This window comes from Terrapene carolina, unplaced genomic scaffold (genome assembly GCF_002925995.2).
Source record: "Terrapene carolina triunguis isolate 2854851 unplaced genomic scaffold, T_m_triunguis-2.0 Scaffold22, whole genome shotgun sequence".
In the NCBI taxonomy this organism is placed as follows: domain Eukaryota; kingdom Metazoa; phylum Chordata; order Testudines; family Emydidae; genus Terrapene; species Terrapene triunguis.
Window position 1 is genome coordinate 9,334,194 of NW_020664373.1, and position 144,179 is coordinate 9,478,372.

The following is a 144,179-nucleotide window of genomic DNA, read 5'->3' on the forward strand; positions in this document are numbered from 1 at the left end:
TCCTCTTGGTCAGTGCATGCACCTGCAGCAGTTACTTCCTGGGGGGCTGTAGCCTGACTCTGTGGCTGGTCCCGTGTTAGAGTCGCCTCTGCTGTGACCGAAGCCTGAAGGGGCGGTTGGGACAGAGTGGCCTTGGATCCCCGAGGTGTAGGCCTGTCCCTGGGAGAGTGGGGTCGCCAGTGCTCTGAGGCTACTGATCTCGACCCCCTTGAAAAGGTATCCTGGGCCTGATAAGCCCAGGGGGGTCCAAAAGGGCCACTGTGGCTGCCAGGCTGGTGGAGGTTTCCTTCGTTGCCTCTCGGACCTATGTCAACTGCGCCTTGAGTAGTATTAGTCAGCATCAGACTCAGAGGAGGCGGATCCCGATCGCGAGGACCACGGCGGAGCCGAGGCGCCATGCACCGACGACTGGTGCCACAATGAGGTGGGGAACTGGTGCTGGGACGATCTCGCTGGGGACCAGTGCCTGGGATCCAGCCATGGTGACTGGTAGCGGGTATCCGGTGCTGGCAATCGAGGACAAAGGCCCAGCGCCGTGGGTCAGTGCTGGTCCTCTGACGTCACCGTGGATTGGTGCTGGTCCTCTGCTGGTGCTAGGGCTCGGTGCTGGTCTGGCCTCGGTGCCGGGGAGGGGAAGTGTCACGTCGCCAGTGCCAGAGGTGCTGTCGTGGGGCTCGGTGCTGGGGAGCAGTGCCGTGACGAAGGCGACCGAGAGCGGTTCCAGGTATGGTGCCAAGCCGGGGACTGTGAGAGCCGCATCATAGCAGGCTTGCCTCTTAACAGTACCGGTCTAATCGGCACCAGAGGCTTGACCCTGAGAACCGGGGGCTGTGCAGCCGTCATCTCGATGAGGTCTCTGATGGCTTCAAAAGTGTCTGGGGTGGAGGGTGGCTCTAGCACCTCCACCTGGCACTGCCCTGCTGGAGAGTCGCTATGTGCTGGACTCAACGGTCCTCTCTGGGGCACCCAAGTCAACGGCACTGACTCGTGCTGACTTGGCATCGGGTCCTTTCTGAGGAGCACCTGTGCATCCCCTGACGGTCCCACGGGTGTCGGGGACGATGAGTTCCCTTTTTCGGCCTTCTTGTGTCTCTTGTGCAGCACCGGGGAAGTCGAGAGGTGCTGGGCTTCTATCCCTGGATGCGGTGCCAGAGAGCGCCAGTGCTGAGGGTCTGTGGTGCTAGAGTCCTTCCTTGGCACCGTGTTGCATACGGATGCGCCTGGTGCCAGATCCTGGTGGTCTGCAGCTGGCTGTGGGCAGAGAGTGGATTCCATTAACAGTTGTTTTAGGCAGAAATCATGCTCCTTTTTGGTTCTTGGCCAAAAAGCCCTGCAGATTTTGCACCTTTCCATTTGGTGTGTGTAGTGGGGCGGCTGCCCTACTCCCTGAGAGTATGGGCTGCGGCAGGCCAGTGGGCCTGCGCAGACGCACAGCCAATGAGAGAAGGGCTTACTGGGAGCCAATCAGGGCCCAGGTTGGAGACAGCCAATCAGGGCCAGGCTCAGCCCTATAAAAGGCTGCTCAGGGAGAGAGCAGGCAGTCTGTCCCAGGCCTTCGAGAGGGGAAGGTATATCTCCAAACTGGCAGACTAGCACCGCGGCCAGCGCAGTGCTGGCCAGGCTCAGGGAGCAGAGGGGAGCTCTAGCCTGAGGCCTGCCAGGCTGCAGGCCCTGAGTGGAAGGGCCTAGCGGGTGCAAGGGGCCGTAGGGGAAGCAGCCCAGGGAAGCGGACAGATGAGGGGAGAGTAGGAGGACAGCGAGGCTGCCGCCAGAGGGTCCCTGGGTCGGGACCCAGAGTAGAGGGCGGGCCTGGGTCCCCCCCTACCCCCTTGCAGTACATCTAGCCATTGGCCGTAGGGAGCGGCCAGTACAGACCACGCCAGATCCCTGACGGCAGGGATTAGACTTTGGGGTGTGTGGTTGACTACGGTGGCTGGACAAGGAGACTGCTGATTGACCCCCTCACCCCCCGGAAGGGGGTGTGGAAAGACAGAGGGGCACTGCCGGAGGGCAGTGGTCCCGAAGAGGACGCCGCGAGTTGGTGAGCGACGTGGGCTCAGACACACCAACCGAGGGCGAGACGATGGTTGGGACACCACCAGGAGGGGGCGCTCCACTGGACTGAGCTAATTCCCAAGACAACCAGTAGGAGGCGCCACGGTGGTGAGTCCCAACCCTGTTACAGTGTGCTTTCCGACGACCTTGCACACAGCGTGCGCAAAACTGATTGGAATCGACATGAACAAGCACTCGAAGAAGAATTTAAACTTTCATTAAAAAAATAAATGTGGGATCCTTGAATTGGAGAATCAGGGATTCCAGAACAGAAAGTTTTCAGACAGAGAGACTAAGTGTGAAATCCTGGCCACATTGAAGTCAATAGGACTTTTGATATTGACTTCAGTGAGGTCAGGATTTCACCCTAAAACCATAGAACCTGTAAAGTCAACTGAGGAAATTAAAAAAAAAAAACTGTATTAAATCCTGAAAACACTCCAGGGAATATAAAATGATGCTTTCCCAAGACTCAGATGGGAGCTGGAACTGTATTTGTTTCTGGAGGAATAGCTGATATTGTCATCTTGAAATGATTATACCTGAAGAAAAAGCTGATATACATCTCTACCCTGATATAATGCGACCCGATATAACATGAATTCGGATATAATGTGGTAAAGCAGTGCTCCGGTGGGACAGGGCGTCGCGCTTTGGTGAATCAAAGCAAGTTCGATATAACACGGTTTCACCTATAACGCGGTAAGATTTTTTGGTTCCCGAGGACAGCGTTATATCGGGGTAGAGCTGTATTCCAAGAATTAGAAAACATCTATGTGGAACTTAAAATACTTATTTTCACATATGTTCCAACTGTTGGAGATCATGTTTAAAATGCTGACATTACATGTATGGATATCTCAGGGGCAGATTTAAGAATTAAGCCCAGTTCAAATTAACTGGCAGGGAAATGGGAGATGGCAACGGCAGGACCGAATATAGGATTCTACATGAAGTAAGGGAGGTGGCCATTTTGGGGTGGAGTGAGAGGTGTGTGTGTGCACTTTACACAAGCTAGAAATTGACCTGCCCACAGATCAATTGTATCTATCCGTAGGCTAGATTTGTTTTTTTATATAAGCTTTCACATATACTAAAAGCTTGAAAAATCACAATTCAGACAAACGTAAAAAGCAATCTATTCTGATAATCTCATGTGACTTAAAATTTGAGTCCCTGACCCTCTCCATTGCTAGATTACTACTGTTCTGACTTTATACAAAAGTTTACAGAAATTAATGTAAATTTATATAAAACCCTAGGAGAATATTTTAAGCAGACACCCTAACAAAATTGTTTCTATCCAAGCTCTATTTAGTGCCTCTATACTTTGGGGAGGAGGGTTGTTCCTCTTGCCATCCTCATGAAAATATGTCCAAATTTGGCCAAACCTTTGAAAAAATTGCAATTCACACTTGCTAGAGATAGGAAATGCCATATTTAAAGTTGCCTACCTTTTAAGTGCTTGACTTTGCAACCTTAATGTTCTTTTAACATAGTGTGTGTGTAATTTTATATACAGCAGCACTAAAAACTATACCTATTTTATAAAACATTTAAAAAAATGAAGGTTACTCACCCACACAGATGTCTAGAGACCTTTTGCCTAAACCAATAAAGAATGAAGGATGGCAAAGGGGATTTTTCAAAGTGGTATCCACAGATCTAACAAGTACACCACAAGTACGTATTGTGACAAAGTTCCTCCTCTATCTTGGTGGGTCCTGCGCTTATTGGCGGATTTTCTTGCCTCAGAGATTCACCATGTGGGTTGGGGAACAGCCCAGAAACCTTCCCCTCTGGAAGAACCCATAGTCCAGGTCAATTGGGAGGCTTGGGGGGAACCCGGGCCCGCCCTCTACTCCGGGTTCCAGCCCAGGGCTCTGTGGACTGCAGCTGTCTATAGTGCCTCCTGTAACAGCTGCATGACAGCTACAACTCCCTGGGCTACTTCCCCATGGCCTCCTCCAAACACCTTCCTTATTCTCACCACAGGACCTTCCTCCTGGTGTCTGATCACGCTGGTGCTCCTTAGTCCTCCAGCAGCACACCCTCTCAGCTCCTTGGGCCTCTTGCTCCCAGCTCCTCACACTCACACCACAAACTGAAGTGAGCTCCTTTTTAAAACCCAGGTGCCCTGGTTAGTCTGCCTTAATTGAGTCTAGCAGCTTCTTAATTGGCTCCAGGTGTCCTAATTAGCCTGCCTGCCTTAATTGGTTCTAGCAGGTTCCTGATTACTCTAGTGCAGCCCCTGCTCTGGTCACTCAGGGAACAGAAAACTACTCATCCAGTGACCAGTATATTTGCCCTCTACCAGACTCCTGTACCCCACTGGTCTGGGTCTGTCACAGTACATACCTGTCATCCATACGCACATACATATTAGCCTATGGGGTAAGTGTACCCTAACATTTCTGTGGGAGAAGGATGAAATTTGGGCATAAGAGGAAGGATTTCCAACCAATGCCCTATAAAAAGGCGATTCATCTCGCCATTTGGGAGGCAATCTACCCACTCCTGTCTACTCTTCATTGTTTCCACCTTCAACAACGTATCAATGCTACCCATCTACGATGGCTATTAACTATTAATAAGCCGTACTTTATTTATTTTCAAACTAAGTTTTAAGGGAACTAGGCTAAGCTTGGTTTCCCTATGCTTTATTTCAGTTTAAGTCTTATTGAGTTAAGTTAAAGAGTAAACAGCTTTAACAGCTCTGCATTAGATTCCTCTGCTAAGAGGTGTGAAAACGGAACCACCACAGGTGTGGTCCCTTATCTTCCAACACCAGGTTATTAAAACAGAGTGTGAGTATTAACCAAAGTTTGCAGCACATAATATTGTATTATCATATGTATCTCTTGAATAACAGTAATACAATTGTAACTCTGTAATTCTAACTTTTACCATTTGCTTACTATTTCATTGATTTTAATAAAAGGTCTTTATGACTATATCTGTCTCAGTGTGAGCTTCCTGTCATACCCCCGAAGATCCTTTTATAAACTCTGTGATGCCTGATTCAGGACGAACTTTATCTTCTGATCAAACAAATTGGCGAGCCTAAACCCATACTAATTAATATCCATAAGTATTATTAATATTAATTAAAATTAATTAAATAAATTAAATTAAATGAAGTGGATACATTAAATCAACATTACTAACACACCCCAAATCAGGCTACAGGCATGACGACAGATACTGACCAACAGAAAGTGAGCAGAAGCCACAAGTCTGTTCAGACTGGTAAATGATTCCTAAAGTAATTTTGATACAGCTAATTAACAGAATATTTTTTCTTTACTGCCAGGGTTATGGAAAAAAATCTTTAACCTTATTGTTCTTATGGAATTTTTGTGATTAGAGTCAAGGTTCTAGTATCCACATAAGCTAGAGACAAATATAAAGCAAACTCAAAACTCAAGAGTTAGATGATCCACAAAATAGCTGGAGAAAATAAGAATAATGTCTTTCTATAATTTTTGGGGTAAAACATCTATTGAGAGTTTCAAATAAATATTAATCACTATATCATTACTAAAAGTGCACAAAGATTTTCTTATTTGTAAAAGCAAGCTACACAACATTTCAAGTCCAAAAAAAAAATTTATGTGAAATGGAAAACCACTATTATTGGCATAAAACAGGATTTTAATATATTTAGGTATGTATTAGTAACCACATGCAATTAGTATGCCATTTATAAGCCAACATGCAAAATGTTTTTATTCCTTAGATGTTTGTAGGCATTTTTCAACACAGACTGTCCTTTTGTGTTTGTACACACCCTAGCAGAATGAAGTCTTGGTCCCCGCCACTATCTTAATACAAATAAACGTACATGTATTTTGCTGAAACAAATGCCAACATATCATCTAAGATATTGTGTTTCAGTAATAAAGGAAATTAATTTAATGGAGAAAAATTACAAGCCTAGATAAAGAATTAGGGTAGCGATGGGTGGAAGACACTAATAGTTACCACTCATTATAATACAGATAGCTCATTTTGGGGTACAGTCTGCCACTCTTATGTTGAACAACATTTTATTCCAGTTACCCCAGTTGCAATATTATTACTTACTCAGCAAGGATCTATGCAACTGAGAGTAAGGATGGCAAAACCTGGCCCTTGGGAAAATTATTTAATCTGAGCTGTTTATATAAATTTACATTATTAGACTTATCCATTCAGAAAACTGTGCTGTTTGGCTTCTGGAAAGATTCATGCATAATTTTTTTTGTACTGCTAAGAAGTTTTTTTTTTTTTTTTTTTTAACTCAGCATAAGTAATTTCTACTTAGCACTTACAGGGCTTTGCGTCTTCAAAATACTGTACAAACATTAATCCTCACATTGCTATCAAGTTGATAGGTTTCATTCCCATTTTACTGATGAGGAAATAGGTTAGGTGATTTGCCCAAAATCATGCAGTAAGCCACGGGCATCAAAAACTCATGAGTTCCTGTCTCCCAGTCCTGATTTAGCAGTCAGAGCATCACATACCCTGATGAATAGGTCATCTTAGAATGCGTTTAGAGGAGACTGTAGATTCCTCATCTGGTTATCATCACTATCAAGATCTTCACAAACACTCTGTAGTGGACAATACACCAAAGGGCAATTGTATTAATAATTACAATTTCCAAATAAGTTATCAGTCACAGGGTTTGACTGGAATATGCAGATAAGTGCCTTCCAGGTCCACATTGGAGAGATTGTAGTGAGAGTAGAAGTTAGTTAGTTTTCATCCTGACTTTCATCTTCACTGACCAGTCAGCCTCCTAAAATTTAAGATGGCATGGACTCCTCCTGATCTTTTTCTTATTATAAACATGAAGTAGAAACCTTAGCACCTTTCTGGCCCAGTTACTAAATCACTCATTTTAGAAACCAGATAGTAAAGATAGCATCAACATTATCCAGAAGTTAGCGGGAACAAGCTGGGGATCAACTGTCCCAGTTCTATGAAAATCAGCTTTGGCCCTGGTGTACTCAGTTCAGAGCATCATACACCAGTGTGAACAAAAAGCTGCCATATCCAAATTGTGGATAGGCAGGCTGAATCTGAGTATGTGAATCATTACAGGAACTTTAAAATGAACGCCTTTACCATGGCTTTCTGTATTAACAAATATTGATCCTCCATTTAGTTATATAGCCACAGCACGAGAACGTAAACGTGCCAAAGACTACCCAGAAATTCCCATCAGGCAGGTTATAGACAACATACACCAACAACAGCTGAAATCGTGAAAACCACTATGGACCTGACATGCGACCACTTCATGTCTTTGGATCTGTCCAAGAAATGGCAAAGTGCCTGGAGCTCACCCATCATTCCAAATAAGCATGTTATCACTGACCCAACAAGCCACCCTCCCAGTTTCAATCTATCATGCAGACTTTGGACCACACTAAACTGCACGTAAACAAACCATGGCAGATGCAGCTACTTGACGCACAAATGGAAAATCAAAGACTCCCCTTTGTGCAACTGCAGTGAACATCCAAACCATCACACACGTCATTAATGCAGTGCCCCAAATAAGGATTCCAAGGTGAAATGGATGATATCCACGTCATAGAGGAGATCTTGAAATGGCTTATGGACTTTCAACTGTATCTATAGAATGTTGCTCTGTAGACACCATATGCATGTGGAAGAGAGAGTGTAGATACACCCTGAGTTCCTTCCCCTGACGCAACAAGACCCTGTGGCCTGGAAGCATTCACGACAAAGCTCCTCTTCTCCTCTCCTGAGAGGGTGCCTTGTAGATGGATCATTTCTTGACCTTTGGCTTGCTCTGTTTGGCCTGCTCCATTATGACAGGTAAGGAGGAACAGACACATGGAAAGAATTTAGTGCATGGCCCATTCAGGGAGTAAAGCCCATGAATTTTTAGTCCCCCAGGGCAAAAATAAATATAGGGAGTAGGGAAGTATTTTGCATGCTGCTGGATCCAAATAAATAAATAAGCATTAAAAGCTAGGATTGCAACTGATGAAATACAAAGGCTAATACCCACTCTGCGCTGCCATAGCATCTGCTGCAAGGGAAGAAAAGTGGCTACATCCTAGAGCCTGATCCATAAATTTGAATTCCCTCCAGTATTTGCAGAAAGCAAGGCATGGGCCAAACAACTCCGAAAGGGGGAGAAATTGAGATCTAGAAAGCCAGTGATATATTTGATATAAGACAACTTTGAGCAAGTTACTCTAAGCAGTTTCTCCAACACTCAACTAAAATTGACACTTCAATCAGTTTTATCTGGGTTCTCTCCCAATATTAGAATTACAGTATGATAAATCAAAGTCATTTCAATAGAACATACCTGTAAAAATTCCTGGTTTTGTTCATGTACTTCTGCAAGTTTGCCCCACTGGTTGTTGGATTTCCTAAAGCATATGACTGTGTAGATTTGGATTGCTGTGGGGTTCATATATGTATCAACTAATATTTAAACTAATCATCACACTCTTCCCCCATCCCAGTGAAGGCAAACAGCTTAAGGCAAATTTGGGAGTTTCTAGGCCAAGACATTTGATATATTGCAATTTTTAAAAATGTTCCCCATGTGAAAGGTCTGATTTTTTGAACCTTGCCAAAAATAATATTGCACAATTGTTCAAACTTTCTAGAAAAAATTTACCGTGGTTTAAACTGTTAAATAATGTATTATATATTAGTAGCGGAAAACCCATGCTGTCACAGGTACGGGCTGTTGGGCCATCTGTACAGTCTCCCTTATACAACCAATGAAATTGTTGCATGCAAATTAACTGAAGAGCAATCTTGGGTGATTAGCTGAGTTACCTCTAATAGCACAATAGTCTAGGTCTCTTGGCATGGCATAGATACATGCCTTCTGTCACACACGTGTAATTTGTAAAGTCAAAATGGCTGGGAACTTAAAATTCAACAGCAACAGACCACAAAACCCTGTGATGATTCAACCCGGTGATATCCTGAACAAAAAGTTCAGCTTGTAGCTGTTTCCATCACTTTGCGCTGACTCAAGACATTCTAGGCTTCAGAGTGACATGCAGACAGGTGAAAATCCTGGAATCTTATTTTATAGATAAGTGTTAAATATCAGGCAGACTGGTATAGTTTTGGTTGTTATTTCTTATACATTCACTTTAGACCAGGGATCGGCAACCTGTGACATGCGGCTCGCCAGGGTAAGGGCTGGCCGCCGCTTCCCGCAGCCCCCATTGGCCTGGGACAGCAAACCGCGGCCAGTGGGAGCCGCGATCGGCCGAACCTGCGGACGCGGCAGGTAAACAAACCGGCCCGGCCCGCCAGGATGCTTACCCTGGCGAGCCGCATGCCAAAGGTTGCCGATCCCGGCTTTATACAGACAAGACAAGATTCCCTCCTGAAGGTGCTTACAATCTAAATACTGTGAGGGCATGCATGCAGTGTATCAGTTACTGTATTTCCATAGTCCTTCCTTATAAAGAATAAGCTCTTTAGCCCAGACAACTTAAATTCACTATTTAGGTAAAATCTAATGAATACTTAAAACTATCTTAATTGCATTTTGCCTCAGTTGACTGTCTGATTTCTTGTTTCTCTTTCCCCATTAATGTAACCAAAACCTGACAAGTTTGTTTGACATGTTCTGTAGTTTGATTAGTTTTCCCAGTATCAGCATTATTATTTATTTGATAACAACCTAATTTTGCATTTATAGTCAGCCACTAATGTTCAAATGTGCTCTAGATTTGGTTGCGATGTTCCTTATTTTTGCATCTCAAATATATTTCTGAATTGCCCATTAATATCTGGAAGTCAATGTTATACATGTAGAAGTACATTTCCTATCTTAAGGAAATGGAACAAAGCTACCAATTCCTCACCATAAGGAGACTCAAATTGAGGTGGTTTATTTTAGCAGTGTGGGGTCACCTGAAATTATGGATACCACTTTTGATTCACCTCTCCAAAGAGGAAGTCTATACAATTTATTTTACAAGTCTAAGGGAATTAGGTGCCCAAGCCCTATTGAAATTCAGTGGAAACTGGGTGCTTAACTCCTTTAGATTCTTGTAAATCCCAACCTTAAGATTCAGTTTTAAATCAATACAAATCTAAGTATTGTCAATGTCTACAACAGACATCTTACAGGCTTTATTTAAAACTGTAAAAAGTACTTGCTATCTAGCTGTCCTAGAGGTCCATCTTTAATGTTCCATTAGTGTCAAACTGGCTATGCTTCATCAGCCAAAATATAGGTATTTATTTATAGCAATTTATGATTTACAAAGTGAAAAGCTATATTAATACTAAGTACTTTCAAAAAAGGAAAATGTGTATCAAACAGTAGTGACAACACCAGTAGAAAAAAGTTTTATTCTACATCTTCTAAAAAGGAGTTACATATAGAAAGTAAAAACAAAATATATATAGTGCTTGATAGTGTCATTTAAATAAAATTGTATTCAAAATAAATTTTGAGAGGAGTCATTATGAAATGTTCAGTCTCCATGCAATCGTATCAGAACACAGTTGAGCCTCAGTAATTTCCAAAGTAATTTGTCTGTAAAGGGCACCGCTCACTGTTCGGTTCATACCCAATGCACTTTGCTTCTGTTCGTTTTGAAGCTCCTCTCTGAACTGCCGCACTGCTTCCTTTTTGTCAGACAAAGATGACACGGTAACCCTGCTCATTTTCTTGCCTGCCTCACAGCTCAATGTCAAGTTGTTTTCAACTTCACTTACTGCAGAGGAGAAAGAACTCCGAAGGGTGACCATTTCCTTTTCCAAAGCTAGTGCAAACTGGTCAGTAAGGATGTCCTTGCTTTCTAACCTCAGGGGTTTTACTTTGCAGGTTGGTGGGAGAACTCCAAGCAGGCTATGAAGGCACTGGAACAAGACAGTTTGATTTCTGCAAAATAAAACAATCATCAACACAAGGATACAATTCTTTCAAAATTCATTAGTGGAACTGTACAATGAAGCTACTTTAAACTGACTGGGGAAATTACCTAGACATCTTATTGTGTAAATCTTTTAAGTTATATTTCCTGCAGGTGGAAAGACAAGCAAAGTCTTCCCTTTGGAGCTTATGCCAACTACTGTATAGCTAAAGAATGAATGCTAAGCAGACTTGTGCAACATCAGCAAATATTCAGTGCTGAAATATATACCCACAGTTAAGAGTGCTGTGTATCATCTGTTTCTGGGAGAAGTATTGGACTGTAATTAAGGGGGTGCCTATAATGTGAAGGAGATTAATGTGTTGAGTTAGTGTGTTTCCTTATATGCTGAGCCAGAAGGAAGTTACAATGTGTTTTGTGTGGACATTAAAGTATAGTAAAGAGTTTACAGAGGGAATGTGTATTAGAATGAGAGTTAATTATAAGTATAAGGGCAAAGTGATACAGTGAAGTTAATAACTCTGATTAGAGATATAACCAGAATTCCTCAAATGTACACTTGGCACTAGTTTTCAATGAATTAATTACATGGGAAGTTTGAAGGATAACTAGCCAGTGGTTTGTTAGCAAAATCGATAAAAACAATGGTGAGACACACAGTTTCTTAAAAAGACTGATATTGAATCAGTTTTCACTAGCGGATTCATTCAGAGTTCCTCAGATGAGTCAATTTTTACTCAAATAATGTTCTTTAAGTTTGGTGATGATACACTGTATTCTTCATATGAAACAAAGAGGCTAATCCCTACTTTGAGCGAAAACTGAACGCACTATAGTTATAAAGGCACATCAGTAATACCCTCTCTTTACTCTGCCTTTTAGACTGAATTCTTCAGGGCAGGGAATGTACCATATTTCATGTTTGAGAAGTATCTAGCATACTGCGTAGGCTACTAAGCCAAATAATACTGCTATTATTAACATAGTACTTGGCCTGATGGAAGAAGTTCTGTGGCCTACCCATTTCTCAAACAGGTAAGATCCAAACATGGATACATGCTAGTTCAACTGATCCACACTGAAAAAAATAACGAAGGGGCAATCGTGACTATTCAGACAAAGACTTATACTATCGTTTTAGAATTTGAGGACAGGAATTAATCAGCACTGCATACAGAATATTGAATTAAAAGTCACTTTGAGGTGTTATTAAGTGAAAAAATGGTTAATGATCAGATCAGCATTTGTAGATTTCTTATTTTTAATCACAGTGTTAAGGATAGGGGCAAATTTAGTTTTATTTACATAAAAGTTATATTACTACCTTTTAGTGAAATTCAGGATTTTCCTGAATTGACAATCTTGCAATTCAAACTGAACTGCTATAAGCTGAAAAAAGTAGGGAACTCATGAGAGTTGCAGATATTTTCACTCTCCAAACTGCCTCATGAAGTTTGCATATAAGAAAGCCTCCAGGAAGGCTTGCAAACGGCTAAGCTTCATCCGTTCGCTGAAGATCTATGGTTAGCAGTGAGAAGATTCCAACTTCTAGTGCCAAGGGAATATAGCCAGAGATCTGACTCAGACACATGCGTTATTTTCCAAGGGTAGTAAGCAAAGACAACCCTTAAAGTTGCTGAACATACATTATTGCACGTTCATGGAACTGTGTATTTTGACATATTAAATAGCATTAGTCCTGTATATACTTTGATTTTATGTCCAGATGTCTGGGCAGAGCACAAATGATTGCAAAAGGCAATCCAATCAGATCTACTAATAGGCATAGGATGGTAATTTAAAAACAGTTCTAAATGGCTGTCACTGCTATGCTATGCTTATTACACTATGACAAAATAATTACAATGAAAAAATGATATTCTGCCTCAAACTCAAGTTATGGAGGATGTGACATTGCACCCCATATTCTTCATAGTGATATTGCTATATGATCATAGCATAATTCTGATGTATTTTATGCAAGATAAGCCATGTGAGGTGCCATTGGAAAACTTATGATTCGCTGAATATGATTTCTTAAAATCATATGTATCATTGTATATATGCATGTATCATTTTTGTATCTGAAGTTAATACTATGTATCTGTATTTCAAATGTACTTACACCTGGGTAACGCCCACTAGACAAGATGCTTTCAGTCTAGATAGCTGGTTGGGAAGGGCCTATTCAGAGCAATGAGCCATTAGGGAAAACAATAGGCCTTAGGAGAAGCTTATCTCCCACCTGGTGAGCTGTCCTGAGAACGTTAGACAGCCTATGAGTGATGGCTGCTATGACTCTACAAGGACATGTGACCAGGCCCCACGATGCTGGACTCCATCTTGGAATGTCAGTATTTTTCCACAGAATGGGCTGGGAACCAAGCTTTGGAACAAAGGGTTCCCTCCATATGCAAAAGCTATATAAGGCAGGGAGTGACATCATCTGGTCTTCTTCAGTCCCCACACAAGACTACACCTGGAAACACCTGAGGAACAAAGACTGAACTGGGGGAAGTGCTGGACCCAGGCTAAAAGGATTTCTAGCCTGCGAATGAAACACCTGGGCATTCCAAGCTGTGAAGCAAGTGCAACTTGCCCCTTAAGAATCTGCAGCCTGCTTGTATCATCTTTTATGGTGAGAATCTGCTAATTCATATCCAATCTATCTAGTATAAGCAGCTTAGTTTGTGTTTTTTGTTTCTTTGGTAGATAATCTGCTTTGATCTGTTTGCTATCCCTTATAAATCACTTAAAATCTATCTTTTGTAGTTTATTAACTTGTTTTGTTTTAATCTATATCAGTGAGCTTTGACTGGAGTGCTTGGGGAAAACTCTCTCGCTTGGTTACTACAAGTGTGCATTGTTCTTGTCACACTGAGGGAGAGGTGGACCGGGTATTAAACCCTTATACTGGCCAGATTTGACCAGGGCAGGATGGTACTGCTCTGGGGTCCCAGGCTGGGAATCTGGTGGTTAGAGAGCCTGCGTGTAACTGCAGCTGGGTGTGTCCGTACCTGTATGAATGCTGGTGAAAGTGCAGGCTGGAGGGCTTTGCAGCTTGTCACAACAGTACAGTGTGAGGGAGCCCAGGCTGGTGGATCAGGGGGCTCAGTGGTACCCCAGCTCCAGGTGGCACCCCAGAGGGAACCCATCACATAGGTCTTGGTATTCCCTAAGCTTTCCAACTACTATTACCTGCAAAACAATGTTAAAGTTCCTTCAAATGGAGTTTGTAGATTCCAGTTAAAGATAGTGCCATGCAGACTTCCCAGTTTATGACAAAACATATTTTCAGGGCATTCCTTGATTGGCATACACTCCATTTGTGACAGTAGCCACATGTTCACTGGAGTCAGTGTGCAGTCAGATGAGACTATCTGAAAGGAGAATTTGAGAGATATTGCAAGAATAGCAAATATATCTTCCATGATGCCTGTAAGAGAAAAAATATGAAAGGGTATTAAATCTAAGTATTTAAATATTTTACTAGTTAACAAATACTGATCAAAATGTGTTTTTCTTTCAGATTTCATCCTTAATTTCAATATCTCCTTTTTACTGCTATTTCAAGAAAGCTGGAACTGGGAAGTTTCAATGTTTCTATGGTCACGAATGATATCTACCTTGCTTACCTAGCAATGGTATGTCCCTCTTGCTTGATCTTACATCACAACTGTCACTCTTGGATTCTACTTCACCTCACAAGTCTACCAAAGCATCCAGCCCTCCCGAGGGAATTCCCTTCCCACCACCTTCTTACTGGGGTTCTTAGCAAGCATCCAGGTCAGTTGACAACGGGCCTCCTGGATATTAGAGAGTTGTAGGGAAAAACATTGGTTTGCCAAGAGACTTATCAATAGCCTACTGTGATATTAATATGATTGGTGGACCTTGGCCATTGATACAGCAGCTCCTAAACAGTCTCCTCTTCCCTGGCTTTGCCTTCAGAGAGGACAGAGAATTCCGGATTCCCTGCAGCTGATTGAGAGAGGGAGGAGAGATAACTGTATCACTAGAGAGGGAGGTCTGATTCTAAAATGGTTTTATGTATGGCTGCATTTCTGAACAGGAGTTTTTTCAATTGTTTCAGTGTCATCTGTATGAGGTAATCTCAAAATTTTTAGCTAGTTATCTCAGGAAAAATATTTTGTTATACAATTGTTTATATGAAAGTTAAATATCTCATATTTAGAGGAGATAAGCAGCAGAGACTGTACCTTTAAAGACATTTTGCTCCCCCTCTCCTTCTCAGAGCAAGCTCTAAGATTTGCCATATAAACTTGTTTGTCAGCGCCTCTTGAAGAATGAATTTTAAAATTGGTGCCCCTTGTTCCTCTATTAAACAAGAATAAACTGGAGATCCCAAATTACCTTCTTTATATCATTCTCTCTTTGTATACCTCTTTCCTATCTCATCATCCCCTTATTTAATTCCTCTAAATTAAAAAAAATCTCAGCCTTTTCAATTTCTACTCATGTAGAAGTCTTTCCATGCCTATAGAGATGTCACTTGTCTCTGGGCATCTTCTATTTCTGCTACATCTTTTTTTGCGAGAAAATGACCAGAATTGAATGCATTATCCAGGGAGAAGGCATTGATTTATAATGGGATAACCCCATTATATGTAAAACGGATATCCTAAACATTGTTTGCTTTTTGATCACCCATGTGCATTGAACAGAAAAGCGGATTACGGTTATTTTGATCCCAGCAAAGTTTAGGTAGAGCTGGTAAGAAAATTTCAGATAAAACTGTATACACTGGTTTGCCAAACCTGAAATTTCTTGTGAAAGTGAGTCAAGTTCAACAACCTTTTGATGAGTATTTGCCAAATCACAGACAGTTGCCTGGTTCCCTGCCTGCTCACCTGGTTAGCTTCTGGGGAGCTGTGCCATGCAGATCATGAATCCCAGGGTCCGTGGCTCCAGAGCAGCCCCACTATGTCAGGGTTCCCAGGATTCCTGCCGGTAGCCTGAAAGCCCTGGGCACTTCTCAGGGTTTCCAGGCTCCCTGCTGTGGAGGGATTAATTGGGGCTCTGCTCCCGGTGCCATGGCAGGGAACCTGGCAGACTGGAGAATCTTGGCTGAAGCCAGGGCTCTCAGGACTTCCAATGTTCTCTGTCATGGAGCTGGGAGCCTGGAATGAGCTCCCAGGGTTTGCAGCTTTGGGGCACTTTCCATGGCAGGGCTGCCCCAGCACAGTACACCCTGAGCAGGTCTGGGAGCCAGGCAGCTGCTGAGTGAAACTGACAATCTCAATTTCATGCAACAGCAGTTGGATGGGAGAGCACATTTTATTTTGGAAACACCACATGTCAGCATTTCTGAAATGACAGTTTTTCAGAATTTTCAGGTCACAAGAAGTTTTGAAAAATTTTGTTGTGTTCCAATATGGAACACAAACAATTTCAAAGTGTCAAAATTTCTCAAACCAGAAATCTCTCAACCAGCTCTAGTTATATGAAGTTCAAATTATTCTTTCCAGGATACATTACCTTCCATTCATCATCCGCCATCAGAGTGCCAACTGACTTAGTTTTGTTAGGTCCCTTTGAAGTTCCTCTCAGTCTTTTCTAAATAAAGAATCTAAATTTTATGTTGCCTCCAAATTGTGCACTGCTCTTCACCTTTTTAAGATCAATAAATACATTTAAACACTAAACCTAGTACAGAACCTGGGAGCAACTCACTTAACATTTTTCCACATTGAGAACACATTTTTCCTACTGTTTTCTGTCTCAGTAGGTTTCTAATTCATGACAGACTTTGTAATGAAATTATACATATTTTGATAAAAATGATCACAACATGAAAAAATGAGATTATGGCTTGAAAACAAAGATGAGGATATTAAATTAACCAGCTCTTCTGACTAATGTGAACAAGTCAATGCATTACATATTTACCTGTACAATGACTATCATTTCTTAGCAAGTTTACGGAATATTTTCCACTTGAAATATCTTCCAGGCATAATGAAATTTTCCCACATAGTAAAGTCAGCTGTCTGCTTTCCTGCAGGTTGCCATCTTGATATTTTCTCCTCTTAGCATGCAGTAGTATCATACAACATATATCTCGGAAAGCCAGCAGCGGTGAAAGGCGGGTAACAGCAACAAATGTCTTTGCCCCATCTGATGGAATTTTAGAAGGTCTTCGAGGGTACTCTTTTTTCAGATCATTCTCGCTATGGAAGTCCAATTTTATCCTTTTTGGTTGTGGTTCCATTTGGCATGAGGAGATAGACAATGCTGAGAAAGTCTTATTCAGTTTAACTATTTTACTCTGACACTCAATAACTGGAGAAACTGAAGTGAAGTCATGCTCCATTACCAGGGATAAGCTAACATCATTCAGTGACCTGTAAAACCCATACAACATTATTGTACTTCAAGTTCACATTTTATAGTCAGACAAATATAATCAAAGCTTTGCAAAGATGTGTACTGACATTTAGTGCTTTAACGTCTTGGAGATTCAAGATTTTATGCTGTCAGCCGAATTACCAAAGAACAGATGAATTGATCAAAAATCTTTAACGTACTTTCAGACTAATTCATGTGATAGTGCAAAGGTGTCTGGTTAGAACTTTGAAGTTATATATTAGCATATACTTTACCCAACACAGTATGCATGGTGTTAGGTTTCAAAAACACAGGCTGGGATTTTCAGAGGAGCCTACAGGAACTAGGTGTCAAATTCCCATTGGAAGTTAATAGGATCTCTGTGCTTAATTCTCTTAGATGTCACTGAAAATCCCAGTCACAAGTTTGTGTAGATAAATGATTAAAGTTTTAAGTTTATTTTTAAATTTTGTTTTAAAAAGTATATTTACTTATAATGCAGTACAAGGATACCTAACATACAGAACAGCAACATTCTTTCCTTCTTTAAAATCTGTTTGAAATGTGATGTTAATTCTTCAAGTGAAGGATAGGGCCCTTCTGCTACTCCATACTTAATTTTAGAAACTTCTATGCAGTTTTGTTCAAATAGCGTGTGAATTTCAAATTAAGATTCTAAATTACTACACTATTTGACTTAATAGATATAATACAGTGCTGTGTGAAATTTGTGAAACGCTCTATTCACTTTAATATTACTATGTACTGTTCTCTCACAAGGGCCCTTAAATGACTTGAAACAATGTTTTTGTTAATTTCATTTTGTCAGTCAACTAAGCTTCAAGCTATGAGTCAGGTTTAAAAGACTCATGTTTCACAGTTTTCTTTGCAGTGAGGTAACATCTTATGCTACAATACAACATTGCAATTTTGCTCAAAAGGAAGGGGAAATGTTTTTAGGCATAGGCATCACTAGTTAAATATTCTGTAGTCCCATTAAAAACAATTACTATGTTAAATACAAAATTACTATCATCAGAGCTAAAAATTAAAACTTTAAAAGTGAAGATCATCTCTAAGAGCCACTGGGGGAAGAGGTTAAGTCAAGTTTTTTTTAAAAAGCTATAGCAATCTGGCAGTTGAGAGAGACCATACTTATAGCTCAGGCACAGTGGCTAAAGGGCTTAGCGGGTCAGTTCACTCAGGCCTGGTCTACACTAGGCTTTTATGTCGAATTTAGCGCCGTTATATCGAATTAACCCTGCACCCGTCCACACCAGGAAGCCATTTAGTTCGACATAGAGCTCTCTTTAAATCGATTTCTGTAATCCTCCCCAACGAGAGGAGTAGCGCTAAATTCGACATGGCCATGTCGAATTAGGCTAGGTGTGGATGGAAATCGACGCTAATAGCTCCGGGAGCTATCCCACAGTGCACCACTCTGTTGATGCTCTGGACAGCAGTCCGAGCTCGGATGCTCTGACCAGCCACTCCCCCGGGAAAATTTGAATTCCTTTTCCTGTCTGGGCAGTTTGAATCGCAGTTTCTGTTTGGACACCGTGGTGAGCTCAGCAGCAGTGGCAACGATGCAGAGCTCTCCAGCAGAGATGGCCGTGCAATCCAATAGAAAGAGGGCCCCAGCATGGACGGATCGGGAAGTCTTGGATCTCATCGCAGTGTGGGGCGATGAGTCCGTGCTTTCCGAGCTGCGCTCCAAAAGACGGAATGCAAAGATCTATGAGAAGATCTCTAAAGCCATGGCAGAGAGAGGCTACAGCCGGGATACAACGCAGTGCCGCGTGAAAATCAAGGAGCTGAGACAAGGCTACCAGAAGACCAAAGAGGCAAACGGACGCTCTGGATCCCAGCCCCACACATCCCGTTTCTACGAGGCACTGCATTCCATCCTAGGTGCGGCCGCCACCACCACCCCACCCCTGACCGTGGACTCTGAGGATGGGATATTGTCCGCGGCCGGTTCCTCAGCGGACGGGGAAGAGGAGGAAGGAGATGAGGAGGACGAGGCAGTAGACAGCGCTTACAACGCTGATTTGCCCGACAGCCAGGAGCTCTTCATCACCCTGACAGAGATCCCCTACCAACCCTCCCCAGCCGTTACCCCAGACACAGATTCAGGGGACGGATCAAGCAGTAAGTGTTTTAAATATCTAAACATTTATTTACAACATAACTGGCGTATTTAAAATATTAACATTAGCTAAAGTGCTTTAAAACATGTAAACATTTATTTGCAACAAAACAGGAAGATTGAAAATATGAACAGTGGGTAAAGTGCTTCAAAACATGTAAACAGTAAAGTCAAACAAAAGGGGAATCAGTGCAAAGTGTATCATGATTTGTCTTTTTTTGGGCGCCTCAATATATAGTCCGAACCATTTTCAAAAAATTGCACAATGTCCGCTTCATGATTATAGTGCCCAAAACCCTGCAGTCATTTGTCCCTCCAAGGGCACCTAAGCCAAGAACTGGTCAATGTAACCGGGGATAGAGGCGACATCCTCCGGGGAGAACTCCTCATACACCTCCTGCAGGTGTTTTTCCAGCCTCATCAGCAGGTTCCTGGGCAGGGAGAGCTTATTAGGCCCCCCGTGGTAGGACACGTTTCCCTGCCACAACGCCAGCAGGTACTCCGGGATCATGGCCTTGCACAGCAGTGCAGCAAATGGCCCCGGTTTCTGCAGGCTGTCCCGGAGCATCTTCTCCTTCTGGCTCTCGGAGACCTTCAGGAGGGTGATGTCTGGCATGACTCCCTGCTGTGAATTAGGTAGGGGAAAGTTAGTATTGGGACTGCTTGCCCGTCCCTTTATAGAACTGCAACCGCCGGTTTACAGCCACGCGGTTTACAGCCGCGAGGGGGTGGGACAGGGGCAGAGTTCATGCTTGCAGGATTGCTGCCAGCAGAGACTCGCATTGCTTTCTATTTGAAAGGAGGCCAGTGCCACTCTTAAAGTTTTAAGCGGCCACAAGTCTACGGCTTACCATGTTTGCCAGCTAGACAAAGTCCGGTGTCCAGCCCTGCTCCTCAGCTCGCCACAGCAAGACCGCAGGCACTGTAGGCGAGGGCAGAAAATTCGACCTTGTCCTCAGTGCGCGTGTGATAGGTGCTCTGCATGGTCTTGTTCACAGAGAAAGACTATGTTCTCTGTTCACAGATACATTGCTCTGTCTCAGGAATTCACTCCCTTTTTCCAATTCCCACAGCCACATCTGCCCAGAGGCTAGCGCACATTAGGAGGAGGAAGAAGAGGACACGGGAAGACATGTTTGCTGAACTAATGGGATGCTCCCGAGCACAGGCAGCCCAGCAGACACCGTGGAGGGAGAACTTGTCCCAAATGCACCGGGCAAACATGGAACGGGAGGAGAGGTGGCGACAGGAGGACAGGCAGGCTACTCAAACGCTGCTTGGACTAATGAGGGAGCAAACGGACACGCTCCGCCGCCTTGTGGATGTTCTGCAGGACCGGAGGCAGGAGGAGAGAGCCCCGCTGCAGTCTCTCTGTAACTGCCCTGCCCCGCCACCAAGTCCCATACCCCCCTCACCCAAAGTCCAAACACGGAGGGGTGGAAGGGGCCGTGAAAAATTTCACTCCACCCCTGCGGACTGCTCTACCACTAGAAGGCTCTCATTCCCCAAAATTTGAAAAGTCCTTTCCTACCCGCCTCACACAAGACCCCGTCCAAGTTTCACCCCCCCGTTCCATGTGCGGTTGTTAATAAAGAATACGTTTCTGTTCATTTCTGTTTCCATCCTCTTCTTTTGGAGGGGAGTCTGTCTGAAGGGGGGGGGAAGGGGCTTGGTCATTGGACAGGACAGTCACCTTTAGCAGGGGGCAGGTGCAGCAGCAGGGCACATATACAGTGCAGTGACTAGTTATCCTGGTCAGTCTGGGAGGTGGTTTTCATGTTTTGTGTGGTGGGGGCGGTGGTGTTGCTCTGTGACTTGGTGGCGGGGGAGGGCAGTTACAGATCTTATGCAGCGGTCCTTACCCTGCATCACAGAGCCGCGCAGCAGGGGATCTGTAACCCTCCTCCCCCTGCAAGACAGTCACATAGCCGACACATACACGCAGTCCCGGCCAGGAGGGCTGGCAGGCTCCGTTGAAACAACCAGTCCACCACCGCGGAGCCTGTCATTCCTGGAGTTTAGAGGCATCATTTGCATCACAACCCTAAACCCGCCCCCCGCCACAGTCTGCGTCCCAGGTTTAAAACATTCCCGCGAAAACAGTAATAAAGACAACGGTGTCCATTAACAAAACAGAACAGACTTTATTTTTTGGGAAGGGGGTGAAGGGGGTATGTAAGTGGAGAGGATAGTCGACGGCAACTGGGTAAAGAAAGGGGGGCAAGTTCTGCCTCTGTGTCCACAAACTTAAAAGTCACTGGGTACCCTGCTCAGCCTTGAAACTGGCTTTCAAAGCCTCCCGGATGCACAGCGCGTCCCGCTGGGCTCTTCTAATCGCCCGGCTGTCTGGCTGGGCGTAATCAGCAGCCAGGCTATTTGCCTCAACCTCCCACCCCGCCATAAAGGTCTCCCCCTTGCTCTCACAGAGATTGTGGAGCACACAGCAAGCTGCAATAACGATGGGGATATTGGTTTCGCTGAGATCACAGCGAGTGAGTAAGCTTCTCCATCTCCCCTTGAGACGGCCAAAAGCACACTCCACCACCATTCTGCACTTGCTCAGCCGGTAGTTAAACAGTTCTTTTTCTGTGTCCAGGGCGCCAGTATAGGGCTTCATGAGCCAGGGCATTAGTGGGTAGGCTGGGTCCCCGAGGATCACTGTAGGCATCTCCACATCCCCCACAGTTATCTTGTGGTCCGGGAAGTAAATACCTTCCTGCAGCCGTCTAAACAGACCAGAGTTCCTGAACACGCGAGCGTCATGAACCTTGCCCGGCCATCCGACATAGATGTTTGTAAACCGTCCCCGATGGTCCACCAGTGCTTGCAGCACCATTGAAAAGTAGCCCTTTCTATTGATGTACTGGCTGGCCTGGTGGCCCGGTCCCAGGATAGGGATGTGAGTCCCATCTATAGCCCCACCGCAGTTTGGGAATCCCATCGCAGCGAAGCCATCTATGATGGCCTGCGCGTTTCCCAGGGTCACTACCTTTGACAGCAGTACCTTGACGATTGCCTTGGCTACTTGCATGACAACAACCCCCACGGTAGATTTGCCCACGCCAAAGTGGTTCGCGACTGACCGGTAGCTGTCTGGCGTTGCAAGCTTCCAGAGGGCTATGGCCACTCGCTTCTGGACAGTCAGGGCTGCTCGCATGCGGGTGTCCTTGCGCTTCAGGGCAGGGGACAGCAAGTCACAAAGTTCCAGGAAAGTGCCCTTCCGCATGCGAAAGTTTCGCAGCCACTGGGATTCATCCCAGACCTGAAGCACTATGCGGTCCCACCAGTCCGTGCTTGTTTCCCGGGCCCAGAATCGCCGTTCAACAAAATCCACATGCCCCATTGCCACCGTGATGTCCTGGGCGCTGGGGCTCGTGGTTTCTGACAGCTCTGTGCTACTCTCCGACTTCAGGCCCTCACGGCGGTGCCGTAGCCTCCTCGCCTGATTACTCTGCATCTGCCTCAGGGTAAGGTGTATGATAAGCTGCGAGGCGTTGAGAACGGCCACAACTGCAGCGATGGTCGCAGCGGGATCCATGATCGCAGTGCTGTGGCGTCCGCGCTGTCACTGATCAAAAAGTGCGCGAACTGATTTCCCGCCGGCGCTTTCAGGGAGGGAGGCAGGGCGGTAGTGACTGACGGATGACGACAGTTACCCAAAAGCACCCTCGCCACATTTTTTTACCCAGAAGGCATTGGGGGCTCGACCCAGAATTCCAATGGGCAGCGGGGACTGCGGGAACTGTGGGATAGCTGCCCACAGTGCACTGCTTCCAATGTCGACGCTTTCCCTGGTACTGTGGACTGACAAAGTCGAATTACTGTCCTTAGTGTAGACACACACGTTCGACTTTCTAATATCGATTGCACATATTCGATTTAACTAAAATCGAATTACTCTCGTAGTGTAGACATACCCTCACAGTCATGGGACAGATTTTCAATGGCACCCTCCTAAAGCGTAACTTTTCCAACTTCGAGAATTTTTCACTTGACCACATTGCTTGTGGGAATATACATAGGTCAAAAGGTGAGAGCGCTGCCTCTAACAAGCAATATATGTTCCTGTGTCAAGTTCATGAGTTTCAAGTATTTACTTTAAATCAAGTTTTCAAATTAAATACAGGTCTGTTGAATCTTACGCGCATTTAACATACGCGATTTCAGCTTTACGCGGTCGGCAAAAACAAAAAAAAGAGAAAAATAACAATTTTAATACTGTACCTGTAGTGCGGGCGATTCCGCCCTCCATTCAACTCAAGATAATTTTGACTATACGCGGTTTTCGCTTTACGCGCTAACCTTGGAACGGAACCCCCGCGTAAGATGAGACTCGCCTGTACTTGCTAATTATATTTTTCTAGAGTGTAAGTGATATTAGTGAACACCCTCTAGGGATGGAAAATGTTCAACTAACTATGAAAATCAAGATACATAACAGAATAAACAAGCCATTTTAAAGAAAGTTAGTTTTATTTAATTTATTTATACATACATACAGGAAGCGCTACAAATTTATTTATACTTGATTTAAATCATGTGGGATTGCCAAATTTTTATTTGACTTCACACCAAACTTTAACATAATTCAATTTAGAAGACTAACACTGGAGTATCTGGATGCACGTCACATGGCCAGATGTTACAAATGTTAGGGTCAATAAAAAGTCTGCAATGTTTTCTACTGTACTTTTCTCTTAAGATGACATGGACTCTTGCCAAGAATGGAAATAGAAAAACATTTTTAGATTTATTGAAGGAACTATGCTAAGGCAGCAGTAAGGGTACAGTGAAAATTTAAGCTTATAATGGGGTTGCTAAACCATGGCTCTTTTACAGTTAAAGTGCGGCTTGTGGAGCTCCCTACATCCCCTCCTCCCCTCCCTATTCTCCATCTACTCGGGGGGAGATCAGGGCTTCTGCCCTGCGGCAGGGTGGTGGGACCAGAGGTTCTGCCAGAGACAACTGGTGCCTTGTAGTGGAGGGGCACAATCTAAAGTTTCATTCCCCCCCCCCCCCCCCCCCCCCCCCCCCCCCCCCCCCAGACATGCTTCCCCCCTTACTCTCAGCGGCCCCTCCCTGCAGCTTCCAGATGTTAGCTCTTCAGGGAGAGGCAGCAGCAAAAGCAGTGGCTCTCCCTGCAGCTCCCAGCTGTTTGCCGCTGCCTCTCCCTATGTCTATAGCTCCCAGCTTGCCAGCTCCAGCAACTGCCGTGCAGGGAGTGGGCCTGGCGCCACCATGTGACTGAGCAGGGCCAGCAAACTCTGGCAAAAATCGGGGGACCCTACATGTCTCCTTCCATGTATCACCTTTGGCTTCTGCCCAATGGGGAGGAGGGTCTTGGGGCTTCAGCCCCACGGGGCATGCCTGCCAGGGCTAGGGGTCTTCAGCAGGAACGGGGCTGAAATCCTGAGTCTGGGCAAACGTCTCCCACACAGCTGAAGCCCCAAGATCGCCCTCCCTGCAGGGCTGAAGTTCCGAGACCCTCCCACCCTGCAGGACTGAAGCCTTGAGCCCCAGCAGGCGCGTCCCGGCTCTTGAACTTCTGAAAATTGTCATATGCGGCCTAAAGGGTAAGTAATCCCTGGCCACCCCTGGATTATAACATAAAATATAGATTTCTAAAGCACAGAAAGTCACAAGTCAAATTTTTAACTTTGCAGTCACCTTCAACTTTGTAACTGCAGGATCCAACTTATAGACTAAGTTATTAGAATGTATTTACTTACAAGTTAGGTGATTCTGTTATTTTTACTCCAATTACCAAACTGTCATCCACCACACGTTGCCATAATTTCTCTATGAGATATTCTGGGACCTCAGATGTCAATGTCATCTTTTTATCAAGAGGATGAAGATTTTCTGTATCATCCCAGAGCGAAACAAGACCTTCCTTACAGAAAAATATATCTGTTTAAATAACTGAAGTGCATACAGTATAATTCTTTTACTGCAGTACTTAAGTGTTTTTACTTTCCTGATTACCAAAAAGTATTCAGATGGTCATGAGGACAAAACAGAAACTTACCTGGAGTGTGTTATACCTGAAGTATTAATGGAAATCTACAGAAACTAATTCTATCCTCTACAATAAATGTAAGATGTGTTTATCTAACTGTGCTTTGCCATGAACTCCTCATATGCATTAAGAAACTCAAAATTCATCCTTCCATTGTGAAACTGATTATATATTACAACAACCCTGGACAGTCACATAACTGGCTTGAACAGGGTTATGTGATCAAAAGTTGTCTTGCACTATTGCCCTCTTAATTTCTTAATAGCTTTTGGTACCTAAAACTATTAATTAGCTAGACCTTGACTGAAAAGTGAGGCTTGAGAGGCCCTAAAATAGAGATGCTCCAGTACAAGTTAATTGAATATGCCGCATATCTAGGGCAATATATTAAAGAGTCAGTTTCCTTAAGTCTGTCACCTTTTCAAACCACAACTGAAAAGTCAGTTTTCTACTATATACCCATCTCCACTTAAAATAGATCATATTTCATTTTGACAAAAAATATAGAAACCATGACAACATAATCTATTTTACCTCTTCTGCAGTTGGTAGGATATGCTCTCGCTCTTGGACAAGATCTATTAATGCGCAGCAAGATTCAAAAAGAACCTTCTCCTTGAGCCGTAAATGCTGCTGCAGTTCCCGAACAGAAGTGTAACCAGCCTGTGGGGTATAAAAAGGATGGTGATTAGACTTAAGTCAGCAAAGTATAAGTGGAAGTGTCTTAGGGCCTTTCAGCTTTACATTCCACTCTAGACATTTAAGTCAAGATTTTAAAAAATAGGGTGCCTGAAGTTAGGCACTGAAATTCATGTTTTGAAAATCAGGCCACTTTGTTGACAAAACAAACTTAAGTGCCTAACATTAGGCACTTTTTTTTTAAGTATCTTGGCTTTAAGATAGTCTTCTGGATCCTCAAAAAAAATCACAGACCCACACAAATAGTTAGTCATCTTTTCCGGATTCTCTTTTCCTATCTAAATAGAAAGTTCTTTTTACCTATGTTGGTAGGGATTATTGGCTGAACAAAGACCTTACACTTAACTTGATATCATGTTAAATACAGAGAAATGCTAACTTCTGAATGCCCCCATCTGATCAATTTCAAAATTGCCTGGAGTGTTCTAGGCAGAAATTGGCAGACATCTATTATTTTGGTGAAAACCAGAAAGGGGGGAGAGAAGAGAAGGGGAAGCAAAGGACCCATTAAGTCCCTTGCATCTAGTTAGTAGACTTAGCTGCTTCAACCACCTCTTTAATCGTCTATAGGTCAAAAAAAAAAAAAACAGTTGATGGCAGCTATTCAGCCTTCTGGCTGAATCTCAGCTCTGCCCATCGTCCCATTAGAGTTTGATGACATCCTGAATGCACTTATCTCCGGGACAGGAATAAAATGAGTAAGAATGGTGTGGAGGAAGAATGAAGGGTCAGGGAGCACACAGAGGCGGGAGAGTCAATGGAGGAATGCAAGGAATGTATGGTCTGTGCAGGAGCTCAGCCTGAAGAAGCAATAAAGAGTGTGACCCTCTGGTAATCTAATTTAAACTGTAAGGATGATAAATTATTGAACCCTAATTTGCATCTTCTATGTTTTTTCTCCAGAAACCTTGGCACAGAAGTCTGGAATGTGCTCTGCCTCATGACAAAGCAGCAGTATTCAAGTATTTGTTTAGTAAACTTTTTGCTGGGTCTTCACCTCTGTCCTGCTTTCTAGAAGAGCATCAAGAGAATTTTAGAAAAGATTCAGGACACAGCTATCTTTTCAAAAGGATAAGGTGTGAAGATATAAAAGTAGGGGTTCATTCACTTAGTTGTTTCTGCAGGCCGAACTCCATGCACACCGCCCCGCTCTTGCTCCTAAGCTCCCTGTTTGGAACCCTCACATCCCTTTCTATTTCAGGAACTCACTGCAAACCCTTCACCATCCTCATGCCAAGGGCTCCATGTGTCCATTTCTCATTCCCCTAAAGACTCTCTGACTCCTCCATTCTAGGTGCTATGTGCACCTGCATTCCCCAGTCTCCCTCCATTTCCCCCCTTCCACTCCATACCAGGGTCCACCCCCCATTTTTCCCTCTTGCTAGGGTCCCTGTGGGCACCTCTTTTCGCCCACCATTATTTCTTTTTTTTCTGTCTGGGAGATATGTCATTTAGGATATCAACATGTCAAACTGTTTTGGGACAATGGGCAGAGGTGAGATAGTAACTTTCCAGCAAACATATCCCTAATTGGTGCTATCAACCAACTACAGTAAAAGCTGTGTTATCCGGCACTTTATCAGCCAGAAAGCTCTATTAACTGGCATTTCCGATATCTCCCAATACAGATTTTCAATCTAGTAACTGGGACTAGTATACTGCCCAGGAGGTTATGCAATTGCACATTCTGCACTCTGTTTTTATGCAAAAGAGGCAGAAGACAAGTAAGCAAGCTGGTATCAGGGATTTATTCAAAAAAGCAGTTTCCAGGGTGTGTCATAGGATCATTACAGATTCAGCCCAATCTCCTACACCTCCTACATCTACAATGATAATTGATGTTGATCATGATGACCCTGAGGCACTGCAAGATCCTGAAGTGCCTTCTGAATCATCAAAGAAAGATTAAATTATGTTCAGAATCGTTTTAGTGTTAAACATATTTTTTGTGATCTGGGTCTACGCCATGCGCTGTCCATAGTGATATGTAGTGTCATAAGATAGCCCTACTGTATAGAAAACTTTACCTGTATTCACCTAAGTGCTTCAAGAAACCAACTACTCGGCAGTGCAGTACTGCTACTGGATTGGTGAGTACCTGTACACTATTTTATACCTTATTCATTTTCATAATTATTTGAAAATTGGTATTCCATTGGTAAGTATAATTAACTGGAATTTTTACTAACCGGCATGCCCCTCCCTGCCCCATGCCCCTAACATGCCGGATAACAAAGCTTTTACTGTAATTTGATCTATAGACAATTGCAGAGGTGCTTGAAGCTATGGCTCTGCTAAACATATTCCAAGGGCTCCACATGTCCTCCATTTTCCCCCTTCCAGTTTTCTGAGCCCCCTCCCCCCCAAATTAATAGGGTTCTGTCCCTTGAGGTGTAGAAATTCCCTGAAATTTTGGAATTAATCAATGTGGCATTCAAAAGTTATGTTACATCCAAACAGTGAAATGCCATTAAGTTGAGAGTAGGATCTCTAAAACTTGTGCAATAATACTAATCTAAGAAATTAAGATGCACAGAATTTGAAAGTGGAGAGCAATTTTTTGAATAGGAATTAGTCTTGCGTGTTTCACATAGGTCATTTCCCTCTAGCGTAAATGAAGCCCTGGGACTTTTCTGGAAAAAATGTTGCATTTCATGACTGTCGATGAAATCTACACTTGAGCAAGAGATAAAGTTGCCAATTAAGTTATATAAAATAATAATCAGCAGGAGGATGGAAATTTTACAATCCCAGGGTTCTCTATCTAGATTGCAGATCTATGAAGATCATAAAGCACTCAAAAGGAAATTTTCAGTATAAAGAATCTTACATGGGAGGAGTCAACAGGTCCATGAGGCCCAAAGCAAAAATTATTGCCTTCGAGAAAGTAGGAGAGACAGGAAGAAGGCACCTATAAAACTTCAGTGGCCAGACAGGAAGGTACTGACCTATAAAGCTTAAAGGGTCCAGGCTACTTTTGGGGCTTATGCAAAGATTACCCTATGAATATATTTTTCTATAAGCATTTTTTTCTGTAGTCAGCTCTCACCCAAACCACTACCTAGACTAGAAATGGGGAAAATAAAGCCCTGCATCATCAAAGGTTATGAAGCATATGTTGCATCTACATACTGCTTATATCACATTATGAGTACAATGTGGTCCTGACCTGATTAGGGCATCTAAGTACTACTACACATACAACAAAAGAAATAAATCACAGCGCAGACTGCTTCATTATCTCTACCAGTGGCTTCATATATGTTGAGCAGGGCTTATAATAGCAGAAAACTAAAGAACACAACATAAGTGATCCTTTGGGGGCAGATAAGCAAACAATTACCTAAAAATACCCCTTACAATCTCAGAAGATCACAGAGCCACTCCAGGAGTGTATCTTAGCTTGAAAAGTTAACAGGTAGAACAAATACTTATATGCATGCTTAATTTATGAGAATTATCACAAGTACTCATACCACAGTGATGGGGTCATATAATAACCAAGAACAGTAAGGTAGTCTTCTGTTAGAATGAGATCATCAAATAATTCTACAGATTCTGAGCCATATCTATCACAGAGCCACATTGAAAGAATTGGGGGGGGGAAGGAGGGGGGAAAAAAATCAAGAAAGTCTGCGGACTCCAGGCACACCAAATTTTCTTCACCATAACATTACTGGAGCTTATGAAAGAGGAATAAGATGGTGGCTATAAGGTTTCAACAGAAAGCGGAGGAGATAAAACTGAAGAAACTGGATGTGTTCTGGACTTTGGAAAATTACCCCTCGTGCTTGCATTATTTTTCTTAGTCGATTCTGTTTAGGCATTTTACTTTTGCTTACTTGTTTCGCAAGCCTAACCCCACAAATCAGCTCCTGACACATGGGAAAATATCACCAAAAGGTTAAGTGTCTCGTCCATGGTCAGAGACCAAGTCAGAATGAAAAACAGAATGAGGACCCAAATCACTTGACTGTTAGGCGTGTGCAAAACCTAAGAGACCACTGTGCCCTCCTTTCTCTCAAGGCAAACCATCACTGTTTAGAGAGCCTACAGCCTTGGCTACACTTGCAGATGTACAGCGCTGTGAGTTAAACCTGACTTCGTGCAGCTGAGTAGGGAAAGCGCTGCAGTCTGTCCACACTGACAGCTGCCCAGCGCACTGTCGTGGCCACATTTGCAGCGCTATTGGGAGCGGTGCATTATGGGCAGCTATCCCACAGAGCACCTTTTCCCATTCTGGCGCCATGGGTTGTGGGAAGGGGTCGTGGGTGCGGGGGATTCTGGGTCCTGTCCCAATGCCCCGTGATGCATTGCTTCGCATCCCAGAAATCCCTTTGTTTCCGTCTACCTTTGGCGCCATCTTTCAACGGTTTCTGTGCAGCGATCTGTGTGCGGGAAATGGAGTCCGAACTGCTGAGGCGTATGCTGACGAGTCTCGCCAGCACGTAACGTTTGGCTGTCGAACTATTCCTTAAGATCCAAAGTGACAGTGAGGGTGAGGAGTCTGACGATGCTAGCGAGCCGCGTAACGCGTACGACACGAAATTGCTTGTGGCATTCACGGACATGCTCAGCACCGTGGAACGCCGCTTTTGGGCTCGGGAAACAAGCACCGAGTGGTGGGATCACATCGTCATGGAAGTCTGGGATGACGAGCAGTGGCTGCAGAACTTTCGGATAAGAAAAGCCACTTTCATGGGACTGTGTGAGGAGCTCGCCCCCACCCTGCAGCGCAAGGACACGAAATTGAGAGCTGCCCTGCCAGTGGAGAAGCGGGTGGCTATTGCAATCTGGAAGCTGGCAACTCCAGACAGCTACCGGTCGGTCGCAAACCAGTTTGGAGTGGGAAAGTCGACCGTTGGAATCGTGTTGATGCAAGTTTGCAAGGCCATTAATCGCATCCTACTCAGAAGAACCGTGACTTTGGGTAACGTGCAGGAAACAGCGGATGGCTTTGCACAAATGGGGTTCCCTAACTGTGGAGAGGCGATAGATGGGACACACATTCCTATTATGGCACCACCCCACCTAGAATCCGAGTACGTTAATCGGAAGGGGTATTTCTCTATGGTTCTCCAGGCGCTTGTGGATCACCATGGGCGTTTCATTGACATTAACACAGGCTGGCCCGGAAAGGTGCATGACACACGCATCTTTCGGAACACTTGGCTGTTCAGGAAGATGCAGGCCGGGACTTTTTTCCCAGAGCGGAAGATCACGGTAAGGGAAGTTGAAATGCCCATTGTGATCCTTGGAAATCCCGCTTACCCGTTAATGCCGGGGCTCATGAAACCCTACACAGGGAGCCTTGACAGCAGCAAGGAACGGTTCAACTACAGGCTGAGCTGGTGCCGAATGACTGTGGAGTGTGCCTTTGGCCGTTTAAAGGCCCGCTGGTGATCTCTGTATGGGAAGCTGGACTTGGCCGAAAACAGCATCCCCGCTGTTATATCCGCGTGCTGTGCCCTCCACAATATTTGTGAAGGGAAGGGTGAAAGCTTCACTCAGGCATGGACCTCCGAGGTTCAACACGTGGAGGCTGAATTTGCACAGCCAGAGAGCAGGGCTATTACAGGGGCCCAGCGCGGGGCTGCAAGGCTTAGGGATGCCTTGAGGGAGCAATTTGAGGCTGAAAACCAGCAGTGATATCTGGTGCTCTGCACGGGAGTGAAGTGCATTAGTTCCAATCTTTAGGAATCAGTGTCTGCTAAGCAGACAAGCAGACTTGCAGTGCCTGTTTATTTCCTGGGCTAAGGAGTCTTACTTTATGCAATAATAAGGAATGTTTTCAAAGCCAAAGAATCCATTTATTGAAAAGAAAAAAAAATTATTTATTGACAAGAAACAAGGCGGTGGAGTGGGGAACGGTACAATCACAGATTCGCGTATGTCCTGTCTGGTGTGCTGTGCAGTGAGTGCTGCACTTCAGGACAGCTATACTGCATGGTGATGGGGGTTGAGTGCAGAGGGTAAGGGTCGTGGTTTTCAGGGCTGGGTGGTGAAGATACTGGTGTTGGAGGCAGCGAGTGGCGTGAAGAACATGGAAGTTGGGGAAAGTAGGTTGGAGGTGACAGTGGGGCACAACGGAAACAGTTTTGGGACAAGGGCTGTAGGGCAGGGTGACGTTTGCATTTGCGGTACTGCTCCTCTTTCTGCATGGCTACCAGCTCCTGGATAGCGTCTGCTTGGCGCTCCAGGATGCTTATGAGCCTACCAGTGCTTTGCTGCCGGTGCGCAGTGCTTTGCTGCCAGTGTGCTGCGTTTTCCTGGCGGATCCTGCTTTCTCTCTCCCTCCAGTTCTGTGCTTTCTCATTCTCTTTAATAGATTGCCGCATCACTTCTTGCAGCATGTCTTCTTTGCTTTTTCGCGGTCTCTTCCTGAGTCTTTGCAGTCTCTGAGCAGGCGATAAGAGGGACGGCTGAGGTCTCAAGGTTGATGCAGCTGTATAGGCAAAATGCAACATTTAACAGAGTCAGCATTGTTTATACCAGACAGAGTAATGATTCCCCCTGCCCTTAAGGAGTAGAAAACACACAGGGTCTACACAACAGCATAATTTTCCCGTCTGAAACAGAGCACACATATCCCACGGGAGCCTCAAAATGGTGAGTAAGGGGGACTGATTGTTTCAGGGCTGCACTGGCCTCTGGGTTTCTGTGCCTTGGGGAGAGCCAACAGCTTCAGGGGGCACCTATACTGAACACTGTCCCAACATTTTCCACAGGAGTTCGTCCTGGACGATATCTTGCTGCTGAGGGTGATCTGGGAAGCAAGGGAGGGTCTTGTACTGCAATGCGGCTTCCGCCCTGGCCCATATGCAGCTTGCCTGTGTGCAGCAATGGTCCCCCCGCCCCTTGCGGCACAGTGGCGCGGACACGTTAGCCTGGCTGGGACAAGGACCACGGTGGCTCTCCCGATAAACCTGCGCAAGAGCATTGCACACGTTCTGGATGAGACATTCGAGGAGATTACCGAGGCCGATTACCGCGATGTGATAAACCACATCAATGCACTATTCCGCATCTAGGAATGCATGCCTAACCCTCCTCTCCCAAAGAGCCCGCACCGAAAAAATTCCTTCCCGAAAAAAAAAACCCGCTTACCGGGAACCTGCTCTTCTCTTTGTCCTCCACCAAGTACTGGCCGCTGCGACTGGCTACCTTCCTCCTGGCTTGAGAAGAGCTCCTGCATGGCTCCAGGGATTCCGGGGTTTCTCCATCCGGCCCACCACCATCACTCCCGTTTTCCTCCTCCTCCTCCCCCCCCCCATACCAGCTCTGAAGTGTCCATGGTGGTGCTCGGAGTGGAGGTGGGGTTAACCCCAAGTATTGCATCCAGCTCTTTGTAGAATCGGCAGGTTGCGGGGGTAGCACCCGAGCAGCCGTTTGCGTCGCACGCTTTGCGGTAGGCACTCCGCAGCTCCTTCACTTTAATCCTGCACTGCAGGGCGTCCCAGTCATGGCCCCTTTCCATCATGTCCTTTGATACCTTCCCGAAGGTATCGTAATTCCTACGGCTGGAGCGCAGCTGGGACTGTGTAGCTTCCTCCCCCCGAAACACTGATGAGGTCCAGCAACTCGCCATTGCTCCATGCTGGGGCTCGCTTGGCACGTGGAGGCATGGTCACCTGGAAAGATTCGCTGATAGCACTCCACGCCACGCCCGGCTGAGCAAACAGGAAGGGGATTTTTAAAATTCCCGGGGAATGTAAAGGGTCGGTCACACGGTTGGTTACCTGAGGCCAGGGCAGTAGAGTTTGAACTGATGACCAGAGCGGCTAGAATAGGCATTGTGGGATACTGCCGAATAAGTCTGGAGGCTATTCACAGAGCATTGGGCGGCCACACTGGCACCGCAGCGCAATACTCGCTATTCCTCTCGGAGAGGTGGAGTACATGCAGCGCTGCAACCACGGAGATACAGCACTGCAAATACCTTGCCAGTGGGGACGGGGAGTGAGTTACAGCGCTGGGGGAGCCTTTACAGCGCTGTAACTCGCAAGTGTAGCCAACGCCTACGACTGCCCTGCCAGAAGAGAATCTCAAGCAACAAGAGTAACCATTCAAATATTAAGTTGGTATTTAAACACAGTGTGTATATAATGGCCATTGTGATGGTTTTAGGTATTTTGATAGAGTAGTTTCAACATTACTCCCAAATCCCTTTATTTTCTGGATTTAAGTTGGAAACAAGTAAATTCTCTGAAAACATTTGTGATTTTTTTCCCATTGCACAGAAATTTTATATATTTCCACACCACTGGTTTTGTTTCTGATGCAAGAACATTTGCAATTTAGTAGGTTCAAGTTCTGCTCTCAGGTACACACATCCAACCTGTAGTAAGGTATGTTAGGAAAGACAATGAAGATTACTTGGCTAACAGAGTAATGAAATATGGACCACCACTGATGCAAAACCAGAATATTTCATATTTATTTCTCCCTGCGCCATACTATATGATACAATTAACAGCAGAAATTATTTTCTGCTTTTTTTGGCATAAATTTATCTTACGTTCTACAACAGGTATACAACGTAAGAATGGTCATACCGGGGTCAGACCAACAGTCCATCTAGCCCAGTATCCTGTCTTCTGACAGTGGCTAATGCCAAATGCTTCAGAGGGAATTAACAGAACAGAGTAACTATTGAGTGATTCATCCCTGGTCATCTAGTCCCAACTTCTTGCAATCAGAGACTTTGGCATACCAAGAGTTTGGGGTTGCATCCCTGACCAGCTTGGCTAATAGCCATTGATGGACCTACTCTACATGAACTCATCTCATTCTTTTTTGAGCCCAGTTATTCTTTCGGCCTTTACAACATCCCCTGGTAAGGGGTATGCTGACTGGGTGTTGTGTGAGGAAGTACTTCCTTTTGTTTGTTTTAAACCTGCTGCCCATTAATTTCATTGGGTGACCCCTAGTTCTTGTGTTATGAGAAGGAGTAAATAACACTTTCTTATTTACTTTCTCCACAGCATTCATGGTTTTATAGACCTCTTTCATATCCCCCCTTAGTCATCTCTTTTCTAAACTGAACCGTCCTCATCTTTTTAATCTCCCCTCGTACAGAAACTGTGCCATACCCCTAATCATTTTTGTTGCCCTTCTCTGTACTTCTTCCAATTCTAATATATCTTTTTTGAAATGGGGTGAGCAGAACTGCATGCAGTACTCAAGATGGGGGCATAGCATGGATCTACAAAGTGGCATTATGATATTTACTGTTTCATTATCTACCCCTTTCCTAGCAGTTCCTAAAACTGTTAGCTTTTTTGACTGCTGCTGCACATTGAGCAGATGATTTCAGAGACTTATCCACGATGACTCCAAGATCTCTTCTGTGAGTGGTAAAGGCTAATTTAGAGCTTATCATTCTGTATGGTTTTCACCTATCAACACTGAATTTCATTGGCAATTTTGTCACCCAGTCTTGTGCGATCCCTTTGTAACTCTTCACAGCCAGCTTTCGACTTAACTATCTTGAGTAATTTTGTATTGTCTGCAAAACTTTGCCACCTCACTGTCCACCCTTTTTTCCAGATCATTTAGAATATGTTAAATAGCATAGGTCCAAGTACAGATTCTTGGGGGACTTCACCATTTACCTCTCTCTATTGTGAACACTGACCATTTATTCCTACCCTTTGTTTCCTATCTTTTAACCAGTTACTGATCCATGAGAGGACCTTCCCTCTTATCTCATGACTGCCTATTTTGCTTAAGAGCTTTTGGTGAGGAACCTCGTCAAGGACTTTCTGAAAGACTAAGTACACTATATCAACCAGATCGTCCTTGTCCACAGGCTTGACGACACCTTCAAAGAATTCTAATAGATTGACGAGGCAAGATTTCTGTTTACAAAAGACATGTTGACTCTTCCCCAACATATTGTGTTCATCTATGTGTCTGATAATTCTATTCTTTACTATAATTTCAACCAATTTACCCGGTGCTGAGTTAGGCTTACCAGTCTATAATTGTCAGGATCGGCTCTGGAGCCTTTTTTTAAAAAAATGGAATTACTTTAGTTATCCTCCAGTCATCTGAGACAGATGCTGATTTAAGCAATCGATTACATACCATATTAGTAGTTCTGCAATTTCATATTTGAGTTCCTTTGAAATTCTTGGATGAATACTATCTAATACTGGTGACTTATTACCATTTATCAATTTGTTCCAAAACCACCTCTATTGACCGCCTCTAGTCTGGGATGGTTCCTCAGATTTGTCACATAAAAAGAATGGCTCGGGTATGGGAATCTCCTTCACATCCTCTGCAGTGAATACTGATGCAAAAAATTCATTTAGCCCCTCCGCAATGACCTTGTCTTCCTTGAGTACTCAATTAACATCTTGATTGTCTAGTAGCCCAATTGATTGTTTGGCAGGTTGCTGTTTCTGATGCACTTAAATTTGTTGTTGTTGTGTGTGTGTTTTGCTATTTGCTCTCCAAATTTTTTTTTTGGCCTGCCTATTGCACTTTTACCCTTGACATGCCAGAGTTTATGCTCCTTTCTATTTTCCTCAGTAGAATTTGACTTCTAATTTAAAAAAAAACAACAACAAGAAACAGCAATTTACATATTAGGAAATACAGAGAGCGCTACAGAATGCAAACCTGTAACCTTGCTTCGAGAGCTTGGATGGTAAGAAAACCATTCTCTTGTAGTTCTTCCGTAGGAGGAAAATCCTCTTTACAATTGATGTTGCTCTAAAGAAAACAAAACATTAGTCTACCAGCTGAAAGCAAGGTGCAGCTTATTGACATACAATTATAGAAGAACCTATGATGAGAAATTACAAAGCCACAAGGACCATAATGTGCAATAAAAAAAAAAATCTTATCTACCAAATGAAATTAGAGGTTAATGGTAAATATTGCAAAGACCAATTTATGAGAGGTTAATTAACAAGCGCCAGGCTCTTAATTAAGTGTCTTTGGTTGACCAGAAAATAAACAGTGTAGCAAGTGTTGCTATATGAAGTATCAACATGAAGCCTCTTCGGCAGCATTATTTTAATTTCCCCAAAGATCTTCTATTATTGACTATCACGTCAAGTCAGATAGTTATTTCAATTGATTCTTGTTTGTTATAACCTCACTATTAAAATCATAAGGCATTTTATTCAAATTCAAATTTAAGGGGATTTGACAACATATGTACAGCTTCACTTTGCAGAAATATTTCTATTAATATATTGAGGTTCTGTTAATGAAATTTCATTAGCATGTACTGAATGGGTAAGAAAAGGTAAACTGAACTTACTTCATAGCTGACCTCTCCCAAATCTGTTATAATGAATGTACTTAAATTATCTGTATTGGATTCGTTCTTAAAAAGCAATAAAATTTGTTCAGTCCCAGTGCCAATAAAGTCATCTACCAGAACAGACGTCACTTCTTGCCATCTGGAAGCAACCTGCAGTTAAATGCAATATTAAAAATGTATACACCTTTTTCTAAGACATCTGTATTTGAGATTCAATTTTGTTACAGTTTGCCTACAATTATTCACTTTTTAAAAGAGCACATAAGAGAGCAATTACTATATTTGCACAAGCAGGTACTTTTAGTCTAGGGCAGGGGTGGGCAAACTTTTTGGCCCGAGGGCCACATCAGGGTTGCGCAACTGTATGGAGGGCCGGGTAGGGAAGGCTGTGCGTCCCCAAACAACCTGGCCCCCACCCCCTATCCGCCCCCTCCCACTTCCCGCCCCCCTCAGAATCCCCAAACCATCAACCCCCCCGCTCCTTGTCCACTGACCGCCCCCTCCCGAGACCCCCACCCCCATCTAACCCCCCTGCTCCCTGTCCGCTGACTCCTATCCACACCCCCGCCCCCTGACAGCCCCTCCCCCCCAGGACTCCCCCCCCACTATACAACTGCCCTCTGCTCCTCATCCCCTAACCAGCCCCTACCAGGATCCCCCGCCCCTAACTGCCCCCCGGGATCCCAACCCCCTATCCAACACCCCCTGCTCCCGGTCCCCAACTGCCCTCCCAACCCCTATCCACATTCCCGCCCCCTGACAGGCCCCCTGGGACTCCCACTCCCAACCCTCCCTGTTCCCCATCCCCTGACCACCCCCTCCTCCCTGTCTGCCCCCCAGGATCCCCCGCTCCCTGCCCTCTTACCAGCAGCAGGAGCTCGCAGCCGCGACACCCGGCCAGAGCCAGCTGCGCTCCCCATGCTGCCCAGCGGGAGTGGCAAGCCAGAGTGCTGCCCGCGCGGCAGCGTGGCTGTGAGGGACGGGGACTAGGATCCCCGGCTGGGAGCTCAGGGGCCGGGCAGGACAGGCCCGCGGGCCGTAGTTTGCCCACGTCTGGTCTAGGGGCTGGACCATGGTACTGTGAGCTAAAGTCTCAAATTCTGTTCCTAGCTCTATCATTGACTAGCTGTGTCACCCTGGACAAATTAGTTATCTTCTCTGTCTCAATTTTCCCCATCTGTAAAGTGCATATAATGTCTTTAAAAGAAAAGTCCACTTTTCCAGATAACGTCTTTCAAATACTGCAACTTTTGAGTGTTTAGTCTTAAATACAATTTACAATAAGAATTTTCAGAATTTATTGAGACCTGTGATTTAGTCATGTGATTCCCATCAATATTAAGATAGTTGTAGAGCTAAATTCTGCACCATGTATGGAAAACTAGCTTATTCACAGAACAGTTAAGGAGATGGTAACTTCAGGCATTTAGAGCCCTCCATTTTCCCTCTCAAAGCTCAAATTACAAACAAAAATATCAAATTAAATGTTTATGTCAATTAGGTCCATTAAATGCAGAAAACTGAACAAAAAGTGTATTTTGTGCACTTTTAAGGCAAACTAAGAGTTTCCAAATAAAGCAAAATTATGCAGAGCTTTGGCAGCATATCAAGAAAACACTAATAATTCACACTGCCTCATGAATTTAGGAAAACTAAAGCCAAAAAATGTCCATGGGCTTCACCTGCTGCATTTCTTTGTTGCCAAAATGTCAGGGAAAGTTAGTAAAATTCAAGCAGCAAATTTAAATTTGGGGTCAATATCAATTCAGTTCAGTTCTCTAAAATGGATTATGTAAAAACATTCATAACAGAGTCTTGCTATATGGGCAATTCTTATTCTAAACAACTTTTGAAATAGGAATAGGGACACCGGCCAAGTCTCAATTTTTTAATTAAGCAACTGAATCATTTACTTGTTGTTTTTTAGACATATCACAGAGCAACACTAGGAAAGATGTACCCTACTGTATTTAGGTCATTTTAATGGAAACAACATAAGGAGGAGCAGAGGGTGAACACTAACCTCTCTCTTGTGGGAACCTGACTTACAAATGTAGATGGGGAGAGGAAATAGAACCCTTAAAAACTTCCATTGTTTCTAGCTATATAAGACCACAATACCTGAAAGCTGTCTCTCTGCACAGCACAGACATTTCCAGAAGCAAATGACACAACATACAGCACGTCATTTCTGCTTGTTGTCGCTACTTGTATTGAACAGGGCTCCTCATATGGAAGCTGGCAGATACCTTTAGGAAGACCATCTTGGAACCAAATCAACTGTTTTTTGTGGGTGATGGCAACAACTGATGTTCTGAATTGGCTTCTTGATATAGCAGTCCTGCAGACATGCACACAAGATATCACGCTGCTATAGGCATGAGGCAGAAAACAGATGCCAGTTAATATTTTCTGATTTTCAATTGCATATACAACAAACTCACTACCCCAGATGGCTCCATCTGATAACGAAAGTGTTTGCCCATCTTTTTCTTCTGGCAAACAAGCAGTTCTCGTCCCTAATACTACGATGCCTTCATTCTCAATCTCATCCGCCCATTCAATGGAAGAAAACTGAACAGAAGCACTTAGCACTGTGCAAGTTTTGGTAGAGACATAAAAGAGTTTTTTGGCATGTCTCCATAATACTGTTGGACCATTAAGCAACCTTATATCATTTTTCAATTCATAGTCCAATTTAAAATTTAAGCACTGTTCAAATTTGTTGGAGCTGTGAAGCAACAATAAAAAGTATTTGAAAACACTATTATTTTTTTTCTTTCTCATCAAAATACAGGGGAGATTAATTCCTGTTCTGAAGTCTGCTGTACAGCTGCAACGAACAATTTTAATATTCAAGCTCCCACCATGCATGCTGAACAGTCCTGAGGATTTTTGAACAAACAGCTTAGTGCCACTGTCATATGCCATTCTGTTGACATGTAATCTTGTTGTTTTTTCAGCCGCACATTTTGCTTTTGACAGCTGAAAAATGAGGACTTCTCCATTGTAAGATAAGATGTTTTCTTGTTCATCTGATAGCATTTCCCTTTATGGTTATTCCACTACATGAATTCTGGACGTCTCTCCATTTTTCATTAGGATAATTTTTCTGTTGAACAAAATTTGTAATCCAACCGATCTTTTTCAATCTACAAAAGTAAAAAAGAAATAAAAGCTTTTTAGATTAATTGAATATAAGTCACAAGGATTGCATATAGAATCATAGAATATCAGGGTTGGAAGGGACCTCAGGAGGTCATCTAGTCTAACCCCCTGCTCAAAGCAGGACCAATCCCCAGACAGATTTTTGCCCCAGATCCCTAAATGGCCCCCTCAAGGATTGAACTCACAACCCTGGGTTTAGCAGGCCAATGCTCAAACCACTGAGCTATTGGTTACTGGTTACAAACCAATCATATGGTCCCTGCTATAAAGTTCTGACCTTAATGTGATGTTTGCCACAGTTACAAATGCAGGACTAGAATCAAACTTAGCAACTTTTTAATCAAATATAGATAATCAGTAACATTTTGTGGTAGAGATTTAATATTTTTACTCTTAATATGACAAAATATATTTTAGTTAGTTTTTGACATTGTTATTTACCAGAATTATTAATTTACTGGCTGCCAACAATTCTACAACACAAAATAATTTATTTCATTTAAGCTATTTGATAACAAAATTCTGTTAAGTTGTTTCACACGTATGGAATCATGAAAATTCAAGAAGATAGCTCTAGGAAGAAATTAAACACATCAGGAAATTGCAACTCCAAGAACTCCCAAACTATTTACTCAGGCATAATTCTATTTACATTTAAAGAATTTATTACATAAAAACGGCCATAATCGGTCAGACCAAAGGTCCATCCAGCCCAGTATCCTGTCTATCGACAGAGGCCAATGCCAGGTGCTCTAGAGGGAGTGAACCTAACAGATAATGATCAAGTGATCTCTCTCCTGCCATCCATCTCCACCCTCTGACAAACAGAGGCTAGGGACACCATTCCTTACCCATCCTGACTAATAGTCATTAATGGACTCTTGAGCACAGTTACACAAAAAGGTCTTTTTTAAAAGACTTCATTTTCAGAATAAGAATACAATTATCATTGTTGCCTAGAAAACCTTTTCTAGACAAAACGTAAAGAATGGAGGCAACCTAAGCCAAGTGACAGGTCACAATTTATATCCCAACTACATATTCTTAGCAAGCTCCTGAGAAGAACAAAGGTTAATTTCCATTAGCTGGTCCCACAAATCAATAGCAACTGAAAACAGCTTGATTTATATCTAGTTTATTTTTAGCAAGGAAACAAGCAGATATTGGGAAAGTAAATTGAATTCTTAGCTGCATTTAAAAAAAAATCAATACTATACATTGTGAAAAATATATGTTTTAAAATATGTAGCAACCATTTTAATAATACTAAATTACTTCCATACTAAGCCCTATAATTAATCTGCTCACAAGCTTCTCAAACAAAATTGCTTTTCATGTAATATTTCTCATTTCAACTGATGTAGTTTGAAAGTGATTTTTTTCATCCAAATCTGGGCCAAGTTAGTTGAGCTTTTCTGAGAAAAAACCAACACATTTTCCCCATAAGTTCCATTCAGAAGTTTTTTTCTTGGATAACAAACACATCCAAAGCAAGACGCTTCAAACTTGGCGTATTAGTTCTTATTGAAGCTTAAAAAGCGAACCAGGTATAAGGAAAACTGATCAGCAGTTGGAGACAGTTAGGAACTTTTAAAGTAGACGAGCCTGATCTCGAGCCTGTTCTTCTCTTCGGAGTTCGCTCTGCGGAGGCAGAACAAGGAGCCTCTCCGAAGAGAAGAACAGGCTCGAGATCATGCTCGTTTCTTCCGGGCTGTGTGGGGAGGAGCACGGGCAGCACCCCAGGGACACGGGATGCTGATCAGGTGGTTTCGCAGTTTCTTTGAGCATCATCTGGACCCAGGGAAAAGAAGCCCTTGAGGAATTCCACCATGATTTCAATAATTTCCATCCCACCATCAACCTCAGCCTAGATCAATCCACACAAGTGGTCCATTTCCTGGACACTACTGTGCTAATAAGCGATGGTCACATAAATACCAACCTATACCGGAAACCTACTGACCGCTATACTTACCTACATGCCTCCAGCTTCCATCCAGGACACACCACACCATCCATTGTCTACAGCCAAGCTCTAAGATACAACCGCATTTGCTCCAATCCCTCAGACAGAGACAAGCACCTACAAGATCTCTATCAAGCATTCTTAAAACTACAATACCCACCTGCTGAAGTGAAAAAACAGATTGACAGAGCCAGACGAGTACCCAGAAGTCACCTCCTACAAGACAGGCCCAACAAAGAAAATAACAGAACTCCACTAGCTGTCACCTTCAGTCCCAACTAAAACCTCTCCAGCGCATCATCAAAGATCTACAACCTATCCCGAAAGTTGATCCCTCCCTCTCACAGATCTTGGGATACAGACCTGTCTTCGCTTACAGACAACCCCCCCAACATGAACCAAATACTCACCAGCAACCACACATCACTGAACAAAAACACTGACCCAGGAACCTATCCTTGCAACAAAGCCCGATGCCAACTGTGACGGGTTGGATCACAGAAACCCCCTTGGGAGCTGCCACCCGATGTGCAAAGACTACCCCTGCTTCTGTTTTCCCTGCCAGCTCAGGACTCCAGCACCCTGTCTTGCTGAGCGAGACACTCCAGTCTGGCTCCAACACAGACCCAGGGTCTGAATTACTTGTCCCAAAGCTGCAAGTTTACCCGAAAACAGCTCATAGAAGTGTGCTTGTCTTTAGCACTCAGATGCCCAACTCCCAATGGGGTCTAAACCCAGATAAATCCGTTTTACCCTGCATAAAGCTTATGCAGGGCAAACTCATAAATTGTTCGCCCTCTATAACACTGATAGAGAGATACGCACAGTTGTTTGCTCCCCCACGTATTAATACATACTCTGAGTAAATTACTAAATAAAAAGTGATTTTATTAAATACAGACAGTAGGATTTAAGTGGCTCAGAGTAGTAACAGACAGAACAAAGTAAGTCACCAAGCAAAATAAAATAAAATGCGCAAATCTATGCCTAATCAAACTAAATACAGATAATCTCACCCTCAGAGATGCTTCAGTAAGTTTTTCTCAGACTGGACAACTTCCAGGCCTGGGAACAATTCTTTCCCCTGGTACAGCTCTTGTTCCAGCTTAGGTGTTAGCTAGGGGATTCTCCATGATGGCTCCTCTCCCTCTCTGTTCTCTTCCACCCCTTTATATATCTTTTGCATAAGGCGGGAACTCTTTGTCCCTCTGGGTTTTCACCCCCCCTCACTGGAAAAGCACCAGGTTAAAGATGGATTCCAGTTCAGGTGACATGATCACATGTCACTGCAAGACTTCATTACTCACTTGCCAGCACACACATATACAGGAAGACTCACAGGTAAACACAGTCATCTGCAGACATTGGTCCTTGTTAATGGGAGTCATCAAGATTCCAAACCATCATTAATGGCCCACACTTTACATAATTACAATAGGCCCTCAGAGTTATGTTTTATATTTCTAGTTTTAGATACAAGAGTGGTACATTTCTACAAATAGGATGATCACACTCAGTAGATTCTGAGCTTTGTAATGATACCTTACAAGAGACCTTTTGCATGAAGCATATCCCAATTACCTTACATTCACTTATATTTTTATAAAACCATATAGACTGCACAACGTCACACCAACTCTGTCCACATATCTATTCAAGTGACATCATCATAGGACCTAATCACATCAGCCATACCATCAGGGGCTCGTTCACCTGCACATCTACCAATGTGATATATGCCATCATGTGCCAGCCATGCCCCTCTGCCATGTACATTGGCCAAGCTGGACAGTCTCTACGCAAAAGAATTAATGGACACAAATCTGACATCAGGAATCATAACACTCAAAAACCAGTAGGAGAACACTTTAACCTGTCTGGTCATTCAATGACAGACCTGCGGGTGGCAATTTTGCAACAGAAAAGCTTCAAAAACAGACTCCAGCGAGAAACTGCTGAGCTGGAATTGATATGCAAACTAGATACAATCAACTTAGGCTTGAATAGGAACTGGGAATGGCTGAGCCATTACAAACATTGAATCCATCTCCCCTTGTAAGTATTCTCACACTTCTTATCAAACTGTCTGTACTGGGCTATCTTGATTATCACTTCAAAAGTTTTTTTCTCTTACTTAATTGGCCTCTCAGAGTTGGTAAGACAATTCCCACCTTTTCATGCTCTCTGTATTGTGTATATATCTCCTCAATACATGTTCCATTCTATGCATCCGAAGAAGTGGGCTATAGCCCACGAAAGCTTATGCTCAGATAAATTTGTTAGTCTCTAAGGTGCCACAAGAACGCCTGGTTTTTTTTATAGATAAGTTTGTGATAAGAACCAGCAGATTAAAAAAAAAGGTAACTGATGAAAAAATTGCCCTGTTTATGCAACAATCTCTCCTTTCTGTACGATTGAGAACCCACACTTCATTAACATGGTTCAGTCACTAAGACCAGGATACAGTCCACCCAACAGAGTAGATGTCGCAGGCAAATTGCTGGATAAAGTGTATGAAAGAGAAATTGAGCAGTGTGCAAAAGGTCTAGAGGGTGAAATTGTTAACCTGAGTCTCGATGAGTGGAGCAATGTCCACAATGATCTTGTTGTATGTGCTTGTGAGAAAACAGAAGAAGGGAATGTCTTCCTTACAGAAACAATTGATACATCAGGAAATGCGCATACATAGCAGAATACTTACAAGTAGCAGTAAAAGCTGTAACAAACTGTGACAAAAAAATTCAAATGTCTAGTATGCAGCTTGGTCACAGACAATGCTGCAAATGTATCCAAGATGAGAAGAAATTTAGAGGAGAGTCCCAAGCTAACATAATATAGTTGCAGTGCTCATTTGATGCACCTCCTAGCCAAAGACGTTAGTGTTCCAGAAATAAAGGCTAACGTTGTTGAAATTGCAAAATACTTCCGTAACAACCACTTTGCAGCAGCTGCTCTGAAAAAAGTGGGATGGAGCAAGCTAACTCTCCCAACAAGACATGCGATGGAACTCAGTAGTGGACTATTTTGAGCACTATATCAAGAACCAGCCTAATCTGATGACGGTTTGTGAATAAAATCGTGAAAAAATAGATGGCACTGTCAGAGCTAAAGTTCTCAGCATTGGGCTTAAGAGAAATGTTGAACACACGCTGAGTACCCTGAAGCCTATTTCTGTAGCCTTGAACAAAATGCAGGGAAATAATGCAGGGAAATAGTTGTTTTATTGCTGACGCTGTTGAAATATGGAAGGAACTGAGTGAGATCTTAAAAAGAGAAATATGCATTGACAGAGTTAAATTACAAGCATTAAAAAAACAAATGGGACAAGCACTATCTCCAGCTCATTTTCTTGCAAATATTCTCAATACTCGGTACCAGGGTCAAACCTTAACTGCTGAAGAAGAGGAGTTGGCTATGACACGGACATCCAGGAATCATCCCTCCATAATGCCGACTATAATAAACTTCAGAGCTAAAGGTGAACCATTCAAGAAATATATGTTTACTGATGGTGGTTTAAAGAAAGTCACACTAGTGAATTGGTGGAAGTCACTTAAACACTTGGATTCAGAGACTGTTGAAGTGATAATGTCACTTTTAACAGCAGTAGCTTCTTCTGCCGGTGTAGAAAGAATATTTTCTTCCTTTGGACTAATTCATTCCAAATTGAGAAATCGTTTGGGACCTGAAAAAGCAGGAAAACTTGTTTTTCTTTTCCAGATTATGAACAAACAGGAAAATGAAGGTGAAGATGACTGAGTTAGCTACAGAAGCCAGTATTTTAAATTTCTCATGTTGACCTGGCTGACATAGTCGATTTAAATTTTTAAAAAATATTTCATTTAACCATTTTAGTAAAAACAATTTTAACAAAAACAAACCTGATTTTAAAATACTTGAATGTTTAACTAAATTCAAAAATTCATATGCTTTTTTTGTTAAAATATTATATGTTTGCTTTTGAAAAAAAAAAATCCAGAATACATAACGTTGTTGTTTTAGTTAAATAAAATGATTTAAATGTCTGTCTGTCTGATGTTCTCCTTCTAATACAGCATGGCAAGAAAATCCTCCAAATATTAACAACTAACCTGTTGAATTGGAGATAGTTCACCTCCCAAGGACTTCATAAATATCTGCTTCAATTACCTTTGGTAAATGAAATAACCAATCATTCATTTTCTGATATAGCTGTAAAACTAATCAGACAAGTTTTCAAAATAAATCACTGTAGTGTGTACCTTCTAAAAATGAAACCTTCATCTATCTCTGAGTTGTGAAGAATATGTATTAAGGTTATAACAACCAACAAAAATGCACTTTTATGTACAAATCCATGATTAAATTGAGTCTTCCTGACTAGTGATTTAAATCAATTTGATTTAAATCAAATCCACCCTGGAAATACAACCTGGCTACAAGTTACCATTCACAAATTGCACAATAATAAGAAAGAGATAATAGATAAAAAATGGATTAAAATTTGTTGTAAAACATTTATAGTAAAAATTTAGTTGAAGTTTTCGTGGATACATTTTTTTTCATTAACAGTCCCACAAAAACAAAAGTGACCACATTCAATTTATAAAAGACCATGTTACAAGTAATTTGTTAACCTGTATTAGTACATCTACTAGTAACTTGTACAAACAAAGTTATACCCATCCAATGAACACAAGTTAACATTACCACAGGAATGGGCAAGTCATTTAGTCACTCGGTACATTAGTTCCCCAACTGTAAAACAGGAATAGTAGTAATTCCCTACTTCACATCAGTGTTGTGAAGATAAATACATTAATGATTGTGACAGTCAGATATTATAGTAATGGAAATCACTTAAATACCCAAGATTTATAAATAGTCTGCAAAAGTGAGGTTCCTATTTTATACAGATTCTTATAACATCCTCATCACTGTAGTATGTGTGCGCCATTTCCTATTTTTCAAATTCAGTGTATCTAAAGACCCAGAACTTGCAACTAATTCACCCGTGTGCTGAAATGGTACCTGTCTGTGCAGAGCAAGTTGCAAGATAAGCCTTAAGATTGCACCAAAATAGGTTTTTCCAAGTAACAAACTTTGCAGAAATAGTATTTTCATTTAAAAAGCAAGTTAACACCTCTGATAAAATTTCTATCTAGGAATGATCCAAAAGGAAGGGAACTATTGTTCTAGCCATCCAGTGAGGAATCCCCCCATTACTCCAAGTACTTAATAAGACAATCTTACAAAAATGAGTGTTCTAAACTACATGTAAAATCTTGGCTGCCGCATATTACAGTATATTCGCATTAAAGCTACAATACTAGTTGCATTCTTCTGCTCTGTTTAGCAAAGTGCTTTTTACAGTAGCAGATGTTCACTGGGCAGATAGGATTTTTTCTAGCACCAAAATCTGGAGATCGTCCAAGGTTTTCCATTTATGGCATTGTTTTGTCATGGATTCCAACAGCTCTCCTCTTCAGTCATACTTTTTGATCAAGATGAAAGATATCAATAAGCTACTTATAACTACATGTATTAAGGATGTATAATTCACAAAAGAGAAAAACTTTACTAACTTGTACACTTTAGATAGAAAAGTAGCTCTCTGCATACCTAACCATCCTTGGACTAGCCAAGCTGAACCAGCCCAAATATAGCAGCAGACCACATTCAGAAATTACCAATTGAATGGTTGCCACTGGATGTTGCAACTCACACCATCAATGTGGTGAGAAATGCAAGTTGCAAGTGACTTATCAGGTGATGTGTACATTTTACAACTTTGAATGTGGGCAGAACACTTAGATTCTCTATTCAGTCTGATAGTTCAGCTATCAACTAGATCAGGGGTCGGCAACCTTTCAGAAGTGGTGTGCCGAGTCTTCATTTATTAACTCCAATTTAAGGTTTCGTGTGCCCGTAATACATTTTAACGTTTTTAGAAGGTCTCTTTCTATAAGTCTATAATATATAACGAAACTATTGTTGGTGTCACTAGGCATAGCTACCAGGTAACTCGGGGGAGTGGAAGGCCATAAGTGCCGATGAAACTCCTTTGCTCTGGGTCTAAGTGAACCACAGTGACTCCATCTTGTGAACTTTCACCTACTTCTATGCTAGCTGCTTACATGCTGAAGCAGGCTGAAGCAGAAATGTAAGGGTCAGCTTTTTTCTAGCAGACAGCTGCTGTTTTGCTCGCACTAACAGAAACGTAGTGATAAGACGGGGGAAGACTGCTGCACAGGCCTTGCAAGGCCAAAAGATAAGCAGGCGAAGGGAAACTTTTCTAACATGCACAATGTGTACCTGCTGTAACTGCTATTGGGTAGGGAGGGGTATGAGGGAGAAACCAGAACAAAAGGCTTACTGAACAGAGCTTGGAATATAAAAGAGAAAACTTGCTTGTATGTGCTGTGCTTGATTTGAGATGCGCCTGTCTCTCAGCAACAATTTGAGATCTCAAATAAACTTGGTTTACTTCTCCATACCTGGTGTGTCTATTAGTGCGGCGCACACCAGGCAACGAACCCCGCTGCTGCCTCCTCGGGCCCTTTTGGGCTGGCAACACTATTGTTGTATGTAAAGTAAATAAGGTTTTTAAAATGTTTAAGAAGCTTCATTTAAAAATAAATTAAAATGCAGAGCCCCCTGGACCGATGGCCAGGACCCGGGCAGTGTGAGTGCCACTGAAAATCAGCTCGCGTGCCGCCTTCGGCACCCGTGCCATAGGTTGCCTGCCCCTGAACTAGATGAACGCTGTTCGTGTAAGTCAGGAGAGTCCGATTCCCAAGCTAGATAAGAGTGGGCAGCACCTTTCCCAATCTGCCCCTCGCCCCCAACACACTTTACTAAAGTCCTTTCCTGAGATGTGTAAATTAAATGCCAAAAGTAAAACTCAGCCCAAACCTCAGCCACGGGTTTCGCTGCGCTGCGGGGTCCTCCCTTCAGCCCACACCTGAAGTCATCGCTCTTTACACAGCCAATCCCTTACTTCCAGGCAGAGTAACTAGCCGCCTACCCCAGAGAGGCGGCCCTGCCCCGGCCCCTCGCAGCTCAACACGTGCCCCCAAGGGGGTGAGCGTTGCTCGGGCGGGGCGAGGATTGGGCTGAACACACGGGGGGGGGTCGAGGCGCTCCGTAGCTGTTCCTAGGCAGCAGCCAGAGGCGCCAGGCGCGGGGGCCGTTACACAGGCACGAACCTCCCGACCCCGTAACTTCGCTAACTGCGCCCCGGCCCCGCCGCCGCGGTGGCGCTGAGGGCAAAGGGCAGCAGACCGCACCTGGCCGCGCTCGGGCCCTGCCCCACCCGCGCGCGCCCTTACCCGCCCTGTGCGCCGCGCGCGCCGACAGCTCCCAGCTCAGCTGCTCCCGGCCGGCTCTGAATGGCCCGCCACGCAAAGCATTGTGGGAAAGGAAACTCTCCCGGAAAGGCTGGCGGGGGGGAGGGGGAGAGAGACAGACAAGAAATGACGGGCAGGCGCTGGGCGGGGCTTTGGGAGGGGCGGGGCTGTCTCTCAGGCGGGCGTCATGGGGGCGGACGGCGGCGGGCTGATTGACCTGTGGGGGTAGTTCCGGGAAGCGCGCGGCGTTAGTCGGCGCTCCCTTGCTTCCCCCCCCCCGCTGCTCTCTTCGTCACGCGCTCCCCTCCCCTTCCGCTGCCTTGTCACCAGCTGCTGCGGGGACCGGGGAACCTCAGCGGGACCATGGCCGGCGTGAGTAGCTGCGCGAGAGCGAGGCGGTCTCTGTCCCCTCCCCCTCCCTACTGCGGAGCCCGCTGACCCCGGGGAAAACGAGGGTGTCCAACTTGCGGGGGGTGGGGACACGAAGGACTGGGGAGGGGAACTGCTGGAGGGTATGGGGTCGGGGACAGGGGAGGGGGACCACTGGAGACCATGTGGGTTGGAAGACACAAAGGAGTGGGGTGGGGGGAACTGGGGGAGAGGGGGATACCTGGGAAAGGGGTGTGGGGGTCTCATACCGGGTTTATCCTCTTGTTTCTCAGCAGCAGGACAAGGCTGCCTTAATTAGCGAAACCAGACGACGCTTTGAGACTGAATATGTGCCAGGTTGGTACCATGGTGGTGGTGATGTCCATCTATTTTAGGGTTTCATGTGCTGTCCATCCCCAGCTGTAATGCTGGGGTAGTGTTAAGACAAGTGTTTCTTCACATAGATTGCACATCACGTGGTTTGCACAACCCTTCATTATTTTGTAATGCTTGTGTCATTTTGCCATTCTCTTTTCCCCATGCACCCAAGTGAATTGATGTCTTGTCCTTCTTCAGGTGAGTTGACATGCAGAGCCCTTCATTTCCCAGATCATGGGAACTAACACACATTCATGCTGTACACACTTGGTAGTTTCTGTGAAATGAGTTGTTCCTGTTTATTCCATTTTCTACTACCCAGGTGACTGCATCATAAATCATCACTGTAATTGGTGTGCTTCTAGTTGGCAGTGTTAGAGAGGAGGCCAAGGATAAAATGGGCATAGTGCTGATTCACTTTGACTCCTAATATTTTATTATTATTATTATTTATATTACACTAGGACCTAAAAGCCCTAGTCATGAACCAAGACCCCATTGTGCTATACACTGTATAAAAAGACAGTCCCTGCCCCCAAAGAGCTTACACTCTAAATATAAGACCAGACACAATAGATGGTCTTAAAGAGGTCTCTCTGTGTCTGTGTTGATTTTCCCCATGTCTTACACTGGGGGAATACATAGGGTGACAGCACATTAGTTAACACAACATCAAATAACTCCATTTAGTATTTAGCATTGTGGTATTAGAAAACATGCTAGTTATGTTTTCTAACACAGCCAGTGTAAACATACTCTAACACAGTGCTTCTCAACCTATTTACCATTGTGGGCTTCATATGCAGCTCTCTATGTGTTGTGTGGGCTGGTGCATCCACACAATATATATGCTACCTGTATGTCCCTGAGGATGCCACATGGGCCTCAGCTGTGTGCCAACTGGGCCACAAGCGGTCCATGGGTTGGGAACCACTGCTCTAACATGATCTCAAACATGATTTGGCATTCAGTGTAGATAACATCTCTCCCCTTTCTTCTTAGGAATAGAAGAACCCAGCAGCATAAGAACTATGATACTGTGTCAGACCAATGGTCTGTCTAGTCCAGTATCCTGTCTCCAACAATGGCTAGAACCAGAGCTACAGGGTTAGTGTACAGAATAGGGCAGTTGGAATGATCCACCTTTCTTCCCCTTCCCACTCCCCCCTGGCTTCTGGTAGAGGTTTAGGGTTGTCCCGAGCATGGGGTTGCATTCTCAACCATCTTAGCTAGTAGCCATTGATGAATCTATCCTCCATGAACTTATCTAGTTCTTTTTTTTTAACCCAGTTATACTTTGACCATCACAACATTCCATAGCAATGAGTTCTAGAAGTTAATTGTGCAAAAATGTACTTCCTCTTCTTTGTATTAAACCTGCTGCCTATTAATTTCACTGGGTGGCAGCTGGTTTTTGTTTTGTGGGAAAGAGTAAATAATATTTCTCTGTTCACTTTTTCTACACCATTCCTGATTTTGTAGACCTCTATCATATCCTTTTTAGTTGCATCTTCTCTAAGGTGATCAGCGCTAATCTTTGTAGTCTCTTCTTTTATGGAAGCTGTTCCATACCCTTCATCTTTGTTGCCCTTCTTGGAACCTGTTCCGGTTACGTTCTATCCTTTTTGAGATGGGGCAACCAGAAGTATTCAAGGTATGGGTACACCATGGATTTATATAGTAGCATTATGCTATTTTCAGTGTTCTTTACTATCCCTTCACTAATAGTTGCTAACATTCTGTTAGCCTTTTTGACTGCTATTGCACGTTGAGCTGAAGTTTTCAGAGAACTACCTACAAGTGATTCCAGTATCTCTTTTCTTCAGTGTATATATGCAGTAAATTGTGTTAGTTGAACACCCTGGACTCTACCCTTTTAATATAGGCCTCAAACCTTCAAATGCACATTTGCTTTAACTTTACACCCATGAGTAGTCCCATTGAAGTTAAACACGTGAATGAGTGTTTGGGGTTTGGGCCATAATAAGAATTCTTGTGACTTGATAGTGAGTGCTTATTGTGCTTCCTCTGCAGTTCTGTTTTTAAAACAAACAAACAAACAAAAACCTTGAATGCTGCATAATTTGACTCAAATTTAAATTTGGGGCACATTAATCTTGATTTTTTTTTGTTACAGTAGAAGTGGAAGGGACAGCTATGGTTAAGTTTGTATAATGGCCAGCATTCAAACTCCCTGTTTTCAGTAATTATGAAAGATTGTAACTTTCATCTTTTGGGGCTGCAATATTTTAAGCTTTGCCTGAAGGTGAATTTTTCTTTACTAGTTTGGGAGGGCGGGAGAGGGGGTGCTGTCATTGAGCTCAGTGAGTTTCGAGTTCAGGGAGGGTGGATATACGTTTCCCACTATACAAAAGAAATACATTTTGCCACTTTTTAAATCGACCAAGCAGCTGCAAAACTTGTAATGAAAAATTGAACTTTGTCATGAAAATATTCCTGATTAAAGAGCAGAACTTTTTAATTTCTAATGATATCTTTTCAGCCAACAGCTCTGACTAATAGATTATATTTTATTTGGTAAATCCTCTGTGTATATGTACCTTCAGTATATTTTTCTCCGCACAACTGTTTTAACCAGGCACCTGTGCATAGTCAGCCTTCCTTAGCTGCAAGTTTTGTGAATTTGTTTAAAAAACACATGACGTAGAATGTACTATATGAGCATGGCATGCAATATTTACAAAGCTTTCTAGCTCACTCAAACAAAACCGAATTTCATCATAACACCTCTCTTCCTTTCTAGGTTTCAGTCCAATCTCTCTTTTTAGCTGTGGAGCTGTTTAAAAATAAATAACAAACATCATTGTCACTTTAATAGCAAATTTTTTTGTTCCACTCATCTCATATTCTAAAATGTCTTTGCCTCTCTCTGGTCAAAGAGAAATTATATACTGCTTGAGTGCTGATAGAATTATTAAAATATATACCATGGAGCAGAAGGAACTTACCATACCATATGAAATCTCTACGTAAGTAAAGATGACCTTGGCAGTTCCGTAACAGAACTGTGAGACATTGGGGTTCTTGTTTGGATTATAAAGCCTCTTGAATATTGTCCTTTTCAGACAGGAAACCATTCCTTCCCCCGTATTAGTATTGGGGAAGGAGGATTACTCTTTATCAGTGTGATATTATCATGAGACCATAGCCATGTCAGGATGGTCGTGGGTGGTTATCTAATGCTGCTTTGGTCCTTACACAGTCTCTGTTGAGAAGTAGTATAAAATTCTCTAAGTTATATCTTCTTGGAATAGGGAGCAGCCTCCCTGATCATAGCTAGAGAAGTCTGTGGAATTTCCATGGGCTATTAGCCACAAAAGCTGTGTTGGGCTGGCTAAAACGCTTAAAGAAGAAGCTTATACCATTGCTACTGGAATACAAATAGCTGTTATACTACAGTACTTGGAATTTCTATAGAAATACCTTCTCCATAAGCCCCTTTTCTGGTCATGTTCTAGAGGTTTTTTCTTTAGTTCTATTTTTTCCCATGAAAGCAGGATTATGATTTCTTCAGTTAATTTGCCCCAAGGTTGTAATTCTTTGTTTGTGGCATCATAATCCTTCATGCAGTAATCAAGTGCAGTGTGAAAAAATGAGGATTTTGGCTTCAGAGAGGAATAATCAGCAGCAGAACCAGACAAGCTGTTAAGAACATAGAACATGTTATACTTAATTTTCCTCTTCCCCTTATCTGAGAAAATGTGAGGAACTCTGAGTCAGATACACTGATGAACACCTGAAACAAACATGGACTGCTCTGTTGTAAAGGAAGAAAACACTGCTTGATATCCAGTTCTGTTAACCTGTCTTAAATTTGGGCACCAGCACTGTAGGAGGTAGCTTGAGAGATGTGGGCTGCTGCTGTGTTCATAGTGTCCACTAAACTTGCCTGGAGTATTATAGTTACAAAATGGAAAAAATGGTCTACTTCCCATTTACAGAGGGGCTAGGAGAGGTAAAAGCTAGTCATTGTGTGATATTGTTAAATTCTTAGCATATTTGAGTATGAGAGAACTGCAGCTTCCACTGTTTTGCTTCTTTCTTTAATTACACAAGGAAGTCAGTGTCTTTAATTATACTGGGGAGAGGTTTTTTGCCCCACAACAGAAAGGTACCATACCATAATGCAGAATTCATGATTTCTGTGTTGTCTCAGCAGAGAAAGCAGACTAAAATTGAGGTGTCAGTGTCACGAACATGGTTACTATTGTTGTAATGTGACGTTATATTGTTGTTGTGTTGTTTATTTGTTTTGATATGAAAAGTTGGAGAGCCTTTGAAATATTAGTTTAGTGAAAACACTTAAACCTATATTGGCTGACATTCAAGCTTTTTTTCACATTCCATAAAAAAAGGAGTAAATTAAAAATATATATTCCTTGTCTGCTCACCTTTAAAGAAATTTGAATATGAAATGTAATCTATATTAATTGGTATATCTAACTACAAAGACTAAGGCCAGGTCTATACTACCACTTACTTCGGTATAACTAACATGGCTCTGGGGTGTGAAAAAGCCACCCCTCTGAGCGATATAAGTGACACCAACCTAAGCGCCGATGTGGACAGTGCTATGTTGGCGGTAGAGCTCCCACCGACATAACTACCGCCTCTCGCGGAGGTGGATTCATTATGCTGACGGGAGAGCCCTCTCCCGTCGGCATAGAGAGTCTTCACCAGACGTGCTACCACGGCACAGCTGCATCGGTGAAGCCACGCCGATGTAGTGTTTCTAGTGTAGACTAGCTCTTCATCACATAGTTTTTGAACCATCTTAGATCTAAAGAATAATCAGACAGAGTATACTGCTGTGTTGATAATTTGCAGTGTAGGAGTTAGGAATCAAATTCACCATTTGAGAAGTTTTTCAAAGCTTTTTATAAGACTGGTTAATCGATGTGGTTAAAGTAACCAGCTGTTTAATAATCAGATATAGTTTGAGAAATAATACAAAACTTAAGGCTTCATATAAATATAGGATAATTTCACTCTCATTTCCCAAAAGAAGGGTACTTGCATGAGAGTGCCTCTTTGTCCATGTCCCTTGAAGCAATCTGGAAGGAAGATTAGGCAAATGTGAGGTATCTGATCTGGAAAACGTATATGTTTTCATGTTCACTATGATCTGAGTTTTTCTTACATTTAAAAACATATATCAATGTTGTATCTTCTGTCTTCTCTTTTTGAGTTAAAGGAAACAGCCTGTGCCTATGAACAAAAATATACTTTCTAGTATCAAAATGCTCTGTATTTGAATATTGTAAATATGCTTTTAAAAGTTCCTTTTGCTCAGCTTGAAGGATTAGTGGCTGCTATCTGAGCAGTACTGATGTGCAAGATTGTGGCAGTGCAGTTTGGCCCATGCAGTGGGGGGGAAAAATAATCTTTTTTGAAAGAGCTGTTGACATACGTGGTTGGGGTGGTGAGACAGAAACAATGAAAACAAGATTATTTGCCAGTAGTGACTGGTAATAGCAATATCTTCTGTCAATCAGTCTTACATTTTCCTCTTTTTTTTTTTTTCCCTCTGCTAATACTTTTCACTGCTTAGGAAATTTCTACAAGTGGCTTTACGTTGCTACTGTTAGTGTTCCTTTCCTCATGTAAGTAGTGTGATCCTGAAAGAATAATACTAATTGTTTTAGTGATAGCTTAATCATTCCCATGCAAAGTCTTTAGTAATAAGGGAGGAGAATTGAAGAAAAGATATTAAATATATGTAATTATATTTGAATTATCAATTCATGTTTTTCCTTAGGCATCAGTGCATTTTCAAATATAATTTTGTCACATTAGTTTTTGAGATTTTTCCCATATGTAGTTCTCTTGGTACACATAACTCATTCCAAATGTAAGGTTTGTTCCTGTTCTCATTTAAGGCAATGGCAAATCTGTAGTTGTCTTTAATATGAGTAGGATCAGACCCTCCATGTTTTGAATTCTGTGTGCTGAGAGAACCATGATTTACATATATGGGAAGGGCTCACAGAGGCTAGTGCTGTGACTAGTTTTTTTAAAAAAACAGCCCAACACTCCTTAAGGGCAGATGTGTTGCTTGCCTGTTCACATCTGTTTAGGTTCTGAAAAACATGTTTTTCCAGGCTCTGACTCAACAAGCTGAGAAATGATATATTTACATTTGTATCCGTGCAGATAATGAAAGAATAAGGCCTTGTCTACACTGCAAAATTTTGTCAGCAAAAGCTGGGTTTTGCTGACTAAATAGGGGAGGTGTACACACTACAACGCTGTTTTTTTGTGGCAAAACAAAACCGCCTCAATGAGCGGCATAAAGCTTTTTGTGGCAAAGTTAAACTGACAGAGCAGCAGTGTAGACACTACTGTTCGTTTTGTTGACATAACTGGCTTCCACTAGTATCCCACAATGCCTGTCCTGACCACTCTGCTCACTGTTTTGATCTCTGCTGCCCTGCAGCCATGCACCTCTCCCCTTTCAAAGCTCCAGGAAGTATCTGACAGGTGAGTGTGCTGCTCCATTTAGGGAACAAAGAGCAAATCATTAATGTTAAATGCTCCTGTTCTGCCCTGCACTAGGAACACAGACTGGGAGTTGGGGTGGGGAGGGACTGCTGTGCTGCTTTGACATTCCTCAGCAGGGAGAGCTCACAGAGCTACTCAGGATGCTGCTCCCCGCAGCTGAGGAGGTTGTGGGAGAAGTCCGAGGGAATCACAGAACCATAGGCAGGCAGGCAGAGCTGGCTGCTCTGGGACTCGTTGTGTCTAAAGCCCCTTTCAGAATGCGGCCCTGCGAGCATGGGCCGGAGGACTCAGGAGGAGCAGGGGCAGCCAGCGGCTGGAGAGAAGCGGCACTTTCCCCTTCAAAGCGCCGCTTCTCTCCAGCCGTCTTTGAAGGGGAAAGCGCCGCTTCTCTCCGGCCACTGGCTGCGCGGCTGGCCCTGCTCCTCCTGAGTCCTCCGACCCGTGCTCGCAGGGCCGCATTCCGAAAGGGGCTTTAGAGCTGCAGGCCAGTGCCCTGCAGCCCCTAAAGCCCCTGTGTTCTAGGTGGCCCTGCTGGGGGGGGCAACTCTCAGAATCGCGGCTCCTAGAATCGCAGCCATGGGGGCGGTGCCGCGCTGCGCAGAGCCACCTGCATACCCCCTGCACCAAACAGGAGCTGCCCCAGGTAAGTGCTCTGCACTTCCTGCCTGCCCCAGCCCTGAGCCTCCTCCCGCACCCCCACCCTGAGTGCCCTCCCACACCCTAACTCCCTCCCAGACCCTGCACCCCCAGCCTGAGCCCCAGGGGCATCTCCCCACCACAGTACAGTACTGTACAGTATATAATGCCTTTTGTCTGCCCCCCAAAAATTTCCTTGGAACCTAATCCCCTGCATTTACATTAAATCTTATGGGAAAATTGGATTCGTTTAACATTGTTTCACTTAAAGTTGTATTTTTCAGGAACATAACTACAATGTTAAGTGAGGAGTTACTGTACTTAGCTTGTGATCAAATCACCACTTAACCTTTTCTTTGATAACCTAAATAGATTGAGCTTCTCAAGTCTCTCACTGTATGGTCTGTTTTCCAGTTCTTAAATCATTCTTGTGGTTCTTCTTCTCTAAACCCTCTACAATTTTTCAACATCCTCTTTAAAGTATGGACACAATATTCCAGTAGCAGATTCATTGGTATTGTAGTTAAAGGTAATATAACCTCCTTTTCGTACTCAATATTACTTGCTTATACATCCAAGGATTGCATTAGCTCTTTTGGCTACAGCTTCTCACTGGCAGCTCATGTTCATCTGGTTGTCAACCATGATTTCTAAGTTCTCTTTAGAGTCCCCTATCTCATAAGTATGGCTTATATTCTTTGTTACAAGTTGTGTGACCTTGGCTCACCTGTCGTTAGATCTAAAGGAAGAAAACGCCATCGTACAAAGGCACAGAATATGGCCAAAGGTTGCTTCAGAGTCTTTGGATAAAACAGCACACTTTGTAGCAAATGCAGTTAGAAAAGATATGCTCTAAGTTCCCCCAAAGCGTGTGAACAAAAGTAGATCTGTTCCCATACAAGGCAGAACTTAAAGTGAGAGAGCCGGTGAAACCCAGAAGAAACCCTGAAGGATTCAAAATCCATTCTTCATTCATCGGATCTGTATCCGTTAATGGTTAAGGCAGGTAAACCGGTTAACAGTTAACATTTTTACATCCCTACAGGAAAGGCATGGACAAATTGGAGAAAGTCCAGAGGAGAACAACAAAAATGATTAAAGGTCTAGAAAACATGATCTATGAGGAAAGATTGAAAAAATTGGGTTTGTTTAGTCTGGAGAAGACTGGGAGGGGACATAATCTTCAAGTACATAAAAGGTTGTTACAAGGAGGAGGGAGGCAAATTGCTCTCATTAATCTTTGAGGACAGGACAAGAAGCAATGGGCTTAAATGTAGCAAGGGAGGTTTAGGTTGGGTATTAGGAAAAACATCCTAACTGTCAGGGTAGTTAAGCACTGGAATAAATCGCCTAGGGAGGCTGTGGAATCTTCATCACTGGAGATTTTTAAGAACAGGTTAGACAAACACCTGTCAAGAGTGTTCTAGTTATTACGTAGTCCTGCCTTTACTTCAGGGGCCTGGACTAGATGACTTTTTGAGGTCCCTTCCAGTTTTATGATTGACAGTTATAAGTGGCCCAGAAACACAGTATTAGGTAGGGATATAAAATGTTAACCGGTAAGCATTAGGCTTACCAGTTAACTGACCTTAACTGTTAACCCCCAGTCATGTGGCACCGGCAGGCCACTGGCTCCCCGGCTACACCTGTCCCTGTCCCTGCCCCACCGGCCGGCCAGCCGACCCCAGTCCCATGTCCAGCTGACTGACCCCAGCCCCCACCTTGCCGGCCAGAGCAACCCCAGCCCCTCTCCCTTTAATCAGTTAACCGTTTAAATGATATTTTAATTGTTTAAACGATTAATTTTTTAACAATATTTACATCCCTAATAGCAAGTAGGGTGCAGATTTATATTAAGATACATCCCATAGAAGTAGATGCATTATGTAAGCTTCTACCTGTCTCAAACAAGTGCTCCTAATCACTCGTTCTCTTGACCATTGTACTCTGAAATACATTTTAAGAGAGCAGAGAACCTGCAAAAGGCAAAGTGGAGTAGTCTGATATTCCAGTTTTAGGACTAGAGCTGACTGCAGGGCCAAGGCATTGTGATTATACCTTGTTTTAAAAAATTATAAAGTGCTCTGCTGCACCTTAACTATAACTTGGTTTGTCAGGATTCAATCTAAATCGTTGGTCAGTAAATCTTGATTTCATCTGACACAGATATCCATGGTTAGCTGTTGGCCAACACAGCCTCCCCTGCACCAAGCGCAGAGGTGAGCAAACTACGGCCCGCGGGACCGTCCTGCCTGGCCCCTGAGCTCCTGGCTGGGCAGCTAGCCCCCGGCCCCTCCCCCACTGTTCCCTCTCCCCCGCAGCCATGCTGCCACGCGGGCAGCGCTCAGGGCGGCGGGGCTGTGTGCTCATGCAGGACAGCGCGGCAGCGTGTCCGGCTTCAGCCGGGAGGTGCGGCTCCAGACATGCTGCTCTGAGCCGCATGGTAAGGGGGCCAGAGGGTCTTGGAGGACAGTCAGGGGGCAGAGGTTTGGGGGGGGCAGGGGATGGGGAACAGGAGGGATTGGATAGGGGTTGGGGTGCCAGGGGGCGGGGGTGTGGATAGGGGGTGGGGCAGTCAGGGGACAGGGAGCAGGGGGGTTAGATGGGTGGCAGGGTCCCGGGGGGCGGCTAGGGTTCTGCGAGTGGGCGGTCAGGGGACGGGGGGGGGAGGGTTGGATGAGTGGGGGGTTCTGAGGGGGGCAGTTGGGGCGGAAAGTGGGAGGGGTCGGATAGGGGGCAGGAGCCAGGCTGTTTGGGGGGCACAGCCCTCCCTACCCAGCCCTCCATACAGTTTCGCACCCTGATGTGGCCCTCAGGCCAAAAAGTTTGCCCACCCCTGACCTAGCGCCTTCAGGGATCCCAATCTCTGCAGGCCCAAGATGTGGGGAAGGTCCTGATCCTGGTGAGGCAGAGCAGAGACCTGGACTAGGACTGTGAGGTGCAGGAAAAGGAGGAGGATGGGCCCCTGCCTTCGGGGGAGGTGATCCTGTTGCAAAATGGCTCCTGCTTGGGGATGTCCCCCCTCCCTGGCTGATAAGTGAGTGAGCAGGTATTGACAGTGGGGCTGCAGGGGGCTCCCTGCACAGCCCCGGGGCCAAAGACAGCAGTGTGGTCTTCCCCTCCGCCAGGTGATCCTGGCTTTGTCCCACCAGGATTGTGGTCTTCTCCCATCTTACTTTGTGCCTGCAGGAATTGGGTGTCACTGCCTGCAGGGAACCCCCTGCAGTACCCACTGTCCCAGTGCTGCTCACTCACTCATGGTTGGGAGTGTGGGAGTTATACTGCAACAGGGTGGCCTCCTCCGTAGCTGTGGCTTGCCCTCCTTTTAATCCTGGAGGGGTGGGGTGGGGTGTCGCTGCTCTGCTATGGTCTGCCCAGCCAAGATCTCAGCTTTTTCTGCATCTTGCACCTGCAGGGACTGGATGTCATTAAAGAATTGTCTGACCCCTCCCCACCACCTTGATTTCCCCCAACTCTGAAAATTCAAGTAGATAAAAATAAAGTAAACAAAGCCCCATAATTTCATTCAACTGAGAAAATTAAAATAAATAAAAATCAATGATATCCATTAAAATAACAAAAACAAATACTGAATTCTGCCAAGCCTAAATATAACTAGGGTACAAAGCTTGTCTAGCAAGAATATTTTACAACTGTGTAGTTTATGGTAATTCTCAATGGTTAAACTGTAGAAAATTTGAGTTAAAAGGCGCATGTTCACATTAACAGTAATAAGAACAGGAGTACTTGTGGCACCTTAGAGACTAACAAATTTATTAGAGCATAAGCTTTCGTGGGCTACATCCGAAGAAGTGGGTTGTAGCCCACGAAAGCTTATGCTCTAATAAACTTGTTAGTCTCTAAGGTGCCACAAGTACTCCTGTTCTTTTTGCGGATACAGACTAACATGGCTGCTACTCTGAAACCTGTCATTAACAGTAATGTACTTGATCTTAAAAAGTAAATGTCACAAGACTGAGAATCTCTCCTTATCACTTCAGCAAAAATTTAGAGGAACTTACAGTGTGTGTGAGTTGTACAAATAACCATGCTAACCCTTCTCTTTTTCTATTTATTGTCCATTCCACAAAATTACTTCTGCATTAGCAGAGTGGACATAAATTAATGGCTATTTGAGACATTCAGCAAATATTAATCAATTTATTTGTTTCGTTATTTTGCAGATAACTTCAGGGTTCAACAAATCATCTTTTGTTGTGTGCTTGTTACCTCTATTTCACCCCTCACTCTAGCATTCTAATCAATAAAAATTAGGATAACTTTCTGATAGGCTTAGGGCCAAATTCTATTTTAGGGTATGTAACCACTGAGTTAAATGGAAATATGTGCAAATAAAACCTTTATGCCACACTACATTATTACAGGTGGAACTGCCTACTGTTAAGGTTGCCTAGCACTTCCTATTATAAAAATAATATATGATCGTGTAATGAAAGGCTATATCATAATGGATACAGACAGTGGAGCCAAATTAAGGTTGTACAGGCAGCCTTAATTCTGGGATTTCCTAACTTCTGAGTGCTTGATTTTGCAAACTTAATAAAGTTCTTTTGACCTAGTGTTTGTGATTTATTTATATATATAATTGATATATTTTATATGTATTTATATATACTCATCAGTATCTACATATAAAAATATCAGCCAACATAATGGTAAAATATCAATTTTGAACTCTCAATTTGGTAAAAATTAAACACGATGTGTTAGGTCTTCAAATCCATATGTGGAGTCTATGTAGTAACAGAAGTCATCCTGGATCATCTAATAAGTTTTACTATTTTTCAATAAACGTTTTCTCTCTTTTTCACCTTTAATGCTCTTAATGGTAGGCTGTTTGAGTTGCTTGCTGCGGAAATAGGGAGCAGTCTTTCCCTCCTCCAGTAATTGAGGTTTAACAAAAGTATTTGAGAAAGGAAACACGTTTTTTAGGTATAATCATATATAGCGGTAGCTTCAGAGAGCAAAACCACAGTAGGAAGTCAACATAAAATCTATGAGCAGCAAAGAGAAATTAAAAAGTTTTTCAGTACACAATAAAGAGAGATGCTCAGAAATCTTTCAGAACCTGCAGAAATATATTTTCTCCATTTTGCTCTTATTCTAAGCACTGTATCTGTGTGTGTGTGTATGTGTATATTTTTTATATATATATATAAAATTAGACAGTCACTGCATCCAAAGAGCTAGAAACCACAACAAGAAGTTAAAAAAATTACTTCTGTTGAACAGTGGCTGACAATAAGGTTAAAGCATATTATCTGGATACCCAACAAAAAAAAATAAATTTTGTTGTGAGGTGCAATTCCATGTTACAAAATAAATTTTCTTTACTACTTTCATTTTATACCATTTTTATGGAAGTCAACATTGATCTAAAAACTGAACCTTCTCATCTGAACAAGTCAACAACAATACCCCCAGGTCATTTTCAAAGGTAGTTGTCTAAAGTTAAGCATCAAAACCCATAATTAGGCACCTAAATCAATAATCTGATTTTCATAAGTATGGAACCCTCCAGCTCCGATTTGACCTTAAAATAATTCCAATAAAATGTCTACCAGTTTGCTTTCTTGTGTAGGAAGGCTTGTGATGTTCTTTGTAATCTAAACCAAAAATTACATATAAGGGGAAAATAATAAGATAAATGTATAACCAATAGGCACTTTGAAATGTATCATTTAATTTTGTTTAATATGATGGTGTAGAGCATAGCTGGGAATGGTAGTCAGTTTTTATATATTTTGCCATTTCTTGAGGGATCATAAATGCCTATAATAAACTAATTTGGAAAATCCAGACATGAACTGATGTGTGCGTGCACTTGCAAATTTTTGAGACTTCCAGACTTTCTAGACTTAGTATTCTATTAGAAACCAGTCAGTCTTTCTGTGTATTTGAGGAAAAAGATCGGAAGAAAATTATCTGCTTGTCATGCGGATACAATTATTTTTGTCAATTTTTGATTTTTATTTAAAGAAAAATACTTACATAATGCATTTCTTTCCAACCCCATGAAATATTATGTCAGTTTCTTAATAAATTCCATTTTTTAATGTAGTCGATAAACATTTTCAATAGCTTACGTTATTCCATGCTTGCTTAAATGTGCTGAAATCTTGAGATCTTTGTATTCCCAGGCAGACTGCTGCCGTAAAACTTGCCTAGTTTCAATTTTGTAATATTTCTGTAGCAAGTGCTGTATGTTTACAACACTAAAAATTTCCATTTTTTAAACTAGATAAATCAGATAAATATGATTCCAGAGATGTGGAAAGATTGCAGCAAGATGATAATTGGATTGAAAATTATTTAATTTGGCGTCATGATGTTGTGGATGATACACTGAAGATGATTGATGAAAGCTTTCAGTGGAGGAAAGAATACATGGTCAACGGTAAGATGTCATTTACTGCTAATTAATATGTTGGTGATGTATGTCAGTTTCTCACTGAATTATACCTAAGGCCCTATATACAGTTTCATTAAGTACCAATGCAAATGGTTATATAAGTTCTTCTTTGTCAAGTTGACATATCGATCACTAGTTGTGCTTTATAATTTGGTGTGGCTGGGTTGTGGGCAGTGGAGTTATGCAATAGCCTACTGGGTCAAAGATAATTTGGAATTTGAAGGGGTTGGGGAGTTTGCTGGACTTCAATTCTTTGTGTGTTCCTCAGGTGCAAACCTCTACGGGAATAAAAGTTCTCCTCCTCTGGTCTGAAAATTATTCAGGAGAAGGTGGTCCATAGCTGGGAAGACGCATGCCCTGCAGGGGTCATAAGCTAATAATTCATTAGCTCCTCTACTACTGAGAGGAAAGCAGAATCTTTTCAGATTAGTAAAACTAATTAAACCTGTGAAATGTGATCATTGCAGTTATTACTGTAATGTCCAGAGGCTCCAATCAAAACAGGGTCCCTTTGTGCTGTATAAACACACAAAGACAGCGCCTGCCCCAAATAGCATACAGTCTAAATTAAGAAAAGTTGCAACAAGTGGGTGTAACAGAGTGGGGATGCAGGAGGGAGGCCAATGCTAACAAAATATTTGTAGGTCTTTTTTCCTCCAGCTATCTATAGCTACTTGGTTTTCTTCTCTCTTCCCACACAGATGCTAACCTTTTTCTAGCTTAGTTTAAAACAAAAAAGAGAAAAAATATTAGTTTGCAAATAGGTTTATCCCTTTATTTTACAATTCATTTATCTCACACATATGAAGATTATTTTGAATATGAAGTTTCTTATTCTGTTTTAAGATTAAATGGTATTTTTTAGTGACTTTTAAACAGCAAAAATAAGGATGCCTGTTTGCTTTGCAGATTTGTCTGAATCTGCCCTTCCAAAATGGTTATTTGAAAATGGTGCTCTTTACCTGCATGGATATGATAAAGAGGGCTACAAGTTATGTAAGTTACATGCACTCTTCTTTTTTCAGTTATCTATTAGTGTTTTTATATATACAATTATACATGTTCATATTGGAGACTGCTAAAATGCTGGAAGTAATTACTTATCAGGAACTACCTTTGTGGAAATAAATGAGGAAATCAAGTGAATTTTCAATGAATATCTGACATAGATCATGGGCAAATGGTTACATTTGCATTTTTCATCATGTATTGTTAAGACCTTCAGCCATGCTCGTTGAGTCCAAGAGTCTTTTACTAGAGAGGAAAAATCTTTAGTATTCATATTTTGTAGCTTGAAATTCAGCTTTCTCATTGTAGCGTTCATGATCCCCAAAAGCTCAATGTTAAGGTTACATTCAGTTTTCCTTCATAAACTTTACCTCCCATCCCAGTTTTGTAATGCAGTTGTAAAGTGTTCCATTAAAATGCAATGTTTTTATCTCTTTTGCTGCGAATATATAGCCATCTACAGGACAGCATATTGTCATTGCAATCATTTGGTACAGCTGTAACACACCATGCTTACACATACTTGAACTGGTGCACAAGTTTTCACATCACTGTTTGAATTGAACTTGTTCTGAGAAAGGCCTTGGCCCTCCATTACAGTTTACTGCCCCTATGCAATAACAGTATAGGCAACAAGCACTGGCATTGCAGATGCAATGGTGTAATTAGTTTTCCCTGTTTAATCCTCCAGTTCTCCTGACCATCTTTCCAGGTTACCTTTGACAGCCCAGAGAACTGTCTGTCATATGGCAAATCCCTTGGTTACCAGCTGCATGCAGGCCCAAGAACGCTCAAAGTACTGTAGTATCCACTCAGGTCTCAGATTTGCCTACCTCCTCCTGCCTCCCCCTCCCCAATCTCATTGAACGTAGCAGCACTTGAAGAGGTATGAACCACTCCTCCTCAACTTGTTTTAAAATAATAAAATAGGGAATGAGGCGGGCGGGGAGGGGGAAACAATTGTTTGTGCTTAATAATAGCACTTAAATGATCCCAGTTACCCATTGAAAAAAGTCAAATTACAAAGGTGATGTGTGAGGTCCCTTTTTTTTGCTCCTATTGTATGTTTGGAAACAATTTTCTATTTATTTAGGTTAGGATGTCTGTATCTTTGCAGTGGAAAAAGATAGAGACTTCATTTAAATGAAAATATAGAATTTTCAAAATGTAGAATATAGCAAAAAAATGCAGTGAGACCTGATTGAAAATAGCAGATGAGCTTTTCTTGTCTCCTCTCTCCCATGTGTGTTGGGGACTTTTTGCAGGGTCAGTTTATTTCAGAAGTGTGTGTATCTCTATGTAAATGTAATTCTAAAAATCTACTTCATCTTTCTGTTCCTGTCAGAGTTACCTAATGACAACAGACAGTGAGAATGTTCAGTGTTGTCATACGGACATGGGATTTATTACTCTGTGCCTCCCACAGATCTCCCACTTCCTCCCGAAAAGGTGTCCAATGAGCATGCTCAGAAAGTATTTTGTAGTTAGTTAGGCTTTATTTCCCCCCAAATCAAATATAGACACTAGTTCTTAGTAAGTGTTCTAAGGTGGATTGATTTAAATCATCCATTTTAATCAATTTTTCCATTTGTACTTCAGTTATTTTCTAAAGAAAGATGCTTCTCATTGGTTGATTATAACATCTTGATTCACAATTAAATAAAGCCATTACACCAAATTTGGTGCACCTTTTTGCTACCTAGCAGGTACCCTATAACTATGTATATTTATTTAAGCAATTTATAGCTCAATATTTTCAGATTCTTATTGTTCATTTTCCATATGTTAGAAAATGATGCATGATATATTGCTTATTTGCTAGATAATTACCTTTTTGCTCATGATTTGTATCAAGTTGTGTTAGGATTGTAACTGGAATTTAAACAAACAGTATATTAATCTTTTATTTAAATGTTTTAAGATATTATAAGTATAGGCTTTAACATATTTTGTGTTAAATTCAGATTTCATTTTAAAGAGGTTTATTTTTTGAAAGAAAAATGTAGTGTAATTTAAAGACAAAAAAATCTAATTTAAATACAAAAAAAAAAATCATAGGTTTTTATCCACCCTGAAGGGGTGGATAAAAACCAAGATGCCAAGATGAAAATTTTAAGAACTGTTGGCAGTTTGCTTCAGAGGTGTGAGCCAAGTTTGGGCGTCAAGAAGTTCTAATTTTGATGCTTGCTCTAAAATGAAAGTTAGAATAGAGAATGCCTCGCAACCTTATCAATAGTGACTGTATCCAGAATCTGGTAAAATTAGTTCTTAGTGTCTGTATGACTATAGACTTTATTCAGGAAACAAATCGTGGTAGATGCAGGTTTTGTGTAGAAGCATTTGGAGAGAGAGAGAGAGAATGTGTGCTCATTTGTTGTTCACTGTACTACTAGCATTCAACTAAAAATATATATATATATATATATATATATATATATATATATATATAAAAAACTATATTTTCCCTTTTGTTCTTCTTCTATACCTTGTGTTCTGTATGAAAATACCAGATTCAAAAAGATCATTATTTTACCACTGTTTCTATAAGAACAGCTGTGAAATGGCTGACAATATAGAAACTGTACATAGCTGTATCGAGGAGTTGGTGGATTTTGTAAGAGGTCACTTAACACTTACCACTAATATGATTCTGGTATTCTGATAAGTTGTTGAAGTTTTTTATATACATATATGTTTTCTTTGTAGTCTGGTTCAGGGTGAAGCTTCATACAAAAGATCCTAAACTGCAGTTTGAAAAAAAGAAGTTTGTAGCCTTTTGGTTAGAGCATTATGCCAGAAGAGAGCATGGGAAGCCTTTAACAGTGGTGTTTGACATGGCTGAAACTGGACTCAGTCACATAGTAAGCATTTTAATTATGATTTCTGTTTAGACTGTATAGCTTAATCGAGCAGGTCCTGTGCAGCACATTAGATCTAAATTATACAGCAAAGTCCTAGAATCTTGATCTCATAACTGCCCCCTTCTCCCAGGCAGTCATGGCAGATGGCTTTTACGCAGCCTGGTGGCAACTAAGGCTTTTTGTTCTGTATTTTCTCTTCCCCTTTTGAACTGAGGCAAAGGTTACTTCATTTACTGGGAGGAGGAAGAGCTACCACAGTCACACTTAACAGCAACTGTCTACCCTACTATACCCTGACTCACTATCTGCCACTGCATCCAAAAATGCCAAATTAGTATGTTAGATTGTTAGTATTTTTGTTGCCTGCAATGAAATGGCACCCACTTACAGCAGTTGTGAATTTGACCCATACAGCCTGCCTCTAGTTACTGACATCAGTCTGTAACTTTCAAGAGCCCCAAATTCACAAAATTATATTTACTAAAGGAGGGGGCTAAAACACACTTACTTAATGTTGAGCCTCTATTTGTAGTGTAGGAATATAAATGTGGCAAAGTATAGATGTTGGGTGTTCTGTAATTTGCTTATGGCCGTGATCTAAAGCTTCAAGTCCATACTGTTTTTTGCATTATACTGAAATGACTATCTATTTCAAGATGAAAATCATGAATTTCATTAAAAGTTTTTTTCATTTTAAAAGGTTGTTCTCCGATAATGTGTATTTCCAACTCAATCTTCAGGATTTCAATTTGCAAAAAGCTACAATGACTAGTTATAAATGATATTTCTTCTCTTGCGTCCTCTGCATATTCCCACCAATGGGGTGTGACAGCGGGGGCAGCCTAGATGTTGGAACCTTCTTGTAGCAGTATGCATTAGAGGGCTCATGTGTTCCTCCTGCCCTTTTCCCTCAGCATTCCTGAACGTTCCGAGGGGGCGTTTTGCTCCTTGCTGCCTCAGTTCTTTCCAACCACAGCAGCAGACAGATGTGAACGGATACAGTTCCCTTCCACTAAAAAAGATTTAGTGCTTTTTAGGGATAGTTTTACTATTAGGTATGGTTCGGATCTATTATAAGTTTAGATTGTTCGTTTAGGATAAATTTTGTTTTATACTTAAATCTTCTATTCTAACTACTGGTTGCATGCAGATCCAAATGTGAAAAGATCAGGTTTTAAAATGTACACATCATTTGCAGTGGTCTTCGTGGCATCAGATTGCTTGCACTCAATTCCTAGCATGCCTGGGTGAGCTTCACTCTCCTTTAAGATGTACGAACTGCAGCACCTTTACCCCATGAGCAAGAAAGAAATGTCAGAATAGGCTACAAGCCTTATTGTTACAAGCAGCTCTGGCTGCAACTCCTGTCTGTTCGAACTCTTCTGAAGGGTCTGAGACTAAGAACAGGAGGCCAGTGTCAACTCTAGATACTTGCAGATCTAAGCAGAAAACAGTTCAGCACAAGACACAAAACTCCTGATCCAAAGCGATCATGTTGTTGATACTAAAATCAGCAGATCCAACATCTACATACTTACTACCGCCACTGGTGGTGGCCTTGTACATAAGAGCCAAACCATGTGAGCGCATCGGCTCTGAATACCCTGGCTCCATTGCATGTGACAAAGCTGGAGATTCTTCACATCTCTTGGAGCAGGATCAAATCTAATAGATACACATGTAACAAGAGTAAAAGCTCTCAGGATAATTTTTGCCCATTCCTTGCTTCAGAGGGTTCCATTGGATTTGAAGAAGCTTTTGGAACCGTTGTTGTCAGTTTGTCTGGGTCCTTTGGTCACGCTTGTGAAGCAAGTGCACATGGAGAAAGAAGAGAGAGACTCCTGTGAGTCACCCTCTTCCTTCGCTGTCTATATAGAAGAATATTCTGTTAGAGGGCTGGATATTTATCTGAAGAGGAAGCCGCCTGTGGTACAAATGGAATATCAGCAGCTAGACCCAGAATTTGATTAATTCTTCTCCTGATGAGAATGTCGGTATAGCTTACAGATTTTCCTAAATAGAATGGTGCCTACGTTAAAGCTCTTATCAGTTACCTTAGAGGAGACTTTTCACCAAGTCTTTGATATTCTCAGCTCTAACTTTGAGTAAAGTCTCTGTGCCAATTTTAGATGGTCTCTGGCAACCAGCAGAATCTATCTGATCTAATCGTGCTTCTTGTCAACTGCTCTCAAAAATGCTGATAAGCTATATCAAATTCCATATGAAAGATTATCTTGCTTCCATATTCTTCCTACTCATAATTTATTGGTAGTAGTTGCAGTGACCAACAGGTCAAGAGGTGGACATTTGCATTCTACGGCCTCTGACAAGGAAGGCAGGAATTTGGAGTTGGTGGGGAGGAAAATGATTGTTTCTTTCCTCACCCTCAGGATGAGAGTGGCAAATTACCAGGCAGTGACGTTGCGGTATCATCAACATTTTGTCCCATAAGTGGTACTGTTTGCAAAGACACTTTCTGAAGACCAGTGCAATATAGTAATTACATTAATACAGATGGATGGAGGGTAGTATAACACACAGTATCCTTTGATGTTTTTGACTTGGTTGTAAGATCGATTGCAGTAGCAATCACATGGTTATGATCTTCCATTCTCCCGCCAGAGACAAAATCTAAAATAGTGCATCTGTTTTGAAGGAGATGGCCTGTTTAATAATAGGAAAGATAAAAATTTGGAGAGAATGAAGGATAAGAATCTTACAACCAAGATCAGTGTGTCTTTTTCAGTCTTGGAGGAAGAATTCCATGACCTGTGTTCAGGTACAATTGAAAGCTTTATACACCATCCTCCTTGTCCTCTTAGGCTCAGAGACATCACTCATGCCATCACAAAGCTTCCTTCGCCTACGTCTGCTGAATGTCAAGCCTGAAGTTTGATAGGAGGATCAAAAGCTGCAAACAAATTGATAACATACTCACCTCCCTACCCTTTGGAAAACTGGTTTTCTTAATTCCTTGATTCATACAGTTTCATCAGTTTGGACAAATGGGTTTTGAGGATAATAAAAAAGTGTTTATGCCCAAGTTTGAAACCTATTCTCCTTGAAAGATCTCCTCCTTTCGTCTCCCCTGCCCCTTTTTCAATATTCAGGGATTTCTCCCTCAACAGTGTGCTAAGATCAGAAATCCAGTATCTGATTCAGGCAGGAGCAATAGAGGAGGTTCCAAGGGAGTTCAGAAATCAGGGATTTTACTCAAACTATTTCACTAATACCAAAGAAGGATGGAGGTTCATCTGATATTACATGTGAGGAAGCTCCACACTTAAGTCAGGAAGTTCTGGTTCTGTATGTTGACTGTAGCCTCATGTTATCCTTCCCTTTCAGCCCTAAATTGGTTTGTAGCTCTCAATCTAAAGGATACATATTTCTAGAAGATCAAATCACTGCAAATATCTCTACTATTGATCATGACTATCTTCAATACAAGGTCTTAACTTTTGGCCTTTCTACCACTTGTAGGGGTTTTACTAAGTTCCTCTTTGTAGTAGGAGCTTGTCTTGAGACAATAGGGTATTTTTGTCTCCCGATACTTAGACAATTGGTTTCTTAAAGCCTCATCAAAGGAGAGCCTTATAAGGGACATACACATTAGATTTTCCCTTTTGGAAGGTTACGACTCTTGATAGATATGGAAAAAAAAACCTTCTCTTTCCTAGTCAAAGATTCCATTCATAGGAGCAGTCCTTGACTCACAAGTAGGCAGAGCATTCCTGTCAATAGAGAGCTTTCTGAAACTACTCTCTACCATATGGCTATTACATCAAAATCCTTCTCAAAAGATCACTTTCTTTCTGCATCTGTTGGGTCTTATGCTCTTGCAACATGCATCGCAACTTATTCCACACTCAGAAAGAGGCCTGTTCAGCATTGGGATGATACAGAACTATGACATACCCAAAGATGACATTTTTCAGGAGGATTTCTATCCCTAAAGAAATTCTTTCATCTCCTGTCACAGTGGACCTACCCAGAGAATGTTCTGAAAGAGGCATGTTTCAATCCCCCAACTCCTTAATTGAAAATCACTTTGGAAGCTTCAAAGACTGATGAGGGAGTGCAACTTGACTATCTCTTAGTTCGGGACCATTGGAGTTACCAAGAAAAGATATTACATATGAGGGTACAGTAATTGAGAACTATCTGTTTAGCTCTCAAATCATTACTACCTCACATCCAGAACAAAGCAATTCAAGTCATAATGGGCAACAAGACAGCAATATATTAACTGAAGAAGCAGGGAGGAGCTCACTTGTTTCAACTGTACAAGGAGATGATCAAGTTATGGGACTGCTGTGTCCACTTCAACATCTACCCAATTGCCTTGCTCTTAGCAGGCAAGGAAGTGACAAAGCTGGCCAACTCAGCAGAGATCTGATGCAGGTGCATTAATGGTCTCTAAAGGACTCAGTAATGTAGGATGTATTGAATGTTTTTGAGGTTTCTGGACATAAGTCTCTTTGCCACAGGCAGAACAAGAAGTGCCCTCTTTTCCAATTGAGAGACGGGAGAGACATTCTCCCAATGTCGGATGTGTTCCTTCTGAATTGGTGGATGGGCCTGTTATGTGTTTTCTCCTCTTTTACACTTTTTTATACAGAGGGTTTTACAAAAATAAGATGTGAGTGGGCCAGGATAATCTCAGTTGCTCCTTCATGTGAGAGACAACAGTAATATACAGACCTTCATCAATTCTCCAAGGGGATCTACATACTTATGCCAGTGATGCCAGGCATACTTCTGCAACAGGACAGGAGGATTTATCACCCGAAGCCTCTTTCGCTACATCTAGTTCCATTGGCTTTAACAGATGTTGAAATATCTTGCACTTTAGACGTGCAGCAAATGTTATGAACATAAGTGATGTAGATTTGTGAAGTGGGTAGCTGGAAAAACATATAAATCCTGTACAGGCACTAATTCATTGTATCCTTGAACATTTACTGCATTCAAAGTCTTTAGACCTGTAGCTACCTTCTCTGAATGCATTTAGCTGCAGTAGCAGCCTATCACATAATTATAGTTTTAAAAAAAAAAAAATTCTTGGCACGTGACACAATTAAAAAAATGTATTGACCAGTAAAGGACACTGTTTTAGTTTGGTCCTGACACAGCTCATGAGCCCTCCTTTGGAACTAATAGCAGATTGCTCTTTATCTTTATGAAACATAGTAAATGGTGAGTCTGTCATGGGACATACAACTTGCTAATCCATCTTGCTGATGTAATGGCTATCATAAAAGCTGTTTTAACAGACCAATAAAATAAAGTTGTACTTGGACCTCATCCTAGATTCCTTCCTAAAGTGGTTGTTGAGTTTCATATTAATCAATCAGTCAGTATGCTGGTTCTCTTTCTGAGACCTCGTGCTCATAAAACATAATCCAAACTACATACTTTAAATGCTATAAAAGTACCTTAGCTTACTATCTAAATAGAACAAGAAAATTTTGACACTCTCCTAAAACTTTTTATATCTTATGCTAAAAGCCATAGAGGTCAGGATATTTCTGCTCAGTTGTTATCTAGAGGCTGAGATAGTGAACAGAACAGAGATATAATCAGAAATCATCAGTTCCTCTTTCTGCTGGAGTTAGGCCATACTCAACTAGAGCAATATCTACCTCTATAGGGACATGTTCCCATTGTTGAGCTCTGTTCAGACCTTTACAAAACACTATTAATTGGATTTGACATCTGAGTCAAATGCTCCATTCGGTAGGGCACTTCTGTATTTACTTAATTAGACCCTCAAGTCCTACTACCCAGTCAGGCATACTGCTTACTAAAGTATCCCATGCGTGGCAATGTGCAGAGTACATATGAAGAAGAAATGGAGGTTGCTTACATTTTTAACCAGAATTCTTTGGGATGGACTCTGCATATTAACACTCTTGACCCACCTTCCCCTTTTCTTCAGAGTCCTAATAAGATATTAACGCTGCAGAAGCTGTGAAAGGACTGAGGTGGCAGGAAGCACCTTGCCCTTGGAATGCTCAGGAATGGTGAGGGGAGGGACCAGGAGTGCTCTAACAGGCACTGCAAAAAGTAGATTTCACCATTGCATCTGCACCAGCCAGTGCATCTCATGAGTGTGAATGTTCATCTTGAAGAACTCTGGTTGCAAGTAAGTAATCTCCATTTGGCTCTGCTTCATAAGCTATGAAGATTGATTTTATTTATTTATTCATTTTTTTAGTTGCAATGTGCCTCAAGTATGTACCTGTTTTAACAAAAAAAATTCTGAGTTCTGTTGGGGTTGTGAATTTTCAGCAGTGACCAGATAGTGTTAATTCCTTAATCTTTTGCAGAACTATGATTGTTCATAGAATTTTAAATGTTAATTTTTGTCTCAAAATATTAGTGAACTATGATTTCATTAGAAATCAAGACAAACAGAACTAAAAACCCCTGATAAAAGGCAAAATTTTCTTATCCCTAAACGTTTTACCTCCAATGTACAGAACGTATGTAATTTGCTTGTCTTACTTCAGTGCAAGTCATTGCTTGTACTATGTAAGAAAGGCTTAGCACATTGCCATTTAGAGACAGAGGTTTATTTCTTCTGTTAGTCTGTAGTTCTTAGAAAATCTCTTGTTCCTTTCCTGAGACCCCAGTTCTTCAAAGACTTAATACATGTGCTTAACTTTATGCACTGCGAGTAGTCTTAGTGAAGTCACTAGAACTACTTTCAGCTTACAGAGTTAAGCATGTGTATAAATCTTTGCAGGATCATGGCCTTGCATTGCATTGGAAGTTGGGGTAGTGTTTGAAATTTAGTATACTGTATATACCCTGTGTACATTTATTATGTTTTTCTTTAATTGTGAACTTATCTCAGAAATTTTTTATTACAAAAGTCAGTTTTTATCTAATTTGTTTTTAAATTATAATTTCTACTGCATTTATTATTAATTTGCCTTTATTTTAGGACTTGGACTTCATTCGGTTCATCATCAACTGTTTTAAAGTTTATTATCCTAATTACCTCTGTAAGTAATGTATATTATCCTTTCTAAGGGGATACAATTTTATAGACATTGTATTATCCAATGTTGTTTTACTATATAAATATTTATAACTGATAAGGAGAGAGGGTTTTTTTTTTTTTTTTAAAGGTTTGTAAATATTACTTTTTGCATGTGTGGACTGCAAAGGTAAAACCAAAATAAAGTCAAGAAATATGTGTTTGACATGCCCCTCCTGTATATCACATGATAGAACTTCTCCCAAATAATACCTAGAGAATATCTTTTGGAAGAACATCCAATCTTTGTTTAAAAATTGTCAGTGATGGGAGAACCCATCACAATCATTGGTAAATTGTTCCAATGGTTAATTAATCTCACATTTAAAAATTGACACCTTATTTCCAGTCTGGACTTGGCTAGCTTCAACTTCCAGCCATTGGATCACATTATATCTTTCTCTGGTAGACTGACGTGTGCATTATTAAATATTCGTTTCCTCATGTAGGAATTTACAGAATGTGATTCAGTCACCCATAACTTTTTCTTTGTTAAATAGCTAAATAGCTGTAGCTCCTTGAGTCTATCATAAGGCAGGTTTTCTAATCCTTTAATCCAAGGGTTCTCAAACTGGGGGTCGGGACCCCTCAGGGGGTCATGAGGTTATTACATGGGGGGTCGCGAGCTGTCAGCCTCTACCCCAAACCCCGCTTCACTTCCAGCATTTGTAATAGTGTTAAATTAAAAACACTTCTTTTTATATTTATAAAGGGGGGTCACGCTCAGAGGCTTTCTGCGTGAAAGGGGTCACCAGTATAAAAGTTTGAGAACCACCGTTTTAATCTTTCTGGGCTCTTCTCTGAACCCTCTCAATTTTTTAACATCCTTCTTGAACTGTGGGCACCAGAACTGAGCACAGTGTTCCAGCAGTGGTCACACCAGTGCCAAATACAGCGGTAAAATAGCCTCTCGGCTCCAACTTGATATCCTCCTGTTTATGCATCCAAGAATCCCATTAGCCCTCTCGGCCACAGCATTGCACTGGGAGCTCATGTTCAGCTGATTGTCCACCATGACCCCCAATTCTTTTTCAGAGTCAATATTATAGTTGTGTTGTTGCCCTCCTTTCTTTGTCCATTTCTGTCCCTTTCCTCTTCAGTTTCATTGTTTGGCCAAAAGTTGGAAGATACTGCTATGACAATTGCCACTCTGTAACAGCCAAGAGGCTAAAGATTGAGTGGAAATGGACTCTCCCCATTATCTCAGAGATGATCCCTCCATGACAGAGTTGAGGCATATTGGTGGGGCTGTATGGGGGGAAAACTTGCACATTGTCCATGTTAATCTTCATTATGAATAGATACAAAGCTTCAGCCAATACTGTCATTTTTCTCTTCCACGACTTCTAAATTCTTTTTTTTTTTTCAAGTGAAAATGTAGCTATGAACGTTTTAAAGTTTAGCTGTTTGAGTGGCATTTTATTTCTTAAAATAGAAGGTACCATTCTGTTATAGTTGCTAGTATTTTGAACTGTTAAAAATTAGTGTTGTAATTTCACACAATGATAAAGTTATTACAATAAAGGTGCATATTATTTGCATCTTTTATCTGCCATGGCGGGGAGGGATAGCTCAGTGGTTTGAGCACTGGCCTGCTAAACCCAGGGTTGTGAGTTCAGTCGTTGAGGGGGCCATTTAGGGATCTGGCGAAATCAGTACTTGGTCCTGCTAGTGAAGGCAGGGGACTGGACTCGATGACCTTTCAGGGTCCCTTCCAGTTCTATGAGATAGGTATATCTCCATATATTATATTATTTAATACAGTAATTTAAATGAATTCTTTGAATTCAGGATGTGGGTAACTATTCTGACTCTTTTGGGATAATTTTGCCTTTTTTTGTATACCAAAACAATACATGCCTTAGTTTCCAATGGGCTTCCTAATACTTCTGTTCATCTTACCATAGGGATAGTTTTGTATACGTTGATTATTATTTGACAAATGGAGGAAAGCTAATTTTTTCCTAAAGAAAGTAAGCATGGAAACTGAGTGTTCTGCTTTTAATAATCCTCTAATATTAACGCTTTCTCCCCTTCTTTTTTTTGTTAATATATAATATCTTTCATTTCAATTATCTCTTTTTCCTATTGTCTTTACAGCAAAGATAGTGATCTTTGAAATGCCATGGATAATGAATGGTAAGTTAAAGTAAACTAAAAATATTTGTAATTTTCTGTAATAAGTTTAAAAAGCCCTGTTCTGATATATTAATTCAAACATAAACTGATTTTTGGAGGGGGGGGGGTTATAAAATGTTTTTAATGTTGTGGGGTGTGTGTGTGTGTGTGTGTGTGTGTGTATATAGAAATATATAATTAATGCATAGGCCAAATTCTTCTTTTAGTTAAGCACATGGTACTTGACATTTGTCAATTATTAGGGCATTGAATGCTTTAGTGTGCAGCTTCCTGGCATGTTGTGCTGTGACTCAAAGATTAAATAAATAGTCTTCTTCAAAGTGCAGATCAAGACCTGCATCCACCTCCGCCACGTTCATATCTTGGAAGCCCTTAATATGCAGATTACTTCTTGAAGCATCCATTTTCTTGGTTTCCTGAACCCCAATCCACTCCAGGTCCAGACTTGCTAGGCTTGGTAAATGTTTTTCTGCTATGGCGAAATCCAAATAGTGCGTTATGCTGGTTAGGGTATATGCATGACATTGATAATTGCCATATATATCTATGCTGATACACCTCTACCTCGATATAACGCTGTCCTCGGGAGCCAAAAAATCTTACCGCGTTATAGGTGAAACCGCTTTATATTGAACTTGCTTTGATCCACCGGAGTGCGCAGCCCCGCCCCCCGGAGCACTGCTTTACCGCGTTCTATCTGACTTCATGTTATATCGGGTGGTGTTATATCGAGATAGCGGTGTACGTGTACACCAGTAATCAGCCTAGTCAACAAACTGGGTAGACGTGTTTTATTCCTCTATATTGCACATGCGCACATAGCTATAAAAATTACCCTTTTGCTGCATGTGCACAGTCCATCTCTATTAAGACTCTTTTAGTTTTACATTAAACAGGTTAAAACTGCTACCATTTAAAACAACAAACCTGCCCGAGAAATGCTTCATTCTCCCAACTCTTCTCCCACCCAAAATTGGGAACTTACCCACTTCTCCCTCCACCTTCCCTTTCCTCTCCAAAATAAATTACTGGTCTGATATTCAAGAGGGCTAAATATTTAGTCTTTGATCTGTCACTGCTTCAGTTCATAGCTTGATGAGGTCTTGGGAAGGATGTAAGTAATCATGTTAGTGTCTGGGTCATGGAATTTGAGCCAGCTTGCTTTAGGTTCATAGAGGACATTTCCAGCAATCCTCAGGAGCAAATTACCATCAGACACCGAAAGTCTTGCGGAATTCTCCAGAAGCCTCACTTCTTCCCCTATTTCAGCCACCTTTGCAAAAACCGGTGTTGCACTCTAGGCAAATTTGAGGATACAGTGGAGAATTCCAAACCAGCTATAGAGGATGAAGATCCTCTTTTTACCCTACTACTTTGGGATTGTTTGTTGCATTTTTTTTTTCATGTGTAGCATATGTCCTGATGCTACTTTTGAACTGTGCTACTTTTTCCAGTAAGAAACCATGCCAAATACCATTCCTCCTTTCCTTTTCAGAGATCCCTTTCATAAGCAGAGGTCCTGGCCTTTACCTAGGGTAGAGCTGCTGCATGAAGTTCAGTACACCCCTTCACAAGTCACTATGCCCTTGACAAGACTAGATGCTTATTTTCAGTGAACAGTACTTCAGTTGCTGTTCAAGGAGCTAGTCTCCTGCAGTGGGGCACTGGGGAAACAATGTTACAAACTGACTACTTACCAACAATAACTTTTGTTGCCCAAATATATTGCCTTCACCGAGCCTCTTCTCAGTTTTGGAGCACACATCCAAATGAGGTTTCTAGGTGTAGAGGGGTACTGCTTTGGGAAGTGGGGTGGGGCAGGCACACAGGGTATTTATATTCTTTTTTTTATACCGCAAAATCCTGGTACGTGCATGTGCTCTTTGCCTAGTGGGACGTTTTATAACGGGTAAAGAAACCCTAGCTGGATATCTAGCTATTTCACTGAATTCCGTACTTAGCCTAATATTTTATGAGCATTTATTTACATGCTATCAATGGCAGATAAAACTGCAGTATTTGTTTCAGGCAGTTTATGTATTATTATTTTTTTGTCTAGCTGCTTTTAAAATTGTGAAGGGTTGGCTTGGTCCAGATGCGATAAGCATGTTGAAGTTTGCAAACAAGAATGAAGTGCAGGAATACATCAGTGCAGAGTATCTGCCTGCCTACATGGGTGGAATTGTAAGTATATTGAAATTTTAAAATACCTTGTAATGATTAATATCTTCATGCAATTTTTGAGTGCATATAAATTGCACGATTACACACTGTAGTAGAGCCAGCTAGCATTTTTCAGATAAGTATCTGAGTGTCCATTTGATAATAATAAACTTACAAATTAACTGTTAATGATTTAAGTTCTATTAAAAATCTCAACTGATGATTTTCAAATTTTTGTATGTTAGTTTTAAAAAAGTTTTCATAGCTCTTTTTGTAAGGTAGGAAGTAATTCTGCAACCCTAATTTAGTGACTTCATTTTGGGAATTTTAATAGTGTGAATAGGAAAAAGGGGGTTTTGAGGGCATACAACTGCTGTTTCTCACATCCCTCCAAAGCCATGATTGAATGAAGACCCTCCAATCCTTTCTCTGGCCTTCTGCCCTTTCTAGCTCCTTCTGTTGCCCCTCATCTCAAGTGTCCTAAAACCCCTGGCGTACTTGGCAACTTCTTTAAAAGGAAGGTAAAGCCCAACTGGTTATACTGCACTCCAGTACTGTATTATTGTCAGCTTTTACACACCCCTATTTATCACATTATAGTGCAGTCTAAATGCTGATGCAGGATAAGCAACTTGTGTAAGGGGCATAAATTTGTCACCAAGCTAATAAAAGGATACCTCTACCTCGATATAACGCTGTCCTCAGTAGCCAAAAAAATCTTACCGCGTTATAGGTGAAACCGCGTTATATCGAACTTGCTTTGATCCACCGGAGTGCGCAGCCCTGCCCCGCCGGAGCACTGCTTATTCGTGTTATATCGGGTTGCGTTATATCGAGGTAGCGGTGTAATTAATTCTGTGATTTCCTATCCTTTTCCCTTAAACTTTGTAACTTTCCTTTAATAATTTTTTTAATCCCAAGCAGGGTAAAAGTAATACCACTGCCATAGAGGGAGATGGCATCACCTTTTCTCTCTGCAGAAGAGATGGAGATAGGCAATGACAATCTGCCTTCCCCTCTGCAACATATATTTGAATATTAATACGCCAATAAAGAAAAACACACCAGAGGGTTATCTGAGGGACCCTCTTGAGACAAGATAGCTGCTGGAATGAGGTGTGGGGGTTCTGTTCCTTGGATTCAAGGGTATGGAAGTATGAGGGACTCGCTTTCCTAAACTCCTGCAGGGGCAGGATGTCTCTCTGGATCCTCTTCTCAGTACCTGCAAGAAACATCCAAAAGGAATCATTTCCCAAGGAGTGAGAAGTAGTAGCTGCCCAGAGATTGAAGAGGGGTGGTTGAGTGTTTTCTGGGTGCTGAGGGAGATGCTGAAACTGAGAGTGTGTAGAAAGTGACGATTCTGCTGTCATCTGCTTCCCATATCTCTCTCCCCTGGCATACGTGGGTAAAAAGGCTTGCTGCTACATAGGAATTCTGGTGGTCAGCATCAACAGGGGTGGGGAAATCATAATGATGAACCATAGCATTTCATTTACATTTTGAAGGCTTCATTGTTTAAAAGCTTGGGACCTTATTTAATTGAAATCTTGATTGCAGTGTCTTTTTAAACAAATTTTGTTAAATCATAAATAAAATACGTGCCACAGTCACAAAACAAAACAGTGGTAAGCAGTTAGTGAGGAAATCCTCTAACTTTATATCATTTTTGTTCAGAACTGTCCTACATACTAGTTCTCTGGAAAGATCAAAGCATAACGAATTTGAACGTTTAAAATCAAGTCATGTATTAGTCCTTGCTTCCCAAAAACTTTCTCTTTCATTGGAATTGGCTACTCTTACATGTTTGGAAGCTATTTGTTTCCACCTCTTCCAAGTCTTTGAAGCAGAGCAAGAGGAACCTCTGAAACTTTTTTGAGCAGCCTGCCTTTAAGTACCTTCTGGTGGCTCTTGAACCTGTGGTTCACAGGAATCTATGAACTGGGGAAATTGACCCAAAAAATCAGTTCAACCAGTGTTAAAATTGGTTGGAGGTGCAGTGTAGGTGAAATCCCATGACTGACCCTGTTTTTACCACCATTTGAACCAGTATGAACTTCTTAATAAATTTCCTCAACATAGACATGGCCTAGATGTGTTCAACATGGTGTTTAGATTAGTACACTTTCCCAGCCTTCTTTCTCCTTTTTAAAAATTATCCACCATAATCAAGGCTACGTTTATGTCACGGAGGTCATGGAAGTCACAGAATCTGTGACTTTCTGAGACCTCGGTGACATTCTCTGCTTCAGCCCCAGGGGCTGTGGGACTCTGGAGCTGGTAGTCAGCAGGGCCCTGGCAGGGTTCCAGCGACAGGTGACAGACTCCTGAGGGGGCCCTTCTCAGAGTTCTAGCGACGGGTGACAGCCTTGTGCAGGGAGAGGGGGATGCCTTGGGCAAGCACTGGGGGTGCCCTGTTTTTTCTTTGGGAAATATTGTCACCCTGCAGCTCCCAGCCGCCGAGGACGGGGGGGAAAGGGGAGGGGTGGCAGCTTCCAGCTGCTGCAGGCAGAGGGGAAACCCCACAGCTCCCAGCCACCAAGGTGGCGGGGGGAGGGATAGCTCTCGGGGGAGGAATAGCTCAGTGGTTTGAGCATTGGCCTGCTAAACCCAGGGTTGTCAGTTCAATCCTTGAGGGGGCCACTTAGGGATCTGGGGCAAAAATGAGTACTTGGTCCTGCTAAGGAAGGCAGGGGGCTGGACTCAATGACTTTTCGGGGTCCCTTCAAGTTCTATGAGATAGGTATATCTCCATATATTAAACCACAGAGATGCAGCAGCAAAAGACACAGACAGGTCACAGCTTCTGTGAATTTTTGTTTATTGCCCATGACCTGTCCCTGACTTTTACTAAAAATAACCATTACAAAATCTTAGCCTTAACTATAATCCATGTATAGTGTGTGTGATATGGACTAAAAGCCTGTATTAAAATAGGTAATGCACATGTATAATGCTAGTTCTTTAAACATTAATAAATAGGCTGTTTTATTTTTTACAAATCCAAATCATGGACTAACTGTCTACATGATTTTTTTTAAAACCAAAGCTGTTATAAAGTTACAGAAGTACAAAAAACATCTGAAGAGCCACTGTTTTTTCTTATTTTGTTTTAAGTTTGCCTCCGTGTAATGTAGAAACAAAATTTGGTTTAATTCTCCCCCGCAACCCTCCTAAGATTTTTCAATACCAAATTTCAACTCAGAACAAATTCTGCAATCTCTTTAGGAATATGTAAACATTGCCACTAGCTATAAATTAGTGGCTGTGTTAGATGATTATCATATTTGATTATTATATAGGGCAAAACCCAACATCAACTTTTTGCCCATGGGTCGAATGGAACTTAAAATGTATAAATGAAATATGTAAAAGGACTAAAAAAAAATCCTGATAAGATCTGTATTTTAATTATGCTAGTGAAATCACTTTTCCTTCCTTTTGATACACACGTGAATTAAATACCCTTGTATTTTAGGATACTTTCAAGTACAGTTACCCTCCATTGGTTGATGATGATTTTCAAACTCCATTATGTGAAAATGGACCTATTACTACTGAAGATGAAACTGAAAGTAAAGAGGAGGTGGAAGCAGACAGCAAGGAGGCTGGAGAATCCAGTGAAGAGCAAATTCTCAATGTGAAAAAGGTATCCATTAACTCTAAAGGCTAAGAAGGAACGAAAATATGAAAAGTTGGACATGGTTTATTTTTTATGGCAGATTTTTTACAGTCTGTTGTAGTTGGATGTCTTTGCCACTTACAGTGAAAACCCAGTAAAACCCTAAAGACTAGCTTCACTATCATGGATGGATTACAGTACACACACAAAAATCTAGTATCTGTTTTATTCTGGTATTGCTCCATTAAATGTACAATGTGAAAATTTTAAAAAAATATTTTAACTTTATCCCTAAAAAGTTAGGTTTCTCTAGAGTTATAGTCAGTTTTTTATACTTCCCTCGGGGCAACCATTGTATTGATTTTTAATACCAGATATCTAGTTTTCTCAATAGATGTTTTAATCAGCTCCTGAGGAGAGGGAATACTAAATAAACAATTGAAAACATGCTATTGAGAGCTACTGTCTAGAGCAGTATTATGTTTTTATTTATCTTATTAGTTACACAAACTCCAGTTAATCTTGATATGGTCACAAAACAAAGTAAAGCCCTGAATCCTGCAATCTGATCTATGTGGCTGTAACCTTACACCTGTGCAGAATTCATTCCAGTGTCGGGGGGCAAGGAATACATAGTGAGTGCCTATGGGAAATGTAAACTTTGTCCATTAGTATTGTTCTTGAAAAATAGCTACTATAGTCCAAAATCTGGAATTCACTGTTGTTGCCATAACTTCTGAATCAGAATATGAATTTACTAATTTCTTGTATCGTGTATGTTTAATATTCTTAATTTTATAGTACAAAAATTTTCAGTTTGAATTAGTATTTTAATATTTGGTCAGATTTTGAAACATATGGAGCAATTTCTTTTTTAATTAAGGTATTTTTAAAACTTGGCCAGCCAAATTAATAAGGGAGATTCATAGAATTTAAGGTCTGAAGGAACCATTAGATCATCTACTCTGACTTCCTCTCTATCACAGGCCCTTAAATGTAGTCCAGTTATCCCTGTGTTGAGCCCAGTAACTTGTGTTTGGCTTAAAACATATCTTCCAGAAAGACATCCAGTCTTGATTTGAAGATGGCAAGAGTTGAAGAATCCACCGCTTCCCTTGGTAGATTGTGTTCCAGTGGTCAATTACCCTCATGTTAAAAAATATGTGCCTAATTTCTAATTTGAATTTGTCTGGTGTCAGCTTTCAGCCATTGATTCTTGTTATGCCTTTCTCTACTAGATTAGAATCCTTTAATACCTGACATTTTGTCCCCATTGTAATCAAGTGATCTGTCTTCTTCTTGATAAGTGAGGCTGCACTCTTTAAGTCTCTCGCTTTGTCATTTTCTCCAGCCTCCCAATCATTTTTGTGGCTCTTTTCTGCCCACTCTCAAATTTTTCAACATCCTTTTTAAAACATGGACACTGAAACTATATGCAGTATTCAAATATTGGTCTCACAAATGCAGTATACAGAGGTAAAATTACTTCCCTACTCCTGCTCACTTGTTCCGTTGTTTATGTATCCAAGGATCACTTTAGTCCATTTTGCCAACGCACTGGGAGGTCATATATAGTTGCTTGTCCACTGTGACCCCTAAATCCTTTTTTGCAGAGTCACTGCTTTCCAGGACACAGTCCCCTATTCTGTAGGTATGTCCTGCATTCTTTATTCCTAGATCTGTAACTTTACATTCAGATGTGTTAAAAATGCATTTTGTTCAAATGGGCCGAGTCTACCAGTTGATACAGGTTGGTTGATTGTCTGACTATCTTCTCCTTATTATTTACCACTCCACCAATCTTTGTCATCTGCATATTTTATCAGCAATACCTTTCTATTTACTTCCAGACCATTAGTGAAAATGTTGACTAGCATCAGACCTAGTACTAGTCTTTGTAGAACCCTACTAAAAACACACTACTTCCACAGCCAGTTCTTAATCCATTTAATGTATACTCTACTGATATTTTATAATGTTCATTTTTTAGTTAGAATGTTGTATGGTACTAAATCAAATGTCTTGCAAAAGTCTATGTATATTACCTTTATCAACCAAACTTGTAATCTCAAAGAATGAAATCTGGTTTGTTTGACAGGACCTGTTTTCCATAAAATCCCGTTGACTGGCATTAATCATATTAATATCCTTTATCAATTCAACGTCCTATCAGCTTTTCTATTATTTTACTAAGGATTTATGTCAATCTAACCTGCTGATAGTTACCTGGGTCATTCTGCTGACTTTGTTTGAATATTGGCACTAGATTCACCACTTCTTTAATCTTCTGGAATTTCCCCAGTATTCCAAAGTTTAATAAAAAATTAACATCAGCAGGCCAGAGATCTTCTCAGCCAACTCTTTTAGAACTCTTCAGAGCAAGTTATTCGGGCCTGCTGATTTTAAAATGTTTATCCCTTGTAGATGATGTCAATATCCTCTTTGGTTACTAATGCACTGGAAATTACTTCATCATCCTCATATGATGGGAGTACATCATCCTGTTTCTTTCCAAATAAACAACAGAAATTTATTTTGAACACTTCTGTCTTTTGTGCATCATTAAGTTTTACCATCATCGTCTAGTAATGGAGCTATACGAAAAGGGTCAATTTGACCCCAGAATATGCAATTTTGATATTTTTGTACTTAGAAGTTATAATGTAATGGTATAACGGAACAGCTAACTTTTGAATCCTCCATTGAACCAAACCAGAGGCCTGTCCTGAGTTTCAGGCCACAGTTACCTGCAGATGAATTGTGGATGTTAGACTTGGTTTATTATCTTCTTCCTTTTTTGTGTAACTGAGTCTTTTCAGTTACTTTCAAAGAGAAACATATGGTTGTAAGGAAAGACATCACGTGGTCCTCATTTAACACCTTCAGCATTCCATTGTCTAAAGAAAGGTTAATTCACTCCTTCTTACTCCCCACCCCCAGCCCTTTTTTTTTTTTTTCTTAAATTCTTACTCTGACCCTTTGGATAATCTGTGATATTGAACTAATATGTTAACCAAATTGGAAAGTAAGATGTAGCCCAGCAGATGTTTAGGTTTAATCCTAAAATAAATATATTAATCCATCTCCTAAAAAGTTGCATACAAGCTCTCAAAAAGGCTGTAATTTAAGCTCCATACTGAGGTAAATACTGCTCCTGTTAGCTATGGAGAAGTAATAACATGATGCTACCAAGGAAGGATAAGACCATAAACTGTAGGATATCTGAACGTAAACGAACCTTCCAAATTTATTTCTGGAAAAATTCCTTATGTCTGAACCAACCAGACATCCTGGGGGCCATCTTTGTAAATTAAATACTTTCTGCTATACTTCCTTACATTTTTTTTTTTAACATAAATGTTTTCCACCAAAGAGTCTCAGATTTTGAGATTAGAATTGCTACACAAATGTGTTCGCTATCCTGAGAATGGAACTATTGAAACCAAATAAGCCTTTATGTTAAGTTTCAAGGTGATAAACTTGAATTCCTTTCTTATAATAAAACCAACTTGTATAGAATGAAGTTTGTTATAATCCTTATATTTGTAAGTAAATATTCTTATCCCTTTAGGATTATACTCAAGTTATTAGCATAAGTGATTGTAAGTATGTGAATAAACATTTCAGCACTAGGAATGTTGTGCAAAGTTTGAGAATAAAAGTTGTGAATTAGACAATATTAGTTTTAGAAATAGATTTCTTGTTTGTTTTTACTACTGTTATCAAGTATAGTGCCTAGAATAGCTAAAATATTTTAATAGTTGGAAATTAGGATATTTTATAATGAACCTGGAAGTTGTTTAAAATTAGAATCAAATTGAGAATACCTTCCTACGCTTGAAAGATGGGATAAACTCTTCCCAAATTACTGCTAAGTGAAAGAAGAAAGAATAAACTTTAAAATTTCAAAATGAAGGAAAACTTCGTCACCAAATTACAACAAAATATAGGAAAATGTTATGGTGGTTCTTTCAAAAGTTTACAACTGAACGTTGACTTAATACAGCTTTTAAACTTTACTACACACAAGAAAAATGCTGCTTTTAACGATCTTAATTTAAATGAAATAAGCACAAAAACAGTTTCCTTACCTTGTCAAATCTTTTTTTAAACTTTTCCTTTATTTCTTTTAGTAGTTCTGTACTGTATTTGCACTGGTAGTATCAATAAACTGAATCCTTTTAGAGCTGGGCTAGCCCACCGTTACAGCTGAATGGAATATTAATGTATGAAAAGAGATGCTAAGTACAGTTGAGGAGTTTTTTGTCTTTAGGCAATCCCGAGGGTGAGTCTTCATTGAAAGGTCCAAAAGTCCTGAACACATCGCTTCAGTCCTGATTCAGATAAGTCTCCCTGCTTCCTGTGAGAAATGCTCAATTTTTGATTCCACTCTCCCAAGAGAGAGTGATTTTTCTTTAACCAGAATCCTTTATGAACAAGAACTTGGGTTTTGGACCTGAAAGTCCAAAGTCATAACTATAAGCAGCCTTGGGAAAGAGAGAGCTTTCCTAAAGAGCAAATATGCCAAGAAAAGATCACCACCGCACCAAAATACTCCTCTGATAACAGATGGCAGGGTATGATTTGACAATTAATATTTCTCTCTGAGATACCATAGGAATTTCTGTGCTTTGAAGGAAGTCAGAATTTGGCCTTGAAGAACAAAGGTATTGATTGCCTTTCTAGAATACTGAACTCTTCTGAAGTTCAGACCTTTGTTTCTTTAAATCCAGACCTTTGTGCTGATGGGATTTAAATATTGAAATATACCAAATTAATAAACTTAACTTCCATGGATGCTACTGAAGTACCTGATTCCAAATAAATATCAAGCAAGATTACACTAGGAACAGGAAAGAAAAGAGCACTGAAGTAGCCTTAACATTTGCAATCTTCTAAGAACCATAACTGGACTGTTACAGGAATTAAACCTAACACCTTGTAACTAAATTGCTATAGAGTTTGATTCAATTGTCTGTTTTTCATCTAGATAGCCCTGTAATGGTAGGAAGATATTATATTTGCATTTTTATATGTTCAGGCTGATCTAATCATCACCTAGCTTACTAAAGTTATTTTGTTGTTGTTTAAAGAATTAATCTTGAACTCAGAATTGTCTTGCTGTGTGCTGCCTAAAATCTGAAACTATCCTGTGTCATATCTTTGTGAGAGTTTGTTGGTTAACTTTTGTCCCGTTAAAATTAATCCCTAAATGTAAGGACCACTAAAAACTGATTAATATACTCAAATCACTGTTTTTGTTTGTTTTTTGTTTTCCTCCACTGTATGTGACTTTCACTCACTCCCAGCAGCTGTGATGCATCTGCAAGTGTGTATGATTACTTGCTCGTTGAAGAAATCCTCAGATCTCTCCCTCTGTGACCATTAGAGTGTGTGTGTGTGTGTGTGTGTGTGTGTGTGTGTGTGTGTGTGTACAAGAAAAGCACCCTTCTAACCTCACTTCACTTAATTTGTGTGTGCTATAAAATCTAGAATACTTTTGTATACTGATCTTAATTGTGTTGTGTATTTCTCACTAAAGAGTTAATAGCATGTGTGAATACCTCATGCTCCATACTCACCTCATTTCTATTTTTGTGTGGTAACTTATTACTGGTTTACCTTTGTTTATTTCAAATAGAAACAGCATTGTGGTATTATTACTTTACTTCTCTGCATATCAACTTTGTGTCACAAATCTGGTCAGGTGCCCCCTTGCTGGCCGCCCACTGGACTGCTGTGGAGGAATCAAAACCTCTGTGTCCCTGGATCTCTGGGTGTTTTAAGCCTCTCAAATGGGAATATAGCCAGTCTCCAAGTCTGTAGGCACACTCAGGCACAGACCTTCTATCTGGCATCTTCTGAATGCTGGCACCCGCTGTTTAGGTTCCTAGCCTCTTTGAGCACATTGCTGACCCGTCAGACAGTCCCATACGTAAACACACTTTCTCCAAGAACTCCGCCCAAAAGGTCTGAAGCATCTGGCTTACAGTTTAACTTTCTGGAAGCAACATGGTAGTAGTAAAGCATTCAGCACACACTGACACTTTGCCCAAAGTCTAACACAACTGCTCTTTTGCTTAATTATATAAAGCACACAAGAGTACAGATCCCCAAAATAATAGCCTGTACACACCTTTCCTTGCTCAGTTTCCTCACCACTCCAGAGCCTTCTTTGGGCGTGTGTCCATCCTTCCTCCAGGCACGGGAGTGCAGCAGTGCCATCAACGCCATCTGTCTCTCCTTCATAAGCAGTCTTCACTCCAGCCTCCACAGCTCTGGGCTTCTCGCCATCACCATTACATCTTATCGACCATCTTGGGAACAGTCTGTGGCACCATCTCTTTGGTTACCTGCCTACCCTCTAGGAGGGAAAAAGGGGATCTAGTCTTGCCCCTGGCTTGGAGCAGCTGCCCCATCCATCCCATGATATATGTATGCAGTGTGGCCACCAATTCCAATTTTTCTGATCAGCAGAAGCCAGACCTCACTGTGCACACAGGCTCAGAATCTGCTCTTTCTTGAGCTGTTCCTAATTCATATTTGGCAACTATTTTTACCCAAGGCAATTAAAAGATCTGCTCCTGGCTTTCAGACTAACAGCAGAAGTGAAGTCCCTTGCAAAAGTGTTTTTAAAAGCTTCTTATACTACTACACTAATCCCAAGCACTGCCACCATTCTGCCGTAGATCCGGTCAGACACGCTCTTGCTGGCCACCCAGCAGACTACAGTGAAGGGAGTTTAAGACTCTGTCCCTGGATTCCAATCTTCTAGAGCCTAAATGGGGGAGTCCAGCCACTGCCCCACTTTTGGGGTCCCTAGGCACACTCTCAGAGCACAGACCTTCCATCTAGCATCCCCTTCTCAGAGCTGGAACCCACTGCCCAGCTGCCTACCTCCTCTGGGCAAGTCACTGACCCTTCGGACTCTCCCATACTTAAATACACCCGCTCCCAAAACTCCACCCCAAAGGTGTGAAGCATCTGGTTTAGTTTAACTCTCTTAAGAGGCAACATAGTAGTTGTAAGCATTCAGCACAAACTGGCAATTTGCCTAGTATCTAAAGCTACATCTACGCTACAAGCTAGGGGTGTGGTTCTCAGCTTGTGTATGTATACTCAGGCTAGCGCGCATGAACTAGCGCGAGTATAGATAGTAGCATAGCCACGGCAGTGAAGGTACAGCTTGGCATGGCTAAGCTGTATTGCTACTGTCACTGCCCATGCTACTGTGGCTACACTACTATTTATACTCACACTAGCTAGCATAAGTGCGGACGTGAGCTGTGAGTCACACCCCAGCTTGTAGCGTAGCTATAGCCCAATGCAACTGCTCTTAATCATATAAAGGGCAAGAGAGTACACGTCTACAAAACAAAACTCTGTACGTGCCTTTCCCTTAATTTCCTCACCACTCCAGAACATTCTTTGGGCTTGTGTCAGAGTTCCTTGGGGCCGTCTCTGCCCAGTAAAGCAGGCAGTTTCGCTGCTTCATGCAGGCAGTCACATGTTGGATGGCTTCTCCCTCAGAGAATCCTTCCCATTTTCTGTGACTTTGCTCTCTCCTCCTGCCCAATGCTTCCTTTTCCAATCTGACTTCTGTTCTTTTGTGTTTTGCTTATTTAAACCCCTCCTACTCAGCTGCTTTCTTTGTTCTGTCTCCTGGTAGCGACCCACTGTTTAAAAAAAAAAAAAAAAAACACCACCACAACCCTCCCCTCAAATGGAGGAGGAAGTAGCTTTTCCCTTGGGATGCAGTTTCTCTTTTGCATAACTTTTGCCCCATCATTAGCCTTAAATACCTTCCTTTTTTCCTCAGTAGTGCACCTGGTGCATGTTCTGACAGCAGTGGTGGATCCTCATAAAGTGAAGCGTTCATGATGTAGCAATTTTAATAAGAACATTTCATAATCCATAATGTCAAAAAAGAATTCAAAAGTTGGATGGATTCCCAAATTATCATGTTTTGTCCATGCTTACACTTTGTGTGTGTTTTGTCTGTGACAAAATATACCTTCATATAGAGAATCCCTCATGCAAATAAACTGAATGACAAAGGCACCTCATTGCACCTAACTCAAGCTTACCAAATTTTTGCTTTTCTAATTTTAGCTTTCACCTTATACGCTTCCTAAATGCTTTAGCCCCTGCCACCAAATTAATCATTTAGTTCTGTGTTGTGACATTAATAGGCAAAAGTATCCACTTTGTGCTGTTGTAACAATCGTGTTATATGTATGAAGTTACTGGAACCTCAACTTCTTCCATATTGTTAAAACAACTAGGAGTCCTTGTGGCACCTTAGAGACAAACAGATTTATTTGGGCATAAGCTTTCATGGGATATAACCCATTTCATCAGATGCATGGAGTGGAAAATACAATAAGCAGGTATAAATATACAGCACATGAAAAGATGGAAGTTGCCTTACCAAGTGGGGGGTCAGTGCTAACAAGGCCAATTCAATCAAAGTGGATGTGGCCCATTCCCAGTAGTTGACAAGAAGGTGTGAGTATTAAGAGAGGGAAAATTATTTTTTGTAGTGACTCAGCCACTCCCAGTCTCTATTCAGGCCTAATTTGATGGTGTCAAGAATTGTCAAGTCAAGAATTGTAACATTCAACAACCAGTAGGAGAGCACTTCAGTTTCCCTGGACACTCAATAACAGACTTAAAAGTCGCCATTCTTCAACAAAAAAACTTCAAAAACAGACTTCAATGAGAAACTGCAGAACTGGAATTAATTTGCAAACTTGACACCACCAAATTAGGCCTGAATAAAGACCCCTTCTCGTCAACTGTTGGGAATGGGCTACATCCATCTAATTGAATTGGCCTCGTTAGCACTGACCCCCTATTTGCTAAGACAACTCCTATTTTTCATGTGCTGTATATTTATATCTGCTTATTGTATTTTCAACTCCATGCATCTAATAAAGTGTGTTATATCCCACAAAAGCTTATGCCCAAATAAATTGGTTAGTTTCTGAGGTGCCACAAGGACTCCTCATTGTTTTTACTGATACAGACTAACACGGCTACCCCTCTGAAACCTTGCATATCGTTGTAATCTTCAGCTAGGCATATGTATATAACAATATGTAACGTTGAGCTGTAATTGTCACGTGACCTTGTATTTACCTTGTTAAAATCTATGATTAGTCCTCGAACTGTAGTTTCTTAAAACACAATTAAGAATCACTAGTTGTTTAACTATCCTTGTTTAAATTGGGATTACTTTCAAGTGTATTATCCTATTTTATCATTTTTTATTTACCAGTAGTTTGAGACTCTTGATATTAAGTTGAATCATAGTTTTGTAACCTAGTTTTACTTTAATTAAATTTACATTTGGTTTTCAGGTACTATGTTCTTAAGTATGTTTATTGAATTGTTGCTGTTTCTTAACCATTAGTCTCTCTCAATGGGAAACATACCCATTTGATATGTTTAGTGTTCCAAGAAGTAATCGATTTAAATAGTGTTGATTTTCATGGCTGTTTGAATCTTATACTCACTTCTGTGATACTATTCCTTTGACATAGGTAATAGAATTTTATTTTGATTTTCTTTCAGTTTAGAATGTCATACTTAAAGTTGCTTTTCAAGCATTAATACCTTGTATCATTCATTTATTTACTTTTCTTTTTATGTGTTGTAACTTATTTGCATATTCATTCTTGACTGATTAATTTTTTGGTTTTCTTTTTGTCATCGTAATTCTGAAACATTTTTCTTTATTTCAAAATCAAGTTTAGTTATTGATTTACATGGCATCCCCTAGTTCATGAAAGAGAACTCTTGGTGGTAAATAGTCGGACTACCCTCTGAGTTTAGTATAATGAAATTATTAATAATTGCTATTCATCTTTTGAAAGTTTTTTTTTCCTGAATAAATTGCATGAGAAACAATTAGGTAGTAATTCCATCTATTTAATTCTTATTTCTCCCAGGTCTCAATTTTGATAATTTGGTTTGTGTTTCTTTTACTAATTTTAAGATAAAATTACTTGGTGCTTACACCCTTTCACCCCCATAATTGCTAGGATTTCTTTCACTTTTAATATACTTTACAAAAACCTTATTTTATATATAATATAATATAATATAATATAAATAAAAAAAAAAAAACCTGTAGGGCAATGCCTACAGTGTTCCGCAACATCAGCATTATACTTCCATCAGTTTTATTAATCAAATCACATTTTTAAAATTCTCATGATTGCTTTATATTTTTAACACTAATGCACAAAGATGAGTTTAGAAAGTCCATGAAATGTAATTAAATACAATATCCTAGTTTATTTTATCTGTCCAACATAATATTTAGTCATTGTTATATTGCAATATTTATTTGAATGTTTTGCTTTGCTTTGGAGGGATGAGTGAGGCCAGTGGTTTGTAAATTAGAACAACTCAGGGTAGCTACATGTCCAGAGTTTTAAAGAAATCTCCAAGCTATGAGGCATCATATAAAACATGTAATTTGTTAGAAGCCTGATTGTATGCGTATATTTCAGAGCCATCATACGCGGTTCATTCATTGAAATTACAAGGAATTCAAAGATTAACAGATTCAATAACATATAAATTTGGCGGAATGAGCATCTTGCCATTATGTTTGATGCAGAAATATCTACATGATTGTAATGTGTGTGACTCATACTTTTTATTCCTTTATAATTCTCATTTATTTTTACTCAGGTATGTTCTGTAGAACAAATTTCCAAACCAGACGAGAATGACAAAACAGATTCCAAAACAAAAAATGCAAAGAAGGCGTTAACCATTTTTAAAGGACCGTTATTACATATAAGGTAATAGTGTGCAATAGTAATTTTGTTTGCTTTGTTGCATTGTATATCGCTCACTTAAAATTAAATTAATCAGTTTTAAAACCACAAAAACTGAAATCAAGAGTTAAGTGATTTGACTAATCTTTAATTAATTTTTTGTCTTCTAAAAATTCTTACTTTGTCTGATATGAAATCTTCTCAGACTAGTTTGTTTTCCATTCAACAATTTTAAGTATCTGTAGCATACTATATTTATCTCTGTGGATGAACACCTTCAGTGATCCTTAATTTTTCCACATAGATCAAAAGTTATTTTTTGGTTGTTTTTTCAGTGCCATGTCTGTGCCTGTCACTACTTGACAGTCTAATGGCTTAACTGTATTAGCAAAGTGACCAGTTTAACTAAATTTTAAATGATCTAGTTAGACCAATGTAAACTCCATAAACTTAAACTAGTTTAACCCTTGCTTAAAATTGCTTAGCTTAAGTAAGATAACCAGGTTGATTTTTAAAACGTATTTCATTTGATTCCATTTTAGTTTCTGATTTAAGTTAAAACCAAATATAAACAAGGGTTAAAGTACTGTACGTGTGTCTATGTTAAGGTTTTGTACCAATTAAACTAGATCAATTTAGTTAACTGGTGCAACTTTTCTAATGTAGACAACGGACATGCTGGCCACTGCTTCCTAAAGCTCCCATTGCCCGGGAACGGTGAACTGCAGCCACTGGGAGCTGTGGTGGGCTGTGCCTGCGGATGGTCAATGTAAACAAAATGTCTCGCGGCCTGCCAGCAGATTACCCTAATGGGCCGCGTGCCAAAGGTTGCCAACCCCTGGTATGAGGGGTGGGTAGAGGGATAAAGTAGCTTTGAGGGAGAAGGGGTCAAAACAAGCTAAATTACTGTTAAGAAATTGGGAGAAAGAAAGGAACTGACCATGATTACTTAACATGACCCTCACTTTTCAGAAAAAAATTGTCAGGAAAAGGAATACAACAACACTTTTATGTGCACCTTTCAATGATTTTTTTTTTTTTTAACTAATATTTTCTTGTGCCAGTTCTCTTCCTTCCATTACTCATCTTTTTCTTACTTGGCTCATGCATTTGCCCTGCTTTCTCTATTCAAGAAGAATGTCAAATTCCAGAATGATGATACCAGTGTCATATAATTTTGAAAGAGGCATAACCAACTTTTTTCCAATTACATGAGAGTACCAAGGGAAGGAGAGAGATAAACCTTTAGTTCCTAGTGCACGCGCACACACAAAACACTTACACCTTTTACTGTTACCAGCTCTGGATTCTATCAAATTTAAATATGCTGCAGAATATTGTGGCAGCTTGCCTGTGGAGACTTAATTTACGGTGACTGTAACTGGTGGATAGAAAGCACTTTTTTTTAATAAACTCAAATTTGTGTTATGATAAATGATTTAGAAAGATTATTTGTGTTAAAAATAGTGGATTGCTCAATGAAAATTGTATAATCCAATTTTTAATTTATTTTCAATTAGTCCGGCAGAAGAGCTGTTTTTTGGATCCAAAGAAATTGGAGAGAAAAAATGCTTGATAGTTCTCACAAATGTGACTAAAAATGTAGTGGCCTTCAAGGTAAATATTATTTGTGTCTATACATTGTTTTGTTTTGCTGTCCACATGCCTTTCATTTGTACAGAAATATAAATTTGTTGTGGCAGATTTTGTGCAAAGTCCCAAATCTTTCATGGAATAAAGGTCAAATGAGATAATTAACAGTAAAAATAATGAAAGGGTGGTGTCCTTACTCATATTTGAGTGTCCAGCCATTGCTGGATCTCCCCTCCCTCCCCCTTATTCCAGGAACAAGTCATCAGCACTTTGTGATCAACTATGTCAAAGCTGCTGAAAAATCCATTCCCCATTAGCTCACCTTCAGAGGAATAAGTGCAGTCTCTATTTCATGTTCAACTCAGTAGCCGTATTTTTAGGGATGCAGGAAATTAAATGAATTTAGGTGTGCATAGACTTGGTTTACCACCACTTTGTACATGTTCTCTGCATATATACATGATTCAGGTTTCAAAGTTGTCAAACTAGCAACTTTCACAAGTATTACGTTCAGTATTTTTGTTTGTTTAGTGTTGTTTATATAAAAAAAGAAGAAATCCAGTCTTTGCCAAATAGCGAAGGACAAAACTGATAGAGGAAGAAATTGGAAGCATTAGCTTCTAAGACTACTCCCAAAAAGGAAAGGGGTGTGGGGTGTGTTTTTGTTTTTTAAATCTATTGTCTTCATTATTCCATCTTTTGGTAATAATAGAGGTCTGATAACATTTTAGGAACACCAAACCCTGTCTCTTCTCCTTTTTTGTAAATTAGCAGTAACAGAACTGGTAGGCGGAATCTGTTTAAATTCTGACATACACCATATGCTTGTTTTTATTTTTAGGTGAGAACAACTGCTCCTGACAAGTATAGAGTTAAACCAAGTAATAGTAGCTGTGAACCTGGTACATCAATAGACATAGTAGTATCCCTCCATGGTGGTAAGTAAAAACTCATAGGACACAATTTTCAAACAAGTCTACAGGAGGTACATGCACAATTAACAGCTCTTCTTTGAATTGGCCTCTATATATACTCAATTGTGGGACACACCTCCTGGCACTGTGAGCTTTGGGGCCTGCTAGAAGAGCAGTGGACTAACCATGGAGATTTGCTAAACATAACAAGGCACTCAAACTGCATTTTTTTTCTCCTTGGTACTGCTGTAGTATCACAGTTGACACTGCTTCATTATCCAAATTTTTTGCTGCTAAGATTGAGTGGGCCCATGTTCGGTTATCTGCAAGAATGGCTGAAGGCTGTTTTAATCTGTTGCAGTAGTTCCTAGTGAAGGATTTAAAATAAGCATCATATTTAGAGATGTATATTGAGGCGATTTGGTTTGAATTATTTTCTTCATCCAGTAGACAAGTGTTCTGTTAATCACTAATGCAATTAACAGTAGTCCTGTCTTTTTACCAAAGTGCCAGGATTTTGAGTGTAAAACAATGAAAATGAGGTTGGCTTCTGGAGAAGTTGAACAAACACATACAATTTATTTCATTCAGTACAGATAACAATGCTAATATTTCATCCATGTGATTTGTAATTATACTGAAATTGTACTGCTTACTGATATTTGATGGAAAAGAAAAAATTCAAAGGTTGAGCTATGGAAGTAAAATGTAAGTAATTTTGGGAATACATTTCTATAAAGAGCAGTTGCATCTTTCTGCCTGGTTAGCTCTTGTATAATGAAATGATATGGAATTTTTTAACAAATTTTAGAGAGGAATGTTTAGCATGAGTGAATAATAAATTCATTCTTTATATTTCCCGTAAGATATTGCCAGACATGTCTCTAAATGAGAACTCATTTGGAAAATATTCCTAATTAAAAATGCATCACTATGTTTAATTTTCTTTTTAATCTCAAAGGGTCCACATGTTGAAATAATTTTGTTAAGGGTAATTGTCAAATTATACCATAAATCCACTAAAGTGGTTGTTAGCTTGTTGTCTTATGCCTCTATTGCTATCCAGCTGCTTTTTTACAAATTTTACCAAATGCAACAAGTCCATTTTGTGAAACAACAGCAACAACTAAGTTTTGGATTGTTCATTAGCACTGATTGGTTGTTGCATTTTAACTAAATAGTCTCCATTTGGAAAATTTTAATTCCTACGGTTTAATGTGTTTTCTCCTTTATTCCTGTGTGACTTCACAATTTTTTGATACCTATTGTAGTTGCAGTATCCCTACCTTCTTCGAGTGATAGTCCCTATGTGTATTCCACATGTGGGTACGCATGCATGCCACCCGGAAATGTTTCTCAGCAGTGTCCGTTGACCTACACGTGCATAGTGAGTCTCTTTGTGGCTCCCAGGCGAGGATAAGTAGTAGTGTCGGTTGATGCCACTCCAGTTCCCGCTCACCTCTGCATGGCCTCAGTCAGAAGCCCTGTTCCTTCACGCTCTTAGTCTACTAAGAGAGTGATTTTACTTTGTATATAGTATGTAAATAATTTCATTAGTATAGGTAGATAAGTTAACTTATAGCGCTAGGCAAGGCTGAGAGTTTCTTAATGAGGCTTTGATCTCCAAGCTCTTTAGCACCCAACAGCCCTTAACCGGGGGTGGGGCTACTCAGGAAGACATCCCTTAGGGGAGTATCTATTAATGAAGATTCTCTATGTCCTAGTAAGGAGTAGAGGATTGAAGATGATAAAATACAGGTAGGATCTGATGAGAAACAGTCATATGAAAAAGAGTCCCATTCAATTACATCAGGTAATGTCAGCCAGCTAAAAAGTGACAAGTTTTTAAAGAGCTTTTATACAAATGCTAAAGAAGTCTAAATAATAAGATGGGTGAACCTGAGTGCCTCATATTAAATGAAGATATTGGTATAATAGGCATCACAGAAACTTGGTGGAATGAGGATAATCAATGGGACACAGTAATACCAGGGTACAAAATATATCAGAAGGACAGAACAGGTCATGCTGGTAGGGGAGTGGCACTATGTGAAAGAAAGCTTAGAATCAAATGAAGTAAAAATCTTAAATGAACCAAACTGTACCATACAACCTCTATGGATAGTGATTCCATGCTCTAATAATAAGAATATAGCAGTAGGGACCTATTACCGACCTGACCAGGATGGTGATAGTGACTGTGAAATGCTCAGGGAGATTAGAGAGGCTATAAAAATAAAAAACACAATAATAATGGGGACAAGTATCAGGAATGGGGAATTTCAGCTATCCCCATATTGACTGGGTACATGTCCCCTCAGGACGGGATGCAAAAATAAAGTTTCTTCACTCCTTAAATGACTGCTTCTTGGAGAAGCTAGTTCTGGAGTCCACAAGAGGCGAGGCAATTCTTGATTTAATCCTAAGTGGAGCACAGGATCTGGTCCAAGAGGTGAATCTAGCTGGACTGCTTGGTAATAGTGACCATAATATAATTAAATTTAACATCCCTGTGGCGGGGAAAACACCACAGCAGCCCAACACTGTAGCATTTAATTTCAGAAAGGGGGACTACACAAAAATGAGCAAGTGAGTAAAACAGAAATTAAAAGGTACAGCGCCAAAAGTGAAATCCCTGCAAGCTGCATGGAAACTTTTTTAAGAAACCATAATAGAGGCTCAACTTAAATATGTACCCCCAAATTAAAAAACATAGAGAACCAAAAAAGTGCCACCATGGCTAATCAACAAAGTAAAAGAAGCAGTGAGAGGCAAAAAGGATTCCTTTTAAAAAATGGAAGTTTAAATCCTAGTGAGGAAAATAGAAAGGAGCATAAACTCTGACAAATGAAGTGTAAAAATATAATTAGGAAGGCCAAAAAAGAATTTGAAGAACAGCTAGCCAAAGACTCAAAAAATGATAGCAAATTTTTTTTTTAAGTACATCAGAAGTAGGACGCCTGCTAAACAACCAGTGGAGCCACTGGACAATCAAGATACTAAAGGAGCACTCAAGGACGAGAAGGCCATTGCGGAGAAACTAAATGATTTCTTTGCATTGGTCTTCACGGCTAAGGATGTGAGGGAGATTCCCAAACCTAAGACATTCTTTTTAGGTGAAAAATCTGAGGAACTGTCTCAGATTGAGGTGTCATTAGAGGAGGTTTTGGAACAAATTGATAAACTAAACAATATTAAGTCACCAGGACCAGATGGTATTCACCCAAGAGTTCTGAAGGAACTCAAATATGAAATTGCACAACTACTAACTGTAGTTTGTAACATATCATTTAAATCAACTTCTGTACCAAATTAACGGAGGATAGCTAATGTGACACCAATTTTTAAAAAGGGCTCCAGAGGTGATCCCAGCAATTACAAGCTGGTAAGCCTGACGTGAAGAACAAAATTGTCAGACATATAGATGAACATGTTTTGTTGGGGAAGTGTCAACATAATTTTTGTAAAGGGAAATCATGCCTCACCAATCTACTAGAATTCTTTGAGGGGGTCAACAAGCATGTGTACAAGGGGGATCCAGAGGATATAGTGTACTTAGATTTTCAGAAAGCCTTGGACAAGGTGCCTCACCAAAGGCTCTTACGCAAAATAATCTGTCATGGGATAAGAGGGAAGGTCCTCTCATGGATTGGTAACTGGTTAAAAGATTGGAAACAAAGGATAGGAATAAATGGTCAGTTTTCAGAATGGAGAGAGGTAATAGTGGTGTCCCCCCAGGGGTCTGTACTGTTCAAGATATTCATAAATGATCTGGGAAAAGGGGTAAACAGTGGGGTGGCAAAATTTGCAGATGATACAAAACTATTCAAGATAGTTAAGTCCCAAGGAGACTGCGAAGAGCTACAAAAAGGTCTCACAAAACTGGGTGACCGGTCAACAAAATAGCAGATGAAATTCAATGTTCAGGGGGGAGGGATAGCTCAGTGGTTTGAGCATTGGCCTGCTCAACCCAGGGTTATAAGTTCAATCCTTGAGGGGGCCATTTAGGGATCTGGTACTTGGTCCTGCTAGTGAAGGCAGGGGGGACTGGACTCAATGACCTTTCAAGGTCCCTTCCAGTTCTATGAGATAGGTATATCTCCATATATAATCTTGATAAATGCGAAGTAATGCACACTGGAAAACATCCCAACTATACATATAAAACAATGAGGTCTGAATTAGCTGTTACCACTCAAGAAAGAGATCTTGGAGTCATTGTGGATAGTTCTCTGAAAACATCCACTCAATGTGCAGCAGCAGTCAAAAAAGCGAACAGAATGTTGGGAATCATTAAGAAAGGGATAGTTAATAAGAGAGAAAAGATCATATTGCCGCTATATAAATCCATTGTATGCCCACATCTTGAATACTGTGTGCAGATGTGGTTGCCCCATCTCAAAAGATGTATTAGAATTGGAAAAGGTTCAGAAAAGGGCAAAAAACATTATTAGGGGTGTGGAACGGCTGCCATATGAGGAGACATTAATAAGACTGGGAATTTTCAGCTTGGAAAAGAGACGACTAAGGAAGGGATATGATTGAGGTTTATAAAATCAGAGAGAGGTGTGGAGAAAGTAAATAAGAAAGTGTTATTTACTCCTTCTCATAACACAAACTAGGGATCACCAAATGAAATTAATAGGCAGCAGGTTTAAAACAAACAAAAGGAAGTATTTTTTCACACAACATACAGTCAGCCTGTGGAACTCTTTGCCAGAGGATCTTGTGAAGGCCAAGACTATAACAGGGTTCAAAAAAGAACTAGATATATTTATGGAGGATAGGTCCATCAATGGCTATTAGCCAGGATGGGCAGGGATGGAGTCCCTAGCCTGTTTGCCAGAAGCTGGGAATAGGCGACAGAGGTTGGATCACTTGATGATTACCTGTTCTGTTCATTCCCTCTGGGGCACCTGGCATTGGCCACTGTCGGAAGGCTGGATACTGGGCTAGATGGACCTTTGGTCTGACCCAGTATGGCCATTCTTATGTTCTTATGTAGTGTAGTTAATATAGTAGTTCTCTTCCCTGTTTGGGAACCGCATCCCCCTCCACCCTGCCTCGGGGACTATCCCCAGGATCCCAGGCTTCAAAAACTGTGTCTCCTACCCACACTCCATCTGTGTGAGTGTCGAGTCTCTACTGCCTGGATGAGGCACACACCGTGGCACGCTGCACCCTCTGTAAATCCTTCCTGCCCAGGACCAGGAAGCCCACAAGCTCCGCCTCCGCAAATATAAGAACATAAGAAAGGCCGTACCGGGTCAGACCAAAGGTCCATCTAGCCCAGTATCCTGTCTATCGACAGTGGCCAATGCCAGGTGCCCCAGAGGGAGTGAACCTAACAGACAATGATCAAGTGATCTCTCTCCTGCCATCCATCTCCACCCTCTGACAGAGGCTAGGGACACCATTCCTTACCCATCCTGGCTAATAGCCATTAATGGACTCAACCACCATGAATTTATCCAGTTCTCTTTTAAACTCTGTTATAGTCCTAGCCTTCACAACCTCCTCAGGTAAGGAGTTCCACAAGTTGACTGTGTGCTGCGTGAAGAAGAACTTCCTTTTATTTGTTTTAAACCTGCTGCCTATTAATTTCATTTGATGACCCCTAGTTCTTGTATTATGGGAATAAGTAAATAACTTCCTTATCCACTTTCTCCACATCACTCATGATTTTATATACCTCTATCATATCCCCCCTTAGTCTCCTCTTTTCCAAGCTGAAGAGTCCTAGCCTCTTTAATCTCTCCTCATATGGGACCCGTTCCAAACCCTTAATCATTTTAGTTGCCCTTTTCTGAACCTTATGAATATCTTATGGAGGAGGTCATGCAGCCCCAGGCTCACTTAGATCCCGGCCAAAGAGGCGCCCCCCCCCACGCACACACACACACCTGGTACAGCGGCTACCATCGGCAGTGAGTGCCCCCTCCAGCCACAGTGCCTGCCTCGGAGCTCCATAGGCTAAGGACAAATCCTGATATGAGGGCAAAAAGCTCTGACAAGCACAAGAGCCAGGTCTCGGCAAAGGACTGCTCCCAAGCTCAGTGTTTCCAACTCAAGCCGAGTCGGGGAAGATGTCACGTGTAGATCCGGCTGGATCAGCACCCAAGATACCCCATATGCAAGGCAAGGCCAGGCACCAACGGGATCCAATGGTACCGACGGTCACCCGGACACCCAAACATCTGGAACACTCACCGGCATGCGCAACACCACTCATCCCTCTGTGTTTATGCACCATATCACTATCCACTTCATGAAAGGATTATTCAGCACCTTTCCACTAGTGTTGAAGCCCACACACTCATGTGCCCTTAATCTCATTCTCTTCGCCCTCACAAGACCACCCTTTGAACCAATGGCCACATACTCTTTCTCCCACTTCTCAATGAAAGTGGCATTCTTGGTAGCCATAACCTGACCAGACAAGTCAGTGAGCTTGCAGCCATGATAGCAGACACCGCCCACCCGCCCCCCACACACACACACGATATTCCACAAGGACAAGATGTCCTTATGGCTGCACCCCAATTCCTTCTAAAAGTGGTATCTGAGTTCCACCTCAATCAGTCCATCCACTTGCCAGTATTCTGCCCGAAGCCACACGCCTCCCCACTGACAGGGCCCTGCACTCCCTTGATGTCTGATGCACGCTAGTGTCCTTCCTCCACAGGACTGGACCATTTCAAAAATCACTTAAACTATTGGTGGCCATTCCAAAAGATCAAAGGTACAAGCCCTCTCATCCCAGCCCATCTCCAAATGGGTCTTGGAGCGCATCCTCAAATGCTACAAACACTCCAGCTATTTCCCCCAGGCAGGGTCATGGTTCATTCTACATGGGCGCAAGTCGCCTTCTCAGCCTCACTGGCGGATGTGTCCTGGCAAGACATCTCTCGAGCTGTGATGTGGGGTTCTGTCCACACTTTCACGGCGCACTACACCATAACACAAGTGGCAGTGACAGACACGGCCGTGGGCAATGCCATACTACAGACCGCAGTGCCATTAGTATCCTCACACCCACCTCTGTGTTGATCATTGCTCGCAAGACACCCATGTGTGGAATACACTTAAGGACCATCACTCAAAGAAGAGAAGGTTACTTATCTGTAACTGAAGGTTCTTTGAGTTGTGTGGTCCCTCTCTGTAGTCCACTACCCGCCCTCCATCCCCTCTGCTTTGAACTGGATTTTGTAATGGTAAGAGGGAAACTGGAATGGCGTCGACCCGCACTCCATATTATACCCTCATCTTGGGAGCCACTAGGAGACTCCCTATGCTCATGCAGGTCAATGGACACTGCTAAGAAACACTTCTGGATTCAGGTGCGTGGCAAGCATGCACACTCGTGTGTGACATACACACAGGAACCACACATCTCAAAGAACTTCCAGTTACAGGTGAGTAACCACCTCTTTCTAGAATTTGTGTTGTTCTGTTAAATTTACTTAAACCGCACAGTTCACATTTTCCTTAGTAACTAACATTACTTTTTAATTTCCTTCCTAGAGAGGTAGAAGTGGTGTTTTAGTGTATACATACAATCTCTGCTAAATTTATTGTTTTGGATTTTTTGGTTGAGGGTAGGTTTTGCCGCTTCCCTGCAGGACCGTTTCCTGATAATGGCAGCAGAAATGGACCAGGCTTCTGGAGCAGGCATACCAGAATTAGCTCAGTTTTGGAAAGAAGTCCCTAGAAACAAAGTGATGGAACATAGGTAAGCATATAGTTGGCTTAAAGGCTTTCTTATGTGGGTTTTGTATTCTAATTTCTCGTATTTGTGCATTATCACCAGTATTAAGGATTCTACAAGTTGAATTATGCTCTTGGTGACCCCTGTTCATCCCCATTGCCTGCAGTGGGTTTTAAAGGTAAAATTGATTGGGACTTAGTTTGTTATTGATGCATAAGCTGTAGTAGAACTGAACTCTCACACTGTTAAGTGTTAACATGAGTAAGCAGCAGTAGGAAAAATTATTTTTGTAACAAAAGTGAACAGATGTTACTGCATAGACAGAGTAGATATGCTGAGTAAGAAAGTGCTATTTTTATAAAATCACTTTTTAGATTAGAACTGCAGTTCAACATTCTCTTGATAGTGGGTTTTGGGGTTTTGTTTTTTTTTTGTTTTGTTTTTGAGGGAGGGCAGGGTGATATAATTTCTTAGGTGTTTTCTAAAGAGCAAATAGAAGAATTAGGTAATATAGAAATTTTCTAGCCAACGCTAGAATGCTCTTTCCCCCATCAGACGTGCACTGGTAGAAATGTCTCCTGCAGAGCCACCAGACCCGCTTTACTGAGCGTATATCTTAATCCATGATGCAAAGCTTCTCCAGAACTCCACTTTATTTCATGCACACCTTAATTACCTTTACTAACAACTGCTCTTCTACATATTTTTGAAAAAATATGTTATGCATAACATAACATACACTTTCACTTAGAACTTTCAGAATTTAGCTAAATCCAAATCAGTTTTCACCAGGATAACAAAAAGCATATCTCATAACATTAGTTCTCTAGTAGAAAACAGAGCTGGAAAATTTCATCCTACAGTGTGAATGTTGGAAAAAATTAACAGCAATTAAAGTAAAGTCTGGAGGATGGAAGCACTTGGCTTCAATAAAACTGGCAAGTTTGTTAGGGCATTACAAACTAAGATCTCTCTTCATTATATGTTTCCCCCCTCTTTACTGAAATTCATGTTTTACTAAATTGCTTCTTTGTGTTTAATTAAATCTGTTTTTCCAGCTCATATATGTTTGAGATGTGAATGTTGAACCTAACCATGTAATTCAAAATGATACATAGATGCTCATAAGAGAATATCTTATGATAATTAAGCAGTTTGTAAATGCAACCATTAGGTAAATTTTCTGTTGCTATGTCATTCAATAAACTTATTCTTTCTGGAAAGTATAAAAGCAATGTCACTTTTCAAGGAGTTGTGGGATTATTTCTCACATTTTAGCTGCTTTTTTTCAAAATACAAATCGTGTAAGGGTAGATTCTTCCAAAATCCCCAAAGAAAAGAATAAAGTTCTATATAGGAAAACATGACACAATTTTTAGATCATTTTTGTTTACACATACTGGAAAGGTAAACTGTGTGCATTTGCACATTGAATTTGTAAAGTGTAAATAAATGCTTTCTTGCGTAGACACTGGTATTTTGTTAGGGTAGGCCATTGAGCAATAGTGAGAAATTGCTTGACTTTATTAAAGCTGCCACAACAGCCTTCAAGGGATACTTGACTAATAAACCAATACAAATGAATGCACCAGGAAGCAAGACGTTCTGAAATGTGCTTGATCCAGTAATGTGGAATGTGGCATGTAGATTTATACAGTGCTGACCTTTTCGTTTTCAAGGAAACCTATATCAAGTGCAGTAGAGCATGTCATTATTGCCCACCTAAAGTCATGCATTGTTGTTTGAATATTTATAGACGCAGATGAATAGCTCCATCTTGCTAAGTCCTCTCCCAGAGGAAGCCAGTTAGCATTTTGTTTTTTCAAAAACAAGTTATTCCAAAGCATTCTGTCCTTTTTATTCTGCTTTATTCTTCTCTCAAAAGTTTTAGTATTTCCATTCTTCTCACATAAGAAGACTGAAAGTCTCATGATAAGCTCGTCTCCCCGCCCCCCAGAAAATAAATGCATCCATCTCTTCTCTAATGGGCTTAAATGTTTCCAAATTGGTTCCTGCTGTGTTTTTATAAAATGCTTTAATTTTCAATATCATGTGTGACATCAAATGCATGCACTGGTTATTTTTTCTCAAGTAACTTTTTTCTAATCTTGTTATTGTAAATGATGTCTTGAAGCTGGTAACTAAGTATATTTAGGCATGCTTTGAAATTCTGTTTCTGCTTTCTCTGAATATTTTATACTTAACATAAATGAAACAACATTTCTTTGGTATTGAATCTTGGGTTATAATCAGCTATATAGTGTATGTAACAGTAAGATTAAAAGCATAAAGGTAAGTGATATATTCTGAGGCAGTGGTTCTCAACCTGCGGCCTGTGGGCCACTTGCGGCCCAATCAGCATACAGCTGCGGTCCATGTGACAGCCTCAGGGCCACACCTGTAGTGTGTGTGTGTGTGTATGTATATATATATATATATGTGTGTATATATATATGTATATGTGTATATATATATATGTATATGTGTATATATATATATGTATATGTGTATATATATTTATTTATTTATTTTGTGTGGCTGCAGTCCAAATAACACGCAAAGAGCTGCAAATGTGACCAACCCAACAATGGTAAACAGGTTGAGAACCACTGTTGTACGGGATTATTCTGTTCCTGTTCCTGTTGTGCCTTCATACTTCAAAAGCTGTCACATGTAACCATGGTATTTTGGACATGATCCATCTCCTGTCTATTTCATTGGGGTCAGAATCATATCTTTGATAAGAATGTTGTATTGAACCATTCAGTGGTAAAATAATTGAACTGTAATATGTTACGAATAGTGTGTTTTAGGATTTTTGTCCTTTAAATGTTTTTTTGTTTTAGTTAAAACAGACTTTATAATAATATTGATAAACTGCATTTAAATTTTCACAGGTTAAGATGTCATGTTGTAGAAAGTAGCAAGCCTTCTACTCTGACATTAAAAGAGAATTCATTTAATATTCCTACAAAAACCAATGAAGATTTACACTTACAGGTAAGAGAGTATTCTTTCATACAAAATGGTCATTGAACTGAATTATAGATTAATAGCTTGCCGTTATAAATGGCAGTAGAAGATTTAATGAAATAGTACAAAACAAGTTCAAAACTGAAAATATTTTCAATGGAGGAATTGAATGCTTCAGAGTAACTGTAAACCAAATACAGTGGCATAATTATTTTAATTATTCTTGATATGAACTCCCCTACATTTTCCACTTCCAACACACTACTCTCATTCTTTTTATATGTATTAGGCCTGGTCTACACTGGGGGGGGAGATCAATCTAAGTTACGCAACTTCAGCTACGAGAATAACGTAGCTGAAGTCGACATATCTTAGATCGACTTAGAATCACTTAATTCACGTCCTCGCGGCGCGGGATTGACGGCCACCGCTCCCCCGTTGACTTTGCTTCTGCCTCTCGCCATGGTGGAGTTCCGGAGTCGACGGAAGAGCGATCGGGGATCGATTTATCGCTACCCGCCGATCCGGCGGGTAGTGTAGACATACCCTTATATACCTCAAGTAGTAGAATTGCTAAGTGACCCTATCTGTCGATTAGTAGAAAAGTGTCATTTTTTTATATACATACATAGACATATCTATCTGTCTATAGATCAAGATAGAATTGCTTATACCTCTGAAATAATATCTTCTACAGATGTGATCCAAATTATGGGAGCACACTGTGATAGAGGAATTCTTGAAGATTTTTTGTGTGTATCTTATAAAATATACTGTTGGCTAATTTAGTATTGTAACTGCTTCTCAGAATTACCTACAGGTAAAATCACTAGAGATAGGAGAGTTCATTCAGTAAAAAGCTGTTTAATATCATATAACCTGTTTTTCTTTTCAGCTAACTCAATTATTACAGGTTAATAGAAGACTTCAAGAGCAGATTGATCGCTGTGTCTGGTTCCAGCAGCTAATAGTTGTATTAGCATTGTTCTTAGTTGCTATTGCTGCCTTTTGCTTCTTCCTGTTGTACACTCAGAGATGCTAAACAGCAATGCTTTGCACTACACGTGCCGGCTGTGTTAATCAGTTTGAAAAGAGAGAGAATCCAATGCTGCTCCATTAAACCCTGAAACTACCAAAAATGAGAGAGGTCTGTACTGTGAAGTACAATGTTGAGTCATACTATTTGCTGTTAGAAGAAGAAACGAAAGACCAACAAGAGCTCGGAAATTTACTGAGACTGTCTTGACACTTACAGTACAGGAAAAAGAGGATATTAAAAGAGCTAGGAGCTATGTTCACTGGACAAGTTATTGAATATTACCAAACAGAAAAGATGAGTAAATGTAACAATATACCGTAACTTAAAACTACATAGAATATATTATTTTTCTCTTTTTGGTTGAACTACTTTAAATGTCACCTTTTTAGTTTCATTCATGCTCATGCATACAGGATATACTAAAAGGTGCAAGCAGGCTGCTTAAATTTATTTAAAAAAAACAACCTTTTTTCCCCCCCCCCTTTTTTTTTTACAGAATTAAAATTGTTACATAGTACAGGTTAGATTTTTCTTACATGATATGTGTATGTACATAGTATGTATGAAAATAGGGAGACCTGAACCTATAGTACACAGTAATTAGATGGTCGTTCCTTTTGAAATTCAAGAACAGCATCCTTATCATGGTTAAGTCTTTATTTTTGTTTTTTTTGGAATGTAAAATTATTGTATAAATATTTCATGCCAAACAGTATACACAGTAAATCAGTTTGTAGCCGTATTCCCCAGAAAAAATGCCTGCCATAATTCCGAAGACATTTGATAAAAATACTTTTGTTGAGACGCTGTCCTAATTAATTATAGATATTTTGTTTTATTAATTTTTCTTACTTTAATGTTTACTAATTTCACATTGTTGTGGAAGGAACTCTTTATACAAACTCCAAAGCATCATGCTGTTAAGTAGGTCAGCAATAGTCAACTGCATGATTCATATAAAAGCTAAAAATCAATGTAAAAAACATTTCTGACAGAGGTGCAATCATTCAATCATGCATGGAATATTTGGAAGAAACAAGCCAGATCAGGAAAAGATTGGGTATATTAGATGGACTATGAAAAATACAGTATCTGCTGCTTCTTTGAAAGCATTTTCGGAATGCTATATAAAATGAGTGAGAATTTATTCTAGCAAATATTCTTTGTACTCATTTCTGTAAATATTTATATTGAAATGATCTAAAAATTAAAAGCCTAAAAGGAGACATGGTATCTTTCATAAATTTTTAAGCCCCCCCCCCCCCCTTTTTTTTTTTTTTTTTTTTTACTGACCTTTTATAATAAATGCTTGAAACTTAAAACTGAAATCTGGTTCTTGTTTTCACCACAAATTGGCTTGTCCGGATAAGTCTCTTCATTAGTGCTGGGCCGATGACTTTGATTTTTTTTAATCGATTAGAAAAGATCATTGCAGAGTTCATGTTATATTTTGAATGTACTCTTCCCCCCCAAAAAAACAAATTTAAGGGGGAAAAACAGGACAAACTGGGTGTCAGTGTCTCTTTAATGATTATAGGTGTGGCATCATTGACCTAAAGTAAAAGAAAATTGTTTAAAAAAATTTGATCAGTATTTTATTCTACAAAATTGTAGGTAGTGAACTAATAGACTAATTCTGATGAAGCAGAATATCAATCCAATAAGGTTACTGAAAATTTACTATATAAATGGAAAGCTTCTGCAGGAATACCTTTGTACTTGGTGAGCTATACTGAATTAATTCATACTTCATGTAATTTTATCACAATGTTCTCTTCATTTTTCATTATTCTGGGTTTTGTTCAGCTTGCTTTCTGCTGTTCTTTTATTTTCTATAATATTTAATACATTCCAACATAGGTTACCATTAGCCATATTGTTTAAATTATTTTTCTGTACTTCACATTCCAAATATTTCACTGTCAACAAAGCATTTAATGGAACATCCTCTGGAAAAATAATCTAGAGTTCTGGTAACATACAGTAATTTGTAAATTAGAGACAAGTTTTACTAACTCTGTTTATAAAATGCTTATCACTAATTTTGACTGGATATAGTAGCACTTTATTGTAAAATTGCAAGAAATATATTCTTAGAATCTTTGCCAATATAGATATTCTAATGTTCTGGTGCTTTCATATATTTTCAGTATTTTTAATACTATGTTAGTATTTACTTTGTATAATTGATCAGATGAACATGTTTTCTATTTTAATATGTTTTAGAGGAATAAATGCACTTGTGAAATATAAGGAAAAAATGTGGCATTTACTGTTCAAAGTCTTAAAAAATTGATTGTCGAGTTAAAAATCTGTGGGTTTTGCAGTAGGAGTTTGTCCTTTTAGGGTACAGTTCCTAGCACAATGGGACACCAACCTAGCAATGGCCTCTAGGTACTAGGTTTACCGTGTGTGTGTGTGTGTAATGACTTTTTGGTATCGGATGAACTGGAGTCTTTGCTTTTTTTATGGGTACAATGTGGCTTTCAGTACTGAGACCCTGTGTCCAGGCTACTATCCTCCGGCACTGCAGGACTCTGCACCATTTTCAATGGGTGCCCTCCCACCATAGGATGATGTGAAGAAGGAAACTTCTAAATGGTGGGGTTCCCCAACATATCCCTTCAGGAATACCTTTTCAGCTTGTCAACAGGGAGCATTATATTGGTCACCAAGGGTGGTGGAGCCAATGCTGTATGCCACCTCTACTTGCTGTAAATTGACAGCAATTTACCAAACCACTGGTACTGTCTTACAGGGAGACCAGGGTTATGCAACCTTCACCTCGCCAACCAGCCTCCTCACAGGAGACAGTTGAGGAGCAGGAGGCTAGGCGGATGAAACTCCAAGTCGTCTTTGTTGGCGGACGAGGCGGTTATGCCTCCATTACCTTCCATTGCTGACAACTTCAGACAATTTCAAGACCTCATTAGGATAGCTGCCACTCTTCAGATCCCTTCAAAAAGGTCAAGGTTCCACAATACAAAGTGCTGGATATCTTGCAGTCAGCAACACTCTCCAAAGTGGTGCTACCTATCAGTGAGGCTAAAATGGTGTGGCAAACACCTGCCACTATTCTGCCCCTCCCCCTCTTGTAAAAGGGCGAATAAAAAGTACAATGTTCCCCCCTAAAGATTCTGACTCTTTGTTTTCCTATCTCCTACCTAACTCATTGGTGGTGCATGCAGTAAGTGAATGGGGTAGACAGCATTTTTCTAGGTTTATCCCTTACCATAAGGACTAGAAAAGGCTGGATCTCCTATGGGCGGAAGTCCTATTCATCAGCAACCCTGCAATTTTTGATTGCAAATTAGCAGGCAATCATGGCTAAATACAACCTCACCAATTATAACAGGCCTGTGACCTTTATTGAACAATTGCCACAAGTTCCAGCAGTGTGTCAATTGCAGCAGTTCCAGTCTGTGGTTTCTGAGGGCCAATTAATAGCCAGAACTGCTCTTCAAGCATCCTTAAATGCTGCGGACACTGCTGCCAGATCCATCTCCACAATGATAGGCATGGGGCATCATGACTCCAGCTCTCAGGGTTTCCGAAAGAGGCACAGAACACTGTGGGGGACCTCCTCTTTGACAGTCATAAACTCTTTTAGGAAACCATGAAGTGTCCCTGCACATACTGAAGGACTCGAGAGCTACTTTACAATTCCTGAGTGTATATATATACCTACAAATAAGAGTTTTAATAGATCACAGACTGCCCAGAGGTCACGTTCTGCTCAGTTTTCTGGATTCCATAGAACCTCTGAACCTGCCAGAGAGACAGATTCCAGAGAAAAAGAGCTGCTCAACCACCCTCCTCGGCCACGCAGGCCTCATCCAAGCAGCAGTTTTGATAGGTTGGTCAAGAGTTTGAATCCTCCCATACCTCTGGAGTTATAGTTGCACCCATTGACCCAACTCCCCCTTTGTGGACCACCCTTTCTGTTTTCAGCAAGCTTGGGGACAAGTGGGTCATGGAGGTCATAACATCAGGCTATACCATTCATTTTACATTGCTCCCTCCCTTCCACCTCCATTCCCTGTCCCTCTTCAGGGACCCTTTTCAAAAGTTTATGTTAAGACAACAGTTGGACTCTCTCTCCTCCAGCTAGGAGCAATAGAAACAGTCCCTTCCCCTCACATGGGTGCAAGAGGTTTTACTCAAACTGTTTCCTGGTGTCAAAGTCTTACATCCTCTGTCCTTCTATCTTAGATCTAAGATACTTAAGCAAGGACGTGAACCCTCAAAAGCCTAGGATGATGACTATGGCAACAGTAAGTCCCTTACTGGAGAAAGGAGATTAGTTTTCGGCCCTCTACCTACAAGATGCCTATTTTTCATATATCGATACACACATCACACAGGAAATACCTACGCTTCACCATTGGCCACAATCATTTCCACTAGCGGGTGCTTCCCTTTGGCCTGTCATCATCCCCAAGGGTGTTCTCAAAGGTATTGGCAGTAATGGCAGCTTACCTTCAGCAGGAAGTGATCCTAGTCTTTCTGTACCTCGACAACTGGCTGCTCAAAGGTCTCTCCTACAAAAGTAGTGTTATCCATCCACATGGCCCTTGTTCTGTTCCAGGAATTGGGCCTGCAGATGAATGTGAAAAATCCACATTGACATCTGAACAAAGGATGCAGTTTGTATGGGGCATATTTGGACTCATTGACAGCCGGACCCTCCTTTGTTTGGGCACTTTAGGACATGGCAGCTTGCACCTTTGTGATGGATTACACAAGGCTGCATTTTTTATGCTTCCAAGGTTGGCTCTGATCAACCTACTCCCCAGTCAGGGATACCCTGGACAGGCTGTGATGGTTCCCCTGCAAGTTTTTTTTTTTTTTTTTTAAAAACCCTCCCTAAGCTGGTGCAAATCAGTGTCTGTGTGGGCATACTTTTCTGTTGCCTCACCCATCAGAGACTTAAACAACCAATGTATCCCTGTTAGGATGGGGAGCCCATCTCAATGCCATCACAGTTCAGAGCAGGTGGACAATCCAGGAAACAGATCTACATATCAGTCTATTTCAGGGCTGTCCGGAATGCTTGCAGTCATTTTCTACCCCTCATCAAGGACAAATCAATCAGAGTCATGATGGACAACATATCCTGCGTGTTCTACATCAACAAGCAGGGAGGAACAAGGTGCCCCATGCACGGAAGCAATGAAGCTATGGAACTGGTGCATAACCCATCAGATCTGTATTCCAGTTGTCCACTTCACAGGCATTTGGAATGCCACAGCCAATGCCCTCAGCAGACACTTCTCACAGTACTACGAATGGGAGTTGGACACAGATTCTCCACAGCATATTCCAAAGATAGGAACTGCCACAGGTTGACCTTTTTGCTTCCTCAGAAAACAAGAAATGCCCTCTTTTTTTTCTCCTCACCACTTCTTAGGAGACACCTTCCTTCCTTGTTGGAAGGAAGGGTTTGTTTTATGTTTTCCCCCATACACCCCTAATTCTGTGGGTCATAAACCAGATCAGACATGAGAGCCAGAGGCTACATCTACACTACCCGCCTGAATCGGCAGGTAGAAATCGATCTCTCGGGGATCGAATTATCACGTCTCGTCAGGACGCGACATTCGATCCCCGAATCAACGCTCCTACTCCACCAGGGGAGGTAGGAGTAAGCGCCGTCGACAGGGGAGCCGCGGAGGTCGATTTGCCACTGTCCTCACAGCGGGGTAAGTCAGCTCCGATACGTCGAATTCAGCTACGCTATTCGCATAGCTGAATTTGCGTATCTTAAATCGACCCCCCCTCCCAAGTGAGGACGTAGCCTCAGTCACTCTTATAATGCCTACCTCTCCAAGACAGCCATGGTACTCATACTTGCTTCACCTCTCTGTCTAACTGCTATTCAAGCTTCCAGCCATTCCTCATCACCTATCTCAGAATGCAGGATGTGTGCTTTATCCCAGCCTAGTGGTTCTGCATCTCAGGGCATGGTTCCTCAATGGTTCTGGGGTTAGAGGCTTCCTGCTTTGTGGAAGTACAAGAAGTGCTACTAAACAGCATGCAGACATCAACCTGTAGTACTTACCTTCAGAAATGAAAAATATTCTCTTATTGGTGTGGTCATCGCTCCCACTGGCCTGTTCAGTTCCGTTTCCACTTATCCTGGATTACCTGTTGGATCTGAAGAAATCGGGATTATCCATCAGCTCGACCAAAGTACATTTGGCTGCTATATCAGCCTTTCATCCCACAGTGGAGAGATACTCCATATTTTGCTCACCCAGCATTTCTTGATTCATTAAAGATAGGGCTATCTGTACCTCCGCATTGTATAGCCAACCCCAACCTGGAACCTCAACCTAGTTCTCAATCACCTAATGAGACCTCCATTCGAACCAATGGCAAATTGCTCTGTGCTCCATTTATCTATGAAGACTGTCTTCTTAGTTGCCATCATGTTGGTCCGTAGGGTCGGGAAAATCAGGTCCTTACTGGTGGATCCCCCCACTTTTACAGTGTTCTTCAAAAATAAGTTCTCCTACACCCACAGCCTAAGTTCCTTCCAAACGTTCCACTGGATTGCCACTTTAATCAATCCATCCACCTACCAGTGTTTTTTCCGAAACTTCATAGTTCTCAGCAGGAATCCTATTTCCATACCATGGATGTTAGAAGAGCTTTGGCCTTCTATTTTGGCTAGGCAATTTTGAAGATCACCTAGGCTTTTCATCTTCTTTATGGATAGATCCAGGGGATTCTCTCTCTCTATTCAGAGACTATCAAAATGGATAGCTGGTTGTATTTTCACTTATGTGTCTGCAGGTGCTAACCCCACACTTAAGGTGATAGCACATTCAACCAGATCTCCGGCAACATCTATGGCATTACTGAAGAATGTACCAATTTCTGAGATATGTAGGGCCACTACATGGGATTCAATACATGCATTTATGAAAGATTACGCCCTTATCCATGACATCAGATCTGATGCAGCACTTGGTTCTGCAGTATTATCTTCAGTTCTGGACTCCATTCCAAATCTTCCCCCCTCCGAAGGATACTGCTTGGAAGTCACCTGAAGCAGAGTACCGCTAGGGATGGAAGAAGGAGAAATGACACTGTGTGCATACATGTGGTCCGTCACGATGTGTGTCCCTATGGGCGCTCCATTACCCACCTCTTTCTCCACTGCTATGGACTGTTCCTTCTGAGACGTTTGGGTAGAGAACCGAGGGCGGTTCATCCGCACAGCCCTATAGATCCTTGCTGTCTGGCACAAAGAGGCATAGGTCACATGCATGTGCCGAATGGGCACGGCTAGATGAAAATCTCTGATCAAGGGCCCTACAGGCACATGTGCACCTAAAGTGGAGCACCCAAGAGAGGACAAATTTTGAGCAACCTCAGTTATAGTGCAAAGTGAGTAACCTCTTCTTCAAGCATGTTTAATCCTAAAACAGCATGTTAAACTAATTTTATGTGTTTTAGCTAAAGACTGTACATATTAGTGTTTTCAGGTGTTTTAAGCTCTTGTGATTTATTTACCCAGGGAAGTTCCTACTTTTGAAGCTGAGTAGAGTCATATAGCACACAATGATCAGGCTAGGTGATTTGAAGTGAGTGGCTTAATTTAAAATAGCATACGATGGAAGGATCATTTTGAACATTTTCTTCTAAGTTCATATGTATATCTAAAGTTCTGAGCCAAAACACATTTTAGGCAATATAAACCCATGAATTGGTATTAAGTAAATTAGCAAAATGGAGAAAAGTGGGTCTGTGTTTTTCCTTATTTTTCCTCATCACAGCTAATGCAATTGATTCATGTACTGCAAAATGTGACAGTTACTAAATGAATCATATATATTCACACTTGGGGAGCTCAGACGAGAACCCTACTTCTTGAGCTGTAAACACTCACATTTGAACTAAAGGAGAGCTCCCTTATTTTTACAAAAGTAGCAAGTCCCTCACACTCTCTGTGGGCCAGCTCGTTGAGGGCAGTATTGTACATGCACACACAAACCAGTACATTATGTAGTAGCAACCTAATGATGTATTGGAGCACAAATCTCTTCAGTGGTAATCATGCAGGGATTCAAGATATAAAAGAAGAGTTCTTCTATTCTTTTCTTACCAGATGAAGGACCATGATTTCACCAGTGTCATTGCACAGTATGGTTGATGCCTTCTGAACAAGAGACCACTTTAGTCATGAATGATAGGTAGAATTGTTCTGAATAAATGAAATGAGACAAATTGCATTTGGGGTGAAGAATGTGTTAAAAGGGACAAAAATTAAGACTCCTACCCCAAAAAAATCTTTTATTCAGTGGAAGAGAACAGCAGAATAGTATGTCCCTCCTTTCCCCATTGATCTATAATCTTCCATAAATGAGGCTTTCAAGAAAAGGTACTGTCAGAGGCAGATTTGGGGGTTGTGGGGCTCGGGGCCAGAGCAAGTGGGGGCCCCTCCCCACCCCTTCCACCTGCAGTCCCCCCCACTGCTCCCCCAGTGCTTCTGTCAGAGACCAGGGTCAGGGCACAGCGGCTTGCCCTGTTCCGCCTGCCTGTCCAGTGCTCCTGCTAAGGAGTGGGGTTGGGGCATGGGGGTGCTGCAGTTGGCCAAGGCCCCTGGGCTGGGACCGATTGGCCCAGTGGCTAATCCACTACTGGGTAGTGTTTGTAATGTCCCCCACCCCCATGGCTTCTGCTCTCGTGTCTGGAACGAGATGATTAGCAACTCTACGGTAGATAAGGCTCATCATAACCCCTGCCCCCCCTCCCTTCTTTCCTCTTACTCTGTTCTCTTATTACATCAACCCACTCCACTCTGCCAATGATTCCTACCTTTAGTGCCCATGTATCATTTTCTCCCAGAAACATCTCTGTGCCTTCTTCTAGGCTGCCCCTTGTGTGAAACACCTTTTCAGAGCTAGCAGACCAGGGTACTGCTCTCTCCTGCCAATCTCTCCTCAAAGCCCAATTCTACTACGACACAAGAACCTGCCCAACTTGTATGACCCGGTTGAGCAGCATTTGGAGACAGCTGATTATACTTCGATAAAAGCTTCTAAATGGTTTGTCATCATCAAGTAATACATATTGTTAGCCTGTCTGATTGCTGTTGGTGGTGGCTGGTTGGGTGTGCCAGATGAGTTGTCATGATGTCAGTGTGCCACATGGGGGATTCCCCTAAATTGAGTGAATTCTAAAATGGAAGCGTTAAGGTAGTTTTAGATTAGCTGTGTGCTATCAGAGTTGTGCAGGGCAGGATCTGGCCCTGGAGTGTTATCAATTCTAGTAAGGTTTGAATTTACTCAGTAACTAGAGAGACCTCAGATCAGTCAGCTTGATTGAGTTTATTAGACGATTAGTCAATTGGCACATAACAGATAAATTACCACAGTCTGTGAGACTGCAGCTAGTGCTCATTAGCTTGCACTATTGTCTAGTTCTGCAATTGGTTTACAAGTTGGTATTCTTACCAACCTGTTTACCGTTTCATTATTATTTCCTCTTTTTCACAGACAATCTTATTTTTAGTATATTATATTCCAATAAATTTCCAACTGCATAATCAAATATCTGTTGTTTACTTATGTCTTATGATGGATTTACCTCTCTCACAATGAAGGGAAGTAAACAGTAAGGGCCCCAGGGATCTGTACTGGGACTTGTTCTATTCAACGGATTCATTAATGATCTGGAAAAGGGAGTGAACAATGAAGTGGCAAAGTTTGTAGATGATACAAAATTATTTAAGGTAATGAAGTCCAAAGCTGGCAGCAAAGAATTAAAGGAGGGATCTCACAAAACTGGGTGACTGGGCAACAAAATAGCAGCTGCAATTCAACAATAAATGCAAAGTAAAGCATATTGGAAAAAATAATCCCAATTACACATATAATGCGGGGTTGTAAATCAGCTGTCACCACTCAAGAAAGAGACTTTGGAGTCACCATGGATAATTCTCTGAAAACTTCAGCTCAATGTCCAGCAGCAGTCAAAAAGGCTAACAATGTTATGAACTATTAGGAAAGGGATAGATGATAAGACTGAAAATATCACAATGTCACTTTATAAAGCTGTGGTGCACCCACACCTTGAATACTGTGTCCAGTTCTGGTTGCCCCATCTCAGAAAGGATATAGTGGAAGTGGAAAAAGTTCTGAGATGGGCAACAGATCTAGGGTATGGAATGACTTCCATAAGAGGTGAGACTAAAAAGATTAGTGCTGTTCAGTTTAGAAAAGACATGACTAAAAGGGGAATATGATAGAGGTCTATACAATCAGGAATGGTATGGAAAAGGTGAAGAGAGAAGTGTTATTTACCCTTTCCTGCAATACAAAAACCAGGGGTCATCCAATGAAGTTAATAGGCAGCAGGTTTAATATGAAAAAGTACTTCCTCTTTTTTTTTACCATATACGATTACCCAGTGGAACTCATTGCCATGGGATGTTGTGATGGTCAAAAGTATAACGATTCAAAAAGAATTAGATAAGTTCATGGAGGATAGGTCCATCAATGACTATTAGCCAAGATGGTCAGGATGCATCCGCTTGTTCGGGGTGACACTAAATCTCTGACTGCCAGTAGCTAGGAGGGAAAAACAAGGATGGTTCACTCCAACTGCCCTGTTCTGTACACTCCCCTGGAAGCTCTGATATAGGCCAATGTTGGAGACGGGATACTGAGCTAGATGGATCCATTCGTCTGACCTGAGGTGGCAGTTCTTATGTTCTTTTTTTATTAGTACGTTTTTGTTTTTTGCAAACTCAAGCCTCTTGTCAATGCTCCCCCTCTGCCTTGGAGTCACTCCCTGCTCTGCATATGCCCTCAAAGTACTCCCCCTCTGCTCTCATCACTTCTATGGGGGCAGCAGGCAGTGGGATGGGGAGTGAGATCTGGGCAACAGCAGTGCAGAGGAAGGCGCTGAAGCCAGTGAGTGTACAGTCAGCAGCCTGGTAGCAATCACAGCCCGGTCATGGAGAGGGGCCACCTGGGGATGCAGGAGGGAGCAGGGTTCGAAGGAGTGAAACAGAGGGCTGGGGGTAGGGGAAGCAGGTGGGGCTAGGAAGGGAGGAGAAGGGGTCTGGAATTAATACGAAACCAATATTGTTGCACAGTTACAGGATTTTAAAAAGTCATTATATATGCACCATACACACACGCATTATATATGTAGTGGTAGGACTCCAAAGAAGACAATTTACAGTTGGTGGGGTACCTTAGTAAAATATTTGGTAACCACTGTCTTACACCTGTGCTCAGATATTTGCATTGCCTGGCAAATTTCTAGGTGGAATTCAAAGTGCTGGTTATAAACTAGAAAGCTCTAAATGTTTTGGAGCCTATTTATCTGGGAGATCACCTTTCTGTACCATTCAACTACTGTTGAGTTCAGTGGAGGTGCTTGAGCAGGAGCCCTCTAGTTGAATAAACAAGAGGAAACTGCTGGTGAGACATTCTCCATCAGGTTCCTTCATTTTTGATTTCACCACCCCTCTGCTCTGAAACAGATTGAATTTCATAACCTCCTTGGAATGCTGGAAGGCCCTTCTATTTCCTCCCAACTGTCTGGGGAGAGGGTGGGGGAAGGGGGGTTGAAGCTGCCTGGTTACTACTGTATGCTGCTAGTGGGTATTTTACTACTGTTTGCTAATGTGGGTTTCTTTAGTGGAGTGGGATGACCAGTCCATTTTGGTATTGTGAAAGTTAATTAAGGTTGCCCAAACTTTTCCTCAGGAGAGAGAGCACTCTCTCATCTATCAAATCCCCATCACCATAATATCTGGTACTCTAGAAGGTTACAAAATACAGCAGCAGCTGCCTGAGGGGCAGTCAGTTCTCTTTTCTCTACCAATCAAAGTCTCTTGATTTGTTTATGATGATTGTTCTACGTCCAGTCACTTCAGCTGTGCAACCTTAACGTTGTGTTGGGACTTGTCGCATTTATACAAAATGGAATGCCTCTGCAAATACTTGCCTATGGTTTCTGCACATATCATATTCTTTAGTCAGCAATAAAACTTTTATTCCTAATTTTACCGTCAACCCATTTTGTTTTTGTTTTGCTAACAGAGTATTATACAGAGGTTTTGCCTCCAGTCAAAAATGTATATTGTCACCAACCTCAGGGCAGACTGTTAAGAAGCAGAGAACAAACCCCAAACCAGGTGTGGGTTCTATACTTAGATTTCACCAACCCAGTAACAAGTGTGAACTCCTCAGGCACTAGAACAGCCTTAACATGGAGTCACAGACAGCCCCTTTGAACATGCCAGTCTATCTTGCCACCCGGACAAGCTGGACTCTGTGATAGATGGACACTTTACACCAAATATCACAAAATATTCAGGTTACTACCAGTCCCAAAGGACCAGTCACTTACCCCAGGTCAACTTGCACCTCAGATCTCACACCAACGACAATGTTTGTAGCCAATCCTATAGTAAACTAACAAGAATTTATTAACTAGGAGTAATAAATGAGGTTCTTTACAATGTTTAAAGTAGGCAACATACACACACAAATGAGTAGTCTTAAATTCCAAATGATAATAGCAACATCTATAATAAGCAAACTTTGTGTCTTTTAAGGCTAACCCAAGCTAAACAGTTGGGGACTCCTTGCTTATGCTTAGAAAGCCTCTCCCCTCAGAGTCCAAGAAGCATACAAATAATCAGTTATTTTTTAACAGGCATTTTCATTACCTTCCCCTCCCTGCATTCAAGCTGAGGTGGGACAAGGGCCTTAGCACATACCCTCTTCAGGGCTGTGGGGGAAGCAATCAACAAAGTCTTTGTTCCCTAGTGGCCCATTTGGATTCAATAGTTCTTCCTGATAGGCAGGAGGTAACACCTCTTGTGGTGAAGTGGTATTTCGCATTTGGTAACACTCCCCTGACTTTGGGGGGGGAGGGGGATTTACAGTCTTAGCAAACATTTTTGTATTTACAGAGCAAACATTTAAACATTACCTTATAACATGGGATACAGATATTATAGGTAGGATTAATACATGCAGCCTCCTACAAGTATTCCGTAAAGTCTAAACACATTCTTATAACTCTAATATTGATTTTAACTATACTGACCCATGGGTGAGCCAGACTAGTTTCCAGCTATGCATTTGTCAGTGTTCAGTGAGGTCTAGGGGCCTTGACATGAGCTGGCACCTGGTCTGCCAACATCATATTGTCAAAAAAACTATGTATTTCATTCTTTCTTTAGCCCCTGGGGTATCACTGAGCCTTGGCATGATACAGTTGTCATGGATCAACAGGATCTGTGCTATTCCCCAGTTTTTAAACAGGCCCTTGGAAGAACTCCTTCAGTGTGGCAGACCTCCAAAGGGTCCCACTCTTCCTTTAAGGTAGGCCATGTGGCCTCTATACTCAGGCTGGGCTCCAGCACACGTGCTTCACCCTGTGAACTCTGCCCAGTGAGTTCCATTGAAATAAACTCTGCTCAGAGACTTGCACACTCTTTGCACCTCAGCAAGTCTTTGCAGTGACTACCAAGCAGCCTTTTCAAAACAGAGTAGGGTTTATTAGCCAACTGGAACACAGCATCGGGAAGTCCATAGGATAGCATAGGGAAATAAAGGTTAATACAGAGTCCGTACTGGACAAGCCAGTGCCATTGGCCAGCCAAGCTGCCATGGACTCCATTTGAGGCTCTGGCTTTCTGTCCCTTTTTCAGGCCTGGTCTACACTACAGGGTTAGGTCAATGTAAACTGCCTTCTGTTGACCTAGCTGTAGAAGTGTCTTCACTTAAATTTGGCTCCTGCCAAGGTAAGTGCCTCTCTACATCAATGTAGTAACACCACCTTCCCAAGCGGCATACAGTCCCAGTTCATGTAATGAGGTTGACACAGTGTTGGTGTAGATACTGTGTTGCTTATGTCAACCATTAATGGCTTTCAGGAGCAGTCCCACAATGCCCCCCACTAACACACAAGCAGTTTTATAACTGCGGTGGCTATATGCTGATGTAAGTTAGGTCAACATAATTCCATAGTGTAGACGTGGCCTCAGTCTCAGGTGAGAAATATCCATCCTCTTCCCAAAAGCCCAGCCTTATCCACTTGCTATCACCTCTCAGTCTTTTGTTTTCAAGCAGAGCCATGCGGAGTTCACATACCCTGCCTGCTGGAGCTTCCCACTGTTAAGTATTGATTGTTTGATCATTGAGGCTTCTGTTGATCCATTTTCTCTGGGCCCTCTGTTGATTTGGGTTAGTTTGAACCAGTTCTCTAACAGCCCATTCATTCCACCTAGACAGCGAGGTGACACACATGCACCATGTCTCCTGCAATGCCCAAAGAGCAGACTTAACCCTTTTTTCCCCTCACTGGGTAGCAATGCAAAATACGGAGGGAAACTGAGGCACATTTAGGCTTCATAAAAATATTACAGAAAATTCCCACTTTGTGACAGCACTCAATAAGGAACAATGATATTCCTGAGCTGTCTTTTCAAAAACATTATGATTCAGAATGCCACTTTTCTCTGAGCTCTGACTGAGTCTTGCTCAGAAGAATCTCTGCTGACCATACACATGTGTCTGTGTGTATATGGAAACACTCACTATTTATATATAGTTGGGAGTATAGGTATTGTTTTCTCCTTGCTGGAATCCTGGAGATGGTGTCTAAGTCTTGCTAGAAAGAGTAGGTAGTTCAGTAGGTTAGTGTACTTACCTTTGGAGTATTCCATTTAAATCCTAGGTTAAATTTAGTTGACTCTTCCTAGTCCTTTTGTGTACCACAAAGTAGCCATGTGATTCAGCAGCTTCTGCATGAGAAGCCAAGGAGTAAGATTCCAGCCATTTCCTTATCATGGGTGAGCACTGGGCAAGTTTCCTTGAGAGGGAGCATGGAGAGCGCATCCTGCACAGCATCATTCTCCCCACTGTCAGAGATGACAGCAGCTTCTCCTCTAGCTCTGCAGGGATAGAGCTCCATAGGGCTGGGGGCCAGGGGAAGGCGTGGTTGCAGGAAAGACTCCCACTGGCATTTCTGGGCTTTGGTTCAGGCCCCAAGGGGACTTCCAGTGTCACACAGGGAGTCTAGCAGAGCCAGGAACAGAGTCCCGATCCCATCCATCTCAGTCCAGTCTGACAACAACCAGATCCTCCATCCTTTCATGAAGAAAGCTGAATTAAGATTTTATAGTTAAATGATGAGGCATGCTAACAAATCGTGTGTGTTGTTTCATTTTTCAAATAATCTCCATGTGTTTCCTCAGCCCCCAGCTCCACTACAATCACTTCCAAGCAGTTTCATTTTTGACAGCTTGGAGCCAGCTCTGAACACTTGTTCTCCAAGCCTCAGGGAAAACGTCAGGCATGGGGAACATCATTTAAATAAATACAGATGACAGAAGTAGTGTGAAAAAGAAACACAAACAGAATTTAAGTTTTTCTTTCTTTTTCTAGCATGGCACAATTGGTAAATTGCTAAAAGGAAAAGCAAATCTGTACAAACACCACAGATGTCTCATTAATCTAGTACAACTAGCACATACAGATTGATGCTTAACACTCTGGCATCAGTGTGTACCTGTAATTCCCATGCCATAATGTTTCTTTATGCACGTTCATATACACAAAAACCATTGACCATATAAATTCTTATTCTCACAAATCTGCTTTAAACTTATGTACATCTGTTATTTTTCTGATAGCGTGCCAGCAGTGCTCAGTAATGTTCACAGCATGGAAAGGTGTGGTATCTGCCTTGAAGACTTTACAGATCTAAGGACCTGATTCTGCAAAGGGGATCTGTAAATGTGGATCCTCATTCCTGAGATGCTGTGCAGGTAAGGGTCCATGCTTGTAGGTCCACAGTATAGATGGCAAAGCTGTGCTAGATCTACTATGGGCTAGATCAGGGGTCGGCAACGTTTGGCATGCGGCTCGCCAGGGTAAGCACCCTGGCGGGCCGGGCCAGTTTATTTACCTGCTGACGTGGCAGGTTCAGCCGATCACGGCCCCCACTGGCCGCAGTTCGCCATCCCGGGCCAATGGGGGCAGCGGGAACCCGGGACGGCGAACCGCGGTGAGTGGGGGCCACGATTGGCCGAACCTGCCGCGTCAGCAGGTAAATAAACTGGCCCGGCCCACCAGGGTGCTTACCCTGGCTAGCCGCATGCCAAACGTTGCCGACCCCTGGGCTAGATTGTGATTTTAGGCACAGCCCTGGGCTAGGGTTGGTGTAGTAGTAAGATGAGGCCCTGAGACATAAACCCTTGGGGTACGTCTACACTACCCACCGGAAAGCAAAGTTAGGCTGTGAGCCAGAGGCAGGCCCTGCTCACAGAAGTTGGCAAGAGCGTATACACATGTAAGTACTAGTAAGATGAACGTATGCCAGGATGGCACCCACACAGATAACAAGGAACAGGCAGACCCAGTCTAAAGACAGTATAAAAGGACAATACGATGAATAGACAGTATGATGGAAAAGACTTGTTTGTTTGAACCAATCTGCACCATGAGAAAGGCAACACCGTAATGCATAGAGGGGCTGTACCTCAGTGAGTTCAATTATGTGAAACCTGTTTGTGCCTGTGTATAAGAATGCATCCCTGAGTGGACGTCTTTGTCTGGCGTAGGAGGCAGTGGAGAGTCCCACCACTGACTGAGCTGCATCCATTGTCAGGGGGCACATATTGCCGCCGAAGAATGAAGCGGCGCGGCAGAGCCGCCGCCGATTGCGGCTTTCTCTTTTCTTTTTTTTTTCTTCGCCGCTTGGGGCCGCAAAAAAGCTGGAGCCGGCCCTGCCTATACCAGCAGCAAATTACAACACTCCCATGGCAGTTCAGCTGTAGTAGATAGTGTATTGGGTGGATGAAGCCAAGACACCAGGTATTCCCTACCCACCTGCTCCAGGAGAAAAAAAACACATAGCGCCCATTTACTCCTGCATGCTTAGACACAAGGTTGGGGTAGATTGCACAGGCATGCAAGGGGGTAGTGTCTTATTCCCTCTTACTTCCCTGTGCATATGTGTAGTCCATGGGTAACGTTTTCAAAAGCACTCAAATGACTTAAGTTCAGGTGGATGGGGAATGAGTGATGTCTTGCCTCCCGCATTCAAAGTCCCATTTTCAAAAATGACTTAGACACTTTGAAAGCCAATGGGACTTAGGCTTCTGTGAGACAGGTTCCAGAGTTCCTTATTCACTTCTGAAAACGGGATTTAAGTCACTTGGGTGCTTCTGAAAATTTTATCCCAAGCCCAAACAATGTAAAGGATGTAATGCAGTTTCAGATCCTCAGAACTAAAAGTCCTCATGCAAAATAGCGATATGTTAGAAAATGGCCTTTTTTATTCTCCCCCTTCCCGAGGTGACTGGTTAAATTGTTTTGAATAATTTATCTGATGAATTTGGGCATTTCTTTGTCAAATATTCAGACACAAATATTTTCATTTTTCAGCCAGCCCTCCTCAGGTGGTCAAAAATGTCTCTGCACTGATTGAGAGTTTGTTCTAAGGGCACAATGCTGAATGGAACAAGAAGGCTGGAGGGAGGGAATGAGAAAAGGATGCCATGGATGGACTGCGGGCTGTGAGACAGCTTATAGTGATGTGTAAGGGGACTTCCACATTTTTTTGCAGTTATGTGAAATCATCCTGTTTTCTCTCTTTCTCACGGGATTCATTGTTCAATATTTGATTTCCAAGGCATCTGTACTCAATAGCATTAGCTCCTGGTTGTGATTTAGTCATGAAACACAACTGGCTTTTATCATTTGGGTTGAAATCCTTGTTTTCTGGACTCTATACACCCATAAAGCCTTTCCAGGTGCAATTCATGGGTTCTGAATATAGACATTTTTCCTGAAGTTTACTAAAGAGGAGAGAGACTGTGATACCTTAGTGTACACACGAAAGGGGGTCAAAGCGTATCATACTTCCTTAACTGAATTAAACTCAGTAGCATGCTCTACTTGGGACTAACCTTGAATGGCTCTTGGGAAACTTAAAGTGTTCCTACTCAGGATAAAGCTGGGGCTAAGCCTGGAAACCTTTAGAGCAAGCTGTAAATTGCACCTCTGTGTTGTGGCTTTCCATTAAATACAAATCTAGAGTCCTCTGGTATCTAGACTGGGAGTTGGATGTTTCCTTTTCTGGTCTCCAGAGGACGTTAACCCAGTTCTAAAGGGGGCACAGTGTACATTCTGCTAGAGCCAGACTGAGTAAATTTGGGTGGGTGAACACTATTCTGAGCACCACTCTCCGCTATCCATGGTGATGTATAGAGCTATCATTTCCAAGATTTTCAAGCCTCAGAAGCCAGCTGAGAAACATGCGGTGGGGCCATGACAGATAGAAAACTAAATATTCCAGTGGAGAGAGGCCAAAGGCCTAAAGAGAGTGACTTTTTAGCTTGAGAAATTCTGAGATTGCAGGAATCAGGGTCCAAGAACCAGTGGAGTTGGACAAGGCAACGAATACTGTGTTAAATAAGAGCTATTCGAATGCAAATAGGTATGGAGGCTTACACACATTGTACAAGGTGTAGAAGACACAAAGGACTCTATAAAGAGAGGCAGTGTGTGTTTATTTTAACATTGTAATAAAAAAGGCACATGAATTATTTGCCTACTGAGAGGAAACTTTGGAAAGAAAAGAGAAAGAAACTGGAGGTTGAATAATTTTCTTTAAGAGAAACCAAGGACATATGTACTTACGGCAGACTGCAACTTTTCAACCTAAAAACAAGACAACAGAAAGTAACACTTAAGAAACCAGCTTAATCCCCAGGTGGGATGTTCCAGAATGGGAGGTCATGACATTCAAAGGTAGAATTGGGTGCGGACTCATGGTTTGAGTGACTCTTATCTGGCTCTGTCTCCCCCTGCTCCTCTTACCTTATATTCCTTACATGACTTACTTCTCCCTGCCACAGGTTCCTGACATCTCCAGATGGGAACCAGTAATGGGAGGGAGAGGGGTGCACAGCCACAGCTATGAACTTGAAAGAACGAGCACAGAGCTCAAAGTGGGTCTGCATATTGGAAGCAGTGCCGGTGGTCCTGTGAGGTGAGTACATAACATGAAACTCTCCACCTCTTTGAAGGGATTTGGGGAAGGAATAGAAAGGCTTGGGAATGGGGTCATATCTCATTTTGTTCATGGAGTGAGGACTTCTGGTGCAAGAGAAGCGGAAGGACTGAAAATTAGTGGATAAACTCAGTTCCATGTTGAAGAGCCAACGTGAGTGTGCAAGAGGTATATAGATGTTATGGGACTTGTTCATGTTTGTGCAGTCTCTTCAGAATGTGAAGCACTATATCAAATCTAAATAATACACTTGTTTCAGATTTATTTTAGCAAGAAGCCAGTATACAAGTGTCTTTAAGAATTTTCTTTACTGTACATGAAAATGACAGACCTAGCCAGAGCCAGTGTGGGGCTGGCAGACATTCATGCAGGTTTCCAATCTAAGGTTGCCTCCTGTCCAGATTTTCCCAGGAGCCTCCCTTTTTTGAGGTAACTGGGAGTCCTGGGAAATCTATAAGGGTGTTCAGTACACACTAACAGCCAGCCAGTGTTATGGGCTCAGGATCACCTCAGATGTTCCAGTTGTTTAGTCTGGGGTGGCAGCCAAAATCCCCACACAGCTCTATCTATGGTACTTATATGGTCACTATCACCACAGAATCTGAATGCCTCACAATTTTTTGCTCTATTAACCGTAACAACACCCTGTGAGGTAGGGAAGTATGAGAGGGAACTGAAATCAATCAATGGAAGTTAGGAGCCTACATATTTTTGAGGGTCTGTGCCAGAGAGACAGAGGACTGTCTAAATGTCATGGCAATGAGCACTATGTTAGTGTGATTTCTACGGCGCACCAATGTCTTGTGCACTAACTGGCACTTGTAGACCCTGCTAGCACACACTAGCAATTCCCTAGGGCGCATTAGTGTAGTACTGCAAACTATCTTATATTAAAGCACTCCAGGGAACTTAAGTGTGTGACAACAGGGTCTACATGGGCCAGTTAGTGGGCAAGACATTGGTGCGTTTTAGAAATCACATTCCCATAGTGCGCGTTGCTTTGCTGTCTAGACAAGCCCTACGTGATTTGCGCAAGGTCACACAAGTCTATGGCAGAACAGGAATTGAACTTGGGTTTCCTGAGGCAAAGGCTAGCCCCCAACCACTGGATTTAAAACTGCTGCATTTTTCTTTAAAAGAAATGAGTGAAGAGAGTTTTGTATGTAAGCTTATGGTGTGCCAAAACAGCTCTCAGTCTATTAATGATCTGGGCCAGGCAGATTTACTTGTACATGAAAACAAAATAATAAACTTAGGGTTCAAAATGAAGCTGGGAGAAGGTTGGACAGCTGTGTGGTATAGTCATACACTTTGTTCTTGTTCATGCGGAAGTGACAGATGGCAGCAGTAATTTTCACAAGCATGTCCTCTCCTCAGACCCCATTTTTAAATGAGTCAAAAGGAGACAAAATAGCACATGGGCCACCTTGGTGGAATGCATATAATATAGCAACGTTTTATCATTTGTCTCCAATCTCTAGCCAAGTGAATCACTGCTGTGGTGCTGAAAAATTCTGAAATGTAGCATGACAGGGTTCAAGTCTCACATGATAATTGAGTGGTTGAAATGAGCTCATTTTTGGATGCAAATGGACGGAAAGACTTTCAAATATCACTCTTCCCAGAGCCTGTGGAGAAAGACATTTGCCCAATATAATGCCTACTGGAGAGAAGCTGAAAGTAATTATACACAATTAAACAAACCCTTTAATGTTTTATGACATATTTTACTCACCAAAGACTCTTACAGAACTTTCTACTTGAGTTATTTTGCAATATTCAGGTAATATGCACCACCAGCTCACTCTGGATACATGATTGCTATACAAAGTTTCCAGTAACTCAGGGGGAAACCTTTCAGTTTTCAGGAACATTTTAGAATACACAATTATGTGCTAACCTTGCAAAGAAAGTGCTCACCTTGTGAACTATGGGTTATTTCCCCTTTGAAGCACAAGCATGATTCTAATTAAGGCTAATGGAAATTACACATACTCCACAAGGGGCGAATAAAACCATTTAATTAGAGGCCTTGTGATTTTGAGAAAGCTTTAAGGAATCAGCTGAAGTAGCAATTTGAACAGTATCCTTGATAATATATTTTACCAACTTTGGTTTGCCATAGAAAATACACTTTACCTTATACGTTTTGAGCAATAAATGGAAGCAGTTTCATAAGGTGAGAATATTACAAGAGGGTTTAATGTAGACAAGCAGGGATTCAAGATAAAGTAGATTTAAGCTAGAAGCTTAGGGAAAAGTTTACAGGGTCTCAGATAGGGAAAAGGGAGTGAGAATTCACATAGGTTTACTGTGCTCTAGACTGCAGCTGGATTGCCTCAGGACAGGATAACATTCCGTCATTGTGACACATTGCATTTGTGACTGGGAGCTGCGGGCGGCCGTGCCTATGGACGGTCAATGTAAACAAACTGTCTTGCAGCCCACCAGCAGATTACCCTGACGGGCAGCAGGTTGCCCACCACTGCCCTTAGAGATGATACAAGCAAGCTGAAGATTTTTAAGGGGCAAGATGCACTTGCATTACAGCTTGGAATCCCCAAGTGTTTCATTCACAGGCTAAAAATCCCTTTAGCCTGGGTCCAGCACTTCCCCCAGTTCAGTCTTTGTTCTTCAGGTGTTTCCAGGAGTCTTCTTGTGTGGGGAGCGAGGAACCCAAGATGATGTCATTCCCTGCCTTATATAATTTTTGCATATGGCAGGAACCCTTTGTTTCAAAGCTTGGTTCCCAGGCAGTCTGTGGAAAATCCAAGATGGAGTCTAGAGACGTGGTCACATCACATGTCTTTGTAGAGTCATAGCAGCCATTACTCGGAGGCTGTCTAGAGTGTTCTCAGGAAGGCTCCCCAGGTGGGAGATAAGCTTCTCCTAAGGCCTATTGTTTTTTTCTAATGGCCCATTGCCTTGAATAGGTTCTTCCCCACCCACTATCTAGACTGAAAGCATCTTGTCTAGTGGGCGTTATCCAGGTGTAACCACATTTGAAATACAGATACATACTCAATATTCATCACTCAGATACAAAAATGGTTAATGCATATAAATGGGATAATCATATTCCGTAAATCATAACCTTTCCAAGGACATCTCACATGACTTATCTTGCATAAAATACATCATAACTATATCATAATCATAACATCATAATATTACTGTGAAGAATATGGGATGCAGTGTCACAGCATTCTCATCACATGCTCACGTTGCTTCATCACCCAGTAACATGTTAGTAGCCCAGTGCTATGATGCAACATCTCAAAGCTATTATGACATTGTGGCAGGATGCAATGTTGTAATCTAACGACTGATATTACAGAAGAGCAGGGCCCATTTACCTCTTGAAGTCCCTGGACCACCTTATAAGTTTGTATCAGGGAGCTGATATGAAAAAAATCTTTAACAAATGGTAAGGTGGTGAACACAGCTGTGTTTGAACTGGACGGGGGGTCGGGAAGAGTGATTCTCCCAACCTTTTATTTTAACAATAGTTTTTCGTTTTTCCAACTAGACATGTGGGTATGGCACATCCACTTGCATGCCCCCTTCTCTCCTCTCACAGAAAATTAATCATGATTTAAAAATCATTTCTATATCACTGTATATTTACTTGGTGCTTTACAAACATAGGCCCTGGTTCTGCACACACTTATGAATAGGTCTAATGCAGGGATCCGCAACCTTTGGCACGCAGCCCGTCAGGGAAATCCGCTGGCTTACCCTGGTGAGCCGCATGCCAAAGGTTGCTGATCCCTGAACTAGGCAATCATCCATGATAGGGGTTTCCATTTCAAATTTCTCTTAAACCATGTAGCAAGCTTTGGCAGCTACTGCATGAGAAACTGCTAGAGCAAACTGTGTTGGAAAAATTCTGTTGTGGCAATAGACCATCAAGCCAAAATATTCTTGATTTCAAGAAAATGGTAAATCTGGTGTAAAGGCAATTTTCCATAGATAAAGGATTTAGGTTGTGATTTTTTATAGTTAACACAATAATGCTCTGCTCTTGTATAGTGCCTTACATTGGATAATCTTACAGATACTGTGGTCTGCAGTGGGTTTGCCACAGGGCTACTCTTACTAACGCTGGGGGCTGTACCGGGTTCAGGAACATGGCCCTGCAGGAGGGAGAAAGGATGGTCCCATGGTTAGGCCACTAGCCTAAGACTTGGAAAACCTGGGGATATGTCCTTGTTCCACCACAGACATCCTGTGTGACCTTGGGAAAGCCATGGAGTCATAGAGCTTAAAGCTAGTCTGACTCCTGTATATCACAGGACTCCAACGCCACCTAACATCTACACGCTAAATCCAACAACCAAAATTAGACCAAAGTATTTAAATCCACAAGAGATTAGATGATTGTGAGCCACAGGCACCTTCCTGAGCCTGAGTTCCCCATCTGTAAAATAGGGATTAAAGCACTGCTACCTCACAGGGTAGGTGCTCCAATACTACATTAGTGGGGCCATACAAATATCTTAGGGCATGTCTACACTTACCTCTGGAGCGATCAATCCAGCAGGGGGTGATTTATCGTGTCTAGTGAAGACGCGATAAATCGACCACTGAGCGCTCTCCCATCGACTCCGGTACTCCACTGGAGCGAGAAGTAGGTGGAGTCGACGGGGGAGCATCAGCAGTCGACCTACCGCAGTGAAGACACCGCGTAAGTAGATCTAAGTACATCAACTTCAGCTACGTTATTCGTAGGGTGGTGGACTTTTACCAAAGGCAATGCTATGCTTTTTTATGTATACATATCCTAATTTAATTTCTGATCTATTAAGAACACGATTATTTAACACTGGCATTGTATGTGAACTGCTGACAAATCCTCACTGAAACAATTCATTGTTCTGAGGAGAGCAAGCAGTGATTGCCACATAGCAGAATAACCCTAAATGGAGGAGGATGGATGGGTGTTTGTAGCATTGCTAGACCCAGTCCTGTAAACAATTACTTCAATAGGACTGCTCATGATAGTAAGCACTATGCTTGGTACCAGCTTCTGCATCACTGGGCCATTGGTGGCACATCTGCAGCATCTCTCAATTTGCCCCTTAACTGTTGTTCCACTTGGCAGGATACAAAAGCATTTATTGTTTGTTGGTCTCATTTCAAAAGACTGAAGAACACAGGCAAGTTGTGAGCTGAGTTTCATTAAAGAGCTGTTTATTTTATCTGTCCATTTTACTGGACTCGCCAAGTTCATTTCACTTTAAGACTGCACCTCCTTTCCCTGCTCTTGATGATCCTGATTTTCAGTTTCAGCCCTCTTTATCTTTCCCTGTTAATGTTATACCTCCACAAATACATGGATTAATATACACATACATACACACACATTAGTTTTTTTGTATAGTTAATACCATTATGGCAGGAGTCAACAGGTGGCACTGTTATAAATTGCCAAACAAGTTCTTTTTGTTAGAGTCTGAGCTCTGTTCAGTCTTTAAGGAATGCTTGTATTGTTAGTTTTGACTTGCAGTTTCTACTGTGGAGCTGTGGCAAGTACCAAGGGAGATTGCTGCCAAAATACTAATACCGGATTCCCAGTAAGCATTTCTGACTCAAAAACTTGCTCTAGCTAGAGGGATTAAAGCAAAAAGCAATTTCCAATAGAGGCTCTTGCTTATATGCTGTTTTACCACCTCTGATCCAGGACTGGTGTATATGTGTAAATAAACAATGTTATATTAAAAATATACCCAGACTCCATGACACAGATTTTTCCTACTATGGGAAGCTGATGTGCAAGGCCCTGGACATCTGTTACTGCTTGGCAAAGAGGCAATGATATTAATACCCAGTATGTACATATATATCTGGTAGTTTTTTTCCATAGACAAGACTCTCTCCCACTGGTGTCTGCAAATGCAGTTTGTACCTCCTTGCATTATTAAGAGCAACCCTTATGGGGAGCTTGCTTCTGAGGAATGGCAGTTTTAAGTTTTGCTAGCAGCCCCCCAAAAGCCTCTCCATAGAGGTTACACCAGGTATGTACTGAATCAGCCCTTTGGATGGTCGATGAACACCCCCCCCGCCCCACCAGCCCTATCCATTTCTGGTGTGTTACTGGGTGCTTGCAGACTTCTGAGTGAAAGGTTGATATAAATCTATCCCCAGGGACTTTCTGCCTTAAATCCTTCCTGTTTGCTATAGTTTTCAAAGTGATTAAGTAGAAATCACTTTGATTCTGGTGCTCTAGCCCTCACCCAGGCAAAACTCCCATTGAATTTTGTCAGACAGTCAGAACTGCAGCAGGATTGGACCTGAGGTTCTATTCTGTATGAAGGGTACCATGTAAACATGTATCGCTGTGATAATCTGAGCGCACTGCCTGCTAATGTGAGATTTAGGCTGAATAAACTCTGAGATCCAAGTTTTTAACAGCAGTGCAGATGATTTTTACGGAGTTAACAAGAAGCACCCTCAGGTTGTTATTGCACTGAAAGTAGCTTTAATTATGTATTCAACTTGTAAATGAAGGAAACCTCTAAAAATAAAAAATGAAACAATACAATGAAACAAAACAAAAACAAAAATCCAGCAACCTGAATGGGCTCCAAACTGCTATCTTTTTAAAGATAGACTATTTTGCTTCTCCCATCAATGGCAAGCCTACCTCCTCCAATTCCTTCCCACTGCTTTACCTTTAAGTCAGCTTTTCTCCCCAAAATAACTGCATTATAGTTTAGTTTTACCTCATATTGAACATCTGAATTGGAAGGGAGTCTTTGAGTATAAACAAACAAATTACAGTCCATCCAGTGAGAGTGCAGGGAATTGCATTGTTTGGAAAACCTTATAGACTTTAAGGTCAGAAGGGACCATTATGATCTTCTAGTCTGACCTCCTGCACAACACAGGCCACAGAATCTCACCCACCCACTCCTGTAACAAACCCCTGACCTATGTCTGAGCTATTGAAGTCCTCAACTTGTGGTTTAAAGACTTCGAGGTGCAGAGAATCCTCCAGCAAGTGACCCATGCCCCATGCTGCAGAGGAAGGTGAAAACCCCCCAGGGCCTCTGCCAATCTGCCCTGGAGGAAAATTCCTTCCTGACCCCAAATATGGCAATCAGCTAAACCCTGAACATGTGGGCAAGACTCACCAGCCAGACACCCAGGAAAGAATTCTCTGTAGTAACTCAGATCCCATTCCACCTAACATCCCATCACAGGCCATTGGGCATATTTACCGCTAATAGTACAATTATACATCAGAAACATTAGGGCATCTCCATATTCTCACATTGGTTGAGATGATTCCAATTCAGCACAGTGTACTGTATGTAGACATGACCATAGAATGGGGGGAAACTGTGAATATTACATAATATTTTATGTATCAGAGGGGTAGCCGTGTTAGTCTGGATCTGTAAAAAGCAACAAAGAGTCCCACTCGCATGCATCTGACGAAGTGGGTATTCACCCACGAAAGCTTATGCTCCAATACATCTGTTAGTCTTTAAGGTGCCACAGGACTCTTTGTTGCTTTTTACATAATATTTTATTTGATTTCACTGCATTCAAGAAGCTTTGGCTGGTGGTCTGATGATGTAACTGAATACATTTATGTGAAATCATATGGCATATATTTATTCAACCCATTAGTGCTGTGGCCTGAGCTACTTCCCTATGCTGAATAACAGGCTCAGGGTTGAGTATTTAGGAGAGAAGTCCATGAGTCACTTAGCAAGCTGTGTTGCTGCTGTTATTATTTTTAATTAGTATTCTGGTAGCACATAGAGGCCCCAGTCAGGATCAAAGCTCATTTGTGCTAGCGACTGTACAGTCATGGTTCCTGCCCAAGAATCTGGCACCAGGAAATACCCAGGTGACCCATATTACCACTTTCTAAATTCAAATCGGATTTAACAATGGATGCATTGTGACTAATCCGCAGATTGTCATGTTTTCACTTGGTGTTACTGACTGTTTTTGCAGACTGAATACATTCACAAGCAATAGAACTGGTACACAAGTTCCAGCCACCCCCTTCACCCCAGAATTTTCCCAATACTGTGATTCATGAATACTGTGATACCAGATCCAAGTATAACACCACACTCTTAAAACAATACAGACCAGAACCATTCTCAGTATCTTCCAAATGTACATTTTAATTATTTTTAATTTTTAATAATTCTTTTGGTTTCCCAGACATTTCAATTACTTGTATCTTTTAACACTTCTTCATTGTGGTTGAGGCACTCTTAGTGAAATTAAGAGATTCTCTATCCTTGCCAGCGTGGGACTGTGCAGTGTGTGATGGGAAGAGTAAAATGTTCAAAAGTGGCTAAGTAATTTAGGGTAAAAAAGCACCTAAGTAAGCAGGCCCCTAAGATCCATTCAAAGTAGGGTGTGACTTTAAATGGATCTTAGGGGCCTGTGTTACTTAGGTGCTGTTTTACCCTAAATTACTTAGCCACTTTTGAACATTTTACCCAGTATCTAATTAGTGACCAGTGACATGGGAAATCTGAATAAAGCAAAAGTCTGTTTGAATTTCAGTAACATTTATAACATGTTGTGCTTTTTAGCTTTTTGCCGGGATATCATTTTTCAATGCAAATTTTATTTCCCTGTCTGTCAAAAAGCATGCCCACCAAATATCCCAAAATATGACATATCCTATTAAGAAATCCAAGTGTCTACACAATGACAATTCCTAGTTTTGAACTGAAACCTTGGGTGGACTCATTCTGAATTTTATCAGAATTCAAAATGAAAACTGAACACCAATTTCCAATTCATTGTGGAGTGCTTCATTCACCCAAAACAGGACTCTGCTTCTCCATAAAAGCTGCAACAGTGTTTCTTTTCCCCAGAAGTATATAGTGCACTGTCACTTTAACATCTCATAAGTCCAGGCTGGTCCTTCCTAAGGCACCAGATGCCATCTCAGGTGCTTTCTCTTTTAGCAGAGTGACTGAATGGGGCTTTGTCTACAAAAACAAAATTTGTCCCAGTGTCCAATGTAACCTGTCTACATTAGCTGCTTGAAACAATATAACAAAGGGTATGTCAACCCTGCAATCAGAGGTGTGATTGCAGCTTGGGAGGGCATACCTGCCCAAGCTTTAAGCTAGCTAGCATGGCTAAAAATAGCAGTGAAGATGCAGCAGCATGGACCATGATGTAGACTAGTAATGTAAGTACATACTTAGGGTTCCAGGTGGGCTTGGGCAGTCCATGCTGAAACCTGCACCGTGCCTTCACTGCTATCTTTAGCTGTGCTAGCTAGATTAAAGCCTGCATTGGTATGCCTACTGGAGTTTCAGTCACATCTCCGATTGCAGTGCAGACATACCCTGAATCAATGGTTGTGCAAGTTTACACTGGTGCAAGTTTTTTTTAATGTTGACAAGCCCTGGGTGTAACAGTTTTAAGCTGTAGCCCACTGATCTTAGCGACCGTTATTTGTGTGTTTGTTTGGTTGGGGTTTTTTTGTTTTTGTTTTGTTTTGTTTTTTTGGTGCCAGCCTTTAGATACTTTGGCTGTGATTTTCAGAGGGGCTGAGAACCTGCAGTGTCCATTGACTTTTGCTTTATCTGTCTAAGATGGTCTGTATGGAACCTTTTCCCATCATAACTGAGCACCTCATAGTTTTTGGTGTGTTTATCCTCACAACTCTCCTGTGAGGTAGGGAAGTGCTAGTGTAAGCGGGGGAATGGTCCCGCTATTGTGGGGAACTTTCCTGGCTTCTGCACTACCCCGGTGAAGTGGGCTAGCGAAAGAATCCGAGTCCTCGCTCCCACTTCCCTTACCCAGAGGCCTCCCTGCCCTTGAGGACTCCTCTTCCACTCTCCTGTCTGGCAGAGTCCTCGTAACCCCGACAAAGCTGGGCCCAGGATTCCTGGGGGGCTTGACCCCCAACCCTGCTGTGGTCACCCATGACAGGGGCTAGGGTGTCCCCACTCCGGGGTACTCTCTCTGCACTGGGCACCTCCCTGACCCACTGATCATTTCATACAATTTAAAGCAAATACAAGTTGTTTAATTAAAAATTACTTTTAAAAAAAGAATAAGGAAAAATGGGAAAGGTTAAAGGAAAACACATCACCCTGCTCTGTGGCAGGGAACATCACAAACAGTGTCTGTGGAATGTCAGGGCAGTTCACAGTCTGTTCCTTGTAGGTCCCAGGCCTCCTTCTCAGGCCCTGGCTGTGCTGCAGAGACGCTGCGGGTTGGACACTTGCTCTGGCGGTGGCCACACGCTCTCAGGCTCTAGGTGGCAGGACCCTTCTTCCCAGCGTTGCCCCCACCCTGACAGGGTTACGATCCCCCCAAGTCTGGCCTGCAAGGCCTCTTGGCTGAGGTGTCTCCCTGCGCTGGGCCCACTGCCCAGGGTCCCCCTCACTTTCCCCAGCTGCTCACCGCACCCAGCTCTGGACTGCTCCAGCCCCTACTCCAGCTCCACACTGCCTCAGCACGGCTGCTGCTGCTGCTGCTGCTGCTCTGCCTCAGCTCCCTGGGCTGCTTCTCTGGCTCTGGTTGCTGCAGCTCTGCCCCCAGGACAGGTCTGCTCTGCAGGCTGCTTCTGTGACTCTGCTCCCAGCTCTGACCTGCTTCCTGGCTGCTTGTCTGGCCCCTCTGGCTCTGGTGGCTGCAGCTCTCCTCCCAGGGCAGGTCTGCTCAGTCTGGGCTGTGCTCTGGCTTTGGGGCTGCAGCTCTGCTTCCAGCAACTTAGCTCGGGCCCCTGCTCTCTCCTTAGCTCGGCCCCACTCTGTCTGACTCAGGCCATTCCAGCTCACACGGAGGACGGGACCCCCCCGGCCTCCTGATTCCCTGATTAGCCTGCCCGCCCTGTCAGTCAGGCTGATCTGGAGCATTGGCCTCTCCCCATTGTTCCTGGGGACTGTCAGTCTCAGGCTCCTGATTTGCCATCGACCCTTCCCCTTCTAGTGCTGGGAGCTAGCCAGCCAAAACACCCCCACTGAATGTTAGTAAGGGGGCAACAGTCCCCTTACACTAGTATCTCTTTTACAAGAGGAGGCACACAGAGTTTAATTGACCTGTCCCACATCACACAGGAAGGCTGGCAGAACAAAGATTTGAACCCCGGTCTCAGGCCAGGGCCTTAACCATTGAAGCAGCCTTCCTTTCTATTACAGTGAAAGGTACTCAGCATTTCTGAAAATCAGGCCCAAGGTGTCTCAAATTGGGCACCCAAACCTCAGGGACCAGTTTTGCAAATATTGTCCATGGAATGTAAGCACCTAGCTCCCAAGCGATCTGGGCATTTTGATATAGAGTAACTGAACACTGGTAACATTTTGAACAAACTCTAGAAAAGGTAATATGCGGCCCTTGAACTTCCCCATGTTCTGGATAACAAATATTTACACAAGTAAATTATTTCTCAGGATGCTACCCTACTTCATCAAACTCAGGAGCCTGAGCTTGAATGATTTCTGATGCAATCTTTCAGCAGCAAGCAGCAACTTTAGAAAACAGAAGATGCTCTGTACACTGTCTCCATTGCAGCCCTCATGTATTCTTGTTATCAAGATGTATCATGAGAAAGGGATTAAAAATCCCTTTACAGAAGGAATTAAAGAGGCTTTGCCTGCTTATTAAACAGTGCTGTTCTATAATCCCTCTGTCACTGAGAATTCAGGCTCACGGTTGGCTCTCTCTCTCTGAGAGGTGCTGTGCAAAGTGAAGTGCCAGTGAAATGAAAATGTAATCTTTTACAGCTAACTGACTCCTTTTTTCTTTCAGACATGAAGAAGCTTCCCTCCCCACCCCACTCCCCGAACATTATGGGCCTGCTCCTAAACCCACTGAAGCCAATGGCAGTCTTTTCATTGACTTGAGAGGGCTTAAGATCAGATCCTTTATATCTTTAGACTTTTCAAAGGATCTCATAAGAGCATCAGGCCTGCACAGAAGTATGGTGAGAAGGGGAGAATGCAAGTCACCAGCTCCCTGCAGTTTTCTTACTGTAACGTCTTTGTATCAGGACTACACTCAAAGAAGAAGCAGCTGCAGTGAAGTGTTCTGGTGACTAAGAGCTAGTCCTTTTCCTCTGAACTCAGCTCTGATTAGGCAGGGCTGGCCCTAGTCCAAATGGCACCCAGGTGAGAAGTGTCTTCGGGCCCCCCCCTCCATTTGTTAAACTTTTGAATACCTTATTTTTTATTGCATTTGTAGCCCATTTCATGACTTAGAGGCACAATTTACATGCATGATTTCCCCCCTCATATAAGACGATAAATGTGCACTTTAGGATCTGTAAATCTATATTTATTCATGCCATGTATAAGCAAATAAAAAAAATTGTTTCCTCTATGCTTGCCTGCTGCCTCATACTCCTAACTGAAGGCATAAGGGGTCGCAAGAACTGACCACTTCTCCAGTTCCCTTCTATGTTCCCAGTCTGGGATGGAACCCTTCTGTGTTCATAGCCTTCTAGTGTTCCTTTCCAACGTCAGCTCTGTAAATAATATTACATTGTTTTATATTAGATGGTTCACTTAGTAAAGTCTTAAATGGCTTGGAGATCAGGGGCTTCCCGCACAATTTTTTTTGCTCCCTCATCTTCAGAGCATTTAGTATGCCCAGGATTCCAAGCTTCAAGTCCTGCCTGGCCTGCCCTTGGATCTTTCCTGTGAGTGACCCACATGAGAGTTTCCCGTATTGCCTTAAGGAATTACACATTCCCTCAAAGTGTGACATCTGCCACTCTTTTCTCCCCTGCCCCCCACTACGCAGTCTTGGGAGTTCAGACTCAGTAAGCATCTCCCAGAGCTCTTTATGAGATCTCTGTCTGACCCAGGACCAAACCCCCCTCTGTCTCTTCGATCTGAACCTCTGGGTAGTATCCCACCACTGCTGCCACTTTCCAGCTTGGAATCCTCCAGAAAACCCAAGGACTCCTCTAAATGAAGCCATGAGGAAGGTATGGAGAAACACCCTCATAAAAAGAGAGAGACAAAAATCACCATATAAGTCTGCTAAAAAAAGGATTGCCTTGCTTCTCCCGTTGGTGAGACTCTGTGCCCCAGAGCAATTGTGTCTGTCCAGGGATTGTGGAGTTTCCAGTGCTCTTAAACCATCTATAAAGGAGGCAGGATGAGCCAACTCTTGGACTGTGCAAGGATAGGAAGGAGCATTCACCTTCTGCACAGGTGGTACTGCACCGCACCAAGACCACTGTGCCTGAGTTCACACTGGCGGTCCAGCCAATGCATAAAACTCCTGCAAGCTCTGTTCCTGTTGGGCCTCAGTACACCCTTCTCAAGGGCCTGGCAATTGTTGCTGAGCCTGTCAGACCCAGTTCTATTGCGAGATATCATTACTCCATCAATGTGCCATTCGCTGGTCCCATGTAGTAGCTGTGCAGTGGATGTTCCGACAGTATGGGGGCACATTTTGCTGGTGTATGCCTCCAGCCACGCTGCCTTATGATAGACGGCACTGTCGGCTCTGCCTATTTAATTGGAGAGCTCCTACTCCTCAGACATGCAGGAGGTGGTACTGACGGTTTCCCCAACAGTCCAGGCACAAGACATCAGCCTAGGCAAGGCTTCCAGAGCTTTCTGCATCTCCATGACCTGTACTATTGGGCTAGGGATGACTGGTCCCCCCAATGGGGCCTGCATCCTCACCCTTATGATCCCAACCTCTGGCCATACTGGGGCCCTTGGAATCCATACTTTCAAGCCCCCGATTACAAGGACCTTGGACACTGCTTTCAACTCAGATCACCTCCAAGACAGGAATCTCAGCTGCCCTGAGATGGGGTATATCAACCCTGCACTCGCAATGCAGGGGTTAACAAATTGGAAGAGGTTCAGGATCCCACCCATAAACTCCTGGACATTCTCCACTCTTCAGCTCCTTCCAAAGTGCCACCCCCTATCCCTGAGGCCATACTGGAACCTACCAAGCTATTTGGCACACACCAGCAATCTGTGCCTGGTCCTGAAAGCGGGCTAAGGAAAAGTACTTTGTGCCCTCCAAAGAGTCAGAATATTTGCTGTCTCCCAGGCTAACCTGAAATCCCTTGTTATCCATGTGGTCACAGAACAAATCAGGCTGCACCATCCTAGGTCCACTCCCTCAGACAAGGACGCCAAGAGACTAGATTTCTTTTGCAGAAATAATTTTTCATCAGCCAGCCTACTATTCAGTATTGCGAACTACCAGGCATTCAGGCCAATATCTGACTTTATTAATTACAACAACCTGTCAGAGCTCTCTAAAAAACTACCACAGGAATGCAGACCCCAATTCCAGGTTGGAGGAGGTCCAATCCACTCTTCTCAATAGCAGGAAGCCTTCTACAAGGAGGTGCTATGCAGACAAATGGAAGACATTCTCCCTGTGATAGCAGCAGCATCACTTATCTCCCACCTTTCAAGCCCATGGCCTTTTCAGTGAAGGTAGCCTTCCTAACTGCTATTACCTCAGCCAGGAGAGTGGGTGAGCTCAGGGCCCTCATGGTGCACCCACCTTATACGATCTTTTACAGAGACAAAGGCTGCCTGAGGTTACACCCCAAGTTTATCCCCATGGTTTCTTCTGATATTCACTTGAACCGAATGGTCCAGCTACCTGTATTCTACCCGAAACCTCACAACACTAGTGAGGACAAGAAACTCCACTCCCTGAGCATACGCAGAGATCTAACCTTCTATGTGAGCAGGACGAAGCTCTTTTGGCGGCTCTCTGAGGTTATTCATCTCCATCATTGAGAGGATGAAAGGCGAAGTCTCTTCCCAAAGATTCTCCAGATTGATTTCCAGCTGCATCCTCCTCTGTCAGGGCTCATTCAGCCAGAGCACAAGCTGCTTTGGTGGCTTTGCTGCAAGGAATTCCACTCTTGGACATCTGTAGAGCAGCAACCTGGAGCTCCGGTCATAGGTTTACTGGGCATTATGCCCTGGTTCAAACTTTGGCTCAGGATACTTCCTTTGGTTCAGTGATACTGTGAATAATGGTGCAAAGCACTTCCTTGCGCCCTCACCCTCAATAGACACTGCATGGGAGTCACCACAGAGAATTCCCATAGGGACCAGCACTCGAAGAAGAAAGGAAGGTTACTTACCTTATACTAACTGGAGTTCTCCAAGTCCACGGATCCTCTTCTATTTGCAGTAGAGCAGGAACGGGAGAGGTGGTTGGTCCACACCAGCCCTTATGCCCTCAGTTGGGAGCACATGTGGAGCCACAGTGATTACCCACAGGGCCCACACATCTCATGGAACTCCAGTTATTATAGAGTAAATATTCTTCCTTTTCTTCTATTCCATTAATTAAGTCTTGTTACAGATACCTAATATATTCTGTTCCTGTTATTATTAGTATATATTATAATATTACTGTGTTATGTTGTTAAGAGCTAGGTGAATCTTTGTTATGGACTGTATTAAAAACCCATTGAGATTGATAAGTGTGAACTCACTGTTCAACTAATGTAACTGTAAGCATAAGTCCCCACCTAAGACAAAAAGGAGTGTGTGAACCCACCCAGGAGCTCTCTGCTGAATATTTATCAGAGGGGTAGCCATGTTAGTCTGAGTCTGTAAAAAGCAACAGAGGGTCCTGTGGCACCTTTAAGACTAACAGAAGTATAGGGAGCATAAGCTTTCGTGGGTAAGAACCTCACTTCTTCAGATGCAAGTCTGAATATTGTTTTGGATAGCTGGGTGGGTGGGAAGGAAGGCAGAAAAGGCAAAAGACTGAAAAAGCCAAGAACAGAGAGAGGCAGCGGAAAAAAAGGCAAATAAGATAAGCAGTAGCCTGTGAACATATTGTGACCCTGGAAAATGCTAGAGAGAGCACTTTTGGGTCTCTTGGCTAAAGAGGCTTGGGGCTTTAAGCTAAGAAACTGCTCCTTTTGTTCTTGGTTCCTTCTGCATTTGGAGGTGAACTTCTTACATCCCTTGTAAATAAACAAAAATGCATCAGAGTAAATACCATACTCCATCAATTTCTACTTCCAGCTGGAACATCCTGAGGGCCCTGAACTTTGACTAGCAGCTTGGATCAAAAAGGGGCAATGATATTATGTGTGTATTGAATTATTCAATTTGTTATTAATTCATACCATAAAATATTGACCATAGTATATGCAACTCAGTTAAATGGCCGTTGTAGTTGAAATCTGAACTTCTGGAAAGTTCTGACTACACAGTCTCAACATTTGTCAGCAGACCTCCTCAGGTAATACTTTAGCATGCTAAAATAGCTCAGCATTGTCTTTCCATAATCCTTGTCAAATTGCAATAGATATAAGAACTATTTTCAAAAATTCCCGCTCCCGATGCTTTTCTAGGGATCTTATAAATTTAGTTTCTTAATACAAGAAGTGCAGAAACCTGATTTTTTTTTATTTACATATGTTGTTTAATCTAGCAAACTACCTCAATGCTCAAAACATCCTCTTGAATACTTTTTCTACCTCTGATTCCAGTGGAATTTTACTACTATTCTACAGTTTTGCTTCCTGTTACAGTGGAGCAGCTTCATGGCTTCAGGGGTGCTGAAATGAATTTGTATAGTGGGGGTGCTGAGAGCCATTGAATCAAACTGTAAACCCTGTATATAATGGAAACCTCTTCAAGCCAGGGGCTGCGGCAGCACCCTCAGCACCCCTACTTCCAGCACCTATGCATGGCTTATTTTAACTATCCATTCTCGGTGCATAACAAGGTTCATGCCCAATTCGCTTTACCTATTTTTACCACTCTGACCTTTTCTGCCTGAATGTCTTTACTCTTTTTTTCCCTGACCTTCAATGTGTTGGACATTGTAAAGTTGTTGATCCAACTGTGAACTCTGCTCCTGACATGTTTCTGCAGAGTTCTCTTCCAAAGTACTGGAAACATGGGACTTCCAAAGACAACAGGAGGGAGCCACAACTTCAGCTTGAAATTTCACATGCATATAACTGGGCCAAATTCTCTGCTGATGTAACTCCACTAAATCAATGTTCTTAACTGGTAGAGAATTTGCACTGAGTGTTTTGAAGGGATTTTGCCATCCAAGA

The 144,179-nt window shown here is 41.8% G+C and overlaps 2 protein-coding genes across 5 annotated transcripts; one reads left to right on the forward strand and one right to left on the reverse strand.

The window, feature by feature from the left end:
* Nucleotides 1–10,437: 10,437 nt before the first annotated feature.
* LOC112117537 (FA complementation group B) lies at nt 10,438–49,966 on the reverse strand. The gene is made up of 9 exons (XM_026648571.1): nt 49,884–49,966; nt 39,561–40,591; nt 37,437–37,589; nt 36,788–36,880; nt 25,994–26,122; nt 25,170–25,333; nt 16,854–17,308; nt 14,142–14,379; nt 10,438–10,951 (listed from the first exon to the last, which is right to left on the reverse strand). The coding sequence occupies exons 2-9, from the start codon at nt 40,482–40,484 to the stop codon at nt 10,531–10,533; spliced, it is 2,577 nt and encodes an 858-aa protein (XP_026504356.1). The 5' UTR covers nt 40,485–40,591; nt 49,884–49,966; the 3' UTR covers nt 10,438–10,530.
* A 252-nt stretch (nt 49,967–50,218) lies between these two features.
* On the forward strand, nt 50,219–108,557 carry LOC113406090 (motile sperm domain-containing protein 2-like). Of its 4 annotated transcripts, none has more exons than XM_026648590.2 (15): nt 50,219–50,273; nt 50,567–50,627; nt 64,069–64,224; nt 65,149–65,235; nt 67,954–68,108; nt 75,058–75,118; nt 77,254–77,292; nt 79,352–79,476; nt 82,931–83,101; nt 93,779–93,891; nt 95,388–95,484; nt 96,302–96,398; nt 103,977–104,106; nt 106,980–107,082; nt 107,951–108,557. In XM_026648590.2, exons 1-15 carry the CDS (start codon nt 50,265–50,267, stop codon nt 108,095–108,097), a joined length of 1,551 nt encoding a protein of 516 aa, XP_026504375.1. In that variant the 5' UTR covers nt 50,219–50,264; the 3' UTR covers nt 108,098–108,557. The 4 variants fall into 4 exon arrangements, with proteins under 4 accessions (XP_026504375.1, XP_026504368.1, XP_026504391.1 ...); XM_026648583.2 differs by having other exon boundaries at nt 50,223–50,273; nt 50,564–50,627; XM_026648597.2 differs by having other exon boundaries at nt 50,243–50,273; nt 50,570–50,627.
* The last annotated feature ends 35,622 nt before the right edge of the window (nt 108,558–144,179 follow it).

Excerpts from the sequence above, each read along its gene's own strand:
- LOC112117537 (XM_026648571.1), bottom strand. The coding sequence starts at position 40,484 with ATGCTATCAGATGAACAAGAAAACATCTTATCTTACAATGGAGAAGTC. Across the intron at positions 36,881-37,436 it reads TGGGAGAGGTCAGCTATGAA|AGCAACATCAATTGTAAAGA; the intron begins GTAAGTTCAGTT and ends TGTTTTCTTTAG. Across the intron at positions 14,380-16,853 it reads AAATGATAGTCATTGTACAG|GCATCATGGAAGATATATTT; the intron begins GTAAATATGTAA and ends TTTCTCTTACAG.
- LOC113406090 (XM_026648583.2), top strand. Across the intron at positions 65,236-67,953 it reads TAAAGAGGGCTACAAGTTAT|TCTGGTTCAGGGTGAAGCTT; the intron begins GTAAGTTACATG and ends TTTTCTTTGTAG. Across the intron at positions 68,109-75,057 it reads AAACTGGACTCAGTCACATA|GACTTGGACTTCATTCGGTT; the intron begins GTAAGCATTTTA and ends CCTTTATTTTAG.